General features: G+C 43.5%; 1 protein-coding gene across 2 annotated transcripts; it reads left to right on the top strand.

The window, feature by feature from the left end:
• Positions 1–83,340: 83,340 nt before the first annotated feature.
• On the top strand, positions 83,341–143,431 carry LOC145401991 (small integral membrane protein 14). 2 transcript variants are annotated; one of them, XM_080274094.1, is made up of 5 exons: positions 83,341–83,468; positions 98,740–98,823; positions 114,541–114,589; positions 124,809–124,957; positions 143,095–143,431. In XM_080274094.1, the coding sequence occupies exons 2-5, from the start codon at positions 98,749–98,751 to the stop codon at positions 143,131–143,133; spliced, it is 312 nt and encodes a 103-aa protein (XP_080130220.1). In that variant the 5' UTR covers positions 83,341–83,468; positions 98,740–98,748; the 3' UTR covers positions 143,134–143,431. The 2 variants fall into 2 exon arrangements, with proteins under 2 accessions (XP_080130220.1, XP_080130224.1); XM_080274098.1 differs by having other exon boundaries at positions 83,356–83,415.
• Positions 143,432–144,179: the final 748 nt, after the last annotated feature.

Raw genomic sequence — 144,179 nt, 5'->3', positions numbered from 1 at the left:
TAAATTATCATATTTGTCAGGTCAGTGACTAACCGCACCCCTATATCTCCTGAGGCCTTCAACATTTCGGCAGTCAACCCAGACACACCTGCTGCCTTACCCACCTTCATCCTGCCTATTGCCTCACTCACAGTAGCAGCATCAATCAATGGCCAAGGGCCAAACACTGGATCTGCTGGCTCCAAACCTTCCCTGTCCCAGTCAAACTCCTCATTCAACAACCGGTTATAATGCTCTCTCCATGCATCTTTAATATCCCCACTGTTCACCACTACCCTTCCTTCATCATTCTTCACACACTGCTCACCTATAATATCCCGATTATCCCTCTTCATCTGATCACTTCATCACCTTAAATATCATATTTTTCCTTTCCACACTATTTAGGTTATCAAACAAAAGTCTCTGTGACTCAGACTTTGCCCTGTATACCTCTCTTCTAGCCCTACGCTTGGCAGCCAAATATTCCTCCTTGCTATAATGATAATCATCATCATCATCCGGGCAGGGCGAGGAGTAGCAATGTCCAGACAGCCCAAATTTGCCCAATCCAATGGGCCATGCTTTCATTCGCTCACCATTCAAGCCCCCAGAATCCTGGCTCTGTATGATACGCCAAAAACATTGACCACGTTCTGTAGCTTCACATAAACGTATCCGAGAGTCAATAATAATAATAGTAATAATAATAATAATAAAAATGCAGTACCCCAGTCTGCAGTCCACATACAGTATACGCTGGCTACAGTTTACATATTGAAGGGACAAAAAAAAATGTCACCATATGCTGAATTAATCTGCCTTCCAATACAAAGAATTACAGAAATCTGCCTATATCACACTCCAGGGGTTGTTGCTGTTGATCAACCCTTGTCTGTCTAGATGAGCAGACCCATCAACTGCAGGGAAGCAACTGCCCTTCCCATGCACTGAGTCTGTATTCCCTTGCGGCTGACAGCGGGGAATAGTGTAAAAGTTTAGTTCCTGGATGGATGTCATATTTGGGTAATTCCACAAAGATGTCAACCTTTTGTGTCAAAATCAGAATTGCTTAAAAGTATATAAATTATACATCATTTTAAAGCTTAATCATTGAATTTTATGAATCTGAAGAGAAAGAGAGCCTAAACTGTCAACTTGGGGAGCTGCATAAAAAACTGTCACGTTATGTCACCAATGAAAAACCAGTGCTGAATATAGCAACTTTCATAACATCATTAACCACAGTATGTTATTGTTTGGAATGCTGACACTGTGTTTTACTGAAAATGTGTCTATTTGAGTTGTGATTGACACTACAGTTGTCTACATATACTGTATGTTGTGGTCAGAATGTAGCATGACCTTTAAATGGAAGTATTTCAGGAGTAACGTGTCTCATGTTTTTTCCCCATTTTTCCCATACACAACTAACAAACTGGAGAATACCAACATAACTTTAAATTATAAACAGGCATCCCAGGGCCTTAATACTGTAACACTGGGATACTTTGAAATAAACCCTGGTAAGCCATATGGTCTGTCACACACGTTACATGCCCACTGTGAGGAACGTTACCAGAAAATGATGTAAAGTTTCTCACGCACACCTTTGAACAAAAAATCAAAGTACCTGCACTGAAGTCCAATGATAAAACCCCTGTGTTTGTAATTTAGTATGTTATCTTTAAGTTTTTATTCTTTCCAAACAGTAAATTGATTTTGCCTGGTACCTGGTGAGTGTGCTTTACCATCATGTCTCCAATGACTCCAGCTGATTATCTGAATTCTGCTGGTATTCATTTTACACATGTATCATTGTGGACTGATGGGGCAGCAGCCCACTTCAAGAATAGGTATTCTATGGCAGCTCTACCCTCTTACAAAGCCATCCACAACTGCACTGCTAAATGGAACTTTCAAGAAAGTTATCATGGCAAGGGCCCTCATGATCGGATTGGGGCTTTACTAAAACGGAATGTCTACGAGCGAGTTTTGCAAGGTCGCTGTACAGTAAGGTCTGCTGTAGAACTTTATGAGGAGGCTGAACAAATAGCAGATAAAACTGAACTAACGTATGTGTCTACTAAACATATAAACACTGAGAAGTCAAGATATGTACAGATCTGGAAAAACTGTAAGGCAGCAAAATCCATTCAGCAGTGCAGGTCAGTAAAACCTCTTGGCCACTGTAAAGTAGCATTGTATCATTTGACTGCAGACCAATCACCTTTTAAGCAGTGCTAACTTCAGGAAACTGGCTATGACCCACAATCTGACTCCATTACTAGCAGTGATAGAGAAGGTACACCATCTCTTGCAGAAATGTCAGAGTCATTCATGTCCCAGCCTGAGCCACAGAGTACTACTGATATTGAGGCAACACAAAAACCATCCCCAGGTAACTATGTACTAGTTCATTACACTACCAAGAAGCTGTCGAAGCATTATGTTGCAGTGGTAGAATCAGTTCCGGAGCCAGGCATGTTTGAAGTTAATTATTTAAGAAAGAGAGGCACTGACAAAATGGGTGATAGTCAGTTTCATTTTCCTGACAACCTAGACAGAGACGAGATCTCAGAGGATATGGTTGTGCAGGTATTGCCAACTCCTCATGTGTCAAGAATGACACGCACATTCAAAGGGGTGAACTTTCCTTCCTCAATTAATTAGTCTAAAAGGATGAATTTTCCATCTTCGATGAGCAAGTAGTTGATCTTTGTCTTGTTTATATCGCTGTTGTGATATACAGGTAAGCTTATCATGTAACTTTCACATCTCTTACTGGCTGTAGGGTTACCTACATGTTATAAGGTAATTTCTGTTCATAATATTCAAAATTACATTGTTCTTTTCCGCTGCATCACCCCCAACCCTGGTTTACAAGAATCATGTTTTGGTTGGTTTATCGTGTTTCACATTAATACATGATTTACATTGTTTTGTGATACAATTACTGTAACCTTCATAAAAGATGATTATGTAATTATATGAGAAATATAAATCGCACAAGTAACGTTTCTCACTTTTCCTGTTATGTGTCTCACGGTCACATTTTCCTTAACAGTAGCAAAATTCTTAGGGAAAATAGAATTTGCTGGCTATGATTATGATCCTCATACACTGACATATGACTGATATAAAGCACTTCTTGACCTAACCAGTAAAATCACAGAGTTATTGAAAATACTCAAGCAAAGTAAAAGGTGGGGTAGCATCGCGGTAACGTTTCTCACGCCACTTTTAAAAATTTACATAAAATCAGAATAAAAATATATGAATAATCTGACCATGGCATAATGTATTGTGAGGTGTTGGTAGTATACCTTGCAAATAGCATTTATTTATATTGCCTACATAATACAAGTAAGGGTAGATCAGTAACTTATCTCTGAATATAACGTTTCTCACGATGGAATGACCCATTTACATCTCTCCACTCAGTTAACAGGGGAACCATAGTTGGCTCCACTTCACCTCATAAAATGGTTCACCTCACAAAAATGGTTACCACTCACAGGTGTGTGTTCCTGGGTTACAGAAGTGAAATCAAAAGTACATTCAAGTCCCTTCCTACTCTCAACTCTTCCATTGTAAACCTAGCCCTCCCAGGCATAGCATTCAAGAACACACAACACATCCATCAAATCACTGTCCTCTGTATGTCTGAGCCAATGAATATCCTCTTCCTTTACTGTCCATGTCTCACTACCATCCAGCATTACACTCCTAACACATGTCCAAGATGAATATCATTTCCTGACCAACATATATACAACATAAGGTCCAATACTTAGACTTCCTTTACTTAGCCTAAGGTGCCTTCATGTGGTGCCACTTATGTGTGAGAGTGGTGGAGCTGGCCAGGTATTTAAACATCCCTCAACACCTTCCCTACCTCTGCATGGAGGATGATGGACAAAAAAAAATATGTTCATCCTTGGTTTGTATAAATCCACTAACTTTGTATATTAAAATAAAAAAAGAACTGACACTAAAGAGGGATGCCTTCACCTGGTGACACTAATATACAACCTCCCTCAACCCACAATTTCAAATAAGGAGGATGGTGGAGAGGATGGAGAGTGAGAGGCTAATGAAGATAATGTATGTGAGTGAGGTGGAGGGGAGGAGAGGGAGGGGGAGGCCAAGGATGAGATGGAGGAATGGAGTGGAGAGGTATATGACAGAGAGGGGTGTGAGCTGGGACCAGGGCAGTGAAATGGCGGGGGACAGGGCAACATGGAGGCGATTTGCTTGTGGACAACCCTTATGGGATTAAGGCGTCTGGTAATAGATAGACAGAGAGATAGGATGGTGGACTGCAGGAGAAGAGCAACATCAGCCTGCAGTCCACTATATTTTATAATCTACCTTTTGATTCACTTTCGTCGCTTCACCCACAGATAAACAAACCGAGATACATGAAAGCAACAAAACCACACGTGCCCTATGGTAACATGCCACACATACCTTCACTATAAGCGCACGCACGTGCACATGCACACACACACACATACACACAAAGATTCATATCCTGATGGGCCTGAAGCAATAACAAGAACAAAGAGGCATCACATTCACACACTTACCACATTCTACAGGCAGGTGTTGGGGTTAACGTCCATTACAGTTTCAAGTTAGCTGGGGATTCCTCTTCTTCTTCTTTCCGCCTCTCTCTAGGCACCTTCCACGGGTGACAATCAACTCACGCACCTGAAAAATATATTTACACAATTAGTCCTTTCCTTCTGAACCTTAAGTTTACCTGGTAAGCAACGTATCTGGTGGCATTAAGAACAATATCATTTGGGGACAACAACAGGGTGACATGGAGGCAATTTGTTTGTGGCCACCCCTGGAGGCATCTGGCAATAGATTGATACTTTTTTTTTTTTTTTTTTTTTTTTTTTTAATGCACAGAAGGAACACAAGGCTACAAGCCCACAAGATTGTTCTCTCCAAGAAAAAATAAAAACACGATAACGGAAGCCATATGCAAGACCCAATCATTTCAAGATGCCTGGACACACTGTATTTAAAACACTAAAGATCACAGACAGTAGGAAACACAAAGACAGTTCCAGAGTTGACCTGTTGCATACATGAAGTACTGAAGGTAATGGTTAACTCTTGCATTTGAGAGTTTACATATTACAGAGTGAAAAAAAAAAATGTCACCATAGACTGAATTAATGTGTCCTTCAAAACAAATAATGGAATCAGACTTAACAACATTCAGGAACAGACTCAGCACTCTTTCTCTCTCTCTCTCTCTCTCTCTCACACACACACACACACACACACACAAAAGGGGGCGATGCCTGGTAGATTTACCCCTTAATACACTTAAAGCATCATACTGGCAAGTGCAAGTGCAATAAGATTGTGTCATATCATATTGTTTATAAAGGCTCCAACCTGATTGCATACATTCGCCTTGGTCACCTAATGGCAACTCTCCACATTACTTGATCTCTGGCAGCCTCCCTATTCTGTCCCTTATCCCTGAGGTCACACTCTATAACCTCGTCCCAGGTCTTTTACAGTCTGCCTCTCACAACCCTACCTGACATTCATACTTCTCACTTTCTCCACCCAATTGCCATCCTCCATCCTCCCCACATGCCCAAACCATCTCAATCAACCCCTCCTTATCACAACACCAATACACTTCGGTCCGATCCTTCCTCTCAACTCTACCCTCAACGTTCACACCTCTCACCCTCCACACCCAGTTGTCATCTTTCATCCTCTCCACATGCCCAAACCGTCTCAAGCTACCCCTCGTCATCATAACATCAATACACTCCAGTTCCATCCTTCCTCTCAACTCTTCATCAACATCCCTCACCATACTGATGAGAGGAAGCTGATGACAGGGAGTGCTGGAGCTCCCGTTTCATCAGCCCTCAGGACTAGTTCCTGACCATCCCCCTTTGCTGAGCTTTTTCAGTGTCTCAGTTACACAGAGAGTAGGCCAGCATGCTCTCCTGTACAAATTTCTCTAACTATCTACACCAAACTACATGCACAGTACACACTACACTTCCTATTCAAAATTTAACTAAAATGGCGTCTCTTCACCAAGCCTCGGAGTCCCCAGGGGGGGGGGGACCATAAATGCCCCCACCATCCGCCCCTCTCCCAGTGATGACTCGAGGTGCCTGGAACCACTGTCTGACTCTCTTCTTCTTCATTTCTGCAACATTCGCGGCCTTTCCTCTAACTTTCGCTCTGTTGAGCACCACCTCCCCACCTCTAAACCTCACCTTCTTTTTCTAACGGAGACTCAGCTGTCTGAGGCAACTGACAGCAAACCCTTTTCTGTATCCTCCTACTTTCTCTATACTCATTTCAAAGCCAAAGGTGGCTGTTGTGTATATATACGCAACGACTTATCTTGCTCCCCTGTTCCTGAACTCGATTCTTCTGAATTCTCTACACTCTGGCTTCGGCTTTCCTGTCATTCTCTGACTAAATATATCTGTGCTGTTTACTTATCCCCTAATTCTACTGACTATCAAACATTCTTCAACTATCTTACTTCTATGATGGAACACATTCTTTCCATTTCTCCTTTCTCTGAAATCTCCATTCTAGGAGATTTCAATGTTCACCACCACCTTTGGCTCTCCTCTCCTTTCACGGATCCACCTGGTGAACAAGCCTACATCTTTTCTGTCCTTAATGACCTAGAGCAGCTTGTACAGCACCCTACCCGTATCCCTGACCGCCTTGGAGAGAGCGCCAACATACTTGACCTCTTCCTCACAACTAATCCTTCTACTTACTCTGTTAATCTTTTCTCTCTGTTGGGCTCCTCCGATCACAACCTTATTACCTTAACCTCTCCTATCACTCCGGTACGGCCTGTGGACCCTCCAGGGAAAAGTCGTCTGTGGCATTTTGGAGCCGCGGACTGGGAGGCCCTCAGGCAGTACTTCTTTGATTTTCCCTGGAATGATTATTGCTTCCATGGCCGGGAGCCATCTGAGTGTGCCTTGCGCATTACGGAGGTTATTCTCTCGGGCATGGAAGCATACATTCCTTTCTCATATCCTTTGACTAACGCAAAGAAAGCCTTGGTTTAATCACACTTGTTCTAATGCTGTCCGCAACAAGGAGAGGGCCTACAAAAGGTACCAGAGCCAACCCACCCCTGAATCAAGTCATCTTTACGTTTCTGCCCGGAATTGTGCTAAGTCTGTTCTTCTCTCTACTAAAAATAATTTCATCCATACTAAATGCTCTCAACTCTCCAACTCGAATTCTTCCCGCTCCTTCTGGCACCTTGCCAAAAATCTTTCTAACAACTTTACCTCATCATCCTTCCCTCCTCTTTTCTACTCTGATGGTTCTGTAGCTATTTCTTCTACTGATAAAGCAGATCTCTTCGCACAGACTTTCTCCTCCAATTCCACCTTAGACGATTCCGGTGCTGTTCCTCCATCACTTCCCCCCTCTGACTTCCTCATGGCTGACATTAAAATTTCTTCAGTTGATGTATTTTCTGCCATCACTGGCCTCAGTACTAACAAGGCATATGGGCCAGATGGGGTCCCTCCTGTTGTTCTCAAGAACTGTGCTTCTGTGTTTACACCCTGCCTAGGCAAACTCTTTCGCCTTTGTCTGTCAACTTGTACCTTTCCTTCTTGCTGGAAGTTTGTTCTCATTCAGCCAGTCTCAAAGAAGGGTGACCACTCCCAACCCTCCAACTATCGTCCAATTGCTTTAACGTCCTGTATTTCAAAAATTTTCAAGTCAATTCTCAATAGAAAAATTTTAAGGCATCTTTCCTATCACAACCTTCTTTCCGATCGTCAGTACGGGATCCGTCAGGGACGCTCCACTGGCGATCTTCTCACCTACCTTTCAGACTCCTGGTCATCCTCCTTTCGGGACTTTGGTGAAAGCTTTGCCACTGCACTTGACATCTCAAAGGCTTTCGATCGAGTCTGGCATAAATCTTTAATTTCCAAACTGCCCTCCTACGGTTTCTATCTGTGCCTTCATCGCTAGCTTCCTTTCTGGTCGTTCTATAGCCGCTGTTGTAGACAGCCATCGTTCTTCTCCTAGATCTATCAACAGTGGTGTTCCTCAGGCCTCTGTCCTATCACCAACTCTCTTCCTTTTATTCATCAATGATCTAAGCTGTACATCTAACCCTATCCACTCATACGCTGATGACTCCACCCTTCACCTTTCCATTCGGTTCCTGCAACACCCATCTCAACAGTTACTTCAACAAACAAGGAATGAGGCTATGGCACACCTAATGTCTGACTTGGCTCATATCTCTGACTGGGGTAAAAATAATATGGTCGTTTTTAATGCATCTAAGACTCAGTTCTTACACCTATCAACCCGACAAAATCTTCCACAGGTATACCCATTACTGTTTAATAATAGTCAGCTTAATCCTGCATCATCCTTGAACATGCTTGGGGTTTCATTTACTCGGGACTTATCTTGGAAAGATCATATTGCATCTCTTGTAAAATCTGCTTCTAAGAGATTGGGTGTGCTAAGCCGACTCCGCTCTTTCTTTACCCCTGCACAATTGTTGACTCTATACAGGGGTTTTATCTGCCCCTGTGTGGAGTACAATTCTCATGTGTGGGGAGGCTCCCCACATACAGCTCTTCTCGATAGGGTGGAGTCAAAAGCTTTTCGTCTCATTAACCCTCCTCCTCTTACTGACTCCCTTCAATCTCTGTCTCTTCGCCGCACTGTTGCATCTTTATCTCTTTTCTATCGCTACTTTAATGGTCAATACTCCTCTGAACTGTCTGCTTGCATTCCTCCACCTCTACGACGGGCGCGTAGCACCCGTCTGGCAGCAAACTCTCATCCCTTTTCTGTCCAACTCTCTAATGCAAGAGTTAACCGTTACTCCCAGTCTTTCATTTATGCAACAGGTCAGCCCTGGAACTGTCTCCCTCTGTCTGTATTTCCTGCTGCCTATGATCTCCAGTCTTTCAAACGCAGTGTGTCCACGCATCTCAAAATGATCGGATCTTGAATTTGGCTCTCTATTGTATTTTGTTTTTCTCTTGGAGGGAACTGTTACTGCAGGCTCATGGCCTTTGGTTCCTTCTTCCTCGCATTAAAAAGAAAAAAAGAAAAAAAAAATACCAGTTGTCATCTTCCATTCTCTCCACATGCCCAAACCATCTCAATCTATCAATCCTCATCACAATAATGTTTTCATGTACATTTTTATACCCTAACTCCTGTTGCAACAATAATCAACTTACATGATGAAACTAAAAAATCCCTAATTATGTATGACATGGTGGGCATACAAAGACAGAAAAAAAAAAATCACTTCTATATTTTTACCTTAGAAAGTGCAGAACTAACCATGTACATGATATCTCCTTGCTGGGTATAATTTAGTCAATTACTGAGGGTGTGTTTATACTTCAAGATTACTTTTCTCATTTATTTGTACCCTTAAAATTTGCACACACACACACACACAGGTTCATTTGTGCAACATTGGGGGGTTACAGTAGTCCTTACCTTTAACTCATCTGATGTCTGTCTATCTGTTGCAAGACGCCTTAATCCCATTAGGGGTGACCACAAACAAATCTCCATATTTCCCTGTCCTCTGCTATTTCACTGACCTCCCTGCAACTCAACATCCGCTCTCCGATCTCTCTCCACTCCATCTCATCCTTGGTCTCCCTCTCCACCTGACTCAAACAGATCTCCATGTTGCCCTGTCCTCTTCTACTTGGTTTACCCTTCTCTAACTCACACTCCTCTGTCTCATACATCTCGCCACTCCATCCCTCCATCTCATTCTTGGTCTCCCCTTCCACCTCGAAATGAACGGATCTTGAATTTGGCTCTCTTTTGTATTGTTTTTGTTTCTTTCTTGGAAGGAACATTAATGTGGGCTCAGACTGTGGTTCCTTCTTCCTCGCATTAAAAAAAAAAATAAAAAAAAAATAAAAAAAAAAAAACTCTTCCAGCTATTCAGACTCTTACACACTCTTTCAGCCAGTCTAACTTTCATACACTCTACTAGCCAGTCTCTCATTCTCCATCCTTTCCACTTGGCCAAACCACATCAAAGTACTTCTCTAAACACTTTCAATCACAAAAGATTTCACATGAGCTAAGGGGTCTTTGTATGCAACATGTGCTACGAGTGTAATGCTGTATGGTAGTGAGACCTGTGCAGCAAAGGAAGAGGATATTCACAGGCTTAAATGCACAGAACTGACAATGATTAGGTGGATGTGCAGTGCATCCCTGTGCAAGGCCTGGGGTAGCTAGGTTTACGACAAAAGAGTTGAGGTGGGGTGGGACTGGAGTGTATTGGTGTTGTGATGAGGAGAGGTAGATTGAGGTGGTTTGGGCATGTGGAGAGGATGGAGGATGAAAACTGGGTGCAGAAAGTGAGAAGAGTTAATTTTAGGGGTGGGGTTGTAGGGGTACAGCAAAAACGACCTGGGACAAGGTCATTGTGACCTCAGGGTTAAGGGACTGAACAGGGAGGCTGCCAGAGACTGAGCAGCGTGGAGAGCCACCATTAGGTGACCAAGGCTGACACATGCACGTTGGAGCCTTCAAAAACGAAATTAGTCACACCAGGTACTGACCAGAATTTTCGGCCATGTACCTGCACAAACAGTTTGGTTTCTAAGGGTGCTGTTTACCCCTCCATAAATATAAGTTTTTTTGCTTTCGTTTTATAATCCTGACAGTCTGTTTATATGTGACAGTATGGTGCAGAGACCAAGGATGAGGTGCAGGGATGGAGTTGAGTGATATACGAGGGAGGGGGGAGTGAGTTGAGGGGAGGACAGTAAAATGGTGGGTGACAGAGCAACTTGGAGGCGTTTTGTCTGTGGCCACCCTTTGTGGGATTAGGGCGTCGGGCTATAGATAGAAAGATAGATAGATAGATAGATGGTGCAGCACAGATGATCTGCCACACAGCACACCCAAGGCAATAACCCTACATGGAGTTTACTGATGACTGACACTGTGTTGGCAGAGCTGATGGAGAATATGAGATAGTAGAAGGTCAAAAGGAATAGGGAAGTGAGCTTAGAAAGACAAAGAGAGAGAGAAAAAGACAAGTAGATAGATAAACAAATAGAGATAGAGAAAAAGAGGGAGAAACTTTATTACAGTACAATGATCCCTACTCTATCATATGGAAGTGAAGCTTAGCCTTACCTTATGACACCCTATGGAGATCTCAGCCACTAAGCCTCAGTTACGCAGTGCCGTGGCATCAATATATTCTTGCAAATACCCTAGCCTGCCGCAGTATGCGGCAAGAGGTGGTGTGTCTCCCATCTTTCGCAGGAAGGGGTCTGATTTCAGCTTGAAGGCTTCTACGGTGCATGTTAACACGTTTGTGAAATATCCTTTGACGTGGCAGGATCTTCCCCTCTTGCTACGGAACTTTTATTCAAGCTTGGGTAGTACCAGACTCCTCCACAGGGTTAACATGCTGGTCTCATCCCTGGTGAATGGACACAGGTCAAGGGTGAGAGCAGTGGAAGAGTGGCAAAGAGTGAAAAAATGTTATCTGAGAGGAGCATGTGGAGTGAAAAAGAGATATATGAGAGGTGCATGTGGAATTATATGGAAAAACAACGACAAATGATGAAGGTGACAACCACTGTGATGTGGATGTGACTGAAAATGTTACGAGAAATACTCTGTGATGGTTCAGTCATGTGGAGAACAGAGAATGAGACTGACCAGGAGACTGTATGAGTGAGGTATTAGGGGAAACTAAGGCCAAGATGGTGGGATGGAGTGGTGAGAGATAGAGGATTTGTGAATGGCAGAAGACAGAGTGACATGGAGGCGATTTGTCTGTGGCCACCCCTTGAAGGATTAATGTGTCTGGTAACTTATACAGATAGATACAGGTAGATAAACAGACAAGGTCAAAGGGAATCTGCTGGTAATGCATGACTTCCTGTAAATGTCTGTTACTATGACCTCAATCTTGGCTATAAAAAAATAAAAAAATAAATAAATCATGCCCTATGGGTCAGACACTTACATATTGAAACTTTATTTATTTATAAGTGTACATTAGTGATTATTTAATGCACAGCTTCTCCCTTTCCTATAAAAATTCTAATGCTGGATCATTTTAAAAACGCTTCCCTACCTTTCTTCCTGCCTCCCTCCCTTCCTGGATGGTGTGGAGGGTGGGAGATAATCCTGTCTATTCTTTTCTCACATGTTTGTTAAAGCTTTGTAGCCTCACATCCACTTTTTTTTTTCTCACCAGAATGAGAGACTGATGAGGAGAGTGTATGTGAGTGAGGTGGAGGGGAGGAAGAGGGAGAGGGAGGCCAAGGAGATGGGATGGAGTGGAGAGGTATATGAGAGAGGGGGGTGTGAGCTGGGAGCAGGGCAATGAACTGGCAGGGGACAGGGCAACATGGAGGTGATTTGTTTGTGGCCACCCCTTATGGCAATAGATAAATAGGTAACCTTAACATGTGGCAATAGGCCCCCTTTTATTCCTGCTTCATGTGAACGCCAGTATGAACTTGATACTTCCTCACATAACTCTCCATTCACTCTCACATGTACAGCAGCTGCCCATTCATAAAATTTCACGTCAACCTGCAATCCATTAAGATACAGTTTTCTCTATCTATCTAACTACTGCCAGACGCCTTAATCCCGTAAGGGGTGGCCACAAACAAATTGTCTCCGTGTCGCCCTGTCCCCCGCCATTTCACTGCCCTGCTCCCAGCTCACACACCCCTCTCTCATATATCTCTCCACTCCATTCCCCCACCTCATCCTTGGCCTCTCACAGCTCTCTCACAGCCCATTTTTACTATCACCCATGGAACTCTATCAAACGCCTTCTCCAAATCCACAACCATCATTCATTCCCTTGATATAGTCCCACCTACTTCTTCCTTCCCCTTTCTCATTCTGTGTGTCCTCTCTTCCTACTTCTCCATTGCCATCCTGTCACATTTTATTATTTTTCACATGCAGATGGCTCTACACTGAGTGACAAGCCTAAAGGTTTCCTGTAACTGAGGAAACTGTTTACAATGCTGGGTGGTAACCATATAACCAGATGATGGGGTGATGTGCAGCCTTCTATGGTGACTGTCAACTGGTTGGACTGACGTATATCCGGAGTCCATCCAGAAACCAAGCCCCCATAATACTCCCTGTGCCTCATCTTTTTTTTTATTTATTTTTTTAATGCAATAAAGAAGGAGCCAAAGGCCAGGAGCCCACAAACTATTCCTTCCAAGAAAAAAAACGAAACAAAAACAATACAAAAGAGAGCCAAATTCAAGATCCGTTCATTTCGAGATGCGTGGACACAATGTGTTTGAAAGACTAGAGATCATAATAAGTAGGAAATACAAACAAAGGGAGACAGTTCCAGAGTTGACCTGTTGCATAAATGAAGGACTGGGAGTAACGGTTAACTCTTGCATTAGAGAGTTGGACAGAAATGGGATAAGAGTTTGCTGCCAGACGAGTGCTACGCACCCGTCGTAGAGGTAAGGGGATGCAAGCAGACAGTTCAGAGGAGCAGTGACCACTGATGTAGCGACAGAAAAGAGAAAAAGATGCAACAATGTGGCGAAGAGACACAGGTTGAAAGGAGCCAGTAAGAGGAGGAGAGTTAAAGAGATGAAAAACCTTTGACTCCACCCTACTGGAGCTGGGGGGTGGTTTGCATGCATAGGAGAGGCAGAAAATTACTCTTCAGATTAATCAACTATACCTACTAAGGTTCAGAAAAATCTTGGGTAGACATCTGGATAAGTGGTCAATTTCCAGTAAATGGCCTTTGAACTCGACATATACATGCAACTTTTTTCGCCAAAAATGAAGGTATAATCAAAGATAATATCCCTCAATCTCTGCTTCTAATTCACATGAAAATATTGTTTTGGTGTCTAAATATATGTTTTTGATGTCCAGGAACTCAGCTATGTTGGTTAAAATGTGCCCAGACTTACAGAAATGCATAAAAAGTGGAAAAACTGTTTGCCACAACTGATGGCAAAATCGTTATAACAGAAAATTTATTGTAAATCGAATTTTGGGGTGGAACTTTTCTATTATTGTTGTAGCGAAATACTGTAAACCAAAACACTGTAAAATGAGTAATGACTGTATTGTGAGCATTTATAAACTGGAGAGCTGCTACCACATGTGTGAAGCACAGGCTGTAGCAGCTGTCATCACAGTTGGAAACCGCATGTTTGACACAAACTGGAAGGCACACGATAACCCAGAGGTCACTGATCTGGACACCCTGCCAGAATCCAAGAGAGTCAGGGAAGGAAGCTAGAGCATTGAGGTGTGCACACTAGATGAGACTGTCAAGATCATAAACTCTGATGAACAAGTCGTGGTGACCTATTCTGATAATGGCTCAAAGAAGCAGGGTGCTGGGTCATTTTCCGTTCAGGGTATCACCATTAACGGAAAATACAGGTCACTGCCCACACTAAGCATTGCTTCAGAGTCCAGAAAGAACTTAGCTGCTCTCTGGGTGGTGGTCCTGGAAATTCAGGAGGCAGCAAGTGGTGTTGCAGCCAAAACTCTGTTCGAGAAAATTGACTCTGTGATCCTCCTTTCGGGACTTTGGTGAAAGCTTTGCCATTGCACTTGACATCTCGAAGGTTTTTGATCGAGTCTGGCATAAATCTTTAATTTCCAAGCTGCCTTCTTACGGTTTCTATTCTTCTATCTGTGCCTTCATCTCTAGCTTCCTTTCAGGTCGTTCTATAGCCGCTGTTGTAGAGGGCCATCGTTCTCCTAAATCTATGAACAGTGGTATTCCTCAGGGCTCCGTCCTAACACCAACCCTCTTCCTTTTATTAATCAATGACCTTCTAAGCTGTATATCTAACCCTATCCACTCATACGCTGATGACTCCACCCTTCACCTTTCCATTTGGTTCATGCAACTTCCATCTCAGCAAACAAGGGATGAGGCTATGGCACACCTATTGTCTGACTTGGTTCGTATCTCTGACTGAGGTAAAAATAATCTGGTTGTTTTTATTGCATCAATGACTCAGTTTTTACACCTATCAACCCGACAAAATCTTCCACAGGTATACACACTAATGTTTAATAATATTCAGTTTAATCCTGCATCATCCTTGAACATGCTTGGGGTTTCATTTACTCGGGACATATCTTGGAATGATCATATTACATCTCTTGTAAAATCTGCTTCCAAGAGATTAGGTGTGCTAAGCCGACTCCGTTCCTTCTTTACCCTTGCACAATTGTTGACTCTATACAGGGGTTTTATCCGTCCCTGTGTGGAGTACAACTCTCATGTGTGGGGAGGCTCCCCACATACAGCTCTTCTCAATAGGGTGGAGTCAAAGGCTTTTCGTATCATTAACTCTCCTCCTCTTACTGACTACTTCAACCTCTGTCTCTTCGCCGCACTGTTGCATCTTTATCTCTTTTCTATCGCTACTTCAATGGTCTCTGCTCCTCTGAACTGACTGCATGCATTCCTCCACCTCTATGACAGGAACGTAGCACCCATCTGGCAGCAAACTCTCATCCCTTTTCTGTCCAACTCTCTAAAGCAAGAGTTAACCGTTACTCCCAGTCCTTCATTTATGCAACAGGTCAACTCTGGAACTGTCTCCCTCTGTCTGTATTTCCTGCTTCCTATGATCTCCAGTCTTTTAAACAGTGTGTTCAGGCATCTTGAAATGATCGGATCTTGAATTTGGCTCTCTCTTGTATTTTGTTTTTCTCTTGGAAGGAACAATAATTGCGTGCTCATGGCCTTTGGTTCCTTCTTCCTCACATTATGAAAAAAGAAAAAAAAAAAGCTCACAATATCAAAGTGGATGAACCACGGCAGAGAGTCTGGATTCTGAGCACATTCATGATCATCTGTTCTGTAATGAGCACCAACTCTGATGTTCAACAGGGTCATTACCAAGCAATGGGCTGAAACAGAGAACACACTGGGTAGAGACAAGATTACTAAAACTTCCTTGTCAGTGCAACAGCAGCAGCAATGAGTGGCACTGAACAAGCTCTGGACTGCATGACTCAACTTATCATGACTTTGATCACAAATCATGGGACAAGTGGCATGAATCTGACCTCCACACAGCCCCATCATCAAACAAGTCTGTCAGCCTCAAGGATGAGCATTCAATCACTTGACAATGACCTGCGCTATCAGTCTGTACTATCTGGCTACTGTGGCATCCTATCTGCAGAAGTATGAGTATGTTACCAATCAGCTGGCCTGCATTGTGAGGTGTTTTCTGGACTTGGATTTCCTGAAGGTGATGTACTGTGCAGGTGGTCTCCTTGGACTTCATCTGACTGAACCACACCTGTCTCTGATGACATCTGCTGAAAAACAACACACAGCAAGATCATGCCAGCATATCAACAGCTATACCAGGAACTGGGGGATGTAGTGCCAGTCATCTTGTTGCTGACAAAGCAACCAGCATTCTAGTTTGTTCCTCAGGAAAGGTTCCAGCATACAAAGTATGATGAGGACATCTGCAGTGGCATGCTTGAAGTAGCAACCTCATTCCAACCTGAGGTAATCAGGCTCCTGAAGATGATCATCCCCAAGCTGGCTACTGGCTTTCAGAGGCAGAAGGGTAATATCTTCAGCTTTGCAGACTGTGACGTGTCTGCAGAGAGTTGTCACTCAGATGGATCCAAAGATGTTGGAGAAGGCACCAGTCCACAACCTGAATGCAGGGTGCAGTGTGAGCTTTGTTAACTATGAGCTGTCGGGAAGGGGTACCAAACAGCTCGAGGGTGCATCTGCAGCACTGGTGAATGCCAAATCTTCAGACCTCATTGGCCCAAGACAACCAGGGTCTTTCAGGAACAATGGCAGCATGATCAGGAAAGGAGGAAGAAGGCCAGAAATCATGCTGGCGTAACACAAAGCAAGAGGAACTGAAGAAGCAGGGCTTACAAGACAAGGAGATTGCTAATGTAGCGGTAGATCGTCGGAGAAACAAAGACCTTGATATATCGAAGGGAATGGGAGGCCCTTTGACATCAGCTGCTGGAAGTTGATATGTTGCAGCCACTGACATAGATGAGGGCATCAAGGTAGGACGGCTCTACCTGGAGGTTCGCTATGCCCGGGACACATCACTCTCCCTCCCAAAGTCCAGTGATCTGTTCCGGTTGATGAAAGACCACAAGAAGCTGCCAATGAACACGTATGCAGCCAATCTTAAGCGGTATCTTAATAAGATTACCTGTAATGCAGAGGTGACCCTGAATGACTTTAGTCAAGCCATGGACACAATTCTGAGCCAGCAGAACTAACTGTCTGTAAACAGGCTATGTACCATGACACAAACTGTGGACTTCGACTCCCTCAAACTCAACATTATGGACTTAAATCCTGGCATTATTCTATCTGAAATGTATGTTTGCTGTTGAGAACTATTTTGCTGTTTATGCCTACTGTCTCCTGTAAATAAAAAGCCATATATTTGGTCTCCTGTGTTGGATTTCAATTTTTACGACTATCGGGAGGCGTTTTGGGAGGGTAGAATGCTAAATTTGGGGGTCCACATATCAAGGGATATGTACAGAGGGTTAGACTTGATTCTTTAGTCAACCAATGCTATTTTCTCACTCAGACAGACCATCTCCATATTTTAGAGGGGGTATTTGAAAATTATGGAACACCACCTCCTACCCAACCCCGATCATTTTACTAGTAAGCTATTTCCTTCTGTCCTAGCTTTTCCCCTTCCTTCCGACCCCTACATTTGGCCACCAAGTACAGCTCGCTATCTGTTTGTAAAGCTGGGGGCAATAATGGATCAAAAAATGGCTGGGTAGATAAACAGGAAGTTTGAAAGAAGAATAAACGGACAGCCTGACAGACAGTCTGATAGATACAGAGATAATTATGCTGCAGTGCTCCTCTGTGCAACTGACCTTTGTGTCTGTGGCATTTCCTAAACCATCCTGGGATACAAGGGCACTCTATCATCTGGGTAACCACACAACTTTCCTAGGTACTCATTTTACCTTTTGTATTATTCTCTCTCTCTCTCTCTACCAGTACTGCTAGCCACTCTGCTACTCATTCAAGAAAAATGTATTGAGGGGTTTAAGGGAGCACCAAAATGTGCCTCTGATAGCAGCATATAAGGAAATGAATCAAGTAAATAAGAAAGGGCCCTGGTGATAGGAATAAATGATTACAGGGCAAACAGGGCAGAATGGGGACAGAAAAAGTATGAAGGACTGTTTTGTGATAGACTGGTGTTCTCTCTTTTTTATGTAAGGAAGAAGGAACTAACGGCTAGAAGCTCAACGAAAATAAGATAAGAGGGTCAAATTCATGATCCGTTCATTTTGAGATGCCTGGACACAATGAGTTTAAAAGATTAGAGGGATGCATTCTTGGGGTGGCACTCTATAACCTGTCAATTCCACTGCCTGGCTGTACAAACATCCCTCAACTCCCTACCTATTTCCCTGACAGGAGGGCCACTGCAGCCTGTAGTTGACTGGATGCACATATGAGATGAGCCTAGGTCTACAACTACTACTATAACTATACAGACCTTGGCAAACAGCTTATTTCAGTACACAAAACATCATTATTTGCTGAGATTATTTATGTGTAATGTGTCCATACCAAAAAATCAAACATGAATAAAGAACACATGCTTTAGTACTTTCCCCTTTGTCTCTGCTGGCCAAAGGGAGATCAAGTGTGTGTGTGTGTGTGTGTGTGTGTGTGTGTGTGTGTGTGTGTGTGTGTGTGTGTGTGTGTGTGTGTGTGTGTGTGTGTGTGTGTGAACAAGATTTTATCCGGACGTGTATGGTAATGAAAGCCAGTACACAATGCTAGAGCCTTCTTGATCATTCATAATGTCCATGTGCTGTGTGCATGTAAGGTTTTATGTGCTGTGTGCATGTAAAGTTTTATGTACCAGTCAACTGATTTAGGTCATAACGTTATGTATTTTACCTTTAACCAGCACGTTACACATGTGCACTACTTTAAACGTAAGCCACTATTAAGAATATAGTAACAACAATAAAGTAACCCTTATTCATGTAACTGCAGACCTATTTTATCGTGTGTCATAAAGCCTCGGAGCCAAATGATTACTCTGGCTTTGTTCACTAATGGCAGACCTTGAACTGATAACACAGCACTGTCTTATTACAGTCAAACAACCTGTCCATTACGTAAGGCTAAAGATACAATATTCTTCTTTATGATACCTTACTGATCGGATTATCATGGTTCCCCCAGGTTAACAGGATGCAGCAGTACTCGTACAGTAAATGGAGCTGGTGGATATGCACCTGACCTATGGTTCTCTGCACGGAAATGGTAGGGAAGCTGCGCGTCTTTATACAGAAAGATTCCCCCCAGTGGCAGCATCCACTTCACACTACATTCACATCCATAGACAGAAGGCTGAGGGAGGCAGGAAACTTTAGTTGCAATCTGTCAGAAACAGGACTACCATGCTTTGTTCGGACACTCCAACCTGAGAGGATCCTAGAGGCAGTTGCAACAAATCCACAAGCAAGGACTCGCAATGTGGCAAGTGATGTGGGGGTCAGTCATTTTACCATATAGAGTGTACTTCACAAACAGCTCCTTCATCCCTACCTTTTTCAGAGAGTTCAGTATTTACTCCAGAGGACTTTCCCCGACACTCAGATTTCTGTCAGTGGTTTCTAGACCAAACAGCACTCAATCCAGATTTTTCTAGCATGACGCTGTTCACAAACGAGGCATCTTTCACAAGAACAGGAATGTTCAATAGTCACAAAATGCATGCATGGGGTGAGGCCAATCCCTATATTACATGGTGGAGAAGATATCAGCATCGCTGTTCTATGCATGTACAGTGCAGCATAAACACTGTGGTGATTGTATCATAGGTCCACATGTACTTCCTGGTCGCCTAACAGGCCCTATGCATCGTGATTTCTTAAAGCATGATTTACTGCCATTACTAGATGATGTACCTCTAGCAAGGTACAGAAGCATGTGGTACATGCACGACGGTGCACCTGCGCACTTCAGCATGACTGTACGGGAATATCTTGATGCCCAGTTTCCCAACAGGTGGATAGGAAATGGTGGTCTCATCTCCTGGCCAGCATGATCCCCTGACCTAAATCCCTTTGATTTCTACCTGTAGGGCCATCAAAAATCACTAGTTTATGAAATGTCTGTTGACATTGAGGATGAACTACTGTACCCGTTCATGTGATTGTGTACGTACTACACCACGTGCATTTGCGCGTGTGCGTAGTCTATGGTTCAGCGATGTCAAGTATATAATGAAGGTGGAGGGAGACATGTGGTACCCCTGTTGTAATGTACGTACATGAGTCTGTTTTCATGTATTTACATTAGTCTGGCAGGGATTGTTTAATTCCCCTAATGTCAAACATTATGATACAGTTAACAAAATCATTTCTCAGTGACAGACACTGAGATTGCTAGAAATACTGATTGTTATTTTTCAGAATCATACTCCATTTACTTTGCTACCATACTGAATGTTATGCTGATGTCTGAGAGCTGGGAGTTAATGTGGAAATGGTAGCATATCTGCATCGGTGAGCAGGTCACAACCGTATGCTGTGTACAACACCACGATTTATTACAGGCTTGGTGGATGAGTTTGGGAGAGTGTGTAAGAAACAGAATCTAGAGGTGAATGTAGGGAAGAGTAAAGTGATGATCTTTGAGAGAGGTGAAGTCAGTGAATGTACAGCGAGGTTGGATGGTGAGGAATTGGAAAATGTGAGTACGTTTAAGTATTTGGGTAGTGTGAGGAGTAAGGATGGAGGTTTGGAGGGTGAAGTGCTTGAAAGGGTACAGCAGGGAAGAAAGGTTGCTGGTTCTTTGAAAGCAGTGATAAGAAGCAGGGAAGTGGACATGGAAGTGAAAAAGTTACTATATGACAGTATTGTGATACCAACTCTAACGTATGGAAGTGAAGCTTGGACGTTGTTGGAAGGACAAAAGTCAAGTGTGAGAGCAGTGGAAATGAGTTATTTAAGAGGAGCCTGTGGAGTCACAAGGAGAGAGAGGCTGACAAATGAGAATATAAAGGAGCGTTGTGGTGTGGATGTGGATGATAGGAAGCGTTAGGAGGAATACACTGAGGTGGTTTGGCCATGTGGAGAGGATGGAGGGTGAAAGATTGACGAAGAGATTGTATGTGAGTGAGGTGGAAGGGGGAAGAGGGAGGGGGAGGCCGAGGATGAGATGGAGGGATGGGGTGGAGAGGACGGTGTGAGTTGGAAGCGGGGCAGTGAAATGGCGGGGGACAGGGCGATGTGGAGGCGATTTGTTTGTGGCCACCCCAAACGGGAGTGAGGCATCTGGCAACAGATAGACAGATAGACAGTCTTTAAATGGCCATGTAATAAGTGTATTACAATAATAATTAAACTGTTCAAGGACTCAATGTTTTATTTATTAGACACCATAGTAAATATTATGTACAGTATTATCATCATTCGACCGTAACTATGGACAGCACATGGGTATAACAAGTGGAAGCAGGAGGGGGACGAGGTGAGGGAGGAGGCACCAGTGTTCGGATTGGTACTAAGTATCCATAGGCTTGGCCTGGTACGGCACTTAAGGGGCTATCACACGGGAGACTCGTGGACGTCCAAACTGGCCGTGGATGTCCAAATTTGCCCCTATGGGAGGGTCATGGACGTCCACGGGTGGAAGGCCACCAGAGCCATTCATGGACGTCCATGGCGATCGTGAACATCCATGACTTGGTAGTCTCCTTCTTCTCTATGGAGTTTACATGTAGTGTGTGTCGTCTGCTATCTTGAACTCTGTAGTCAGTTGAGGTGGTATGTTATATTATGATTAATTCAAAACAGTCAGTAAACTTTGTAGTTTTAATATTTCTGTCACAGAAACTTTTCATATATACCAAAATGTGGTAAAAATGATGGAATTTGGATTGATTGTTTACAAGAAAGGATTGCACACGTTGGAAAGGCATACTCGGAAAGAAAGCAGTACTGCACAGATTTCTATACTGGCTACTTACTTCTCTCCGTGGAAGCCATTCTCTCATCCACAGTGCCCTCCTTCTCCCTCTTCTTTGTCTTCTTGCAGAGGCTTCTTCCTCTTCCTGCAGGGTTAGGACTGCAGCACCTATTGCAAAAGTCACAATCTAGGTTCACGTCCATTGTTCTTGTTGATAAACACGTCATCTGTCAGGGAGTTGGAAGTGGCCTCCCAGTCGCGTGGGGTGAACTCGATAAAGAAGAAGAAGGTGGCCGTCGACGTCCACCGTGTGATAAGGTATGGACGTCCAAGCTCAGTTTGGACGTCCATTTTGTGCTACACAAAACGTTCACGGGTCCCCGTGTGATACCCGCTTTACTGTTTTCAGTTCATGTCCTGCATCTCATCAGTGGCTCATTTTTTTTTTTCCCCCCATATCATTGTAGAATAATGTGATTTTGTTTTTCAATAAGGGATTTATTCCCAAAGTTTGCCAGTGCCATTCAGTAATACCCTGTATACAACAGAATTCCCTCCCCATTTTTGCACACAGCAGAAGGCACAATACCCTGTTCTACTTTACTCACACCAGCTGACTATGGCCTCTGTTTATTAGTAAAGCATTAATTTTCAGTTCCTTTGTTTCCACTCCATCCTCTCACCTCTCGTATTTCTCTCTGGCCCTTTGAATACTCTCGGCATTCAAAGATAATTCATCAGTACATAAAAGCTCCCAAGGTAGTAACTAACTGACAATGACATTAAGTGCCAGGATAACAGCATAGGATTCAACACAGAACTCTGACGCACCCCACTCACAGAATTCCTTGCTTCACCCTCCATCCTCTCACACACACAGTTGCCTCTTCAAACAGCAGCTGCATCACTAACCTGTCTTTCCACAGCCCATTTTTACTGTCAACCATGACACTGTATTAAATGCTTTCCCCAAATCCACAAATACAGCAGTACAGTATGTTCCCCCCCCCCCTCCTCTGGCACCTGTCTTGTTCGTTAGTTCCTTCAGGGGGTGGGGGGTGGGGGGAATGTACCCGCCGTGGCTCAGTGGGTTAAGAGCGTTCAGGTCTGATTGAAGGGTCAGAGGTTCGCATCCACCCAAGGGTCACTGGTAGACATCAGGAAGGGCATCTGGTCATAAAAAGCTATATGTTCCAACACAAGGTCCTCTACCCAGGGGCAATGCCTTAACCCTTATTGAAAAAAGGGGACATGGAATACAGCTCAAAAAAAGGGTAAACTCCCTGACTCCATCTTTCTTCTCCCTAACGCTTACCTTCCTTCTCCCTCACTCTACCTTTCTGCTATGTATCAAGCACTACATTCTGTCCTGTTTTCACTTCATACTTCCATCACAAAGTCACCTTATACCTAGGGGTTCCCTTGTCCAGCCAGACTACATCTCTGGCTTCTACTCTACTCCATACTGTACTCACTGCCATCTTCAGTAACTCACACTATGTATATTTTGTCCACTTGTCTACCTCCCATGTTCGTATTTTTAGTTACAGGAGCTGATTTCCGGGGAGGGGGACTAACCCTTCACCAACCCACTTGTTGCCACGTACGGAACACGTATTGGTTGGTTATAAAGTTACCACCCAGTGTTGTAAATGTTTTCCAGGTTTAGAGGAAATCAAGAGTGAGAGCTGTGGAAATGAGTTATTTAAGAGAAGCATGAGGAGTCTCGTGGCGAGACAAACAAATGAGGAAGTGAAGGAGTGTTGTGATGTGGATGTGAAAGGAAGTGTTAAGGAGAAACACACTGAGGTGGTTTGGCCATGTGGAAAGGATGGAGTGACAGACTAACAAGGAGAGTGTGTGAGTGAGGTGGAGGCCAAGGATGAGATGGAGGGATGGAGTGGAGAGGCATACGAGAGAGAGGGGTGTGAGCTGGAAGCAAGGCAGTGAAATAGTGGGGGACAGGGCAATATGGAGGTGCTTTGTTTGTGGCCACCCCTTGTGGGATTAAGACGTCTGGCAATAGATAGATAGATAGATAGTCTACCCCCCCTACTCTTTAAATTTCCACACCTCCCTCCACTACACAAAGCTCTTGACTTCATGGCTTCTTTACTTCCTAAATTGGTTCCTAAGCTTGAGGTGTGAGTCTGGTAGTTAATTCTATGACACAAACTGCTCACCAAATGTATCCTTCCCATCCCTGACCAACTTGCTGTTCCTTCTGAGACAAAAAAATCATCTGACTTCAAGCTCCTATCTACTCTTAAGTTATCTACCAATTTTCTTCCTAAACACAGCACTACAGGACACACTATCAAGGCTGGGGCTTACAAATTCTTGTAAGAGTGATGAAATGTCAGTTTTATAAAAGGCATGGAGCTGAGACACTTCTTGGAGCAGCCAACAAATGAGGTAAAAATTATATACGAAGTGAGGAAACTTGGTGATGTAAGTGTTAAAGAGTGTGTCTATCTATCTATTGCCAGACATCTTAATCCCATAAGGGGTGGCCACAAACAAATTGCCTTCATGTCGCCCTGTCCCCCACCATTTCACTGGCCTGCTCCCAGCCCACACACCCACCTCCCTCACATACCTCTCCACTCCATCCCTCCTTTTCATTTTTAGCCTCCCCCCTCCCTCTCCACCTCACTCACATACTCTCTCCTTGTCAGTCTCTCACTCTCCATCCTCTCCACATGGCCAAACCACCTCAATGTGTTTCTCCTAACGAGTGTGACATTAGACAGAAATAATTATATGGAGAGAATGGATGCAGATATGGTGGTGAAAAGGGTTTAGAGGTGAAAGGAGGCATGGTAGGACAAGAACCTATCATAATTATCTATCTACAGCCAGACACCATAATCGTGTAAAGGGTGGCCACAGACAAATTGCCTCCATGTCACCCTGTCCCTTGCTATTTTGCTGCCTTTCCCTCAACTTACACCCCTCTCTCTCACAGAGCAAGAGGATGGATGGATATAGTAAATGATCATATATGAAGGCAAGGTACGGAAGCTGATAAGGCTAGGAAACTGAGGCAAATATGGTGACTTATATTACACAGGGGAAAATACATGATAAACAATTGGAAAGTAATATTACATGCAAGAAAACCATCATCCCTCCCTCTTTTCCCATCCAAAGACAGGGTAAGGTAGGGTTTAGAATGCAGGAGAACAGAAAAATATGATAAAGTGAATAATGAGTACCTTAGTCAATAATATGGAGTATAAAACCACTCTGGTACTGCAAAGGAATGTCTTCATGCAGTGGTGCCAATAGACAAACATTCCTAACTTCCTAAACCCCAAGAGGAGCATGGTGGACTGCAGGAGAAGGGCAACATCAGCCTGCAAACCCCCAGATTTAGTCTTGAGCAAAATGCAACCACATTCAGGTACTTACTAGACAGTGGAGATAATTGTCATGGTGACTGCCAGAGATCAGGCAGCGTGTAAAGCCGCCATTAGGTGACCAAGGCAAACGCAGGCAAGGATGTTGGAGCCGTTATGTACGATATGATACGATAACATGGCAGTTTCCACGGCTGAGTCAACTCTAACCTGAAAGTGAAAATTATATATTAACCTTTTCAGTCTCTGGTTAAGTTCATAACATTCTCTGAAGACATCAAGATTTTGCATGGTTCTATCTATCCATCTATTGCCAGATGCCCTAATCCCATAAGGGGTGGCCACAAACAAATACAAGCATTTTCCTGAATATTTCCAAGAAAATTGACGGCATGAACTGGGAGGTTTGGGGTGAGTTGGCCTGGAATAACCCTGCAGCCTTCATGGGGTGGCACTGATGTAATGGTGGACTGCAGAAGAGGAACTTCCACTTGCAGCCCACTCGGTTCATGTTGCTCAATGAACCGGGGGCTGCAACTACTATTACTTATACTACAAACTTGGCATAAAATTGAAAAATCACCTTGAAACTGAGCTGAAATAATACAGTACAATGCCAGTCACAAAGAAGTGCCATGGAAAGGATTTTGAGTCACAACACTTTTTTCTGTCAGAGCTGAATGAAATAAAGCTACAAGAGGCTGAAATCTAGGCCAGGTCAAGGTGAAAGAACTATCATAATTAAAACACGATGCATGTCAGTGCCTTACTTAAAGTCTGTGACCCCGATTCATGGTTTCTGTCTGTTAAATACACCTGGGGACTACAAACTGATGGCTGTGATTATTGGCACTCACATAATTAGCTGGCTACACTCCCTGATTATACAAACATCCCTCAATTCCCTCCTTATCCCGTAAAAGGAAGCTGTAGTGGATCCAGTCCCTGGCTATACAAACATCCCTCAACTCCCTATCCCCTGAAAGAAGGATGGTGTACTGTGAGAAGAGCAATTTTGGTGTGAGCCACTGTGTTTACATCTACTGAAGTACAATAACCACACACACACACATTTTAAATAATATGCAGATAATGCAGAATGATAACTAAACTCTTGCTCTCCTCACACTGCTCAATATCCAGCAGCCTCCCTAATCAGTCTCTCACTTGTGAGGTCACCCTCTATGACCTTGTCCCTAGTCTTTCTCAGTCTGCCTCTTGCAACAGTACCAAAAACATTCACCTCAGCACACAGCATACACATGATTACAAATAAAATGCTTAGCCAACAAGGGTGATGCAAAGAGAAAGCTATACAGTACATGGTATCTATGCTGTCTTCACCTGGACTGGGCATTATAATAAAGTACGCTGGTACTAAGCACACACCCACTACAAACCTACCTTTCAGACTCCTGGTCATCCTCCTTTTGGGACTTTGGTGAAAGCTTTGCCATTGCACTTGAGATCTCAAAGGCTTTCGATTGAGTCTGGCATAAATCTTTAATTTCCAAACTGCCCTCTTACGGTTTCTATCCTTCTATCTGTGTCTTCATCTCTAGCTTCCTTTCTGGTCGTTCTATAGCCGCTGTTGTAGAAGGCCATCGTTCTCCTCCTAGATCTATCAACAGTGGTGTTCCTCAGGGCTCCGTCCTATTACCAACTCTCTTCCTTTTATTCATCAATGACTTTCTAAGCTGTACATCTAACCCGATCCACTCGTATGTTGATGACTCCACCCTTCACCTTTCTATTTGGTTCCCGCAACTTCCATCTCAGCAGTTACTTGAATAAACAAGGGATGAGACTATGGCACACCTAATGTCTGACTTAGCTTATATCGCTGGCTGGGGTAAAAATAATCTGGTTGTTTTTAATGCATCAATGACTCAGTTTTTACACCTATCAACACGACAAAAACTTCCACAGGTATACACACTAATGTTTAATAATATTCAGCTTAATCCTGCATCATCCTTGAACATGTTTGGGGTTTCACTTACTTGGGATGTATCTTGGAAAGATCATATTACATCTCTTGTAAAATCTGCTTCCAAGAGATTGGGTGTGCTAAGCCGACTCCGTTCCTTCTTTACATCTGCACAACTGTTGACTCTATACAGGAGTTTTATCCGTCCCTGTGTGGAGTACAACTCTCATGTGTGGGAAGGCTCCCCACATACAGCTCTTCTCAATAGGGTGGAGTCTAAGACTTTTCGTCTCATTAACTCTCCTCCTCTTACTGACTCCCTTCAACCTCTGTCTCTTCATCGCACTGTTGCATCTTTATCTCTTTTCTATCGCTACTTCAATGGTCTCTGCTCCTCTGAACTGTCTGCATGCATTCCTCCACCTTTACGACGGGCACGTAGCACCTGTCTTGCAGCAAACTCTCATCCCTTTTCTGTCCAACTCTCTAATGCAAGAATTAACTGTTACTCCCAGCCTTTCATTTATGCAACAGGTCAACTCTGGAACTGTCTCCCTCTGTTTGTATTTCCTGCTTCCTATGATCTCCAGTCTTTCAATCGTAGTGTGTCCAGGCATCTCGAAATAATCAGATCTTGAATTTGGCTCTCTCTTGTATTTTGTTCTTCTCTTGGAAGGAACAATAATTGTGGGCTCGTGGCCTTTGGTTCCTTCTTCCTCGCAAAAAAAAAATAAATAAATAAAATAAATTAAAAAAAAAAAAAAACTATATTCTGTTATAAAAAATAATTACCATATTCATCATCATCATCATCACCTGGACCTCCTTTCCCACCCTATGGCAGGGTGAGGAGTAGCAATGTCCTGACAGCCCAAATTTGCCCAATCCAATGGGCCACGCTTCCATTCACTCATTATTCAAGCTCCCGGAATCTTGGCTCTATCGGATACGCCAAAAACATTAACCACGCTCTGTAGCTTCACATAAATGTATCCAACAGAGTCAATCTGGACATTATTGATGTTTTTATATACCTCTTGGTTGCTGTAGATCAACCCCAGTCTGTCTGGCCAAAGACCCATCAACCACAGGAACGCAATTATTTCCGAAGGGCTGTCCTGTGCAGTTATGGTGTATATACACATCAATCCACTCCCTTCAAAGGCACTGCACACACACCTCCATCATGGTTCAATCCGAAATGAATAACTACGGCAGAAACACACAGAAACAGTACCAGTACATCATAAAACATATTACCGCATGGGCCTGGCAATTCCAACTATATTATAAAAACTCTCAATTTTGGTACATATGCAACACAGATAGTTAAATGTTGAATGCTGACTGCAAGAAGTGATCTGAAGTAAGGAAGAGCAAAGAATTAGCACCAACTCATAATATGGCACTGTAGGAGTAGAGGCAAAATAAAGGCCAGAAGAAACACAGAAATATCAAGAAGAGAGGTAGGACAGAAAAGCAGAAGAGGACAATAAGGAGAGAAAGACTGGAGACAAAAAGGCCCCTTTTAGTCGCCTCTTACGACAAGCAGGGATACTGGGGAAATATTCTTTCCCCCCTCCCCAGGGGATGTGGGGAAAAAAAAAAAATTTCTGGGCATTTAAGGAAGAGGGCAGGTTGCCTGTGGCAAATTTATGAAGCAGGACATGCAACTGCCAAATTCTGTGATGGTGTGATTTCAAGATCAAGTGTTTCATCGATAACAAGAGTTTGGTGGATGCCCTTTACTCCTGCAGGAACGTTGAAGACAGGAGATTGCACAACGATATTGCTGCATTGCAAGACATGTTGGAGCGAGGGGGGATTGATGAAGTGTCTTGGATGGACACATCACAACAACTGGCTGACTGTCTCATCAAGAAAGGTGCCTCGACTGAGCGGCTATGTGCAGCAGTCAGCTGGGACTAGAAGCATTATAGTACTTCAAGGGACACCAAATATTTGTATGTGGCTACAGACTGGGTCTTAATGGCACTTAAACAAAAGTCTATGTATTGGATACATAGTGTGTATTGGACGCCAATAATCCAATCAGCTTCGTCCTTGGAATCCTTCATCAAATTAAGAAGACAGAAAGAGAGTGTTAGTGCACATTGCTGTTGAGTGTGTGCGTGCACACACACACACTTGTTACGCCGCAAGTGGTGACGTCACCAGAAGAGTCTTGCAGTATGCAGGAGGAGCCTGCTCAGTATGAAGTGTGAGGCTGGTAAGAGCGGTTGTTTCACATTCCAACGCCTGGTATTGCGAATTTCAGATATAACGAAGACAAATCACGACCGAGCTTCCCCTGGATTTTGCGAACAAAGGTCGCTAAATGAGGGGGAAGTTCGCAAATCAGTCCACAGTGACAACAGCATCCCTTCCTGGGACAGTAAGTGTACTGCAACAGTACTACATTATACTGTATTCTTATTATAGATATTGTATTTATATGTACAACTTCATACAGTATTATATTTACATGTACAACTTCATAAACCATTGAATTCTCCATGTAAAACTTCACTGAATTACTTTAGGTAGCATGTTGGACAGAACGACTCCACTTACATAGGGAACTGGTTTGGTAATCCCTCGGAAATACTGAACCTCGTATGTAGCGAACTTTCAGATATAGCGACCCACCCCTCCCCCAATTAATTTGTTATATCAAGGGTTTACTGTAATGAAAAATGACAGTAATACCCACCTTGATTCCTCAACGACTTAAGGTAAATTACTACCATTTATGGCAGTCCAGTCATGGATGGCGGCTCACTTGGTGAACAGATGGACAAACCCAGAGTTGACAGTCATCAGCAGTTGCAACCCTTCACACCTAAAAACCATCCACACCACATTACTCACTAACTCAAGGATGCTGTACTAGTCTATCAACTATCTATTGCCAGACACCATAATCCAGTAACAGGTGGCCATTTGACTTTGGGTTAGTTATTTTACACAGAGGGACACTAACCCTCCACCAACCCACTTGATGGCACATAGAGAACATGTGTTGGTTGGTAGAGTCATACTGTAAAATTTCTGGAGTCAGAGTCATAGTCAGGAAATATTATCACCGACTTCACAACCCTGCCTGACCGTAGTGATTTATAAAACTCAACACATCGTTTTGTTTTTGTTTTTACAGTCAACACATGATCTTTCCAATAAAGCACACCTGGTAGGGGCTGGATAATTTACCATGCCGTCCCTCTAAAATGAATAACTTGCAAGAGAATATAAGGTCATTGTCCAGGTGCTTGAGGGTGCAAAAGTGGATGTATGTGGAATAACTGAAACAAAATGGAGAGGAGAAAGTGTGACAGAATGGGAGTATGGATGGGGTATATGTGCAGGAGTAGGTGAGAATGAGAGGGCAAAGGAAGGAGTATGTATAGTTGTGAGTAAAAGATGGAAGAAGAGCATAAGACAGTATGGATCAGTTGGGTCAAGGATTGTGTGGGTAAAGTTGAAAGTTGGAATACAAATGTGGGTCATTGTGTGTGTGTATGCGCCAACGCAAGATCGTGCTAGAAGAGTGAGAGAAGAGTTCTGGACAAATGTAGAAGTGTGCATGGAAAAGTTTGGAAGAAATGAGAGAGGGTTTTTGATCGGTGATATGAATGGTAAAGTTGAGAATGTGATGGTGGATGGAATAGTTGGTGAGTGGGGTGTGCCTCCTGAGATAGATGAGAATGGGAGTGCGTTAGTGGACATTTGTGCTGGGAAGGGGTTGGTGATAGCCAATACCCTCTTCAGGCATAAAATGATCCACAGGTATACATGGCAAGTGATGAGAAGGGTGGGTGGTGAACTGAATGAAAGGAAGGCAATGATTGATTATGTGTGTGTGGATGAAAGGATGCGAAGATGTGTAATGGATGCAAGAGCTTATAAAGGCTGGGGGAGTGGACTTTCTGACCACTACTTGGTGGTGGCCAGAATTAGAATTCAAGAAAGATGGAGGAATAGAAGAAGGGAAAGACGAGAGGAAGGAGTAGTTGCAAGGAGAGTGGAAAGGTTACAAGAGGATGAGAAAAAGGCAGAGTATAAGAGAGAAGTGGAGGAACGATTGGGCAAATATGAATTGGAGCAGATGGGAGACGTGGAAGGTGTGTGTAGGATATTTACAGACGAAATATGTGCAGCATGTGATGTGGTGTGTGGAAGGAAGAGAAGACGGAGGGGGGTGCAAGGAACAGCGTGGTGGACTGAAGAGGTGAAACAGGCTGTGGAACAAAAGAAGAAAGCATACAATGAATGGATGAGAAATAGGGGTGTGGAAGAAGTTGAGAGGCAGAAGAGAGAGTTATATGTGGAAAGAAAGAAAGAGGTGAAAAGATTAGTAAGAGAGAGTAAGAAGAGAGTGGATGAGGAATTTGGAAGGAATTTGAGTGTAAAGTGGAGGGACTGTAAGGAAATGTTCTGGAGAGAGGTGAAAAGAGTAGGACAGGGTGGAAGTGAAGTTAGCAGGGGAGTGAAAGATAAAAATGGTAGACTACTAGTGGAGAAGGGAGAAAAAGTGAGCAGATGGAGAGAACACTTTAAGGAATTGTTGAACATATGCATGGAAGTAATGCGAGTATAAGTGGCTGGGGAATGGCTGGGAGGAGGAGGGAGGTCAGAAGACAGGAAGAAATCAGTAGGATAGAAGTTGTGGAAGCAATGAAGAAAGTTAAATTGGGGAAAGCCCCAGGAATTGATGGAGTGTGTGGTGAAATGCTGAAGCATGGGGGAGAGATAGTAGTAGAATGGATGTGGAAGATGTGCAGATTGGCCTGGGAGGAAGGTAGAGTCCCAGAGGATTGGAAGTCAGGTATAATTATTCCCTTGTACAAAGGAAAAGGGGAAAAAGAAGTGTGTGGTAATCATAGGGGCATTTGTCTTCTTAGTATAATAGGAAAAGCGTATGGTAGGATACTTCTTGACAGAGTTAGAGAAAGAACAGAGAAATGAGTTGGAGAAGAACAGGGAGGCTTTAGGAAGGGAAGAGGTTGTGTAGATCAGATATTCATTCATAGATCTTTAGTGGAAAAGTTTCTAGGGAAGGGAAAGAAGTTGTAAGCGGCTTTCATGGATATGGAGAAAGCACATGACAGGGTGGATAGACAAGGATTGTGGAAAGTGTTAAGAATATATGGAGTAGATGGGAAGTTGTTGAATGCTGTGAAGAGTATGTACGATGGTGCGAAGGCTGCAGTGCGTGTGGATGGTGAACTAAGTGAATTTTTCTCTTTGAAAGTTGGGTTGAAACAGAGATGTGTCATGTCTCCATTGTTGTTCAATCTGTACATGGATGGGGTAATAAAAGAGATACAAGGTAGGGTAGTGGATGTTGGAGTGGCCCTGGTGAGAGAGGGTAGTGTTTGGAAACTCCCTGTACTGTTGTTTGCAGATGATACTGTGTTGTTGAGTGAAGACGAAGGGGAGCTGCAAGGCTTGGTGGATGAGATTGGGAGAGTGTGTAAGAAACGGAATCTAAAAGTGAATGTAGGGAAGAGTAAAGTGATGGTCTTTGAGAGAGGTGAAGTCAGTGAATGTACAGCGAGGTTGGATGGTGAGGAATTGGAAAATGTGAGTATGTTTAAGTACTTGGGTAGTGTGATGAGTAAGGATGGAGGTTTAGAGGGTGAAGTGCTTGAAAGGGTACAGCAGGGAAGAAAGGTTGCTGGTTCTTTGAAAGCAGTGATAAGAAACAGGGAAGTGAGCATGCAAGTGAAAAAGTTAGTACATGACATTATTGTGATACCAACTCTAACGTATGGCAGTGAAGCTTGGACGTTGTTGGAAGGCCACAAGTCAAGAGTGAGAGCAGTGGAAATGAGTTATTTAAGAGGAGCCTGTGGAGTCACATGGAGAGACAGGCTGACGAATGAGGATATAAAGGAGCGTTGTGGTGTGGATGTGGATGTGACTGGAAGCGTTATGAGGAACACACTGAGGTGGTTTGGCCATGTGGAGAGGATGGAGGGTGAAAGACTGATGAAGAGAGTGTATGTGAGTGAGGTGGAGGGGGGAAGAGGGAGGGGGAGGCCGAGGATGAGATGGAGGGATGGGGTGGAGAGGTATATGAGAGAGGGGGGTGTGAGTTGGGAGCAGGGCAGTGAAATGGCGGGGGACAGGGCGACTTGGAGGCGATTTGTTTGTGGCCACCCCAAACGGGATTGAGGCATCTGGCAATAGATAGATAGATAGTAATGCCTTCTAAATGGAGCTGAGAATTTTTAAAAGATTGACAGTAAAATAAATGGATGTAACGCCCATTTTACTTGTTACTCTTCCGTTAAACCTTCCCATTTACCTGCCTCCTTTTATAGTTCTGGATATTTTACATCCTGTGCCAAAGAAAACTATATTTATCTAAGCAGACGCCTTAATCCTGTAAGGGGTGGGCACTGACAAATCACCTACATGTCGCCCTGCCCCTGCCATTTCACTGCCCTCTGCCCCAAAGAAAACTACACTGGATAATGATACCAATGACTGATAATTGCTACAGAACTGCAAAGCAATACTAATCTTCATTCCACTATGGCTTAACTTGATGTGTAGTACCAACTGCAGATATGTGGTTTAGTCCAGTCATGGATGGCGGCTTAATTGGTGAAGAGGTAGAAATGGCCAGAGTTGAGTCACCAGGAATGGCAATCCTTCTACTCCTGAAAACCATCCACACCACATTACTCACTAACTCAAGGATACTATACTTGTCTATCTACCAATATATCTATTGCCAAACACCATAATCCCGTAACAGGTGGTCGTTTGGCTGCAAGTTAGTTATTTTATATGGAGGGACACTAACCCACCACCAACCCACCTGCTGACACATAGGGAACATGTATGGGTTGGTTATATAGTTACCACCCAATGTTGTAAATGGTTTCCTGTCATCCAGGAAACTTTTTGGCTTGTCAATCAATGTAAAGCCACCTGAAAAAGAAAACAAGATTAACAAAAAGTGACAGAAAAGATGGCAGAAATAGGAAGAGATGAGGACAGACACAGAAAAATGAGAGAAAATGTCGCAGTCAAGCTCACCTGGCAACACACGTTTATATACAGTACTGTGATCCCTTGGTTATCATGCATAACTGGTACAAGGCTTGGTGTGTGGTAAAGAACTTGCACAATAATAAAAGCACACTACCTAAGGGATTTACCCTATAGTACTGGGCATCCCAAGTGCAATCCCAAATTTTCCCTTTGACAATAACACAGACCAACTAAATACATACATTATGATATGCTGTGTATCAGAAACACCCATAGGCACAGTTAGATTAATAGAAAGTGAAGACACAATAAGGAACACACACCATAGAAAGACCTGAGATGGGCTTGAGATAAGGGGTTCTCATACTAAGGGGTGGAGAAGTATCATTACTGGCAGCAGAATGGATTTGGAAGGTGTGCAGATTGGCCTGGGAGGAAGGCAGAGTCCCGGAGGAATGGAAGTCAGGTATAATCATTCCCTTGTACAAAGGAAAAGGGGAAAAAGTGTATGGTAGGAGACCTACTGACAGAGTTAGGGAAATAACAGAGGAATTAGTTGAAGAACAGGGAGGTTTTAGGAAGGGATGAGGTTGTGCAGATCAGATATTCATTCTTAGGTCTTTAGTGAAGAAGTTTCTAGAGAACAGCCAGAAGTTGTATGTGGCTTCACGGATTTGGAGAAAGCATGTGACAGGGTGGATAGACAAGGAATGTGGAAAGTATTAGGAATACATGGAATAAATGGGAAGTTGTTGAAAGCCATGAAGAGTATGTATAAGGGTGCTAAGGCTGCAGTGTATGTGGATAGGGAACTGAGTGAATTGTTCTCTTTGAAGGTTGGATTGAAACAGGGACATGTCATGTCTCCATGGTTGTTCAATCTGTATATGGATGGGGTTATAAAAGAGATACAAGGTAGGACAGCAGATATTGGAGCGGCCCTAATGACAGAGGGCAGTGTGTGGAAACTCCCTGTACTGTTGTTTGCAGATGATATTGTGTTGTTAAGTGAAGATGAAGGGGAGCTGCTAGGCTTGTTGGATGAGTTTGGGGGAGTGTGTAAGAAACGGAATCTAAAGGTGAATGTAGGGAAGAGTAAAGTTATGGTCTTTGAGAGAAGTGAAGTCAGTGAATGCAGAGTGAGACTGGATGAGGAGGAAATGGAAAATGTGCGTGCATTTAAGTACCTGGGTAGTGTGATGAGTAAAGATGGAAGTTTGGAGGATGAAGTGCTTGAAAGGGTACAACAAGGAAGAAAGGTTGCAGGTTCTTTGAGGGCAATGATAAAAAACAGGGAAGTGAGCATGGAGGTGAAAAAGTTACTGCATGACAGTACTGTGATAACAACTAACATATGGAAGTGAAGCTTGGACCTTGTTGGAAGGACACAAGTCAAGAGAGAGGGCAATGGAAATGAGTTATTTGAGAGGAGCATGTGGAGTCACATGGAGAGACAGACTGACAAATGAGGATGTGAAGGAGTGTTGTGGTGTAGATGGGATAGGAAGCGTTACGAGATGCAATCTGAGGTGGTTTGGTCATGTGGGGAAGATGAAGAGTGACACTGATGAGGAGTGTGTGTGTGTGAGTGAGAAGGAGGGAGGGCAAGGCCAAGGATGAGATGGTGGGAAGGAGTGGAGAGGTACATGAGAACGGGGTGTGTAAGCTGGGAGCATGGCGTGGGACAGGGCAACATAAGAGGCAATTTGTTTGTGGCCATCCCTTATGGGATTAAGGTGTCTGGCAATAGACAGATAGACAGAGCAGCAGTAGCTGGTAAATTATTTGTTTCAGTTTTACAATCCTTTATTATAGCACATATTCTCACATTCATGCATCTCTGGAGTTTATAAGATATCATACAAATACTGTGTGTTCTTCATTACTGTCTGATAGTTAATGCAATTATTATATGCATTCTGTAACCAGGATTTGCAACACATTTCCTGTCACTATTGTATTTGTCACTATTATACTGTATTTGATTTCCGTATTTTCAAAAATGTTTTTATTACGTTTCCAGGTGTCAAAAACACAATAATTGTGTTATGATTTTATGGAACTTTATAATTAACATCTGCACTTCTGGCAAACTCTGAATATCATTTAAACTCCTGTCTGTCAAAAAAAAAATAATACCGGTAATAATAAAATACAAAAATAATAATAATCACAATTATACATTCAGTATGAAATACTGTATTAAATTTTGCGCTTATTTACAGTTTCCAAGCATTTTCAGTGTTAGATATTGAAACTTCATTGACAGGTCAACTTGGGAAATATCAAGAAATAGGACCTCCTTTCCCACCCAAGGCAGAGTGAGGAGTGGCAAAGTCCAGACAGCCCAAATTTGCCCAATCCAATGGGTTATACTTCCATACGTATTGAAATTCTTGGTGTCTCACTTAACAGTGCCCTCAACTGGACCTCTCATGTCAGATCACTTGCTAAGGCCGCCTCAAAGAAACTTGGATTATTGTATAGAGTCCGTAACTTCTTCACCGATGAGCAGTTAGCTATAATTTATAAGAGTCATGTGCGCTCTCAGCTTGAATATTGCTCACCCTTGTGGAATGGTTGTGGAGAGGTTGCATTGAGACAACTGGACAAAATTCAGAATAAAGCTGTTTGAATCATTAACAACCCTGCCATTACATATAAACTACCTCCCCTGCAAGTAAGAAGGAATGTTGCCTCCCTTGCATTATTTTACAGATATTTTTTTGGCAAGTGCTCAGATGAGGTTGCGTCCATGGTGCCGCCTCTCCATGCCTTCCCTCGTGCTACACGGGCATCTGGTAGCGCTCATGACTGGAATGTCACTCAACCATATTGCAGAACTTCTGCCTATCAGAATTCTTTCATTCCCCGAACTGCATCTCTCTGGAACTCGCTTCCCCAGAGTTGTTTTCCTCCAAATTTCAACCCACAAGTGTTCAAGTCTAACTGTTACAGATATTTTATGAATGGAGGACACCAGTAGTCTGGTGTATGGATTATTTTTTTTTCCCCCATTTGTTTTTCCTTCCTCCGTGCTGTTATTTATTAAAAAAAAAAAAAAAAAAAAAAAAAAAAAAAAAAAAAAAACAAGCCCCCAGAATCCTGGCTCTATCGGATACGCTAAAAACACACACCATGTTCTGTAGCTTCACACAAACGTATCCAATAGAGTCAATCCAGACGATACCACACTATAAAGGGGTGCCAAATCCCTGATCATGCACTTCTCCTCACAACATCCATCCAGCCAGCTCGATCTCTTGTCAGTTCCCTAGCCTCACAGACTTCCAAACCTCTCTTCCTCACACTCATCCACCATATTTCTCCACCTTCTCCTTGGCCTACCTCACCTCCTCCCTCCTTCAAATTCACTCAGCTATACCTTTTTCACCACTCTATTGTTATCCCTTCTCTCCACTCAGTACACTCTCTTCGATTCTGGTGTCCACCGACTTCCTCACTCCACATCTTTCACGAATCACATTATTTTGTATCTATCCACCTTCGGTGCTCAACATACATTTCTTAGCAGTCTCATCTTAGTTGCTCTCACTCTTGACTTTTCATTTTCATGCCACATTGCAGTCTCATGTTAAAGTTGGCACTAACACTCCTTCATGTAAGCCTCATGCAGCTGCAACTCTCAATCCTCTGTTTTTTATCAAGGCCTTAACTGCACCAGCTACTTTTCCTTGTCACTCTACTTTCAACTTCTTTTGCACATTTTCCTCTCTTTTCTATCACTGTACCCAAGTATTTGAACTCTTTCACCAATTCCAGTCTCTCTCAATTCACTGCAACATAGCACTGGGAGTAACCTTCTCTCTCAATAACCATCACTTTTCTCTTTTCTACATTTACTCTCAAGGTGCAATGCTCACAGTCCATGATTCCAGTTGTTTCCTACCGTCAACAACATAATTTTTTGACCACATTACAAACTTGATGGTCACAAATGTGTTGTCTCCAGCATTATTATTAAGCTTGCTACCACTACACCATAATATCAATACAAGTTCTGTCTTCTTTCCCATACACTGTCACTGAGAGTACCTTGTTCCTAGGGTTCTCAACAAGCACCCCAAGTTTGTAAATTTAAAGCTTTCCTTATATAATGCCCTTCATCTTTCCAGTGATTAACACAGCTGCTTTATGTACCTAGTGCCTGTTGCCATTAAAGACGACAACGCAGTGACCTGGCTCATGTATTCCTCTACAAGAGTGGACAGAACAGTCGCAGACTCTTGTGTCTCTGCAAACAACAGAAAAGTTCCCATCTGGAGGGAAGAACTACTGCTTAGATCGAAAATATCTGATTCTCCAATATCTGCCATGCTGCTTTGCGTCGTCAGCTGACCGGGGTGTTTGTTTACTACAAAACAGAGGGAGGAAAAGTTATGGAGTATATAAAGGAAATAGAACAGAGAATACAAACAGAGGCCATATGTAATATGGAAAAGTTGAATAAAATAATCAAAGACAGTGCTGACAAAAACCTTACAGCAAAATATAGAAGGAGGATAAATAAGACTGGACAAATAAAAGAAGAACCTTGGATAAATAAAAGTATTAGAGAGGGAATAAAAAAGCGAAAGTACTATAATAGACTTACAAGGAATGCTAAAACACAAGAAGAAAAAGAGAGGAATAAAGTTTTATATAATAAACAAAAAAAAAAAGGTCCAGTTAGAAATAAAAGAGGCCATAACCATTCAGGAAGTAAAAATAACAAAAGAAATAACCCATGGAGAAAATAGAAGCAAAAAATTATGGGAAAATATGAATAAATTAAGAAAGAAAAAAGGAAAAGAAGAAAGGGAATTAAAGATATATAATGAAAATGGAGAAGAGTTAGAAAAAGAAAATATCAAAACAGAAAGAGAGATATTGGTCAAAAATATACAACAGACAACAAAATGGAATAGATATGGTGTGGAATGAGGAGAAAAAAAATGAGTACAAATGGAAAGCCTGCAGAAACAACACTGGAAAAATCGAGATAAAAAGACAAAATAATGAAAATACAGATGAACAAATAATAACAATCACGCAACAATTAGGGGAACATATGGATATGGCATTACCAATAAAGAAGAATACAACATACATGGAAAAACCAGTAGTAACAACAATACAACTGAGAGAAAATATAAAGAAACTAAAAAATAAGAAAGCGCCAGGACCAGACATGCTAAAACCAGGGGCCGGATGCTCAAAACTGGTCATATCTCAGTCCCGCCGTCGGTGGTCGCTCCTCTAGTCCCGTCATAAGTTATTCCCGCCTTATGACTGACCACCTCCACCAATGTTCAAACGAGAAGCGGTCAGTCGTTGGGCGGGTATAAGTGTTAATCCCATCATGCGGCAGAGGGCAGGCAGTTCGCCAGCTGATCTGACAGCAACCAATGAGAATCAATGTAACAAAAAGGGCAGCCAATGAGAATTAAGGAGGTTGTTTCTAAACAGACAACACGTGCATGCTGGTAACAACAAATATCGCTGCCAGAGATACTCGCCACACGCCTCTCTGTTTGCTAATACTAGCCTACTGCACAATGGAAGGTGAACCTAAAGCCAAGAGACCTCGGCGCCCAAACTTCACTGATGCAAAGCTGCTGGCTATGGCAACAAGTGTTGCAGAGAAGCAAGACATTATATTGGGAAAATTTTCATTTGACAGTGCCGCAACAAGTCAGGATGAAGGCGGCAGCTTGGCAGTATGTTACTGATCCTGTCAATGCTGTCAGTAGAATTCAACGTGATGTTTCGGACGTAAAACCAAAATTCAAGCATTCAGTTTTGTCAATAAACTGGAAATTTTTCCCTTAAGACTTGTTTTGCAATGTTTTTCTTTCCTAATTTATAATCTTTGACAGATTTTATATTTTTTAATAACCATTAGGCCTATCTAACAATGTTTTAGTCCCAATCTAACCTAATCTACCTAAATTAACTAACCTAACCTAAACCCCAAACCTGCTTGGAGGTTGTCAAGCCAAGGCATCATGATTACGGTAATAAGTTGTTTTTAGGTCAGTGGGGTGCAGTTAAGTAATGTTAGGTTAGGCTTCTGATTAGACTAGGTTAGGTTAGGTTAGGTTTTAAGCTAAGTGCAAAGTGGTGGTGGGTTTTTGTTAATATCTCATAGACTATTATTTTGCCATGGATTAATTAGAATAATTTGACGCAGACATCAAGATGTACCCAATGAGCTATATCAAATTCATTACCATAAGGCAGGTGCACTTGTAAACATTTACCCTATCCTTACATAAAGACCCTAACCTATCACTTCACAGCCCATACTGGTCATAATAAAATTGTGAGCTAATGAAAGGTCCCTAAAGGGAAAAAAGAAAGTAAATTAACAGTTTAGGACACATCTGGAATTCAAAAATCATACTCTAGAGAATGGAGGTTAAAATGTGAAATTCCAGTAGTGTCCTAAACTGTAATATACCGGAAAAAATACCAATTCTGCCAACATCTAACTTAGAACGAGGGTTTGTAGAAGCAAAAAAGCTCACATGCCATACCTAATGAAAATATATGAGTAGCCTACATTTTACAGCAAACGTGTGGCATCATAGGGAGGCTTTCATAGTCTTATGCGATAAAATTATGCTGCACATCTACAATTCGTAAGAGGCCTCAATAGCTGGTCACTTAAAACTCGATAACCAAGCTCAAATCATGCATGAGAGAGTTCTCTGTGATCCTTGCCATAATAAAATACCGCTATATGCTTGTATATATTACCAACACTTGCCTTAACTAATGTTTTGAGGGGCAGATAACGCTGATGAGAGGCTCAAAGTTTCCTTACGACCGTGCTGAATGGGCTTTAGGATTGCTCGGTACCAGTCGTAAATTTTGATGGAGTTGCGACCAGAGATAGTCCCGCTGACGTCACAACATGGCGCCCAAACTGTTTTGAACATCGCAGACAGCAGCCATTGTGAACACAGCTGATGACTTAGTCCCGCGCTGGCGAGCAACGACCGGGACTAAAGTTTTGAGCATCCGCACCCAGAATTATATAAAATCCTAATAAAAAGTGACAAGATAATGGACACAATGACAGTGTGTTTTAATGAATTAACAGATAAAGGAAAGGTACCAAAAGAATGGAAAGAATCAAGAACTATGATGGTGCCAAAAGTAAACAAACCAAAAGCAAACGAATTAAGACCAATAACGTTAACTAACATCTCGTATAAATTATTCATGTCAACTGTCATAAAAGATAGAATAGAAGAGCATCTACGGAATAATAATGAAATAAAGGAAACACAAAATGGATTTACTGAAGGTGGAAGAATTGAAAATAACCTTTTCATTTTAAAATATTGTATAGACAAAATTTATGAGCAGAAAAAGAGTCTAGTAGTAATATCAGTAGACTTTGCAAAAGCTTATGACTCAGTAAAAAGGAAGAAAATAATTGAAATACTAAAAGAATACAAGGTACAAGAAGATATAATAGAGGTAATAGCAGACACTTATACGTAAGACAGAACAACAATAGAATATGGCAAAGAAAATAAAACAGAAATAAAGATTAATAGTGGCATAAAGCAAGGATGCACAAGCTCAACCACAATATTTAAAATGATAACCTACTATATAATAAACAGGTTGGAAAAAGAAGGCACAGGGTATAAGGTTGAAATATTTAAAATAGCAGCACTGTTCTTTGCAGATGACGGGCTGCTACTAGCTCATACAATAGAAGAGGCAGAAAAAATAGTAGACAGTTTGATTACAGTAGGAGAAGAGTGTGGGCTTAATATAAATAAAATAAAATGTAAAATCCTGATCTTTAACATGAAAAACAAACCCGAAAAAATAAGAGAGATAGAGGTAACAAATGAAACCAAATATTTAGGAATTACAATAAACGACCAGAGAAGATGCTTTAGAGTGCACAAGAGACGGATAATTGAAAAAGCGAAAAAGATGGCAAACATCACATACACAATTATAGCCCAAAGTGTCAGTAAGGTACTAACAGGCAAAACTTACTGGAAAAGTGTGGTACTCCCAACTATACTATACGGGGCAAATATACTAGAATTTACAAAAAACGAAATAGAGGAACTACAAAGAATTGAAAACAGCGTTTACCGATACATATTAGGGGCATCAAGATATGCTCAGATACCAACACTAAGAGGAGAAATAGGGGCATCCAAGCAACGTTGGGTCTGGTTAGTACTTGGATGGGTGACCGCCTGGGAACACCAGATGCTGCTGGCATCCCTACGTGTCAAGTGGGGTTGGTGGAGGATTAGTGCCCCTCCCTGTAAAACAATTAACTCTAAGCCATTGGCCACCCCGTCTGGGATACATGGCGTCTGGCAATGATGATGATGATGATATATGCAGAGCAGAATAATGGAAGGATATATTAAGTACTTAAAATATGGATTAGAAGAAGGTAAAAATGACTTAATTAAAAGAATAATGCAAGAAAAGATGGAAAGTAGAAAAGACCAGTGGATATGCACAGTAAAAACATACATGAGAGAAATAGGATTAGAAAAAAAATCAGTAAAAAATATTAGTATTAAAGACATCAAAGAAAAAGTAAAGAACTGGGACTCACCTCAATGGAAGAAAGAAATAAATGAAAAAAAGGAGTCTGGAAATTTATAAAAATTATAAATCAAATCCGAGGCTTGTTGTTTGTTTTTTAGTTGTTTTCCGGGGAGGGGCACTAACCCTCCGCCAACCCTTTTAGTCGCCTTTTACAACAAGCAGGGATACTGGGGGAGTATTCTTGAAAAACCCCCCTACCCCCAGGGGGTAGAAGACGAAGGGGAGCTGCAAGGCTTGGTGGATGAGTTTGAGAGAGTGTGTAAGAAACGGAATCTAAAGGTGAATGTAGGGAAGAGTAAAGTGATGGTCTTTGAGAGAGGTGAAGTCAGTGAATGTACAGCGAGGTTGGATGGTGAGGAATTGGAAAATGTGAGTTCGTTTAAGTACTTGGGTAGTGTGATGAGTAAGGATGGAGGTTTGGAGGGTGAAGTGCTTGAAAGGGTACAGCAGGGAAGAAAGGTTGCTGGTTCTTTGAAAGCAGTGATAAGAAACAGGGAAGTGAGCATGCAAGTGAAAAAGTTAGTACATGACAGTATTGTGATACCAACTCTAACGTACGGAAGTGAAGCTTGGACGTTGTTGGAAGGACACAAGTCAAGAGTGAGCGCAGTGGAAATGAGTTATTTAAGAGGAGCCTGTGGAGTCACATGGAGAGACAGGCTGACGAATGAGGATATAAAGGAGCGTTGTGGTGTTGATGTGGATGTGATAGGAAGCGTTATGAGGAACACACTGAGGTGGTTTGGCCATGTGGAGAGGATGGAGGGTGAAAGACTGACGAAGAGAGTGTATGTGAGTGAGGTGGAGGGGGGAAGAGGGAGGGGGAGGCCGAGGATGAGATGGAGGGATGGGGTGGAGAGGTATATGAGAGAGGGGGGTGTGAGTTGGGAGCAGGGCAGAGAAATGGCGGGGGACAGGGCGACTTGGAGGCAATTTGTTTGTGGCCACCCCAAACGGGATTGAGGCGTCTGGCAATAGATAGATAGATAGATAAATCAAATATAAAAGAAGAAAAAATATATGATAATACTGTAGCATCCATAATATTATATAAAAGTAGAACAAATAATTTACCAATAAATGATAGGAAGAGATTTTCAGGGGGCAATATTAAATGTGATTTGTGCAGGTCAGCAGAAGAGAACATAAAACACTTTTTATTATGGTGCCCATTGTATCAGGAAGACAGGAATAAGGAAGAACACCTACAACAGCCTTATATAGAAAATGAAAACAATTTAATAGGACAATTACTGTTTAGTGAAGAAAATATAGGAGGAACAAAAGACTATTTATATCATATATGGAGGAAAAGAGAGAAATTAAGGAAAAAGGAATACCTTAACAAATAGCAAAGAATAAAAAAAAAGAAAAGAAAAAAAAACCACGAGCAAAACACGAGCTAAACACAAGAAAAATAATAAACTAGAAAAATGAAATGACAAGAGGAGTGCCGATGAAAAGGCAATACTCCTCACCTACCACCTGAACTGAACTGAACAATACGGCTCGAGTACTGTTTTTGCGGGGCCACTTTGGCTTAAGCCAAAGAGCGAAGCCAGACTTGAGCTTCAGGCCTCACAAAAACGCGCCTATTTATATTCTGCAAATGAACATACGTAGAATTTACTGCTCTTTATCATGGTTCGTACCAGAAGTCGATACGCCCAATAGTTTTCGAGTAATAGGACGACAAAGGTAGATTACTCTTCCGGTCGTTACCTACTTTTACCGCAAAGGAAAAAAAAAAAATGTTTTCTCCCCCTTTGCCTAAAGACTATGCTCCCAAAGTTTTTTTTTTTTTTTTTTTTTTAATGTTCAGATTGTAAAATCCTCCAAGGTTGTTTTTTTTTGTGGTTATAACCTACTACACATGAACACTACTTTTTCCAAGTTACTGCTAATGAAGCTTTACTTTCTGTCATATGTGTAATATGTTGGAGAAGACGGTTATTTGCCTGAAAATTATAGGGGTAATGATAATAGGTCAATATACATATCAACAAAATTTGGAGAACTCACTTCCTCCAGGGGTGTAGCTTGAGTTGCAGGACCTTGTGGGATTGGAAGATGAGGAGGTGTGTGGTGTGTGTGTGTGTGTGTGTGTGTGTGTTAGTGTTCTTACCTTACCTAATTGTATCTTTACAGGAATGAGTCAAGCTCGTACTGTCCCGTGTCTTAAACCATATTTATCGTACATATCCTTAAATTTGTGAATTGTTTTGGCACACTATTTCATTCGGTAGTGCATTCCATTGATCAATTGCTCTGTTTGGGAAACTGAATTTCCTTACGTCTTTATCACCGCTCTTCTTATGCAGGTTTTTGCAGTGTCCTCTTGCTAATGCTTCTCCATATTTTAAGTAATCATTCATGTCTATTTTCTCCTTCCCTGATATGCACTTACTGTATATAGCATTATCACGTCACCTCTTTTCCTTCTCTCCTGTAGTGTTGGTAGATTCAGTTTATTTAGTCTTTCTTCTTCTTCTTCTTCTTGTGGGTTTAAGGGTCACGGCCAGTACAATGGCCCAATGCCCTGTCAATGCAAACTGCTTAGGGCCTAACATTATATGCAGGAGAGCTGTCTAGATTTTCGGATAAAGTCAAACATGCACCTCACAACCCGTTCTCGTAGCCGAGGGTCCCCGATACCGCCTCCCAGGAGTGTGTGGAGAGACAAACTGAGAACTCCCAGAGATGCCAAACGTTCCCGCAAAAGGGTGCGAAGCGAGTGGAACCTAGGACACCGTAAAATGAAATGTTCTATGGTTTCTTCAACCTGAGGACACCACTGGCACCATGGATGCTCTATCATACCCAAACGGTACAGGTGGCTTGCAAGACCTGTGTGGCCCAACCGTAACCTGGTGATGGCTACATCAATGTCTCTGCAGGGATGGCGTGCCCAAGGGTGTTCAAAGGAGTCAGAGCGAAAACGCCCCAAGTGGAAGGCAGGTACGGTGGTTGCTAGGTGCGCATTCCAGTGCGATATGCAGGCGCTACTTGCAAGTTTAGGGAATGTGGCACTATCTGGCGTCACATGGACCAATGTACTGTATGTCAGTGCTCGCTTTGCTGCTGCATCTACTATTTCGTTGCCACGGATGCCCGCATGTGAGGGAATCCACTGAAGGTGGAGGTACCAGGGAGGAGTAACAAGGAAAAGGAGGTGTTCCATAATAGCATGGACAGTCTTGACATGAGTCACTGAACGATCCGAGAGAAGGAGGGTAAGTGCAGACTGTGAGTCGGTGTATAAGACCACCGATTGAGGCTGGAAGAAAGTCCGGATAAATTCAAGGGCCTGGAGGATGGCTATGAGTTCTGCGGTTAGGACATCGTACCGCCCGCTGAACGACCAAGTTTGGCATATGGAAAGATCTTCAAAATAAGCCGCTGAGGCAATGGAAGATGGAGGGGAGTGAGACCCATCCGTGTAAATTCTCAGGAAGTCCTTATAAACCGAGGAGTCCTAACTGTAAAAGATCTGCCGTGCCAAGACTGCATCTGTCGACTTCGAGAATGGTACTGGGAAGTAGGGGGAGACATATGGAGACAAATCCTTCCAAGGGGGCACTGGGGAGGGGCCACTGGGGCAGGCCTGGGCAGATCGAGAGACTGCGTGTGGCAGGCTCAGATGCTGCGGATAATGTACGGTAACCTCATTCGCGGCCAAGTTGGGGGCTGACGAAGGACTGTGGAGAGGCGATAAAGGGAGGAGACCGGATGGCTGGAGGGAAGGGCCGAAATACGGTGAAGCAGCCGACAGTCCAGTTCCATGCGGCAGATGGAAAGGGGCATCACCCCTGACTCTGCATGAAGCAAAATAATTGGGGTGGACTTGAAGGCACCTAGGGCAATGCGAAGTGCCATGTTCTGGACAACATCCAACTTCTTTAGGTGGGTCTGGGCAGCTGATTCGTAAAGGGTGGTGCCGTACGTGATCTTACTGCGGATGAAGGCCAGATATAGTCTGAGGAGAGTGTTTCGATCAGCACCCCAGCGAGCTCCTGCGACACACTTCATGATGTCCAGGCGCCTAAGGCATGCCGATTGAAGATGATCAATATGGGGGGCCCAGGTGAGACAGGACTGTCCAAATGGAGGCCCAAAAACTTGTGCCGAGTCCGGAGGGTGAGAGGTTCTCCAGCTAGCTGAATCGTCGGCATGGAGGGGAGCCTCCTTTGGCCAAAGTACATAACAGCACTCTTGGGTGCATTGACTGTTAGCCCCCAGTCTGCGGCCCAGGTGGCAAAGGCATCCACAGCCTGTTGGAGGCGATGTTGGGCCTCCCATAGGAAGGCAGCACTGCAGAGGATTGAGACATCATCTGCATAGACTAAGGTGAATACTCCAGGAGGATGAGGGAGGTCATACATCAGGACATTGAAAAGTAAGGGACTGAGGCATGATCCCTGTGGCACTCCCTGCCTGACTGGGGTAGGGGAAGAGTATGTACCCCCAAGGGAACACGAAAGGATCGCTCCTCCAAAAAACTTTGCACCCAGGCCAGTGCAGAGCCTGTGATGCCAAGACGGCACAACTTGTACAGTATCCCATCATGGGAGGCAGAATCAAAAGCCCCCTGGAGATCCACGAAGGCAGCCAGGAGTATCTTCTTATGACAGGACGCCTGGTGGACATGATGGTCAAACTGGAGGAAGATGTCAGATGTCCCTCTCCCTGGGCGGAATCCACATTGTAGCCTACATCAGACATGCGGCTATTGTGCTCCAGCCACCAGGAGAACCGATGGCACACCATCCTCTCAACCACCTTCCCGATATTGGAGAGCAGCACAATTGGTCTGTAAGAAGCCGGAGAAGAGGGGTCCCTCCCCGACTTGGGGAAGGGCAGGAGGTGGGAGGTTTTCCAGTGAGATGGGAATATCCCTGATGTCTAAGAGTGCCATTTGAAAGCAGACAGGGAGATGAATCAGAAATTCGTTAGGTACTAAATCTGGCCCACATGCCTTCTTTGGTATAGTAGGGTCCGCAGAGCAGAGGAGAGTTCTGCCTGCGTAAAAGGAGAAGCTAAGCCTGCTGGGGGGGAGGAGGAGATGCCTGCCTGAGTGACCCTGAGTAGGTGTTGAAGATTTGGAAGTGGAGCCAGTAAGGTAGCCTTGTCTTGGAGGTCTACCAGAAGATTACCCTCCTTTACCAGAGGATACGAAAGGGTGGTAGGGCGACCCTTCATTGCCCGAATAAAGGACCAGGTCCGGGATGGTGAGCTTGAGAATGACAGGGTTGAGCAGAAAGCAGACCAGGCAGCACGGCGAGCTCGGGTGAGAGTCCGCTTGCATTCTGCATCCCTACGGCAGTGAGTGTCTCGGTGGCTAGGGCAGGGACATCTCCGCCAGACGTTCCAGGAAGACCTCCTAGCCCGGACAACCCTGGTGCAGTCCTCTGTCCACCAAGGAACCGTGCCAGTGCCTCGGGGACGTGTTGAGGACCTGCAGAAGGTCGCCTTACCTGCTGCGATCACAGAGGACGTAAAGTCCATCACGCGATCATGTATGGGTCCTCCAGGCGGAAGCCCAGTGTTATCAAGGGTTGCCATAAAGGAGGACCAGGACCCTCGTGTGAGGATCCAATGTGGACGAGGTGGAGCAGAGCAGGGTGGGGAGAGATTGGGGACATCTAGGATAACTGGAAGGTGGTCAGACCCCAAATATGGGCCAGTCCAGATGGTTGAGCCCCCCAAAACAGGATCCCCAAAATATAGATCAAGTGTGGAGGGTAGGCCTGAGTGCAGGTCAATACAGGTCTGTAGCCCCAATGGGGTGAGCAGGGTGAAGCGATCGCTTTCTAGCAGAAACCAGAAGAGGGAACTTCCTGACCTATTTCCAGAACCTCGGGTCAGGAAAGGATCCCAATGGGGGTGTCTGGCGTTAAAATCACCCAAGAGGAGGCATGGTGAAGGGAGCTGGTCTTGATAGGCCTGGAGTTCTTCCAGGCCTATGTCCTTGCATGGGTTGTAGCAAACTGCCACAGTGATCCATCCCTGCATGAGGGATAAGCGGACCGCAAGAACGTCCAACACCCCTCGAGGGGGGCGGGTCAATGGCAGAACCAAGCTAGGCACATCCTCCCTGACTGCAACAGCTAGACCTCCACCGACACCCTGACGATCAGCTCGGTATACAGTAAAACCCCTGAGCAATAGATGGAGATGTGGAGCTAACCAAGTCTCACATAGACCAATAACATCTGGAACGAGGTCTGCTACTGTGTGTTTGAAATCGGATGTTTTCCGAGGAAGCGATCTGGCATTCCAGAAGAATCTACGTAGAGGTAAAGGAGCCATCACTGAGGGGAGAGTAGAGAGAGAAACTGGAGCAGGAGGCTGACACATATGTCTATAAAGGGCCGTCCATTTTTGTACATGGACAGGGCTGTAAGCAGAAGGTCCACAAAGGACCCTGTAGAATGGGCACCTGTGGGGTTGGCATAAGGGGAAGCATGGGAGGTTGCCCTTGGTACAGGCTGATGTGGAGAGGCAGGAGTTTCACCAGGTGTGGAGCCCGTCTCAGGAGATCTGGGGGAGGTGGCGTAAGATATGTTTGGATCTGAGGCGGGAGTTGTGGCCATTAAAGGGGTGGAACTGGCTGACATTACACCAGGCTGGGTGGAAGGAGCTACTGATTCTTGTGCAGCATGTGGGAAAGAGGTCCGATTTGGGTGGGGACGCTGTCGACGGGGCTTGGGTGGAGGGAGAGGGTGGAGCAGCACTGCTGACTGGGAGGTTGGGTGGGAGGACACGGCAACTGTTCGCTCCACTTCACTTGATTCAGTTGGAGATTCACCACCAGATGTTTCAGGAAGATCTTCCAATGCTGAAAAGCGGTTGCTAACCACTGCTGCGCATGTTAGACCCTCCTGAACAGGCCGGGAAGTCCGACTGGGAGCAATATATGTTGTCGAGGGGTTGAAGCTGGGAGGAATACGGCCGGATGGATTAAGGGCACGCAAACAGGTGCTGACATCCGACAGGGCTGACGGGTCAGTCCTAGCAGCATCATGGATGGCAAGTGCCTGCTGGTAGACTGGGCACATGCGGGAGACAACTTGGTGTGCGCCACCACAGAAGAAGCAGTAGGGGTCATCAGTGCATTGGCCACCCGATGGGGATTTGCATGGATGGAACCTGCTGCAACGAGAGCAACGAACTTTATTTTTACATGATATTGTGCCGTGTCCAAATCAATGGCATGTATAGCACCTCAGGATGGGAAAAGTGTAAGTCGCTACAGAGTAACATAAGTGGCCAAATATGACCTGCTTCGGCCGGGGGCCCCTGAATTTGAGCCGTACCACCCTGGCTGCCACTGCTGCCTCACCACCAGGAGGGCGGACCATAAGGCGGGTGACTTCCTCTAGCTGGGAGGAACAGTTGCCAAGGCAGCGAAGATTACTAGCAAGTTCCTCCTCTGTGACATCAGGAGCAACAGGCCCTATTTTCCCATATGAGAACTCGCCACTGGAAGGTGAGCGAGCCAACCAACACCTTACTGGCCAGTCCCCCAGCTGGGTGAGGGCCTCTGGTGGTACAGTCATTTTGGCTACATCATCTGCAAAAACACAGAACCTAATAGCTGCTCCTTTACCTAAAACTCTAAGTGATCCCTCTATACAGTACTTACCCCATGAAGATTTGTTGATGGCATCCGACAACCTGCGGGGATTCAAAAATACAGGGGTGTTGTCAGCCGACCTTGCTATGTAAACGAGGCTCCTTGGTTCACTGGAGACATCACCAACTGGGGCGGAAGGCCGTACCCACTTTTCCGGGGCACCTCCTTCGTCACTAGTGGCGGAGGCCGTCCTCACCCTCTTGCCAGGGGCAACGACTTCTGCAGCGGCAGGAGCAAGGTCCATATGAACGTCCTGTGTGGCGAGGCCGGTCATGGAAGACTCCATGCCTGGCCGTTACACTCACTGTTATAACACTGGAACACTGTGGTGTTACTGCGATATGCCCAAAATAAGCTGGATGTGACTGTACGGCTGAGATGGGTTAACAACTTAACACCCGAGAGTAAGACGGTCGACAACACGGCCGGGAGGAACACGTCCGACAACGGCCGGGTCTAGGCAGCGTCTCCTATTTAGTCTTTCTTCGTAGCTTAGGTCCCTTAAGCTTGGTATCCATCTTGTAGCGGCCCTTTGAACTTTTTCAGTCTTGTCTATGTGCTTTTTGAGATGAGGACTCAAGACTACTGATGCATATTCCAGGGTTGGTCTAATGAATGATGTTATTATCCTTCTTAGCATGTCTTCATTTATGTATGTGAATGCTGTTCTCACATTTGCAAGCAGTGTATACATATTCCGTACCTTCTCGCTGATGTGGTCAGCCGGAGATAGTTTGTTATTGATAATCACACCTAGGTCTTTCTCTCTTTCTGATGTGTATAGGGTTTTATTTCCTAACTTATAATCCCAATCAGGTCTTTTTCCACTTTTACCAAACTTGATTACATGACACTTGTCCACACTGTGTGTGTGTGTGTGTGTGTAAGTGTGGTAGTGTGTGTGTGTGTGTAAGTGTGGTAGTGTGTGTGTTCTTACCTAATTGTTCTTACCTAATTGTATCTTTACAGGAATGAGTCAAGCTCGTACTGTCCCGTGTCTTAAACCATATTTATCGTACATATCCTTAAATTTGTGAATTGTTTTGGCACACACTATTTCATTCGGTAGTGCATTCCATTGATCAATTGCTCTGTTTGGGAAACTGAATTTCCTTACGTCTTTATCACCTCTTCTTATGCAGCTTTTTGCAGTGTCCTTTGCTGATGCTTCTCCATATGTTAAGTAATCATTTATGTCTATTTTCTCCTTTCCTGATATGCACTTATATAGCATTATCATGTCACCTCTTTTCCTTCTCTCCTGTAAAGTTGGTAGATTCAGTTTATTTAGTCTTTCTTCGTAGCTTAGGTCCCTTAAGCTTGGTATCCATCTTGTAGCGGCCCTTTGAACTTTTTCAATCTTGTCTATATGCTTTTTGAGATGAGGACTCCAGACTACTTATGCATATTCCAGGGTTGGTCTAATGAATGATGTTATTATCCTTCTTAGCATGTCTTCATTTATGTATGTGAATGCTATTCTCATATTTGCAAACAGTGTATACATGTTCCGTACCTTCTCGCTGATGTGGTCAGCCGGAGATAGTCTGTTATTGATAATCACACCTAGGTCTTTCTCTCTTTCTGATGTATATAGGGTTTTATTTCCTAACTTATAATCCCAATCAGGTCTTTTTCCACTTTTACCAAACTTGATTACATGACACTTGTCCACATTGAATTCCATTTGCCATGTGCTACTCCATTCATGAAGTTTATTTAATTCTTCTTGTAGCTCTTTGCAAGAGTCTGTGTTAGTAATTCTCCTTTGTATTTTTGCATCATCTGCAAACATATTCAGATAGCTCTCATTTCCAGTGTTACTGTTTATATAATTTATATACACTAAAAACATGATTGGTGCCAGCACTGAACCCTGTGGTACTCCACTGGTCACTTCTTTCCATGATGAGTAGTTTCTTCTTAGTACTGTCCTCATTTCTCTTTTTATGAGAAAGTCTTGCATCCAACAAAACAGTTTGCCTCGAATTCCTCCTTGATGGTACAGTTTCCATAAAAGTCTTTGGTGTGGTACTGTGTCAAAAGCTTTCTTGAAATCTAAATAGATACTGTCCACCCATCCTTCCCTTTCCTGTATTGTGTTTGTTACTCTGTCATAGTAGCTCAACAGATTAGTAACACATGATTTTCCTTTTCTGAAACCAAACTGTCTTTCTGTTATCATACTGTGTTCTTCTAGATGATTTACCCAAGCTTTTCTTTAATACCTTGCTTACAACACTGGTCAGTGATACTGGTCGGTAGTTGAGTGGATTTTGTCTATTTCCTTTCTTGAATAAGGGGACAATATTTGCTTTTTTCCAAATATCAAGTAGTTTACCTTGACTCAAGGATTTCTTGAAAATTATAAATAATGGTTTACTTAACTCCTTTGCACATTCTCGTAATACCCAACATGAAATTTCATCAGGACCACTTGCTTTTCCTCTGTCTAATCTACTTAACTCCTCCTGTATTACTTTTTCTGCTATTTGTATATCTGGTGGTATGTGTGGACATGCGTGTTCCACATAGTCCCTCTCAGAATTTTTTTCTTCTGTAAAAACTAATTGGAAATTCTTATTTAGTGCTTCACAAATATCTTTCTCTTGTGTATAAGTGATTCCCTCGTCCGTAATGGATTGTATTATATCTTTTACTTTGGTTTTGCTTCTGATATAGCTGTAAAACAGCTTTGATTGATCACTACTTTCATTTATTATATCCTCCTCAAACTGTTTTTGGGCTTCCCTCCTTATTCTTGTATAGTCGTTTCTTGACCGTTTGTAATTATTATACGCCCTTTCACTATTGTGTCTTCTGTATCTATTCCACAACAAATCTCTTTTTTCTTTTGATTTTTTACATTCTGTATTGAACCATTTCTGCATTTTCTTATCTGCTTCTTTGTGCTGTGGGATGTACTTCTGGACTCCTATTTCATAAAATTCACAAAATTTTTTATATACAGCATTTAAATCTTGTCCTTTAAGCTCATTTTCCCAATCAACTTCTAGGAAATACTTCTTTAGGTCTTGATAATTTCCCTTTTTATAGTTTAGGCTCTTTTTGTAACTGTCATTGCTGTTTACTATGTCATATGCTATCCCGAAGTTATAATTTAGTACTGTATGATCGCTTTTGCCGAGTGGAGGGTGATATATTAAACTGTCAATATCATTTTCTTGCCTAGTAAATATTAGATCTAGCACTGAAGGTACATCAAGTCCTCTTTTTCTGGTGGTTTCCCTCACATGTTGCATTAAGAAAAACTCTTGTACGAGATCCAGCTTTTGGTCCCAACAGCTTTCTTGGCTATTTATATCTAGAGTATTCCAATTTATATTTGTATTGAAGTCCCCAGTTAGTATAATTCTTTCTGATTTCTCTTCCATTTTATGTAGCAATGATCTTATACTCTGAATTGTACTCTCTGCCAGGTCCTCATATTCGTCTCTTTCCCATGTGTTTGATCTGGGTGGCATGTACAAATTGGCTACAATTACGTTACCTTCAGATGTGTCGATATCTACTGCAATCAGTTCTACTTGTGATGGTATATCTAGTTTTATTTCCTTGACTTTTAGATTTTTCTTAGTTAATATTATAATTCCTCCTCCTTTTTTTTAAATTTCTGTCTCTTCTCCATATATTGCATTCCTCTAAGTTTAGTATGTCATTGGATATCCTTGGTGTTAATTTTGTTTCAGTTAGGCATATTATTTGTGGTTCATTTTCTCTGACATAATCATTCATCTCTAATAATTTAGATACCATTCCATCCACATTTTAGTACATCAACTTTATCATCTTGTTTATATACTTGTCATGACATGGTTCTACTACCTTCCTCCTTTCTCTTCCATCCTGTTTGTGTACCACTTTCGTACCTGCAATCCTATTACTTTGTAAAACAATTTCTTCTCCTCTTCTGATCTTCCCTCATTTTTTGTTATTGCTTCCTCCCTTTTCTCTTTCAGTAATTCCAGTTCCTCTTGTGTTAGGCATCTTTTTATCCATACATTTTTGAACTCCTCTTTTTCCATAAGATTCTTTGCATTTTTTAGTATCTCTTCCACAGTGTTTACACTCTGGAAAGTCACCTTTAGAGGTCTTGTCTTGCTTTTCTCGTATTTCCCTAACCTTTTGTGTTCCTCTATGTCTTTACTACAGATTTCCTCTGATACTTCTTTCAGTAAGTTCATTACATTTGTCATCTCCTTTTTGTCTCTTGTGATCTTGTTTTTAATTTCTTCCTCTTCTATACCAGTGATTACTATTGATTTGTTTATCTCTACTGAATCTCTGACTAACTTTGGATTGTTTTGGATTATTCTTTTCACCTCCTTTTTGATGCTTTTTTTCCTCCACCCTTGTTTCTAAGTCTTTCTTTACTTTCATAATTTCAGCATACGTGGTTTCTACATCATTTTTGTAGCTTTGCACAGCTTCATTCACTTGTGTTATCTTCTCAGTATCACTGCTCTGGTCAATAAGACTGCTAACTTGCCTAATTGTCTCTGTGTCATTTTTTAACTCTTCCATAACACTCTCGTGATTGACTACTGTACTTGCCATTTCACTCATTTTCTTCTTAAGTGTACTCAATTCCACTGTTAGTTCACTGATGGTTGTGTCTTTCTTATTGGCCTCCCTTCCTAGTTTTTCTGTTTCTTCCTTTTGCAAGTGCATCTGCTTCTTTATTTCATCAATTTCATTTTTGAAAGCCATTTCTAGTTTGTTTACACGTTCGACCAGTCTATTGTGAGTCTCTACTTCAACCAGTTCTTGGTAGAAATCACCATTTTGCTTTTTATCTTTATCCCTTTTCTTTTCCAAATTTGCTTTACTAAAGTATGTATCCATTTTGCAATACTTAAAGTGCAAAGCATGTACAGTCGTCAGCATAAATTCGCTGCAAGTCTACCCGTGTGATACGAGTCCTTTTGTCTGGCAACAGTGTAAGGGGACTAGTTGCAACGTAGACTTTTGTACACTTTAACGACGTGTTTTTCAAAAGTGGTACTAGAAGCTGGCTAGAGTACAATATTATGCATACCTATTTAATTAGTATAATAAAAGTGCCAGAGCTGACAGAATGTAATGAAACGACGTACGAGCGTAATACTCTGACATTCATCATAACCGTGTCAAAACTCCCTTCCCCTCTCTCCCCTTTTCTCCTCCTGATGTCCCCCCACCCCTCCTTCCCCCTCCTACTTCCCACTCACGTTCATGACTCTCCACTTTCTCCTTTCCCCACACTCTCTACTTTCATTCATTTATCCACGGCACTAAACCGAATGGTGCATCACAATTCTCTCTTGACTGTTTACTAAACCAATACTGTCCTGTTCTCAATTGCTCGAAATGCTTTAATAAAATGTATCCAAGGCTAATTACCAATATACCTTCCTGTTCTAATCCCATTCTCACCCTCCCCGTCTGATTCCCACTCTTTTTATTCCAGTTGTCATTCTTTTCTCCACCCCTTGTCACTCCCAACAGCCGCTAGATACAGAAACATTTGAGGTCTCGTTCTTGTGATGTATTCCTTAGTGTGTGTGTGTGTGTGTGTGTGTGTTTAATGAGCCTGGCAGTTGGTGGCTATTATTTCAGTAGGCGAAATTAAACAAACATTTGTGCCCATTCCTCCTACTTCCTGTCTCTCTCTCTGTGTCTGTTTGTCTCTCTCTCTCTCTCTCGTTCCAAGGAAAATGTTCCCATCCTTCTCATACTGTTCACCGATTCATGAACCAGGATCAGAACCCACCATTTTTCGAACTACTCGATCACGTTTGGAGTAAAGTGTGGGTGAAAAAGACTGAGGCATGGCAAGATGCTCTCAAATGTAAGGAACCAAAAGGTTACAGGAATAGACAGGAAATGGAGAAGAGTGCAGTTCTTTACGTAGATCTGCGCCGTGGTTAAGGTAGACAGCGTGCGGAGAGAGGGGAGTGGAAATGAAGGAGCACGCGGGGGGGGGGGGGTTGAGAGGTAGGGTGGGGAGGGACGTGGGGGGGGTACGATGGAGAGAGCAGAAGTGTTATCACTCTACAACATTCTTCTGTCGTCTTTTGCTCATTTTTATGCTAATCAGATATGAAGACTATTGCATCATGGGCGATTTATAGCACTAATTCTTACAAACACGTCTTTAAAGCGTATGAAAGCCTGTGTGGCAACTAGTTCCTATACATTGTTACCAGACAAAACAGCCACATCACACGAGCAGGCTTGCAGCGAATTTGTGCTGACGACTGTACTTACAATCTCCGTGTTGTAGTCTAAACAAACCTCAGAGATGACTCAGCGTATTCTTTCGTCTTGGTTCTATTTCCTGTTTGAACAAGTCTTGTTTAAAATTATTTTTTCCTTTTAATAATGAACAATCATTTAGTATAACCTGGTACTGAGCTTGACTCATACAAAGATACAAATTTAGGTAATGCCACTGGCCGTGATGATTTGGTACGGAGCGCCGGTAACCCACGTCCGCCTAGATTGAATCCCTCTGTGTGTGTGTGTGTGTGTGTGTGTGTGTGTGTTAGTGTGCGAGTGTGGTAGTGTGTGTGTTAGTGTGTGTGCTAGTGTGTGTGTGTACACTGCACTAGGGAATACTTCGCTCAGCATGGAACCGTTCGAAGCAATCACCCACGCACAGTGCCACATCACAAACAGGACACATGTGACTTATGTCCGTCCTCATCTTCGCCAGGGAACACAGGGTGCACCCCAGCCTCCTCCGGTTGGGGATCCTCTCCTGTCAGTGGCCCAGTGTCTTATCCAACTGCACTCTGTCATTAATGAAACTACGACGGTTGGCTGGATGTCCTCCTGGCGTCCCCCGGTCCTGTTGTCCTGGAGGTGCAGCTGCAGGCCCGGGCATGGCAGCGGCAGCAGATTCTCCTGACGGACCAGGAACCAGAGAAGGTTCTCTCAGCACCTGTGCTGGTCCTGCAGGTGATGGTGGTGCTGACTCCTGTCCTGGCCCTCCTCCTGGAGATGGTGGTGTTGGTGCAGGAGCCGGTGGTGATGGCACCTGTGCTGGTGCTGCAGCAGGTGCCATAGGTGCTGGATGTCCTGCTGGCCGTCGGGTTGGAAGGTCAGGGGCATGGTGGATGACATGCCCTGATGCGGGCCACTCTGCTTCATCAAAGTAGAGGAGCTTGTCCACTATCTCCTCCATGAATTCAAGCAGACTGACTGACCCGCATGAGCACTTCTTATACAGGGCGAACGCGTTGAAAATGGCCATGTGGATGAAGTAGAAGGTGATCTTCTTGGTCCATTTCATGATCTGCCGCTGGATGGGGTAGTATTGGACCATCTGGTCGAAGTGGTCTACCCCACCCATGTGTCAATTATAGTCATCCACCACGACGGGCTTGTCCATGGTCTTCTGGACATAGGTTGTCCTCCCGTCAGGAGCCCTGGTCTTCCTTCGAACCTGCTTCTGGATGGTGCTTGTGCTGTGGAAGGTGGAGACCATGTTGACAATGCGCTTGTCCCTCCACAGCAACACCATCGTGTTGTCCTTGTGCATTGCTGTCATGACCCCCACTGGCAGGTTCGTGGTCCTGGCAATGTCCTGCAGCCGCTTTGGTGCTCCTCTTGCCAGGCGTAGGGTCCCACACACTTAGGTTCCTGCACTGAAGAGGCGTTCACACAGGGATACAGAGTTATAATAGTTGTCCATGTAAACTGTATCCCTGATCCTTTAGCGGTTCTACAAGGCTCCACACGGTGGTCTCCAGCGCCCTCTTCTGCCCTGTTTACACCTCGAAATTCCAGATGTAACCCAAGGAAGCCTCAGCCAGGATATACATCTATCTATTTGTCTATCTATCTATTGCCAGACGCCCCAATCCCGTTTGGGGGGCCACAAACAAATCGCCTCCACGTCGCCCTGTCCCCCACCATTTCACTGGCCTCCTCCCAACTCACACCCCCCTCTCTCATATACCTCTCCACCCCATCCCTCCATCTCATCCTCGGCCTCCCTCTCCCTCTTCCCCCCTCCACCTCACTCACATACACTCTCTTTGTCAGTCTTTCACCCTCCATCCTCTCCACATGGCCAAACCACCTCACTGAGTTCCTCATAACGCTTCCTATCACATCCACACCACAACGCTCATTTATACCCTCATTCCTCAGCCTGTCTCTCCATGTGACTCCACAGGCTCCTCTTAAATAACTCATTTCCACTGCTCTCACTCTTGACTTGTGTCCTTCCAACAACGTCCAAGCTTCACTTCCATACGTTAGAGTTGGTATCACAATACTGTCATGTAGTAACTTTTTCACTTGCATGCTCACTTCCCTGTTTCTTATCACTGCTTTCAAAGAACCAGCAACCTTTCTTCCCTGCTGTACCCTTTCAAGCACTTCACCCTCCAAACCTCCATCCTTACTCATCACACTACCCAAGTACTTAAACGTACTCACATTTTCCAATTCCTCACCATCCAACCTCGCTGTACATTCACTGACTTCACCTCTCTCAAAGACCATCACTTTACTCTTCCCTACATTCACCTTTAGATTCCGTTTCTTACACACACTTCCAAACTCATCCACCAAGCCTTGCAGCTCCCCTTCGTCTTCACTCAACAACACAGTATCATTTGCAAACAACAGTACAGGGAGTTTCCAAACACTATCCTCTCTCACCAGGGCCACTCCAACATCCACTACCCTACCTTGTACCTCCTTTATTACGCCATCCATGTACAGATTGAACAACCATGGAGACATCACACATCTCTGTTTCAACCCAACCTCCAAAGAGAAAAATTCACTTAGTTCACCATCCACACGCACTGCAGCCTTAGCACCAGCATACATACTCTTCACAGCATTCAACAACTTCCCATCTACTCCATATATTCCTAATACTTTCCACAGTCCTTGTCTATCCGCCCTGTCGTATGCTTACTCCAAATCCATGAAAGCCGCTTACAACTTCTTTCCCTTCTCTAGAAACTTTTCCACTAAAGATCTAAGAATGAATATCTGATCTTCACAACCTCTTCCCTTCCTAAAGCCTCCCTGTTCTTCTCCAACTAATTCCTCTGTTCTTTCTCTAACTGTCAATAAGTATCCTACCATACACTTTTCCTATTATACTAAGAAGACAAATGCCCCTATGATTACCACACACTTCTTTTTCCCCTTTTCCTTTGTACAAGGGAATAATTATACCTGACTTCCAATCCTCCGGGACTCTACCTTCATCCCAGGCCAATCTGCACATCTTCCACATCCATTCTACTACTATCTCTCCCCCATGCTTCAGCATTTCACCACACACTCCATCAGTTCCTGGGGCTTTCCCCAATTTAACTTTCTTCATTGCTTCCACAACTTCTATCCTACTGCTTTCTTCTTGTCTTCTCACCTCCTTCCTTCTCCCAGCCATTCTCCAGCCACTTATACTCGCATTAATTCCATGCTCTATGTTCATCAATTCCTTAAAGTGTTCTCTCCATCTGCTCACTTTTTCTCCCTTCTCCACTACTAATCTACCATTTTTATCTTTCACTCCCCTGCTGACCTCACTTCCACCCTGTCTTACTCTCTTCACCTCGTTCCAGAACATTTTCTTACAGTCCCTCCACTTTACACTCAAATTCCTTCCAAATTCCTCATCCACTCTCTTCTTACTGTCTCGTACTAATCTTTTCACCTCTTTCTTTCTACATATAACTCTCTCTTCCGCCTCTCAACTTCTTCCACGCCCCTATTTCTCATCCATTCATTGTATGCTTTCTTCTTTTGTGCCACAGCCTGTTTCACCTCTTCAGTCCACCACGCTGTTCCTTGCAGCTTGATGGAATACTTTGAGGGTTTCATTGGGTTGTAGACGCGGAAGCTTAGGGACCCCTTCCACGGCAGTGAGCCCTCGTCCAGGCTGAGGTGCTCCTCGGGTAAGCAGGTGTTCTGGAACCGCTGAAGGAGGTACTCCATCACCGTGCAAACACTGATGAGCCGGTCAGGGCTCTCAGTTCTTGTTCATGGAATTTCCTTAGAAAGCTATAAAAATTTTTCTAAATTTGACCATATTTCCTTAGATAGTGAATCGAATGTACCCGGTATATAATCATAAAGCAGGCTACAACTCTCAAACACAGACTTTTGAATATAACTTTTACTTGCAGATATAAAATAGAATACAATGACTTCACAATAAAAAGTTTTGAAGGTGACACATGCTCTACAAAACACTGTAAATCATCCTGATTTGGTGACTGCCAAAACTCACAAACAAAATATCCCAAATGCATAATAATCAAACTTTATGATTCTTAATTTCAAACAATTTGAATTATTAAGTGATTTTCCGTCAAAGCGTGGTAGCGATTAAAAGAAAAGGTCTTCCTGTAAACATTAGTAGCCAATTAATATATGATGAACAGAAAAAATCGCTTACACCAATCTTAACACCGTTGTTGGTGCTGCTTCAACTTCACAGAATTCATGAGTAACCACAACACTACAGATATTCACTTACTTCGAGTAAAACAATTACCCCTTGAATTTCTCATGTAGAATTTTTTGACACTCTTCGTCAGTAGCTTCAACTTTTATGGATTACATGGAAACGATTTGTTTTGGGCCACCCCGTGCGGGATTAAGGAGACAGGCAACAAGCAGATAGATAAACAGATATAACACCACTAAGTACTTAAGTTTGAAGCTTACCTTCTTAAAATAAAGGGGAATAATGGCACCTGAAGAGAAAAGAACACGCAAGGTAGTGGGCAGACTTCCGTATGTGCCACACTCCACAGTCCATACACTACTCCCTAGACTGAAACAGTGGGACTAATGCACATTTTCCGCTCAGTCACGTCACCGCACAGGAGCTAGGACCCGTTCGTTTCGTGATCAAATGCGTTATTGCCAGAGGCCACCAAAGGTTTTGCACCTCACAACCAATGTCAGATACTTGGCTTTTCTCGCAATATCGTTAAAAATCCTCAAATATTTCAAGCAAATTCCATAAAATTTCCTTAGATTTTCCTTAAAATACCCATATCCTTAAAATTTCTTCATATTACCTCAAATTTCTCAATCTAGAGAAATTTCCTTAAAACTGAGAGCCCTGGAGCCGGTCTTCATTGTCCTGGGGTATCGCAAGCGAACTGAAGGCATGGAAGTGTTTCAGGATCGCCCTGAAACGCCTTCCACTTATCACTTGTGTAAAGAGGGGGTAGTTGTGGAGGCGGGATCTCATCCAGTAGTGCCGGATGCTCGAGAGATTCATCACCCCCTTGAAAAAGTAAAGCCCCAGGAACTTAGCCATCTCCTCTTCATTGCAGATGAACCATCCGTCCAACGCAGTTCCCAGGAATGATGCGTAGCTGTTGGTCTCGTGGATGAAATACGTCAACATTTCCCTCGTGAAGAACTGCTGGAAGAACTGGAGGGGAGTTGTTGGCGGATCCACCTTCATTCCTGGGGATCCTGTGAAGGACCCATTAGCTGGTGTGAAAGGGCCACTGCTCCATCCTGGATCCGTTGGGGCAACACCTCCCGCAGTGGTGGCAGTGGGTCGGCGTACCGACACCCTTGTTCCTCTTCGGACACCCCTTGGCCGCCCCCCATTGCCGGGCCGTGGAGCACGCCGGCCTCATCGAGGTGGTGAGGGTTCTGACGATGAGGAGGATGAGACTGTCTCCTGCTGCTGGAAAACGTCGGGGGGGATGAACGCTGTCAGAGACAGCGCCCTTGTCAACTAGGCAGGGGATGACGACACAGTCGCCTCCTGCACCAGTTGCGCCGCAGACAATGCACGTCATGCAGGTGGCAGTGTAGTGTAACTAGGCCCTGCTTCCAGTGACATAGGCTCGGCCAAGGGGTAACTGGAAGCTTGAGGTGGAGAGACTACGATGGCTGTAGGAGCGAGAGGTCCAAGCCAAGGCGATGTCTGTTGTCCAAGTGAAGACAATGACTGGGCCGATAGTCCTGACAGTGGTGGTGATGGTGTCTGCTCCCGTCGTTCTTGAAGTGTGGGCAATGCCGCCCGAGGGGAATCCTCCTGGACATCGTCCCATTCCTCCTCACTTGGAACATCGCTCAGCTCGTCCTCTACTTTGCTCTCGGTCTCCTCCTCAAATAGAACCTTTTGCCACTGGTCAGAAGACAGACCTTTCTTCATCTTGGCAAGCACTGACACAGAAAGTCAAGTATGAGCTTTCTGGGTTCTCTGCTGAAAAAGAAGAGATATTATTCACTGTCACGCAACACCTTCCATTGAGAGTTACACTACACACGTCATGTTATATCTTTCTGTACAGCAAATCGCTGCACCTTTTACGAACAGTTCACATAAAGGATAACTTTTCAGTGTCTTTTCATGGTCTCATAACTGCTCACTGGCGTCCGTTGGTGTGTGCCATATATATATATATATATATATATATATATATATATATATATATATATATATATATATATATATATATATATATATAATAAAAAGGTTCCCCCTAGACATGATATACTCTCTCTCTCACACACACACACACACACATATATATATATATATATATATATATATATATATATATATATATATATATATATATATTTTTTTTTTTTTATTTTTTTTCAGCCTTCCCCTAAGTTTCACGACACACACAATCTACTCCCTCACAATATCTGAAGGTTCCCCCCACACATGATATACTCCCTCATATATATATATATATATATATATATATATATATATATATATATATATATATATAATTTTTTTTATTTTTTTTTTCAGCCTTCCCCTAAGTTTCAGGACACACATACTCCCTCACAATATCTGAAGGTTCCCCCCACACATGATATACTCCCTCATATATATATATATATATATATATATATATATATATATATATGGTATGCTGGGTGTATTAAGTCCGACCTCTCGTCATAAAAGCACCAGCGACTGAGCGGGGTCCTCTTTCCGGACCGGAAGTAAAGCACCCACAAAGGAACAGGACATAAAAACCAGGCAGTACACCTTAACACATCTGTTGTCTTAATTCCTACACCGTTACAATATACACAGAGAGATATTGGATATGTTTGGAGAGAGGAAACACAGAGTTAGCCTTCAATACAAATGATTATATAGTTACACTCAAAATATGTCATTCTTCATTTGTATATGAATATTGGGTTTTAATATTATAATACCCGTATACTGTTTCTAGGCAGAGATGGCGTTTTATATATTAAGTTCGATACACCAGGAGAGGACGTGACCAAGAATTGGGGGAATGAATATTACCATAAATAGGTCGGGTGCGGGTCGCGACACTCGAGGAAGTCACTTAGTCACAATAACACTAGTTCACAGGTTTTTGATGATTCCCGCACACCACTGATCTTAACCCACAATTTCTATAAGTTCTGCTGTATATAGTTATGTCCTTTCTACTCTGCCAAGTATCGGGTCTCCATACACTATGGGTAACTTTAGTCACTTATATATTATTTGGGCCTTCACTCTGTCACTCATCACTGTGCACTTCTATCTTGACTGTTCACGGCACTAGTGTTATTAGAGTCACTGTATACCCGTATTTTCCTGGGCATCACCTGCCGCGTGTCTGGGGCGTGAGAGAGGGGCCCTACAGGGAGCCCTCCCGCAGGGGGCAACGCACTACCTGCAGGGGAGTCACTGCCCGGGTCGTAGTCGTCGTCGGGGTGCAGGGAGGCCCTCCTGTCTGTGGGCCTCGACCTGAGAGGAGGCCCTCGCACTGGAGCCTCGTTGGTGGGGTGCAGGGAGGCCCTCCGGTCTGGGGGCCTCGACCTGAGAGGTGGCCCTCGAGACTAGGGCCAAATAGCTGCAGGAGGCAGGCCTGGCGTCTCTGGCTCCGAGGAGAGAGAGAGCCAGGGTTGTCTGGGCCTGGGGGCTGCTGGCCAGGCCTGGGAGTCCAGGGGCTGCGGCCACCTACAGGAGAGAGTGCCGTCAGGGGTGAACTGTGGTGCCGCCTCTTTCAGGTGTCCGTCAGGGACAGGGACCTCCCAGGGGTAGGTGGTAGGGCTTGTACTGGGCCATGCCACACTCTGATAGCACCTCTGGGGAACCGCTCCTGTAGGGAGACAAAGGGCGTCCCATGCAGTCAAGAGGAAAGGGGTTGGCTGCGCAAGGGATCTCCTGCTTCGGGAGGGCCTTTGGAATCACGAATGAGGGGCACACGGTGGCCACTCCCTCCCCGTCACGTACGGTGGCCGTGAACACGGTTTCGTGACTCCTAGGGCTCGCAGCTGAAGGGCGTATGGTGGCCGCTCCTTCCCCCGCACGTACTGAGACAGTGCTGGCGGTGCTGCTCCCGAAGGAGGAAAAGGCAGGAGAGGGGTGCATGGGGGCAGTGCCCTCTCCGGTATGTACAGAGGCCGTAGCCGAGGGTCTACTTAACCTTGCACGCACAGTGGCCGTAGCCTTGGGCCTGCCTGCCTGCCTGGAAGTAACTGAAGGGCGTACGGTGGCCACTCCTTCCCCGTCACGTATGGTGGCCGTGAAAGCGGTGTTACTCCCGTAGGAGGAAAAGGCAGGAGAGGGGTGCACGGGGGCAGCGCCCTCTCCGGTATGTACAGAGGCCGTAGCCGAGGGTCTACTTACCATGGTACGTACAGTGGCCGTAGTCGTGGGCCTGCCTGCCCTTCAGGAAGTAACTGAAGGGCGTATGGTGGCCGCTCTTTCCCCATCATGTACGGTGGCCGTGAACGCGATGTTACTCCCGTAGTAGGAGGAAATAGTGGATGAGGAGCGTGTGATGGCCACTCCCTCCCCGTCATGTACGGTGGCCATGATCGCGGTTCCACTACTCCTCTCTCTGCTAGTCGGGGCGCGTTCAATAACTAACGCCCCGAGGCCGTCCCCAGAGGTGGCTGTGAGTGAAGGGCGTACGGTGGCCGCTCCCTCCCCCTCACGTACGGTGGCCGTGATGGCGGTGTCACAGGGGGAAAACAACTGAAGGGCAAACAGTGACCGCTCCTTCCCCGGTACGTATGGTGGCCGTACCGCGGTGTTGCCTGGGATTGACTCTGGATCAGTCCCACCCCGAGCCTGTTGAAGGCTACCCCGCTGGCAGGGTCGTTGCCTCTTCCCGCTTACTTGGTGTTGGGCCAGTTGCAGGGAAGGGCGACTCAGGACAAGGGTGTTCCGGTGACCCTCCTGTTCCGGGTCAGTAGCTCCGCTGTGGTGTCCTCCTGGGGTGGCGGTGTGGTAGTGGCTTGGTGGTAGGGTGGGGGGTGGCGGGGTGGGGGGTCCGGCGGCGGCGGGTATTTTAATATATATATATATATATATATATATATATATATATATATATATATATCTATATACCTAGGCTGCTTCCCCCAAGGAAAGGGAGGTAGCCGAGACAGGACGACTCACTCTCCATTTACTCATCCATTCAAACACATTCATTCGCATCTTAGCCCCAAAGGGGAGAACGGACAGATCCTCACCGCATCACACCGCACAAGGGTCAACTGCGCAATGCAAGCAGTGACATCCACAGCAGGGCCCGACAGCAGAACTGGTTTACCCCTGCCACATCATAACAGACCCATCCCCTTACCCGCACCTGACCTGACTAGCTGATCAGACCAAATGCGGGAGAATATCCCCTCAGGGCTGCGTCATCACTTATTCATTCACAATTTCTCTCCATTTATTTCTGTCACGCACAGCCACTCTTCCTTGCTCAACAGACATCCCTCTCGCATCCAGCGCTCTCTTCACACTGTCCATCCATCCTATTCGTGGTCTTCCTCTCAGTCTTACACCTCTCACATCAGATCTAGTTATCTTTTTCACCAATCGCTCATTATCCATTCTCTCCATATGCCCAAACCATTGCAACACCCTCTGCTCAACTCTACCAGCCATCTCCCGAACAACTCCAGTTCTCCTTCGCACTTCATCATTTCGCACTCGATCCATACGCGTCACTCCACACATACTCCTCAGACATCTCATCTCCATTACATTCAAACTTTTCCTCTCTGCTACACCCATATTCCATGTTTCAGCCCCATATAACGCAGTCGGTACCACAACACCCTCATACAGCCTTCTCTTTACATCCATTCTAAGCGAACGACATTTAAACACTTTTTCATTCCTCCCAGCACCTTTCCTACTTCATTAATTCTAAACTTCACTTCTGCATCTATTCTTCCATCCACAGCAACATGTGACCCTAGATATTTAAAACAATCTACCTCCTCAAGCAACTCACCATTCAAAACTATATTCATCCCCCTACCATCTATCAACCTCGTACACTTCATCACTTTACTCTTATTCTCATTTACTTTCAATTTCCTCCTTTCACACACCCTTCCAAACTCCTCTACCAACTGTCTCAATTTCTCCTCTGAATCAGTCACCAATGCAGTATCATCTGCAAACAGCAGTTGCTTCAGATTCCACTCTCCTCCATCAACATTTACCAGACTCAGACCACCTAAAACTCTTGCATTCACCTCCCTTACAACACCATCCATGTAAATATTAAACAACCAAGGCGACATCACACATCCCTGTCGCAGCCCCACTCTCACGGGAAACCAATCACTCACAGCATTTCCCACTCTTACACACGCTCTACTATTTACATAAAAACTTTTCACCCCTTTTAGTAACCTACCATCAAGTCCATACAATCTTAAAACAGTCCACAAAGCCTCCCTATCAATTCTATCATACGCTTTCTCTAAATCCATAAATGCCCAAAACACATCCTTGCCTTTCGCTAAATACTTTTCACACACTTGTCTCACAGCAAACACCTGATCAACGCATCCCCTCCCTCTCCTAAAGCCACACTGCTCATCACTAATCACTCCCTCTGTACCCTCTCTAACTCTCATAATTAACACTACCATACACTTTACCTACAACCCTCAACAGACTTATACCCCTAAAGCTAGTACATTCATACTTATCACCCTTGCCTTTATACAACGGGACCACACAAGCACTTGCCCAGTCAATTGGCACCATACCTTTCTCAAAGCACACATTCAATAATCTTACTAACCAGTCAACAATAGTCACTCCACCACCCTTCAGGCATTCCACAGCACACCCATCCATACCTGCAGCTTTCCCTGTTTTCATCTCCTTTACTGCCTTCTCCACTTCCTCCTTCGTGATCAAAGAATCATTCAACTCTCCCAACACATTTATTCCTTGCACCCTTCTATCTGCCACAATCTCAGCCACGTTTTCCTCCTCTACATTTAACAATCTTTCAAAATACTCTGCCCATCTCTTCCTTACTGCATCCATCTCAATTAACATCCTTCCATCCTCTGCTTTTACTCGTTCTTCCTTCCCAGACTCTCCCTTTCGCACCCTTTTCACCTCCTTCCAAAACATTTTCTTATTCTGTTGAAAATTCTCTGTCAGCCGCCTACCCCACCTGAGGTGGGGTAGGCGGCTGATGAGAGGTGGGCCACCTCTCATCTGCTGCCACTTTAGCATCACGCACAGCCCTTCTCGCTCTATTCCTCTTTTCCTTATACCTTTCATATGACATCTCATCCTTCCTCTGCAGCCACACTTCATATGCACGTCTCTTCTCAGCCACAGCCATACTTACTTCCTCGCACCACCATTCACTTCCTTTTCTTACACCACCACTCACACGTCTCACACCACACACCTCTTCTGCATGCTCCACCACAGCACTCTTAAACAACTGCCATTCCTCCTCCACACTGCCATTTTCCCGATCTTTCACTGCGTTCCACTCATCTTTCAATTTCTCCTGATACTCTATCTTTTTCTCTCTTTTATCCAACTCACTCACTTTCAAAACCTCCCTGCCACACCTAACCCTCCTAGCTCTCACCCATCTCTTACCTACTCTTAACTTTCACTCCACCAGGTAGTGGTCAGACATACCTCCACCCTCCCCTCTCAGAACTCTCACATCCAACAATCTTCCTATTACATTCCTAGACACAACCACATAGTCCATCAAGGCTCTATCAACAACCCTTCCACCCTCCTGTCTCACCCATGTATACTTATAAATATCTTTCTTCTCAAACAGCGTATTCCCAATCACCATCTCTCGCTCAACACACATCGCTATCATTCGTTCCCCATTTTCATTTCTTCCAGGCACACCATGCATACCAACTACGCCTTCAACTGCTACATTTCCCACTCTAGCATTCAGATCTCCCATCATTACCACATTCACATTCGCTCCAAAACTCTGCAGACACTCATCAACATCATTCCAGAAAGACTCCCTCTCTTGTTCATCCCTTTCACTACCAGGCCCATATGCACTCACAAACACCCACAACTCACGTTCAAATTTCGCTTTCACCCACATCAGTCTCGATGACACCTCCTTCCATTCAATCACACACTGCTGCACTTCCGGACTCACTAACAAGGCCACACCTTCTCTTGCCCTTCCTCTATCAACACCTGACAATCTTCCATTCACACTTCCAAACATATATTCCCCCTTCCCTTTCATCTTCGTTTCACTCAAAGCTAACACATCCAACTTTCTTCTCACAAACATTCTCCCAATCTCCTCCCTTTTAGCCTCAATTGTACTACATCCACGCACATTCATAGACCCAATCTTCAGGGTACGGGGATAACTCCATCCCCTGTCCCTTTCTCTGGCCTGTCTCTTTTTAGGAACTAAAAAACAGAGGAGGGGGTCCCTAGTCCCCTCACCCCGCCCCTTTTAGTCGCCTTTTACGACACGCAGGGAATACGGTGGCAGTATTCTTCCTAACACAACCCGGCCGCAGAGTAGTAGCACCACCCCATAGTGCGGCCAGGTTGTGTCCCCCCCGCCACAGGGGGGATATATATATATATATATATATATATATATATTTATATATATATATATATATATATATATATATATATATATATATATACAGACATTTTCCCCTCCTTCCCCAAATGTTCCCCCAACACATGATACAATATTTTCCATGAACACTCGTGGTACATATCACAAACATTTTAGATAAGAATCATAAACTTCAACAATTGTTTTAGAAAGGTACACTACCTGTCCACTGACATCTGTGGTTGCCCGGTGTTGCAAGGTACAGTACCTATTCAATGACGTCCCTCGTTCCGTGACGTCGTTACCTTTCACAGCACACCTGCCGCTAAAGTACCGCTCACCTACGCTACGCACCTAAACAAACACTCGCGGCACAGTTCACTTATATTTTACATAAAGTATAATTTATCACTACATGTCAGACCAAGGTACAGTCCTGTTCAATGACGTCCCTCGTTCCTTGGCATCGTTACCTTTCAAAGCACACCTGCCGCTAAAGTACCGCTCACCTACGCTATGCACCTAAACGAACACTCGCGGCACAGTTCACTTATATTTTACATAAAGTATAATTTATCACTAAATGTCAGACCAAGGTACAGTACCTGTTCAATGACATCCCTCGTTCCTTGGCATCGTTACCTTTCAAAGCACACCTGCTGCTAAAGTAGCGCTCACCTACGCTACGCACCTAAACAAACACTCGCAGCACAGTTCACATATATTTTACATAAAGTATAATTTATCACTAAATGTCGGACGAAGGTACAGTACCTGTTCAATGACGTCCCTCGTTCCTTGGCATCGTTACCTTTCAAAGCACACCTGCAGCTAAAGTACCGCTCACCTACGCTATGCACCTAAACGAACACTCGCGGCACAGTTCACGTTTATTTTATGTTATGCTGAGTGTTTTTAGATCGACTCCTCGTCCTAAAAACACTAGCGACTGAGAGGGGTCCTCTTTCCGGACCGGAAGTAAAGCACCAACAAAGGAACAGGATATAAAAACTAGGCAGTATACCTTAACACATCTATTGCCTTAATTCTAAAACCGTTACAATATGATACAGAGTGATATTTGGGATACAGGATACAGGGACACAGAGTTAGGCTTTGATAGCACAAAATACAGTTGCACTTAACACACGATGTGATGCATGTATACCAATGTCTTTAGTTATATATATGTAGATACCCGTCTTTCATTTAAACCCAAAATATATATACACTCGATAACAAGGGGAATACACAAAGTTAAGAGTCTGTGGGAGGAATATTACTATAACGAAGACAGGGTGCGGATCACGGCACTTGACAGTTACCTAGTCGCGGCGACACTACACAGGCTTTTGGTTCTCCCGCGCACCCTGATCGTCATTCACAATTACGGGAAGTTCTTTTATTCTGGGCAGGTGATATTACTCTACTTCTTATTATTAAATATTTTCTACTCTACTGGGTATGTAATTCTGTTGGGTTAATAACAATAGTCACTGGTTTTATATGGATCACACTCTGTCACTGTTCACTGTTCCTCTTCCCCTGGCTTATTTTCAGTATAAGGGGCGTCACTTATTTACCCGTGTTTCCTGGGTTGTTTCACTCTGTCACTGTTCGAGGGGGAGGACCTCAGGGGGACTCTGCCTGTAATGGGCAACACACTACCCGCAGGGGAGTCACTGCCCGGGTCCGGGCCGTCGGTGAGTTGCAGGGAGGCCCTCCTGTCTGGGGACGTCGACCTGAAGGGAGACCCTTACCTCGGGGTCTCGTCGGTGGGGTGCAGGGAGGCCCTCCTGTCTGGGGGCCTCGACCTGAGAGGTGGCCCTCAGGACTGGGGCCAAACAGCTGGAGGAGGCGGGCCTGACGTCGGCGGCTCCGCGGGGTGAGAGAGTCGGGGTTGCCCTCGCCTGTAGTCTGCTGGGCTCGCCTGGGGTTCCTGGGGGTGCGGTCGTCTGCCAGGGGACGCGCCGTCAGGGCTGGACTGCGGCTTCGTCTCCTGCTGGTGCCTGTGAAGGACAGAGATTTCCCAGGAGTGGGAGGCAGGTCCAGTCTCGGACTTTGCCTCCACTCTGGTGACACCTCCGGGGCAACACTCCCGGGTGGTGTCGAGCAGTTCCCACAGGGGAACGCGGTAGGTTCAGTATACACGGAGACCGTGTCCTCTCCTACATACAGGGAGGGAAGCACAGAGGCGATTCTCTCTCCTGGGTCTGTCACAGCCGTGGCTCCAGGTCTTTTTACCCTGGGACCCACTTTTAGCTGTCTGCTAGGGCCTCCTGTCCTTGGAGTGGCTAAGGGTACTAACATCTCATGGCACACTAAAGGGCCTCCTGCCCTGGACGTGGCTGAGGGTACTGACGCCTCTGTGCACACTAAAGGGCCTCTTACCCAGAAAGTGGCTGAGGGCACGGACACCTCGTGGCGCACTAAAGGTCCTCCTGCCCTTAAGGGGGTAACTATGGCCGTCGCCAAAACGTTACTTGGGACTGAAACCTGTTCAGTCCCACCCCACTGCTGATGATGGTTGTCCCGCCTGCAAGGTCGTTGCCAATCCTTGTTCACCTGGTGTTGGGGCAGTTGCGGGGAAAAGGGGCACAGGTCAGTAGGGGGCGGGTGACCCTCTTGCCCTGGGTCATTAGCCCCCCCGTTGTGTTTTCCTGGGGTGGTGGTGTGGTGGTGGCCTGGTGGTGGGGTCGGGGGGTGGTGGGGTGGGTGGTCTGGCGGCGGGCATTTTATTGTATATAAAATATAATTTATCACTAAATATCAGACAAAGGTACAGTACCTGTTCAGTGACGTCCCACGTTCCTTGGCATCATTACCTTTCAAAGCACACCTGCCGCTAAAGTACCGCTCACCTACGCTACGCACCTAAACAAACGCTCGCGGCACAGTTCACGTATATTTTACATAAAGTATAATTTATCACTAAATGTCAGACCAAGGTACAGTACCTGTTCAATGACGTCCCTCGTTCCTTGGCATCATTACCTTTCAAAGCACACCTGTCGCTAAAGTACCGCTCACTATGCTACGCACCTAAACGAACACTCGTGGCACAGTTCACATATATTTTACATAATGTATAATTTATCACTAAATGTCAGACGAAGGTACAGTACCTGTTCAATGACGTCCCTCATTCCTTGGCATTGTTACCTCTCAAAGCACACCTGCAGCTAAAGTATCTCTCGCCTGTGCTACACACTATAATTTATGCCATCACGAGGATACGTGGCACATTTCACTTACACTTCACACAATATCATACACAAATACATAACTACCACAATGATTCCACCCTAACCTCCACAATTATTCCCTTCCTTACTACGGTTCAATGTGACTGTGATGCAGCATCCTTCGCTGGGAAAGTACGATGCAACTCTATTGTATTGGCACACACCACACTCCTTCACGAACACCTGCAGCATGTTTGACGTATATTTCACACAATTCCATATGCATTTTCACTATCATAATCACAATAATTCCATCACTAAACACCTCTAATTCTCTCTTCCCGACTATAAAAACTGTACATGATGCCTGCCCCATTCCACACAATGGTTCATGGTGTCCATAATGCTAACTAGTTCCATAATTTCACCTAGCCAGCCACAATATCTTTCACACAAAATACAGTTGAGGCATTGGCTTCATTATGTACGTACAGTATTTGTAATCACGCCATAGGGCCTTGGGGAGGGCGAGAGGCGAAACCCCACAACAGTGAACATGCATATCGCCTCTAAGCCTAACGATTGATAACAGACACAATTCCTTTTCATGACATATATCTATGTTCCATCAACAATATCACATACAAGTATGCTCACAAATATTGGATTATCACACTGAGTCCATAGGGGCTTCAGCTTGGGCAAGAGGGGGAGAATTAGTAGGAGTTTAAAGGGACAGTACACGCGATGCAACCTCACCGCCTGGCTGCTTGGAAGAGACTGAGGTTTATTGCTACGTGCTGGGCCCCGTGAGGCAGCTCAGTGTTGCCAATGCCTTACCATTGGAAAGTGCTGCACTTGCTGCGACGCATCAAAATTTGACGCAAATCCGCCAGAAACTTAATTTTTGGCGAATTTTTTGGTGCTTCGAAACACGATTCGAGTGACTGAACATCTTTAGAACAATCCACATGAAACGCGAATTGTGTGAGTGACCCTGAGAGGGTTATGGGTGCTGATTGTAATGAGTGTACCTTAGGACCCACTATAGGGCCACTCCAGACCTCTTCCAGGAGTGACTTTGCTGAGGAGCCTGCTTTGCCCCCTGTGGTGTGCTCGAAGGTTCCTCCTTCCTTTCAGACCTTTTCCTGCTGTCCTAGGCCTCGCAGGCAAGGTCCATATGATGGACAGCACCTCCCTGGCTGGCACGATGGGTGCAGCCACGGTTCTGCTAGGCACTGGGACTGCAGGCAAGAGGAGCATGGTGGACGTCATTTCCCCGGCGAGCACGGTGGGCGTTGCCACAGTCCTGCTTGGGGCAGGTGTTGCAGGTGAGGGAAGCAGGGTGGGCGTTCCTTCCCCATCGAGCATGGTGGGCGTTGCCGCGATCCTGCTCAGGGTGGGGGCTGCAGGTGAGGGAAGCACGGTGGGCATTCCCTCCCTGACAAGCTCGGTGGGCATCGTTGCGGTCCTACAGGGGGCAGTAGGTGAACGGAGCACGGTGGGCGTTGTCGGAGTCCCACTTGGAGAGTCTGCTGGCACACAGATCCTGCCCCAATTCTGTTGAGAGCTGGTCCTGGTATAGGGTAATGCACAGGGTGATGTACCTCTAGTCGATTCCGTTGAGGAGAAGAGGGGAGCGTGGTGGTTGGGGACGTATATCCATTGTATCCCGATCGCTCATTCTCTTCTTGCACCTCTATATGGTCTCCCCTTGGTACTACCCCATACCAATCTCGTACTTCAATAACCTGTGGGGAAACATCGGCAAGAGGACACTGCAAAAAACTACATAAAAAGAGTGGTGATAAAGACAGTGGGCTTGCATAGTACGTGAGAGATTGGGCGGTGCACGCGCTCACGCACTGGGAATTTGCATACTAGGAATACATAATCTTATGGGAATAATTACATATGGGTGGTACCCCCTCATACCTGGACATTTTTTGGCCCTTAGAGACATAATAAAGGTCATATGTTTCAGACATTGTACTAAAGGTATAGCTACAATAACAAAAATATGGGTAGTCACCTTAACAACAGTAGACAACAGGCCTGATGACCTTAAATAACAGGGGTTCCGAGGCGCGGCAACACTTACAGCGCCGCACTCCCCACCGCACCAACACTTCCCTCCACAGACTCCTCTTGATCACCTTCCCCAGAAGCATCCAAGTCACTCACTTCGGCCATAAACCCTTCAAAGTCGAATGCTAACACTTCTGACATTGCATCCTCTTCACCCTCAACAGGACCAGGAGCAGACGATGTCGATGGTTCCACTATTTCACCAACTTGAGCCCGCTGTGTGTAGCTTGTTATGAGCGTCTGTCTTCTCCTGTTTATTTCTTCCCTGTGCCTGTCTGTGTAGAAACGGAAGAGTTTGTCGATACCAACCAGAAGTTCCTCCGTTCTTAGGTTGCTCACTTCCTGTGCCTTCACCTCTTCCTTGAGCTTATCCACGGCAGCAAGGATCTTGTTAATGTTTGACATACACAGTTCAGTCCTGCCTTCCATCACACTAGGCTGCTCAACTTGACTCTATCTGGTGTAGGGCTCGGCGTCAGCCTTGTCTATCCGTTGCAACACTTCCTCGGGAGGCTGTTCCTCAGTAGCAGTGTGCACTTCTTGTATGTCTGCCAATGTAACGTCCTCGAAACCTGGTACAGCTTGTGCTGCTGTCAATGTTGCTGCCTCAGCATCGGCCAGTGGTTGAATGGCCGTCTCATGGGTGATGCACAGGTGAGGCACGAGCATTCACCACGCATGGTTCACCGTTGCAGGTGTAATCTGATGCCAGTCTTGAAGGAGAAATTCAACTGCGTCCTTCACCGTAAAGTTACGCCAAAATGCCTCAACAGTCATGGCATCTGTGGTAGGTCAGGATAGAGGTGCTGGTGGAGATGGAACGGGAGCAGATGCCTCATCAAGGTCTTCGTCGTGATCTTCTTGTAGGGCATGAAGCTCCTCTTGTGTGTCGGTCTTCCTGCGTAGGTAGTCGTACACTTCCTTATGGTAGAAATGCTTCACTGTGGCGATTAGTTCTTGATGGAGTGGCTGCATTAGTGACGTTGTGCGGGGCGTCAGAAACACAACACGACAATCCTTGTGAAGATCTTCCAGGTATGGAGGGTGACTTGGTGCGTTATCAAGCACAAGGAGCATCTTAAATGGAATGCCCAGTTCCCGACACTTGGCTCTCGCATCAGGGACACACCGCCTCGTTAACCAGTCTGCCATATTGTTCCCGGTCATCCAACCATTTACGGACTTATACCAATACACGCCACTTGCATCCATGTTCGTGAGGTTTTTGTAGCACCTTGGATGTGAAGCTGTGTGTACAACAACTGGCCTCATCTTGTGGCTACCAGACAGGTTTACAGCGAACATTACCGTCATCTTACACTTTTGGAGCTTGCGACCATGGGCTTGTTTCTGTCTTTTAGCAATGTAAGTTGATTTTGGTATGGCCTTGTAATATAAGGACGTTTCATCGATGTTGTAGATCTGGTCCTTGGTGTACTGTCCCTCTTCAATAATCGTTTTTAATATTGCAGGATAGTCTCTCGCAGCCAGCTCATCGGCAGAGGCACGTTCACCAGACAATTTCACGTAACGGAGTTCCTTGCGCTTGAGAAAAGCGCAAGGAACTCCGTCCAGCCATCCAACCGATGCCCTGAACGGTTTTTCCACTTTTAACCTTCGAGATGCAGCCTTGTAAAAGAGCTGGGCTTGGTTCCGAATAAATCTTCCATTGAGTGGAACACCTTCCTTTTCTTTCTGCATTATGAAGGTGGCAAGATAGCGCTCCATTAATATCATAGCACGATTTCCCACCCGCGAACGGCCGTCTAGGTCAGAGGCACCGTATGTCTTCACTACAGCCTTTATGGCTTCACAGTTCTTCCACACAGTTCTCACTGTAGATTCAGCCAGTCCCAGGGTTCTCCCGATAGCCGTGTTTCCTTGACCCTCCTCCTTCATCTTAATTATCTTTAACTTGGTGGCGTGCATCAGAAGTTTCTTTACTCTTGGGGTTGGAGCCATGGTGCAGCAAAGTACAGGCAGTACAAAAAACACCACACGTTGTACACGACAGGTTAGCCGTAGAGAGCGGATCTGCACAGTGCACGAGCCATTAGGCTACTGTTATGGCGCGCCCGCTCCCTTGTACCCCAAGCTGCACAGTAGAATGCCAGGAAATTTCTGTGCATCAACTTGACGACACGTGATGCGCTCTGTGAGGGGTGGTCGCGCACTAGTAGAAAATGGCATTTTTGAGCCACTCCTTGCCTCTGCCTCGCGTTCTGTGCGGTAAACTCATGCATTAAAGGGTTTTTGGTTATGATTTTTGGTCACTCGTGCACAAGGCGAATCGCGCACTGCGGTGACGCGCACTGTGCGAGCCCCCTGGACTTAAGGAAATGCAGTTTCCAAAATACGGCACTAATCAGTGGAATGCACCACCGAAAGAAATAGTGTTTGCCAAAACTATTTTTGATTTTAAAGATTTGTATGATAAAATTGGTTTAATACAAGGGACTGAACGAGCTTGGCTCATTCCTGTAAAGATACAGTTGGGTAATGAAATACCAGCACCAAGGGGAGACCACAGGGAGACATGGAAAAGGTCCAAACAAAACGAGCATACGTCTCTATCCACCATGCGCCCCTCTTCCCCCCAGCGGAGCCCGAGAGAAGTATGCCACCCTGCCACATTACTCTCGAGCCAGACCAGCACTCGCCAGGATTAGGGTGGGACTCATGTAACAACAGTCCCTAGTAGGACTGGGACAATGCCCACTGTACTCCTGTCACCTACTACCCCTTGCAGGACCACAACAACGCCCACTGTGCTCATCAGGGAACGAACGTCCTCTGTACCTCCCTCACCTACAGTCCCAAGAAGGACCACGATCATGCCCACTGTGCTCGTCAGGGAGGGAACATCCACTGTAATTTGCTCACCTGCAGCCCCTGCTGGGAGCAGGACTGCTGCGATGCCCACTGTGCTTGTTGGGAAGAGGACGGCCACTGTGCTCCTCTCACCTGTAGTCCTAGGGCAAGGCAGAACCACGGTAGTGCCCACTGTGCCCGTTGGGGAGGGAATCTCCACTGTACTTCCCTCATCTGGAGCCCCCACAGGGAGCAGGACTGTGGAGACACCCACTGTGCTCACCGGGGAAATGGCCACTGTACTCCTTTCACCTGTCTACACAGGGTCTAGTGGAACCTTAGCGGCACCCACTGTGCCCGTCAGGGAGGGAACGTCCACTGTACTTCCCTCATCCACTACCCCTGCGATGCCCTCTGAGGGTAACACCCCTTGCTTGTCTCACTCCTCCAGAGGCCGAGTGGGACGTCCCACTCGCTCTCCCAACACCTGAAGGGGCTGAGCTAGCTCTCCAGCGGAGTCACAGCTGGGGAGGGTCTGGAGCAGCCCCATAGTGAGCCTGGGGATACGCTCACTGCAACCAGCCCCCCTAAGTTGCCCGTCGCTGCTGGACTCCCAGAGGAAGAGATGCCGCAGGCAGCCCCTGATGGCCTCTTAAAGACGAGGCCGCAGCCCCCAGCCATTGAGGGACACCCCCAGGACTTCCGGCTGAGACCTTCCCAAACCAGCCGGTGAGCCGTCCTCCGCCAAGGGCAGGCGCAAGGCAGCGCACCTGCTCACCCTGTTCGGCTTCAGTCCTGAGGGCCGACACACCCACCGAGGCCATACCAGGGAAAGGCCTCCCTCTACACCCCCCAGCAGCCTACACCGGACGACCCGGCCTACGACAGTGATTCCGTGCCCCTTCAGAGAGCACACACCCGACAGGACCCCTCCCACACCTGGGCGACACCTACAGCTACCCTGTCGCCAGTAGTCCAACTCACGTCCTTTGTATCCACCATAGTGTGTTTAATCTGCCCATTTGTATTGTGTCCAGTACAGTATGTTTGTGTGACAATATACGTGTAAGGTTGGTTGGCCTGTGTTTTTGAGCCCTGTTCCTCTGGTTGCATGCTCTAGACCCAGTCTTGAAAAGAACCCCAGATCAGTTCCTCGTACTCAGGGAGCAAGACGTTGAGCTTTGAGTTCGGAGCATTACAGGTAAGAACAATTAGGTAAGAATACACACACACACACACACACACACTGCAATTATCGTTCATTCAAAAATATGGATGACGCAACGATATTTGGGTTGCCCAGTGACTGAAATGTCATTATTAACCACTGATATTACCCTGATTATTTTATTGGTAAGTGAAGTCACATAAAATGATACAGGGTGCTGTGAGGTCAGAGGCAAGCCGGTGTAGGACGACTGCTTTTGTTGTTGGCCTCTGGATGGTAAGATTGATTGATTAATATTTATTTGCAATCCTTGTATATTACACATACAAGACCCTCCTAAATCTTTTCCCGATTCACGAAGCCTCAAAATCAAACATACGTTGTACAGTGTATTCGCTGACATGCAAATTATTGAAAGCCCTTGTTGAGCTAAATAAATTTTTTGTCATTGTTCAACGTTTTTGTAAATGAAATACCTATTACTACTGAGCTGCTGCATTTTAAATGGCTTCTGCAACACACACACACACAATATATATATATATATATATATATATATATATATATATATATATATATATATATATATATATATATATATATATATATATATATATATATAGTGGTAGGTGGGGGCACTCACCATCCACTCACTCGATGTAGTGCTGCTCTCGAGTGTCTACCCTTTCCTCTCCATCCTTCTTTCCTTCCATTCTCTTCTTTCTGTCCTTCATTCTTTCCTTGTCCTTCTGCCTACGGGTGACTTTACACTCCCTCTTCGGTCCTTTTTTCCTTCAGTCTTTCGTCTTGCTTCAGCATGTGGGTGACTCTACACTGAGTGACAAGCCAAATGGTTTCCTGTGCACCAGGAAACCATTTACTACGCTGGGTGGTAACCACATAACCAAATTTTGGCTCCTGGTGGTTTAGTGGGTAATTATTGCGCTCCAATCGGATTGAGCTGGTGAAGGTTTATATCCAAGGGGTGGTTGGGGTTGATTGCTCATGTAATGCCACTCAGGGATGAGTGAGGCTGGTCACTCTCATCTTAAACGTCGGGACCAACTGCGTAGCCCCGGGCTCCTACGCTCCTCATGGGGCAATGTAGGATTGGATGATGGATGGATGGATGGAATATATATCTATATCTATCTATCTATACTGTATATATATCTATATCTATCTATCTATCTATTTATATATACTGTATATATATGAAATACCCACAGAAGTGCGCACCCCCACGCGAAGCCCAGGGAGGGGTGTTGCAACACCCACCCCAGGAAGGATCCACGGCCCAACACCACGGCCCAACACCCACCCCAGGAGGAGACCACATGGAGGTGCAAAGGGAGCGTGCAAGGCCCGGGAAAGACGGGCCTAGGTTCCCCACGACTCTGCGCCCTCTTCCCCTCAACACGGCCACCAGCAGGAATGCCGTCCTGACAGACCACTGCAGCTGGGCCAGCCCTCGCCAGGATTGGGGTGGGACTTGTCCTAGTACAGTCCCAAGCAGCATCACAGTGACAGCCACTGTACACACCGGGAAGGAAGAGACTGCCACCGTTCACTCTTCGGCTGTTGCCTCCTGCAGCACTGTGGTGATGGCCACTGTATGCACTGGGAAGGAAGAGACGGCCACCGTCCGCACTTTGGCTGACAACCCAGAGAAAGGCAGAACCGTGGTGACAGCCACTGTATGCACCGGGAGGTTAAGGGGTGGCCACTGTACACCCTTTGTCTGCCACCTCCTTAGGAAACAGTACCGCAGTGACAGCCACTGTATGCACCGGAAAGGAAGAGACGGCCACCATCCACTCTTCGGCTGTTGTCTCTAGGGCCTGTGGAACCGCAGTGACGGCCACTGTACGCACTGGGAAGGAAGGGACGGCCACTGTACGCCCTTCATCCACCGCCCTTGTGACTACCCCCGTGGAGGAAGTCCCTGGCTCGGCCCACCACCCATCCAGAGGCCGAGTGGGACGCCTTTCTCTTTCTCCCCACAGGTGCAGTTCCCCAGAGTAGTTGCAGCTGGAGGAGCTGTGGCGAGGGCCCATCACGAGCCTGGGGATCCGTGCCCTGCAGCCAGCACACAGACGACACCCTCAGCTGACAAACTCCATGAGAAAGGGATGCCGCAAGCAGTTCCTGATGACGGCTCGACCCAGCGGAGACCACAGCCCCCAGACGCCAAGGGGCACCCCTAGGACTCCAGGGCATGACCTCCCCAGCCCCTCCAGCAGGTAGTCCTCCTGCAAGAGCAGGCAGAGGCAAGCATGCCTGCTTGCCCTATTTGGCCCCAGTCCAGAGGGCCGCCTTCCCCACTGAGACCCCACTAGGGAAGGGTCTCCCTCCACGCCGACCAGCAGCCCAGTCCGGACAACACCGCCCCCAAAAGTAGTCCCGTGCCTTCTACAGGAAGGCACGCCTGACGAGCTACCTCCCACGCCCGGGCGCCACCTGTAAGCAGCCCAGACCCACAGCAGCCCGGGCCAGAGTCAACTAGCCTAATTGTGTCCCCCTTAACCTGTCTGTGTGTATTATTAATATTGTACTGTACTGATTGTAACTAAGATAATATACATGTAAGCTTGGTCAGCTGAGTTTTTATGCCCTGAGCCTCTTGTTGTGTATTCTAGTTCTGGTCTTGAAAGAGAACCCCGGCTCAATAGCTAGTGTTCTAAGGACAAGAGGTCGACCTAAGAACACCTAGCATTACACCCACCCCATGGGGAGACCACAGAGAGGCTCGTGGATGGGATGAGGAAACACCCACCCAAGGAGGAGACCACAGGGAGGCACGTAAGGGCCCCAGGCCAGATGGGCCCACATCCCCAACAACTATGTGCCCCTCTTCCCCTCAACAGAGGCAGTGGGGAGTACACCACCCTGCCGCACAACACCTCAGCCGCACCAACATTCGCCAGTGTCGGGGTGGGACTAGTGCTCTCACAGTCCCCAGTAGGACTGCAGCAACGTCCACTGTACTTGCCAGGGAGGGAATGTCCACTGTACTTCCCTCACTTGTCGTCCCAGGGCAAAGCAGAACCCCAGCAACATCCACTGTACTTGCCAGGGAGGGAACGTCCACCGTACGTCCCTTGTCTGCAGCCCACCATCGGCAGCAGGACTGCGGCAACGTCCACCAGACTTGAGGGTGAGGGAACGTCCACTGTACTTCCCTCACCTGCCGCCCCAGGGAATAGTGGAACCGCAGCAACGTCCACCGTACTTGCCAGGAAGAGGACATCCACCGTACTTCCCTCATCCACTACCCCTGTGGTTCCCGTCAAGGAAAGCATCCCTTGCTTGCGTCACCCCTCCAGAGGCTGAGTGGGACGCCCCTGTCACTCCCCTCACACCCCTAGGGGAGGGAACCTGCTCCCCAGTGGAGTCCCTGATGGAGAGTGTCTGGAGCGGCCCCATCGACTGTGAGCATGGGAGCATGCTCACTGCAGCCAGCAGCCCGACGTCACCAGCCGCTGTCGGACTCCACAAGGACAAAAGGCTGCAGGCAGACCCTGACGGTCTCCCCACACTGGCGAGACCACAGCCCCTACCTGCCGAGGGAAACCCCGAGGACTCCAGGTTGGGACCTACCCAGACCCACTGGCGAGACTCCCACCTCCTCCAAGGGCAGGCGCAGAGCCGCGCGCTGCTTGCCCTGTTCGGACCCAAGTCCAGAGGTCTCCCACACACACCGAGGCCCCACCAGAGAGGAGCCTCCCACAACGCCGCCCCGCAGCCCACATTGGACGATCCACCACGCGACTAGGGCGCCACCTGCAACTACGTGGTTCACTGCCTATCCTTACTGTATGTGTTGATATTGTATTTGTATTGTGTCATATGTACTGTGTCCTACACTTGTATCTTTTTGTCGTAATATACGTGTAAGGCTGGTTAGCCTGTGTTTTGAGCCCTGTTCCTTATGTTACTTGCTCTAGACCCGGTCCTGAAAAGAACCCAAGTCAGTAGCCCGGGCTCTGAGGACAAGGAGTTGAACTCAGAGTAGCCTACGCAGCATAAATATATATATATATATATATATATATATATATATATATATATATATATATCACTATGAGCTCTGTAATACACGACAATACACCTGGTACACACACACACACACACACACACACATATATATATATATATATATATATATATATATATATATATATATAATAGAACTCTCTAATACACCGTGGTACACAATTGTGATTTTTAAGATAATTAGACTGCTTAGTGGTAATGGCTAGCTTATAATTTAGTTTACAAAACTAATGTCTATAAAACGTCAGCCTTTTACATCCGGGAAAATAATTCTGGGTGTTACCAACACTGTAAAACAAGACGTTTTAAGGTTTATTGCACAAAAAGGGACTGTAAGTCGTAATGATTATGTGTAATCTCTGTGTAATTTGGATAGAAAAGGAATGATATGAAATATGGAATGGACGAGTAAATTGTTGAATAACTGTATTGGGCAATAAGTGGGCGGAACTGGTATGGTGAAAGTTACCATCTCTGTGACCTTCAAATTATATTTTAAAGCAATATTTCTATGTTGAAGTAATATATTCCATAGTATTCGTTCTTATTTATCCGTGTAACTCCGAAAATATAATAAATTGGCTACTGTTATCATCTTGTGGGATGGGCAGCGTGTCGGTAAGGTTGGCAGCCATTAAGAAGTCGTGTCACAGCTGTGTTTGTAAATATTGTTGACAGTCTTCTCTTGGCAACCACGAATTCTGGTGGGTTTCATTCACTTCATTGTTGTTTCAGGGTCACTGTAAAATTTGTAATAGTAAGTTTGTTATGTACTTTGTTCTTGTGCAGTATTTATTGGTGTATTTGCTGGGAAAATAACGTACAAGCTGTCTTTGGATTTGCACGAATGAACAGTAAGAGAAATTTTAGGGCAATTGCGGCCGAGAAGGCTACAGTGTAATCCGTTCTTTTTTGTACTGGGTTTATATGTCCATGTATGTGAGTTTTATCCAGTTGAAATCAGTAAGAGCAAGCTGGTAATCAAGGCCAACCTAGTTATAAGTGTTCAATAGTCTACCATAGGTTTTGAAGGACACCCGACTTGTCACTTAACGTTTTTATTAATATTGTTTCATTATTCGTATTTATTTTGAGTACTGAAAAGTGTAGTTCACCCTACCCACTCTTAATTTACTTAACTGTGAAAACTACATAGTAAATGTTGATTAACATGCAAAAGATTTTCAGTCTATACAGGGTTGTTACGATTTAAATCAAATACCGTAATGTAAATCATGTGATATAATGTAGTTTAAATTAAAGTGAAAAAAATCATGATTTAAATGGAATTGGATTTTTTTTTTATATATAAATACAGTAAAAATGAAGAGAATGTGATTGCTGTGTATGGTACAGGTTCATCATGTCTGCATGGCCTGTACCTTCCTTGATCTTGATCAAGTCAGGCACCAATGATTGCATTTTGTTACAAGGCAGATATTAAAAAACAGAGGAAAGAAGGCTCATAGATAATATCAATAAATGTGGTTATACTCGGTTTAACACATGACCTAAACTCTTCTTGGAATACACAGTAACATGATTCAGTTTAATGATTGTTATCCTAATTTGATAAAATATAAGAGAGAAGTTGGCAACTTTCTTTAGTGTTTGACAGTGTGAGTAACCTCCCCCATACCAAGAAGTACTAGTCTGTAGTGCACTACCTTACTCCCACATCCCATTCACATTATTATTTTCAGTTTTGTAAGTCTTTTTCTTTGAATAGTGATATATAATCATGCTTAATGGATGCATTGCGCATTGCAGCAAGTGGGAGGAAAAATGACCCAGTATGGTACTCTTTTGACAGAATTCCCAAAGGCACAAACAGGGTTGGAAAAAAAAAATCATAGATTTTTAAAAATCTGATTTCTATCTATCTATTGCCAGATGCCTCAATCCCATTTGGGGTGGCCACAAACAAATCACCTCCAAGTCGCCCTGTCCCCCGCCATTTCACTGCCCTGTTCCCAACTCACACCCCCCTCTCTCATATACCTCTCCATCCCATCCCTCCATCTCATCCTCGGCCTCCCCCACCCTCTTCCCCCCTCCACCCCACTCTCTTCGTCAGTCTTTCACCCTCCATCCTCTCCACATGGCCAAACCACCTCAGTGTGTTCCTTTCATGATTCACACCAGATACGTCCAAGCTGTATTACAGAATCTCTCAGCAGGCAAAGCTACTCGTCCAGATGAAATTCCTTCAATAGTACTTAAAAATTGCTCCTCAGTGTTGGCTCCTGTTTTGGCAAAATTTTTCTACTTATGCATCCGTACCTCAAGTTTTCCAGCCTCTTGGAAAGAAGCAAATATCCATCCTGTTCCTAAAAAGGGGGCAACCTCTGATCCATCAAACTATAGACCAATTGCAATAACTTCCATTCTCGGTAAAGTTGTTGAGACACTAATTAACAAACACATAATCAAGCACCTAGAAATCAATTAATTAATCAGTGATTGGCATTATGGATTTAGACAAGAACGTTCAACTGTAGACATTCTTTGCTTTCTAACCCATCAGATTAACAAAACAATAGACCAACACGGTGAAACACACACAATAGCACTTGATATATCAAAAGCATTTGATAGAGTATGGCACTGGGCCTTATTGTCTAAGATGTCACACTATGGCCTTGCATCACTGGTTCCTCTGATTTCTTCTTACCTTCATAATAGAAAAATCCGGGGCATGGTAGATGGAATTTATTCTCTATTTCATTCCATAAATGCTGGCATACCTCAGGGATCAGTTTTGACGCCAACCCTCTTTCTATCTATCTATTGCCAGATGCCTCAATCCCGTTTGGGGTGGCCACAAACAAATCGCCTCCACGTCGCTCTGTCCCCCGCCATTTTACTGCCCTGCTCCCAACTCACACACCCCTCTCTCATTCATATAAATGACCTCCTGTCTGTCACTCACAACCGAATACACTCTTATGTTGATGACTCAACCCTTCATAGTTCTTTCACATTTAGTACCTCCTTTACACAATTTGATAATATAAATTCCGAAATAAACACAGCAATTTCTCTGAACCAAGACCTTTCGAAAATTAATCAATGGGGACAAACAAATCTGGTCTCATGTAATGCTCAGAAAACTAAATACATTGATTTCTCCAACAGAAAGAATCCCTCAGACTCTCACATACCGGGTACTTTTAAATGATGCCAGTATTCCCATATCCACTACAATTGATATCCTAAATGTTACTCTAAACCCACACCTAAGCTGGACAACTTATGTTAAATCCCTTGCTAAAAATCTTCCAAAAAATTGGGTCATATGTACAGAGTTCATGAGTTCTTCACTGACGAGCAGATGGCCACAATATACAAAAGTCATGTGCGTTCTCAGATCGAATACTCTTCACCACTGTAGAGTGAATGTGGGGCGGTTGCATTGAGGCAGTTGGACAAACTTCAAAATAAAGCCATTAGATTAATCAATAATCCTGCCATTACACAGGACCTTCCTCCATTATCAGTTGGTAGAGATGTTGCTTCTTTAGCATTATTTTATCGATATTTTTACGTAAGTGCTCTGACAAACTGGCTTCAATTGTGCCTCCCCTTCACATTTTCTCCCCAAATACTCGGTCAGCTGGGAGCGCTCATGAACTCACACTCTCTTCCCTGCAATGCAGAACCTCTGCTTATCAAAATTCATTTATCCCCAGAACTACTACTCTCTGGAATTCACTTCCTGGGAGTTGTTTCCCACAAACATTTAATCCACTTCAATTTAAATCCAGTTGTTATAAATATTTTATGAATGGAGGATGCCTTTAGGCACATGGACATATTTTTTTTTCTTTGTTTTTCCTTCCTCCATTCATTATCTATAAAAAAAAAAAAATTATGTGGCCACTCTCAGATCGTAACCCATATATATATATATATATATATATACAGTGCTCGTCAGAAGTATTCAGCGTTGTCCGCCGGGCGCGCAATACTTATGGCCCAAAAAGAATCACCCATTTTTAGGGGTAAGAATTGAGCCACAAGTTTGAGCTCCGAGCATGACGTCACGGTAGCCTGGGGCCTTCTGACGCGCTGGTTGGTTCCCGCCTCAGTCGCCCACGGGCTGCCTGAGAGAGAGGAACTCCGCCGAGTGTCCCTCTCAAATTGCGCCATTTTTTACCGAGTGTCCCGCAGTGTTTTGGCCTTCAAAACTTTGTTATGGCACCTACCCGTGAACTATCGAGTGAAATCATATCCCAGATCATTGCTCTAAAGGAGGCAGGCCACCAGACAAAGGAAATTAGTGAATTGGTTGGTGTGGCACGATCGACAGTGCGTCGTTGGTGTGCGCGGTTTCGGGAGGAAAACAGTGGTGAAGTTCCCACAAAGAAACCGAGGTCTGGTAGGCCTAGGAAAACTTCCCCAAGGTCTGTTAATGTTTTAAAACGTGCAGTGGAGTTTAATCCTCGTGTGAGTGCAAGGAAAATTAAGGAGAGCAACCCAGAAGTGTTTGGTGAGGTGTCAGTGAGAACAGTGTCTCGTAGGGTGCATGAGCTTGGTTACACAAGTCACAGGCCTGTGAAAAAGCCTCTTCTCTCTAGCAGCCAGAGAATTCATAGGCTTGCCTTTGCTAATAAATATCTAAATTGGGGTGAGGAGCAATGGTTGTCAGTGTTGTGGTCTGATGAGGCAATGTTTAGTGTTACCTGTAACAGAGGAGCATGCAAAGGTAGTGACCCACTTGACCCACGGTATGTAGAAAGCACAGTTAAACATCCTGATTCACTCATAGTATGGGGTTGTTTTTCAGGGAAGGGTTTGGGGAAGCTTGTTGTACTTCCCAAGAACCTCAGAGTGAATCAGGATGTTTACCTGGAGCTTCTGTGTGATCATTTACCAGACTCCTTCGAGCTAACAGGTGCACGAGTGTTTCAGCAGGACGGTGCACCTGCTCACAAGGCCAAATCGGTCACCAATTGGCTTCGTGACTGCGAGGTATCATTCATGACAGACTGGCCAGGAAATAGCCCAGACCTCAACCCGATTGAAAACCTCTGGTACCTCGTAAAGAAGAGTCTCCAAGGGAAGGACGTGAGCTCTCTACCTAAGCTGGAAGCCGCCATTCGTGACTCCTGGGACAAAATACCGCTCCAGCACCTCAGGAGCCTCGCCCTTTCACTTCCAAGACGTCTCAGGTCCGTGAAGAAACGTAAAGGCTACCCTACGAAGCACTAAAGGTAAATAAAATGCATTATTTATATGTTTTTTCAATGTTGAAAGGTTTGTTTCTCAGGAGGGACGCAGGGCGCTCCATACTTCTGACGAGCACTGTATATATATATATATATATATATATATATATATATATATATATATATGGAATGAAACAGAGAATATATATATATATATATATATATATATATATATATATATTTTAAATAACAGAACAGAGGAAGGAAAAACAAATTAATAAAAAAAACCAATCCATGCACCAGAGTACTGGTGTCCTCTGTTCATAAAATATCTGTAACAGTTAGACTTGAACAGCAGTAGGTTGAAGTTTGGGGGGAAACCACTCTGGGGAAGCGAGTTCCAGAGAGATGCAGTTCGGGGAATGAAAGAATTCTGATAGGCAGAAGTTCTGCAGTGTGGCTGAGTGACATTCCAGTCATGAGCTCTGCCAGCTGCCCGTGTAGCACGAGGGAAGGCATGGAGAGGTGGCACCATGGACGCAACTTTGTCTGAGCATTTGCTATAGAAATATCTGTAAAATAACGCAAGGGAGGCAACATTCCTCCTTACTTGTAGGGGAGATAGTTTATTAGTAATAGCAGGGTTATTAATAATTCTAACAGCTTTGTTCTGAACTTTGTCTACTTGTTTTAATGCAACCTCTCCACATCCACTCCACAAGGGTGAGCAGTATTCAAGCTGAGAGCGCACATGACTCTTATATATTAGAACTAACTGCTCGTCAATGAAGAAGTTACGGACTCTGTACAATAATCCAAGTTTCTTTGAGGCAGTTTTAGCAAGTGATCTAACATGAGAGGTCCAGCTGAGGGCATTGTTAAGCGAGACGCCAAGAATTTCAATACTTTGGAAATGGGAATATTTGTAGCATTGAAGGTAATATACAATTCTGGCAATACCTGTCTATTAGTAAATTGTATATATTTAGTTTTACTAGCATTAAATGAGACAAGGTTATTTTGTCCCCATTCACTGATCGTGGATAAGTCTTGATTTAAAGAGATGACTGTGCTGAGTTGAGTGTTAGAGATATCGGACTTTGTAAATGGATGTCTGAGTGTGAATGAACTACGAAGTGTTGAGTCTTCTGCATATGAATGGATGGGATTGTGGTTGACAGATAAGAGATCATTAACATGAACAAGGAACAGGGTTGGTGCCAGAACTGATCCCTGCGGCACGCCGGCGTTCACTGAGTGGAAATTGGAATATACAGCATCTACTTTTACTCTTATTTTTCCATTGCAGAGATATGAGGAAATCAAAGGAACAAAAGAGTTTAGTTCATAGCAAGGAAGTTTGGACAACAGGGAACGGTGCCACACACTGTCGAAAGCTTTAGAAATATCCGTGCCTGAGTTTCACCATGTAGGTCAACTGATTGATGGATGATTATGAGTCAGGAGATTGAGTATGTCAATGGTGGATTTTTTTTGGTGAAAACCATATTGTCTATCACTATTTAAGTTGTTGGATTCAACATGTTTAACTATGTGCTTATTTATTAGTTTCAAAAACCTTACCAAGAGAAGATGTGACTGTTATTGGTCTGTAATCAGAGGGGTCAGACGAACTTCCTTTCTTCGGAATTGGGTGGATATTGGCTTCTTTCCATGAATTAGGGAATGAAGAAGTACGTATGCATAGTCTGAATAATTTTGCAAGAACAGAGGCAAGTTCAGGGGAACACTTTCTCAAAACAATTGGCAGAATTCCATCTGGGCCTGGAGCTTTGTTGGTAGGTAAATTGTCTAGGATGGATTTCACGTACCTTGTCTGTAGTTTAAGTGGAACAATGTCAGGAGAGTCAAGTTTTAGAGCTGGAACATTCTGGCTGGCTTCCTCTAAGGTAGAATTTCTGGTAAATGTACTGGCAAAGATATCTGCTTTCCTATGCGGTTCATTTGTAATGTTGCCATCTGGAGATTTTAGTGGGGGAATGGATGATGACTTGTTAAAGTTATTATTGAAAGAATTGAGAGTTGACCAGAATATTCTATTGTCATTAGGGTTGTTAAGTAGTTTTGATGCTTGGTTTTGAAGAAAGTTTGATTTAGCAAGATTTATTACAACTTTTGCATGGTTTCTAGCAATTTTAAATTGAGAGAGTGATTAAGATGTTTTTGATTTCAAGTAAAAGTTATATGCTGATGACTTTTGGGCTGTTGCTGTGGCACAGTTGCTATCAAACCATTTTGGAGAGTTCAGTCTTTTAGTGAATTGTTGACTTGATATGAATAAATCCATACCAGCTAGTATTAAATTGCAAATGTGGGAGTGGGTAGAATTGACATCACTGGAAAAGAAAGACTGCCATGGAATGTCAGCAAGATAATTTCTAAATTCATCCCAGTTTGCCCTATCAAAGTGCCATCAGGTCACCCTGACAGGATCAGAATGGGGAGGTTTGGGGGGTCTAGCTAATGAGGCTTTGATGAGATGAAGTTGGAGTGTCTTAACTTACGAGACCGCCTGGCATCTGTTTGGTTATAGTATATGGTTATGACCCAGTGCGCTATAGTAAATCATTTCAGGAGTCATGAGAAATCATTTGATATATTGTAGAGTCACCTGAAGGTGGCACTACATTGAATAAGTGGATGGTGGCCACTTCCACTTTTAACAGTCATAGAGAAGACCCCAAAGCCTCTTTCAGTTACAGTTTCTGTAATAATATCACATGTGGTTATTGGCAAAGGTATGCTACATGATGTGGAAGCACCTCTCAGATATTAACAAAATGTGTACCAACCTTTTATTTGATTCAGAGACTGTAAAGGTATACAAATGTGCATTTTCAAGTACAAAATGAAGAAGATCTGTTAGTAAACAAGGAAAATATGATTATACAGTATAAGGACTAGGTTAGGTTTGGTTAGGGTAAGATTTGTTAGGTTAGGTTAGGATACATTAGATAAGGTTAGGATAAATTAGGGTGGAGAAGTTTAGATTAGGTTAGGTTTGGTTAGGACAAGATTGGTTAGGTTAGATTAGGACAAACTAGGTTAAAGTTAGGATGAATTAGGTTAGAGAAGGTTAAATTAGGACAAATTAATTTAGGTTAAGATAGGTTAGAGAAGGTTAGGTTTGGATAAATTAAGTTGTGTTTTTACAAAATTTAGGCTAGGCTTGGATATGTCGGCATTGTTAACCCGCGGTGTCCCGTCGACGTGAATTAACGTCCACACGTTTTGTCACTGCCAATCCCATCGATGTACATAAACGCGAATCAATTGCAAGGTCCCTAATTTGCACAATTTTCAATTTTCGCGAGTGATTTTTGGTACGTATACACGGGACACCTTCCTCTACAAGATGCCAGGCAGGGACAATGCCTTACCCAGCATGACCTCGTCCCCCCCCTGCATGCCATTGTCTCAGCAATTCACCTGTTATCAGTGACCTGGCCAGTAAAGCCATGTCATGCAACGGTACGAAATTCAGGGCCAGAGTGATTCCCCAATCAATGACAATGTGGAGGACAAAGTTTACATAGCATTAGAGGAAGAAACAGTCAGAAATGATGATCAGGTAATGTGGCAAAAAAAGGTCAGGTGTGGTGATGAGTTAGTGAGTGAAACAATGCTTATAATGCCTATATTACTGTTTGAAAACCAATATACTCTCGTACTACATATAAATTTGTACCAAGTAAATAAATAAATACCGTTTATGAGTGGTGTGAAGTAGTTACCCTCCCATAGAACTTGTTTTCTTTGGTGCCAGCCTGTTAGAAAACCCAGTCAGGTAAGGAGGTACTGTTACCTGGATCAAGTATTTTAAACCTCAGGTGAGTGATTTCTCTATGAATTTTTGATGTTTCTCACCAAAAGTGGAGGTTTGAGCAAAAAAAAAAAAAAAATTCCAATAATGGTTGGGATTGGGGGGAGTCAGTGGTGGAAAAGTGGTCGGGACAGGGCGGGTTAAGGGTACGGTAATTTTGTGTGAAAATTGGCATTCTGTGATGGCATCTGTCTGACTTTGACACACAAGATGACATCTGTCTGTCTTTGTTGCCTTTGGAGATTGTAAACAAGACCTCTTTGCAAATGCTGTCCACCATGTATAAAAGAAATTTAAAACACTTACACTTAAAAATGCACTTAGAGAATTTTCAAAGAATCACACGATGGGCTTTGGTAAAGAAAAAAAAATGTAAATTGAGGTCTTGAAGATTACCTAGGAGAACCTGAAAATTTACTGTTCTCTTAATCTTTGGTCAATTGTAATTTTTTTTTTTTTTCAAATAATGGAACAGAGGAGGGAAAAACAAATGAACAAAAAAAAAAAAATCCATACACCAGATTACCGGCATCCTTCATGCATAAAAAATCTGTAACAGCAAGAATTTGAACAGCTTAGGTTGAAGTTTGGGGGGAAACAACTCTGGGGAAGTGAGTTCCAGAGAGATGCGGTTCGAGGACTAAAAGAATTCTGATAGGCAGGAGTTCTGCAATATGGCTGTGTGACATTCCAGTCATGAGCGCCACCAGATGCCCATGTAGCACGACGGAAGGCATGGAGAGGTGCCACAATGGACACAACTTTGTTTGAGGTGGTACCTCGGATTGCCACCACCGGCAGGGTAGGGCTGGCGGCACAGGGTCCTCCCAGTCGCCATCAAGCGACTGTGCTGGCAGCGACTGTTGTTCTTCCGGGAATGCTCGTCAGCGAAGAAGTGAAAGTGCGGCCTTATTCTTCATGAACATCCGTGGCCTTACCACAAATTTAAACTCAGTTAATTTTTTCCTTCAGTCCATGTTCCCTTTGGCCCTTTTCCTCATGGAACCACAAATCTCACCGTCTACCGATATATCTCCATTTTGTTTTCCCGGTTACCATCTCCTTACAAACTTCTGTAACAAGGGCGGCACCTGTTGTTATATCAGATCCCATTATGCAGTTGACACAATTTTAAACTTCACTTCATCCAGTTTTGATTACTCATTATATAAACTAAATTGTCAAAATATTACCAAATATATTTGTGTAGTTTATCGCTCCCCCAATGCTTCTTCGGAACCCAGTGTATTTGATTCCTTATCCACACAGTTGAGTAACCTTAACCTTGCCCTTAGCACCGAAATTACCATTTTGGGTGATTTTAACATACATAATGTTGAATGGTTATTGCATTCTGCCAGGACTGACGACGCTGGTCTAGAGTGCGAGCTGTTTGCAGAATCTTTTAATCTCACCCAGCTGGTAAAGCAACCAACCAGAATACCTGATAATCCTGACCATAATGCCCATCTCTTGGATTTATTCTTGACAAATTATCCAGATCAGTATAGGATAGAGGTACTGTCACCACTTGGATCCTCTGACCACAGTCTCATCAAAGCCTCATTAGTTAACCCCCCCACACCTCCTCGTTCTGAACCTGTCAGGGTGACCCGATGGCACTTTGATAGGGCAAACTTGGATGGATTTAGAAATTATCTTGCTGACATTCCATGCCAGTCTTTCTTCTCTAGTGATCCCAGTTCTACCCAGTCCCACATTTGCGACTTAATACTAACTGGTATGGATTTATTCATACCAAGTAAAAAGTTCACTAAAAGATCGAACTCTCCAAAATAGTTTGATGGCAACTGTGCCAGAGCAACAGCCCAAAAGTCATTAGCATATAACTCTTACATAAAATAAAAAAAATCTGAATCACTCTCTCAATTGAAAATTGCTAGAAATTATGCAAAGGCTGTATTAAGAATATATGGAGTGGAGGGGAAATTGTTGAGTGCTGTGAAGAGTATGTACGAGGGAGCTAGGGCTACGGTGCGAGTGGATGGTGAGCTGAGTGAGTTCTTTGATCTCAATGTGGGACTGAAACAGGGGTGTGTAATGTCTCCATGGCTGTTTAATATATATATGGATGGGGTTGTAAAGGAGGTACAAGGTAGGGCAGTGGATGTGGGGGTGGCCCTAATGAATGAGGGTGAGATTTGGAAGCTTCCGGTGTTGCTGTTTGCTGATGATACAGTATTGTTGAGTGAAGATGAATGGGAGTTGCAAGGTTTGGTGAATGAATTTGGGACAGTGTGTAGGAGGAGGAAGCTGAAAGTTAATGTAAACAAAAGTAAAGTTATGGTGTTTGAGAGGAATGAAGTCACAGAGTGTGCAGTGAGGTTGGATGGTGAGGATATGGAGAATGTGAGTGCATTCAAGTACTTGGGTAGTGTGATGAGTAAGGATGGAACTTTGGGGGATGAAGTACATGAAAGGGTACAGCAGGGAAGAAAGGTTGTTGGTACACTGAAAGCAGTGATGAGAAATAGGGAGGTGAGTATGGAAGTTAAGAAGTCACTGCATGATGGTATTGTGATCCCTACCCTGACGTATGGAAGCGAGGCGTGGACATTGCAAGAGGGGAACAAGTCAAGAGTGAGAGCAGTGGAAATGAGTTACTTGAGAGGAGCATGTGGAGTGACGTGGAGGGACAGGTTGACGAATGAAGAAGTGAAGGAACGTTGTGGGGTAGATGTGGATGTGGTTGAAAAGATTAGGAGAAATACACTGAGGTGGTTTGGACATGTGGAGAGAATGGAGAATGAAAGACTGACTAAGAGGGTGTATGTAGGTGAGGTGGAGGGAGGGAGAGGGAGGGGTAGACCGAGGATGAGGTGGAGGGATGGAGTTGAGAGGTATATGAGGGAGGGGGGGGTGAGCTGGGGGGAGGGGAGTCAAATGGTGGGTGACAGAGTGACTTGGAGGCGTTTTGTCTGCGGCCACCCTTTGCGGGATTAGGGCGTCGGGCTATAGATAGATAGATAGACTGTATTAAATCTAGCTAAATCAAACTTTCTTCGAAACCAAGCATCAGAACTACTTATCAATCCTAATGACAATAGAATATTCTGGTCAACTCCTAATTCTTTCAATACTGTAATAACTTTAACAAGTCATTTTCCATTCCCCCACTAAAATCTTCAGATGGCAACATTACAAATGACCCGTGTGGGAAAGCGAATATTTTTGCCGGTACATTTGCCAGAAACTCTGTCATAGACGATACCAGCCAGAATGTCCCAGTACTAGAACTTGACTCTCCCGAAATTGCCCCACTTAAAATACAGACAAGATACATAAAATCCATCCTAGACAATTTACCTACCAACAAATCTCCAGGCTCAGATGGAATTCTGCCAATTGTTTTGAAAAAGTGTTCCCCTGAACTTGCCTCTGTTCTAGCTAAATTATTCAGATTATGCATACGTACATCTTTATTCCCAAATTCATGGAAAGAAGCCAATATCCACCCAATTCCGAGGAAAGGAAGTTCATCTGACCCCTCTGATTACAGACCAATAGCTGTCACATCTTCTCTTGGTAAGGTATTTGAAACTTTAATTTATAAACACATTGATAAACATCTTGAATCCAACAACTTAATTAGTGTTAGACAATATTGGTTTTCATCACGAAAGATTCACCATTAACATACTCAATCTTCTAACTCATACCATCCATCAATCAATTGATCTACATGGAGAAACTCATGCAGTAGCTCTTGATATTTCTAAAGCTTTCGACAGAGTATGGCACTGTTCCCTGCTGTCCAAACTCCCTTGCTATGGACTAACGTCTTTTGTTCCTTTGATTTCTTCATATCTTAGTGACAGGAAAATAAGAGTAAAAGTAGATGATGTATATTCCAATTTCCACTCAGTTAACACTGGCGTGCCACAGGGATCAGTTCTGGCACCAACCCTGTTCCTGGTTCATATTAATGATCTCTTATCTGTCACCCACAATCCCATCCACTCATACGCAGATGACTCAACACTACATAGTTCATTCACACTCACACCCATTTACAAAGTCTAATATCTCTACCTCTCAACTCAGTACAGCCATCTCCATAAATCAAGACCTATCTACGATCAGTGAATGGGGACAAAACAACCTTGTCTCTTTTGATGCTAGTAAAACTAAATATATACAATTAACTAATAGACACATATTGCCAGATTCGTACATTACCTTCAGTGCTACTCATATTCCCATCTCCAAAAGCATTGAAATTCTTGGCGTCTCCCTTAACATTGCCCTTAGCTGGACCTCTCAGATCACTCCTAAAACTGCTTCAAAGAAACTTGGATTATTGTACAGAGTCCGTAACTTCTTCGCTGATGAGCAGTTAGCTATAATTTATAAGTCATGTGCGCTCTCAGCTTGAATATTGCTTACCCTTGTGGAATGGATGTGGAGAGGTTGCATTAAAACAACTAGACAAAATTCAAAACAAAGCAGTTAGAATTATTAACAACCCTGCCATTACAAATAAACGACCTCCCCTGCAAGTATGAAGGAATGTTGCCTCCCTTGCATTATTTTACAGATATTTTTTTGGCAAATGTTCAGATGAAGTTGCATCCATGGTGCCACCTCTCCATGCCTTCCCTCGTGCTACATGGGCATCTGGTAGCGCTCATGACTGGCATGTCACTCAGCCATATTGCAGAACTTCTGCCTATCAGAATTCTTTCATTCCCCGAACTGCATCTCTCTGGAACTCGCTTCTCCAGAGTTGTTTCCCTCCAAATTTCAACCCACAGCTGTTCAAGAGTAACTGTTACAGATATTTTATGAATGGAGGACACCAGTAATCTGGTGTATGGATTTTTTTTTTTTATTCATTCGTTTTTCCTTCCTCCGTTCTGTCATTTAAAAAAAAAAAAGTATCTAAAATAATGCAAGGAAGGCAACATTCCTTCTTACTTGTAGGGGAGGTAGTTTATTTGCAATAGCAGGGTTATTCATATTTCCAGCAGCTTTGTTCTGAATGTTATCAGCCAAAATATTACAGTACAGAACTTACTTCATATTTCCATTGTTTTTCATTCTGATCATAGTAATGGATTTTTTTTTTCTTTATTTTTTTTTTTTTTTAAATAACGTTTCACCTCCCAACAGCCTTGACCTATACAGAAAGTACTGGACTTGAAGATTGAGGGAGAGGTAATTGCTAAGATTCATCATCATCAAATCCAGTGTTGCCCCATGGGGAGCATAGAAACCATCCCATAAATTTGCAAGAAATTGTATTGTGTGTTTTTACAGTGTATGGCAGAATTAGGGGGTGGTGTTGTTTAAGACTTTTCAGTTGCATGTTCCACGTTTGGTACATGGTCAATAAGGAGAGACGATCATCGAACTTGTAACTTCATCCTTTAACACATCTGTGTTAAAATGAGATAACGTAACCTAACATAGTTGAATCAAATCCAACCGAACCTTATGTAATAGTGGATAGATCTGTCAGTTGGAGAATTCCTGCCCCAAATACAGTACTGTACTGTGAAGATGTCTCAGTTCTGTCAGTCAATGTCAAAAACGTTTTTGAAATGTTTGCAAATTTATGAACTAAATTTAAATACTGAGGGAACGTGTGGGTTAAAAACAGTGTTACTGTTAAATCTAACCAGAAATCACTAAAAATTTTAGTAGAAAATACCAAAGAGCCACCCACGCTCAGGGTAATCAACCTGACCTAACCTTACCTAGTTTAATCTTCACCAACAGAACCTGATTTAACCTGAATTAAGAACTAAACATTTGTATCGTGATCACAAAAAACAACACCGTCCCTGATGAAGCAGTGAAAATTATTTTTCTGTCAAAGCTTCCCTTGTACAGTGAATCTTCAAGTTTCTCTGTCTGTCTGTAACTGTATTGTTTATGTTGTATCATTTATAAAGGCACCAACATGCTTGCATGTGTCAGCCTTGGCCACCTAATGGTGGCTCTCCACACTGCTTGATCTCTGGCAGCCTCCCTGTTCAGTCCCTTATCCCTGAGGTCAAACTCTATGACACTGTCTCAGTTTTTTTTCAGTCTGCCTCTTGCAACCCTACCCCTGACATTCACACTTCTCACTTTCCCCACCCAATTGTCATCCTCCATCCTCTCCACATGCCTAAACCATCTCAATCATCCCCTCCTCATCACAGCACCAATACACTCCAGTCCCATCCTTCCTTTCAAGTCCTCAGTTGTAAATCTGACTCCTTTATCTTGGAAGAACTGGCCTTGAACAGATAACCCTGTTGCCTCATCCTCTGCCATCAGGCAACCCTTTTTCCATCTCACACCACCATCACTCCTATACTTTTTCACCCTGTCTCTCCATCTCATCCTCAGCTTCTCTTTTCCCCTCTCTCACTCCTCACTCACAGTTTCCTGGTCATTCTCTATTTGTTCAACAGGCTAATGCCAAGGCATCATAGAGTACCCCTCCTAACACTTACCTGCACATCCATATCAACACCGCAGTGTAATTTCCTCATTTGTGTGTGTGTGTATGTATCTCTCTCACTACATGGTTCCACATTCTCCCCTCAGGCAGATTGTTTTTACTATTCTGACTCTTGACTTGTGTCCATCCAATGAAGTCCAAGCATCATTTTCATATGATTATGTGGAGGTCACAGTAGTGTCTTGTAACAGCTCCTATACTTTCATGCTGACCCCCTAATTCCTTGTCATCATCTTTGGTCTATTTGCAACCCTCAGTATATGTTGTACTCATTCCCATACATCATCCTTTAAGCCTCCATCCTTGCTTATATTGCCTACCATAGATACCAGTACAGTACTTTAATTGAAAATTATTCACCCAAGTTTATGTAAGTTTTTCTTTAATTATCCTTTATAGGATGAGTACGGATATCATGAAACATGCACATATACATGAATGTTTGGGTCATGTGTAATATCTCACTCTTGCAGCTTTTTTATATTACTCAAATTAAGCTTGTAACTCAGTGCATTTAAATTTTACTTTTCTTCACCAGATTGTCACAATGGCTGATGGAGGATTTGATCCATGTGAGTGCATCTGGAGTCATGAGATGGCTATGAGGCGGCTTCTGTCTCTGGTGAGACTTTCCTCAGTTTAATTTTTAAAAATGTTATTCACAGTAACAAGGTTTTTTGTAGGAAAAAAAGAAAGAAAGAAAACTTCTAGAAGGGTCATGAATGCCCCTGTTGAAAAGCAGCCTTAACTTTCTGCCAGTGCCACACAACCTTTGTGGTGGCGAGGGTTCTGATATCTTATGTATGTACAGTACAGCAGGATTACAGAGGCTGATGACTCCCACTGAGTTTAACCCACTTCATATGTTCCTTGGCTGTGTACCAATACTATTTTCATGCCCTACTATAGTTAGGCCTGGCAAAGGAGTGCAGTGGGGTGGAAGTGGGTTTACAACCCTTTGTATGGGAAACTTCATTGCTTTTACAAGTACTGTGTATCGTAAGAGGAAAAATAGATATATGACCACGCAGAATTCTGTTTTTCACTCAGTCATGAAGAATACCGGTACTTCACAACAAGGGAGGCAAGGAGTATGAACCATTCCACTAAATGCTGTAAAAGGTTGAGAATCCTCTTATGGGATTCTTTAGGAAATGCCTGAACTTTGAACTTCTGTCTGGCACAGATGGGTTCTACCTTCTAGACAGTATCCCAGCCACAAATGAATGCTGATGTGCCCTATCTTCTTGATGTGAGTTAGAGCTGTGTTATATTTTTATTTTCATTTTTATTATTTTAATGCAAGAAAGAAGAAAACAAAGGCCAGGGGGCCACAAACCTTTCATCATCATCATCATCATCATCATCATCATCATCATCATCATCATCATCCAGACCTCCTTTCCCACCCAAGGGCAGGGTGAGGAGTAGCAATGTCCAGACAACCCAAATTTCCCCAGTCCAATGGGCCTCGCATCCAGTCACTCATCATTCAAGTCCCCGGAATCGTGGCTCTATTAGTTACGCCAAAAACATTCACCACGCTCTGTAGCTTCACACAAACTTATCAGATAGAGTCAGTCCGGATGCTGTCACGTTAAATAGGGGTGCCAAATCCCTGAATATTCATCCAGTCAGCTTGATCTCTTGTCAGTTCCCTAGCCTCACTGACATCCAAACCTTTTTTCCTCACACACTCATCCACCATGTCTCTCCACTTTCTGCTTGCCCTACCTCGCCTCCTCCCACCTTCAAAGTCGCTCAGATATATCTTTTTCACCACTCTCTTGTTGTCCATTCTCTCAACATGACCATACCATCTCAGTACACTCTTCAGTTCCGGTGTCCACAGACTTCCTCACTCCACATCTTTCACAGATCACATTATTTTGTATCCTATCTACTCTCTGTATTCCACGTACGTTCCTCAGCAGTCCCATCTCCACTTCTGTTACTCTTGGCTTTTCATTATCATGCCACACCATAGTCTCACATCCATATGTTAAAGTTGGCACTAACACTCCTTCATGTAAGCCTTATGCAGCTGCAGCACCCAAGCCTCTATTTCTTATCAAGGCTTTCATTGCACCAGCTACTATTCCTTCCCTGTGTCACTCTACTTTTCACTTCTTTTGCACATTTTCCTCTCTTGTCTATCACTGTACCCAGGTATTTGAACTCGTACCAAAGTCCAGTCTCTCTCCATTCAGTGTAACATCGCACTGGGAGTCACCTTCTTTCTCAGTAACCATCACGGTACTCTTTTCTACATTTACTCTCAAGGCACAGTGCTCACAGACATCAGCAAAACCCTGCACTAGTCTACCAAGTTCTTGTCTAGTATTTCCAAGTAGTACTGCATCATCAGCATACAACAAATTTGAGGTATTCCATCCATCACCATTCATTTCCAATGCCATCTTCCTCCCCATTACTCGTGTTTTAACTTCTCTCATCACCCCATCCATATATATATTGAACAACCATGGGGACATCACACAACCTTGTCGCACGCCCACACCGATTGTGAACTATTCACTTAGATGCTGTTAACCTTTACACATGCTTCACTACCATCATAAAAACTCCTGACGGCACCTAGCAGCTTACCATCTGCACTGTACATGTGCAAAACTTTCCACAGTCTTTCTCTATTTCCAGATCCATGAATGCCATGAACACCTTATGGTCCTTCTCACAAGCCTTCTTTGCTATCTGTCTCACTGCAAATATTTGATCCACACATCCTCTGCCACTGCTAAAGCCACCCTGTTCATCACTCACTAGGACTTCTGATATTTCTCTTACATTCTCTGTAATAATTCTTCCATATAACCTTCTTACCATACTCAGTAAACTTATGCCACGATAATTCTTGCACTCACTTCGCGCACTTTTATTTTTGTACGGGGTAAAATCACAGCCTTTCCATTACTTCCAAGAAAAAAAAAAAACAATACAATAGAGAGCCAAATTCAAAATCCATTCATATCTAGATGCCTGGACACACTGCATTTGAAAGACTGGATATCATAGGAAGTAGGAAATACGGACAAAGGGAGACAGTTCTGTAGTTGACTTGTTGCACGAATGAAGGACTGTGAGTAACGGTTAATTGTTGCATTAGAGAGTTGGACAGAAAAGGGATGAGAGTTTGTTGCTAGATGGATGCTATGCTTCCATTGTAGTGTTTGATGGGTGCAAGGAGATAGTTAAGAGGAACAGTGACCATTGAAGTAGTGACAGAGAAGAGATAAAAGGTGCAACAGTGCAGTGAAGAGACAGAGGTTGAACGGAGCCAGTAAGAGGAGGAGAGTTAATGAGATGGAAAGCTTGTACTCCACCTTGTTGAGAAGAGCTGTATGTGGGGAGCCTCCCCACATATGAGAGTTGTACTCTACACAGTCAACAACTGTGCAGGGGTAAAGAAGGTACAGAGTCAGCTTAGCACACTTAATCTCCTGGAAACAGATTTTACAAGAGATGTAATATGATCTTTCCAAGATAAATCCCAAGAGAATGAAACCCCAAGTATGTTTAAAGGTGATGCAGGATTGAACTGTTTATTATTAAAACATCAGTGGGTACTCCTGTGGAAGATTTTGACGGGTTGATAGGTGTAAGAACTGAGTTTTTGATGCATTAAAAACAGTAGGATAGAAGTTGTGGAAGCAATGAAGAAAGTTAAATCAGGGAAAGCCCCAAGAATTGATGGAGTGTGTGGTGAAATGCTGAAGCATGGGGGAGAGATAGTAGTAGAATGGATGTGGAAGATGTGCAGATTGGCCTGGGAGGAAGGTAGAGTCCCGGAGGATTGGAAGTCAGGTATAATTATTCCCTTGTACAAAGGAAAAGGGGAAAAAGAAGTGTGTGGTAATCATAGGGGCATTTGTCTTCTTAGTATGATAGGAAAAGTGTATGGTAGGATACTTATTGACAGAGTTAGAGAAAGAACAGAGGAATTAGTTGGAGAAGAACAGGGAGGCTTTAGGAAGGGAAGAGGTTGTGTAGAGCAGATATTCATTCTCAGATCTTTAGTGGAAAAGTTTCTAGAGAAGGGAAAGAAGTTGTATGCGGCTTTCATGGATTTGGAGAAAGCATATGACAGGGTGGATAGACTAGGATTGTGGAAAGTGTTAAGAATATATGGAGTAGATGGGAAGTTGTTGAATGCTGTGAAGAGTATGTACGATGGTGCGAAGGCTGCAGTGCGTGTGGATGGTGAACTAAGTGAATTTTTCTCTTTGAAAGTTGGGTTGAAACAGGGATGTGTCATGTCTCCATGGTTGTTCAGTCTGTACATGGATGGGGTAATAAAAGAGGTACAGTAGAAGTCCGATTTTTCGGCATCTATGGGACCAGGCAAGTGCCGAAATATCAAAATTGCCGAATTATCGAAAACCCTACCCACTCAGTACCTTATATGTTTCGGTGAACACTATCATCATTACTCATATCATTACAAATGTGTTTGGAGAGAGTACTGTATACTGTTTGATACTGTACAATACAGTACACCCTCATTATCGACGTTTTTTTTATTGACGGATTTGATTATCGACGGTTTTATTTTCTCCTGGGAATTAAATTATTATTATTAAAAAAATAAAAAAATAAAGAATTGTATTGGCACCTCCTAGCAAGTTTGCGCGCCATCCCGCCAGGTGTCTCTGGCTGCTCGCGGCATGTTCCCGCCGACCCAACAAACAACAGCATCAGTACACGTTTGTCTGTTGTTCTCATATCGTGTTCGGCCACATCTGTCGTGCTTTCGCGCGCCCTTGTAACACAAGCGCCCTTGTAACACTCCAACTGGAAATAAGGCAGCTAAGAGAGCAAGGAAAGTACTTACCTTGGAAGTAAAGAACGAAATATTACAAAAACTTAGAAGTGGAATGAGCTATGCAGCGGTTGGTCGCGAGTATGGCATGAATGAATCCAGTGTTCGTGGCATAAAACGGAGAGAAAAAGACATTAAAGATGCTCTGGCTTCGTACACACCAGGATCGGCTAAAGTAACGATGCGTGTGAGATATGATGCCTTGGTGAAGGTGGAAAAGGCACTGAATATTTGGATTGAGGACTTAAACCGTCGACACGTGCCGCTAGACTCCCAGTTCATCAGAAACAAAGCAAAACAACTCTATGCTCGGTTTGCTGGTGAAAACAGTGGTGTTGGTGAAGATAATAGTGATGAAAGTGAGGCAGGTGAAAATAGTGATGATGGTGATGAAAGTAATGGCGATGGTGATAGGCCTAGTAATATTGATGCTTCTAGGCAAAAGAAATTTGCAGCCAGCAAGGGCTGGTTCGAGAATTTTAAGAAAAGGTATGGCCTACATAACATTAGGATGACTGGTGAAGCAGCTTCAGCAGATCAGATAGAAGGAGAATCGTACCCATGTGACTTTGCTGAACTTATAAGGGAGAAAGGGTACAGGCCTGAATAAGTGTTTAATGCAGACGAAACAGGCCTGTGGTGGAAGAAAATGCCTAAAAGAACGTACATTTCGAAGGAGGAGAAAAGTGCGCCAGGCTTTAAAGCAGCAAAAGATCGTGTGTCTGTGCTGTTGCATGGTAATGCAGGAGGACATATGATAAAACCCATGCTCCTGTATCATTTGTTATAATGTTAAAGATGAGTTGGATTTTTTGTCAATAAAGGATATTTCTTGCAAAAGTTAAGCAGAGATTAAATATGAAATATACGAGCATAAGGAGAGTTGAATTTTCCTAAAAGAAGATCCTAGTGAAAGCTAGGCTAAGATTCATCTTTGATAGCATAAACTGCCATACAGTCGTGAAAATTTAGGTCAGGGAGAAATGGAATATCAAGAATGAAAGGAAGCTCTTGAGAATGAAAGTAAATAGGAGAGCGTGGTCTCTCTGGTATGAGCTAGCAGCACCGGCGTGTGTTGTGAAGATCGGTGCAAATAGCTGATCTAACGTAACACTTGCCTCACACTCTCAGTTATTAGAATGAATGAATGACCACCACTGCTGCTTTCGTTTTTTTTTTTTTACACACTCGGTTATGTAAACGTATGGATGGCTACAACTGCTGGTTTCGCCTTTTATTTTTAGATGGAGTGAGGTGTAAGTGGAGAGAGAAGTGATGATACAGCAGCCATTACAAGTTGAGGTCCAGTGTACCACCACTATGCATCAACATCAGAGATTATGCTATTTTTTCCATGATTCTTTACTTAATATAAGTAGTTTTATTATGATATTCAGTTTTTCAGTTGCCTAACTAATTTATTTCTAAGAAACACTAAAACTAAACTGCATATTACATACGAGTGATTGAAGGGATACTAAAATATATAAACAAAGGGTACCTGACCAGACGAAAATCGGTATCGACGGTTTTAGGCATCGACGGATATCTTAGGTACCTAACCCCGGTCAATAATGAGGGTGTACTGTACTGTAATGAATACAGTACTGTACATGAATATGAAAAATTAAGAAATTAGTGAACATACTGTATATAAATGTAATGGTACAGTAGGCCTACAAGTTCACATGCACTTACCTAAACTTATAGTAGGTTCCTTATTTACATATGTACAATAGAAGGGGTTGATTGGAGTCTGCTACTGCTGGAAGAAGTCCACATCTTATGTGTACACTTCTTGCTAACACCAGTTAACTTTCCACACGTGGAGGCCATTTTCAAAGCACGCAGAAGATGTTTATACTGTTCACAACACACGGCTGGTCCACTCAGGTGTTACAAAGCTCCTGTCTGATGTTACGGTGCTTACAGCACACTCGAATAGTAATTTCAGAGGTATTTCGGTATGAAGTTCACAAAGCACACAGAAGAATCAAGAGAAGTCGGCAGCAGCACGGCAACAACTCAGAAGAATGGCGGAAGAATGGCGAAACAGATTCTCTTTCCCATGCTAGACTCACTACATGTTTGTCCTCTCTTTATGCTATAGGAGAAAGAGCTAGCCTCTGAGCTTCATGGCAGTGGTAGACTCGTTCCATCACTTTCACTATCTCACTCACTAAGGCGGGTAAAGGCGGGTAGCTAGCTGGCGAGCCTCATGGAGAATTTCAAGACTGACGAAAAAAATCGGAGAATCTGCCGAACGATTGGAGATTTTCGTAAATGGGACTATTTCTCAAAACTGCCGAAATGTCAGATTTGCCGGGGAATTGGATGCCGAAATATTGGACTTTTACTGTACAAGGTAGGGTAGTGGATGTTGGAGTGGCCCTGGTGAGAGAGGATAGTGTTTGGAAACTCCCTGTACTGTTGTTTGCAGATGATACTGTGTTGTTGAGTGAAGACGAAGGGGAGCTGCAAGGCTTGGTGGATGAGTTTGAGAGAGTGTGTAAGAAATGGAATCTAAAGGTGAATGTAGGGAAGAGTAAAGTGATGGTCTTTGAGAGAGGTGAAGTCAGTGAATGTACAGCGAGGTTGGATGGTGAGGAATTGGAAAATGTGAGTACGTTTAAGTACTTGGGTAGTGTGATGAGTAAGGATGGAGGTTTGGAGGGTGAAGTGCTTGAAAGGGTACAGCAGGGAAGAAAGGTTGCTGGTTCTTTGAAAGCAGTGATAAGAAACAGGGAAGTGAGCATGGAAGTGAGAAAGTTACTACATGACAGTATTGAGATACCAACTCTAACGTACGGAAGTGAAGCTTGGACGTTGTTGGAAGGACACAAGTCAAGAGTGAGAGCAGTGGAAATGAGTTATTTAAGAGGAGCCTGTGGAGTCACATGGAGACAGGCTGACGAATGAGGATATAAAGGAGCGTTGTGGTGTTGATGTGGATGTGATAGGAAGCGTTATGAGGAACACACTGAGGTGGTTTGGCCATGTGGAGAGGATGGACGGTGAAAGACTGACGAAGAGAGTGTATGTGAGTGAGGTGGAGGGGGAAAGAGGGAGGGGGAGGCCGAGGATGAGATGGAGGGATGGGGTGGAGAGGTATATGAGAGAGGGGGGTGTGAGTTGGGAGCAGGGCAGTGAAATGGCGGGGGACAGAGCGACTTGGAGGCGATTTGTTTGTGGCCATCCCAAACGGGATTGAGGCGTCTGGCAATAGATAGATAGAAAAACAACAAGATAACTTTTACCCCAGTCAGAGATACGAGCCACTTCAGACATTAGATGTCTCATAGCCTCATCCCTTGTTTGTCGAAGTAACTGGTGAGATGGACGCTGCAGGAAGCGAATGGAAAGGTAAAGGGTGGAATCATCAGCGTATGAGTGGATAGGGTTAGATGTACGACTTAGAAGGCCATTGATGAATAAAAGGAAGAGAGTTGGTGATAGGACAGACCACTATTGATAGGTCTAGGAGGAGAACGGTGGCCATCTACAACATCAGCAATAGAACAACCAGAAAGGAAGGTAGAGATGAAGACACGGGTTGAAGAATAGAAAGTAAGAGGACAGTTTGGGAATTTGTCTCACTGTGTCTCTGTGTTCACTTGCTTTTTGCACTGTTTTGAGCTCCTGCCCTCTAGTTTCCATTCAGCTAAATTACCTGTAGTCAGGATATTTATTAGGTAGTCATTTCAATGACCTCTTTAATATTGGAAACTACATATATATTATGTTTAGCTTCTGGAAGAAATTGTTGGGTTTCCTCAGCATCCACTAATTTGAGTTTTGGGGTACTTGAGGCTCATTAACAGCATTTTTAATAACTTAGTTAAGTCCTACCCCTGTAACCACTCCCAGTCTTAACTAATTCTGTCTGTCTATAGCCAGACACCAGAATTTCGTAATGGGTGGCTGTCTGTCTTTGAGTTCGTTATTTAACAGGGAGGGGCACTAACCCTCTACCATCACACTTGTTGACACATAGGGAACACATGTGGGTTGCTTATGTGGTTACTACCCAGCTTTGTAAAGGTTTCCTGGCTTACAGGAAACCATTAGGCTTGTCACTCAGTGGAAAGCCATCTGAAAAGGAAAGAAAAAGAATAAGTGACAGGAAAGATGGAAGAAACAGGAAGAGAAGAGAGCAGACATAGAAAAAGAATGATAAAGATGAAGTAAGATATAGAAAGCTCAGCGTCAAGTGGGTGGATGATGGTTGCCACCACTTACCACTCTTATTTGTTGGCCAGTAAATACAGAAGTGATTCAGCTGTAGGACAGAGTGGTGCATAGCGGAGTCGATCCCTAAACAATGATCGGCAATGAATGGGGTTGTTTTATACAAAAACTACTACTAGTTTCAATATTAATGGTATTGGAGCTCTTTCCATTTTCTTACTGGAAAGTTTCATGTCAACACATACTAACTCATGAATTTTAACACGTGGATTTTAGTTCTACACATTATGATAATTCATCCTGTTTTATACAATTTGTATACATTTTATGACCTCCGCCAAGGAGGTTATGTTTTGCCAGTGTTGGTTTATTTATCTGTTGGCAGGATTACTCAAAAAGTTATGAATGGATTTTGCTTAAATTTTTTTGGAGGGGTAGGGTATCACCCAAGAAACAATCCATTAGATTTTGGTGGTGTTCTGGACCATCATCCAGATCCTTCCCCCCCCCCCCAAGGATTCTTGACCATTCCGGGATAGTGGCAGCTTCAACATTTATGCTTCTAACTCAAAAAACAATGCCTACAGTGCTTGCACAAAAATTACAAGATAACATCTCCGCCTTGGCGGAGGTTTTCAATCTCGGATTGTCCTTGTTAGGAATACAACTGTCTGTGACATTAGACACAGTAGCATTTTGTTTTATGGTATGCATAAGGGACCATTGACCAGCAAAGCAACCAGCTCTTGGATTTAAAAATGGCTTAGAAGCATCATTTTGCAGCTAAGTCCTCTGCATCTAAGTTATGACAATTATAGCTAAGAGTTACACATTTACCGCTCACACACGGGACCTCTTAATGAGGGAAAAGTTTTCACAGCATTTATTTACATGCTGTATGCTTTTTATTACTGTGTTTTACTTGTGGAGGTAATTTTATTTTTCTTTGTTAGCATATCTGTTTGGTGAATACAAGTAAGTTTCCAGCTGTTGTGCACTGGTTTTGTTGCACTGCAGTATGGTTTCTTCATGCCAGCCCCTTTTTTTTTTATGCTTTATTTTTTTTGTACCTATTCCCTTGTATTATAAGATTTCTTTTTTTTACTGGTTTTGTCATGCAATGGGATGTACGTGCACCCTTACCATGTATTCATTTGGCCATTTTGCTAGATAGCTTGCCATCATTGTCAGCCACCATTTTCAGATGCATTTCCAATATAGTGTTGCTTTTACTGTTATTTTAGACAAGTATAGGCAGCTGTGCTTTGTGCAGAGTTCTTACCCTTGGTGAGTTTTAGCCAGTTAGGTACATACAGTGCCCTTGCAGCTCCCTCCACATTATCAATACAGTATCTGCCTTCTGGTTTCTTATTGGATGTTTTTTTATGTTTACAATATAACAAGCAATACCTTGTGGTGCATATGTGTTTTTTTATACTTTTTTATTGAATAGCTGCTTCGCTACAGGCTGGCACAACTAGACATGAGGAGACTGGTTGAATTTGTTTGTTCATGCATTAGTGTATAAAGGCTCCAGTATGCATGCAAGTGTCTACCTTGGTCACCTAGTGTCAGCTGTCGATGCTGTTTGATCTTAAGCAGCATGTCTCTTCAGTCTCTTGTCCCTGATGTCACACTCTGTGACCTCATCTCAAGTCTTTTTCAGCATACCCCTTGCAATTCTGCTTCCAGTGTTTACAGCTCTCACTCTCTGCACCTGGTTGCCATCCTTCATCCTCTCCACTTGCCCAAACCATCTCAATTTACCTCTTTTCATTACAACACTAATACATTCAGTCCCATCCTTCCTCTCATCTCATCATTTGCAATCCTACCCCCCATCCCCAGTCCTGTCATCCAAAGATGCACTACACATCCATCTAATCATTCTCATCTCTGTATGTTCAGGTCATTGAATATCCTCTTCCATCACTGCCCACATTTCACTATTGTACGGTGTAGCATTACACGTGTAACACATGCTGCATACAAGGACATCCTTAGTACAGAGGGAGAGCCCGCCCAATGGGTGGACAATAACTCCCTGAACTTCTTCCATCCATTCCTTACCCTTGCCACCAAGCTAGCTCCAGCCCCTTCTCCAATACATATCATGTCCATCAAATAGAAAAACTCCTCCACACACAAGGGATTCTCCAGCAAGATTAATCCTGTCCCACTACTGTGCTTGGGTATGCTCTCCTTTACATGCCACACTCATTTTTTTTTTTTTTTTTTTTTTTTTTTTTTTTTTAAGCCTACCTCTAAGACCACTACAGCTCTTAAACACCCACTCACAAACACTGCACAAATCTGAATTACATCTGCCCTTGTGGCAAATTACTTGTAGCCATACTCCCTCTGCTTTGACAGGACCACCACCTGCTGTAGATATCATCATTTTTGTTTTATCCACTTTTGCCCTTGAATTCTTTACCCCATTCCATCTCTCCACTTCCAAAATCCTTTTTCCATTATCTTCTCTTTCTCTGCAGCCAGCACAAAGGTATCAGCATACAACACCTACTGTAGGAGTCTGTATTGAAAAATTAATAAGGGGCTTAAAACTGAGCCATGATGCATACCGTACCAGCATTCAGAGAGAATATCACTCAACCTATTTTTACTCATATCAGGATGAGAGTTTCTCTCTCTCTCTCTCTCTCTCTCTCTCTCTCTCTCTCTCTCTCCTCTCTTTTCTCTCTCTCTCTCTCTCTCTCCTGGTTGGACAGTTTTCTGATGGGAGGGTGAAGTAGCCAAATCTGTTTCTTGTTGCAGTCTGTGTCCAGTGAAGTACAGTGCAATCTCCAAAATATGAATTCCAGATTTTAGAATATGCCAGTTTTCCAAAAGAAATTTGAAAGTGTCAGTTTAATGAAAAGAATAGTTGGAGTTCATATTTACCACCAAAAAACACCTGGATTAGTTTCCAGGATCACTGTTACATTGAAAAAGTACGATAGTAGCCTACAGTAACCCAAGCTGAATCAAGCTGGACTCTCTTGAACCACAAGACTAATTACATAATATTTTGTACAATGATTCTGTCCCAATGAACCAAAAATTATCATGTTTATTGCTGAGTTTTCACACCTGAACTGTCAAAACCATGGTTCTGGGATAAATAAAGTTGAGCCTTGACACAGGGAGTGATAAATGAAATGCGAGTAAATTGTGTGTCCATACATCTAACTAATGGTCCTGACACAGATCCAGTATTAAAAAAAAATAATAATAATAAAAAAATAATCAGCCATTTTGAATTTGGGGAATTGCACTGTATCATTTTTTTTGTCCACTTTTCACTCCACCTTTGAAAACATCCTGAAGAAGAGGCTTTCAGCCATCTTACAACACCTCCCAGGCATATTTAATGGTGATGAGAGGAGTAATAGCAGTCTTGGAGACCTGATGAATCTGTGCATTGCTTCCTGTCTCCCAATAAACCTTTTGTGTTTAATGGGTGTGGTGCAAATTTCACCCACTCGTTACCATTCGATCCAGGCTGCTTCTGTGTACATATCACCTGCTCGTTACCATTCGATGCTGGTTGCGTTGAACAAAATGGCCCCTGTTTTTTTGGTTATAGAATGATTTTGCGTCCATTTCTGGGAGAGAAGAAGGCACTACTTGCATCCCCGTGTATCCCTCTGCCTCGCTAAACCCACACCACACCCAGCATTGCCCCACTGCCCCAGTCAGTGTGCTACGAGCCTTACTCAAGTGTAAGATAACATCCTTCCACCTTCTGTAAAATTGGCTCTAATTTACCTGCAGTAATTCTTATACACCAAAATGTAGCCAGGTAAATTCCCTATAACTTGTTCTCAGTAACATTTACCATAAAAATTATATTTCTATGAGAAAAACTGAAGTAAAAAAAAAAAATAAGACTTAACCCGCTCCGTCCCGGCAACGTGAATTAATGCGTCAACATTGCAAGGTCCCTAATTTGCACAATTTTCAATTTTCGCAGATGATTTCGCGAGTGATTTTTGGCACGTATACACGGGACACCTTCCTCTATTCCTCTACAAGATGCCAAGCAGGAACAATGTCTTACACCGCATAACCTCTCCCCCCCCCCCGTACGCCATTGTCTCGGCAATTCACCTGTTACCAGTGACCTGGCCAATAAAGACATTCAGGGCCAGAGTGATTCCCCAATCGATGACAATGTGGAGGACAAAGTTTACATAGCATTAGAGGAAGAAACAGTCAGAAATGATGATCAGGTAATGTGGGAAAAAAAAGGTCATGAATGGTGATGAGTTAGTTAGTGAAACAATGCTTATAATGCCTATATTACTGTTTGAAAACCAATATACTCTTGTACTACATATAAATTTGCACCAAGTAAATAAATAAATACTGTTTATGAGTGGGTAAAATAGTTACCCTCCCATAGAACTCGTTTTCTTTGGTGCCAGCCTGTTAGAAAACCCAGTCAGTTAAGGAAGTACTCGTACCTAAATCGAGTATTTTAAACCTCAGGTGAGCGATTTCTGTATGAATTTTCGATGTTTCTCACCAAAAGCGGATGTTTGAGCCAAAAACGTCGGGATGGGGCTGGTTAATTTACATTCGGCTGATATTTTTTACACCACCATAAGCAAGTACAGTACATTTATTCAGGTTAAAAAAAAAAAATTATGATTATCAAAGCATAAATAATGGCATGAGGATAAATTGTTTATAAACTGTCGAGTGTGCAGGAATAGCGCAGTGACGGGGGATCTCTCAGTGTGAGGCCTTGGACGCTGAGGCCTGCATCCCAAGTACAGTACATGCTTGGGGTAGGACACAGCCCACGTCAAGTGGTAACGTGAGGGTTAGTATGACTTACAGTGCATGATGACCTGTATCAAGCCACTGTGGAACTGTCTTCCTCTGTCTGTATTTCCTACTGTCTATGACCTCCAGTCTTTCAAATGCAGTGTGTCCAGACGTCTCAAAATGAATGGCTCTTGAATTTGGCTCTGTTTTCTTGTTTTTGTTTTTTCTTGGAGGGAACAGTCTTGTGGGCTTCTGGCCTTTGGTTGCTTCTTCCTTGCATTAAGGAGAAAAAAAAAAAAAAAAAAAAAAAAAAAAAAGGCTCAATGATAATGCAGGTACCTCCTGAAGTGTATGTGACCTAAGTACGGGTTAAAAACCTAAGCCACAGTGGGCATAGCAAGTGAATGCTAATAGCATATGTTCACACCCAGGTGCTTACTGCTGAAGTAATATACAGACTCTGACACAGACAAACATAGTAAACACTATACTTAGTACATTGCTGCCAGGCATTGCCAGCATGGGGAAGGATATATTCTGGCAGACACTTTCCCTCTGAGATCTGGTCTTCAGGTGGCTCTTGTCTGGCCTAATACAGTTAAGGAATTATTGTATATACAGTATAATAAAATGATGTAACAGATGTTGCTTTAAAAGAAAGAAAATGCTTTTTATTTGGACCATTGAGGAATGGAGTTTTATAGCTTTTGCTTAATCTTAATTTTTTAGAAGTTTATAGGAAGAGTAACATACTGCCATAGAAAGATGGCAAAATAGTACACTGTAATTTAGTTTGTATCAGTGCTAGGTGATGAAGGCCCAAGATTTGACAACCTTGCCTTGTTCATGGGTTTGCAACTCCCAGAAATGTTGTTGTTGGGTTGCCCACGGTGTCACTGAGGTGGAACACCAGAGCAACAGGGGAAACCGATCACCCTCACCATATGTCTTTTGAGATCAGCACCCTGGCTGCTGCACTTCCAGTGGGTAAGGTGCCTTGTGACAGCAGCAGTGCTGGGACACCACACTCCACTGGGATGGGATAGTCAGGACGGTTTTGCCCCTAGGATGTATTGCTACCACGAAGAGTGATCCCTTCAGCACCGTCTCCCCCAGAATTTTTAATACAATGTTGTGAAGAATATTAGTCAGTCTCCTGTCGGTAAATATTGTGGAGGATAGTGACAGTGTGGATTTGAATGGCAACATCTTGAAGTAGGTAATATGGGATCAAATGTTTCCATAACAGTTATTTAAAATGAAAGTTGAGTACCAGTAATCTGTACTTATGAAGTGGAGTTAGGATTTAGGGGGTTGAATGGTCAATGAACAAGTGTGGGCCATATAAGTGGGCATGCTGTTGATTAGCTCTTCTTTGATCAATTTTTTTTTAATGCTGTCTCGAGTCTGCATCATCCCATCCTTGGTTGGGAAAGAGATTTTGTGATGATGATGGAGCAAATGAACTGGATAAATAATACTATACATTATTTCAGTTAGTGTTGCTTAATCCCAGTCAGTCAGGCTGAGCACTTATTGATTACAGATAAGCAGTTGCTTCTGTGGGTCCATTCTACAAGTATAGTACATACAAAGAGAAGGGATCCAGTCCCCACCTTGTGGTGGAAAGTGCCTCACTAGGGTCCTTCCCATGGCAAGGTGCAGGGAAATAAGAGGAGGCTTAGCTCCTGGGTGAACTTTGCAGTTGCTCTACCCAGGGTGTACAATGCCATCTTGTGCAGGCATCTCATTAACACCTTTTACCACAGTAATATGATGTTACAATAGATTATTCCTGATTGTTTCATTATTTCATCCAGAAAAGCTGACTAATCAAAATATGGTTGGGAAAGTATAATGGTGAAACTGCATCAGGGTTAACCAAACCTAACCTAATGTATCATAAACATAGCCAGATCGATCCTGTACTTGACCGAACCTTCATCTGACATTACCAAAAATAAGTGCATAAAACTGTTATAGTTCTGACTATGTTGCACTGGATTAGTGTATGTTGTGGATGCATAAAAGAAACAAGTTAATCATGGTATCTTTCAAAACTATAATCTGCAATTGAAAGTACTCAAGGAGAACTTTGGGCATGTCTTCTCAGTGATTGAAGCCATTATTGTCAAAATTTAGCATACATTTATGTGTTTGTTATATAGTGTTATGCTTTGAAAACCATTTGCTGCTTGGTTTAGGGGTCCCTTCTCTCTGGCAGCAGGGAGCAAAATTTTACTTATTAGGTGATTTAGTTAGAAAAATGTTTAGCACTATAAGTAATATGACACATTATGAAAATGGTGGCAATTTAGGTAACAGTTATTTGGAAAGAGGTGATGGTACTTTGGTATTGGTATCCTGTTGCTTAACAATGTCTCAGGCTGCCTAAACAAGAAGTCCCAGTAGTATATATGTGTTTCTTTGGGACAAGCATTAGTTCAGAGCATAGTAACTGATAATACAGTTAATGTGTTGTATATTTCATCATGCAGCACTTTCCCCTCTTATAAAATAATTTTCTTCCCACAGTTGCGACAATCCCAGAGTTACTGCACTGACACTGAATGCTTCAATGAGTGTGAGTGTTACTTTTTTCAGTGCTGACTTCTCCCTTCTATTATTCCTGTGGTACTGTACCCATAAAAAGTCTGCTTACAAACTGCCTGCGACAAGAGATAGGGTATTTGTAATCATGTTAGATCATGTGCAGATTATGCAGTCGTCATTGTAGTTACCAACAAAAATTTTTGTACAAAATAGCCATAATTGGTTACATACTTGCTATAATTGTGGCTGTTATTGCAACCACATGTTCTACTAGACTTGGACTCTGTAGACCATTGGAAACATGCCACTTCAGCTGGTCACCCCGGTGATCTTTTGTTGAGGTTTTGTCAAAGCATTGTCTTGGTGTGTTGTAGTTTCGGGGACTGCACTGAAGTGTGAGGTTAGCGGATTGGTAGTGAGTTGTATTTTCTGTTGGTACTGTAGTAGGGAAGGGTGCTGGCTGTATCATGGTCTTGCTAGGTGCACTCATGTCTCTCTGGGTTGGATAGTTTCTGAGGGATGGGTATTTGGTGGTGATTCATGAAGGATGCAGTATGGCTGGGGTTCCTGTGTGTTTATGTATAGATATGTGCTGGGTGAAGGGTGGGTGTTGAGACTAGTGTTGGTTAGTGGAAGGGGTGATGCAAAGCCAGGTCACAAGGATGGGAAGGATTTTGAACTGATGCAATTAATTATGTATCCCATATACCAGTGATCTTGATTGGAAGCATTTTTGTTTCTTGATGTAGGTGATCTGTACTGTATTATGTGGCTCAGATGCCAGGAGTGGCTGGTTAGGGTGGTTATGGCTATGTATGTGGGTGCTCATACCCAGGTAAGAGTGAATGGGGATTTAAGTGATGAGTTTTCCGTGAATGTTGGTGTGCTTCAGGGGTCAGTCTTGAGTCCCATGTTGTTTATCATGGTACTTGAAGCCCTTTCACGTGACTTTAGAAACGGACTCCCGTGGGAGTTGTTGTATGCTGATGATTTGGTGTTGATTGCAGAAAACGAAAGGGAGGCAGAGGAAAGGTTTAGGAAGTGGAGAGATGGTATGGGGCACAAGGGCTTAAGGGTAAATGCAGATAAAACAAAAGTGATGATAGCTAGGGTTGGTGGCGGTACTGTCAAAGACGAGGGAGAGTGGCCATGTGCAGTTTGCCGCAAGGGCGTGGGAAGTAATTCCATCTTGTGCGGTGTGTGTGATAATGGATGCATAAGAGATGTAGTGGTATCAGAGGTAGACTGCGAGATAATGCTAATTTTATGTGTACGGCGTGTCGGGGTGAGCAGGTGGTGATTATCAGAAGTGAAAAGATTGAACTTGCTGGTGAATCTCTTGAGTGTGTGGAAGAGTTTTGTTATTTGGGAGACATGTTGTGTGCAGGAGGTGGGGCTGGAGTGGTTGGAAGAAGTTCAGGGAGCTCTTGCCTCTCCTGACATTGAGAGGACTCTCCCTATGTGCCAAGGGGTCTTTGTATGCAGCATGTGTTAGGAGTGTAATGCTGTATGGTAGTGAGACCTGGGCAGTGAAGGAGGAAGATATTCGCCGGCTCAGACGTACAGAAATGACAATGATTAGGTGGATGTGCAGTGCGTCCCTGCGTCCAAGGCCTGGAGGGGCTGGGTTTACGATGGAAGAATTGAGAGGTAGGATGGGACTGAAGTGTATTGGTGTTGTGATGAGGAGAGGTAGATTGAGATGGTTTGGACATGTGGAGAGGATGGGGGATGATAATTGGGTGAGGAAGGTGAGAAGTGTTAATATTGGGGGTGGGGTTATGAGGGGTAGACCGAGAAAGACATGGGACGAGGTCATTAAGTGTGACCTCAGGGTTAAGGGACTGAACAGGGAGGCTGCAATGGATCGTGCAGCGTGGAGAGCCGCCATTAGGTGACCAAGGCCGACACATCCAAGCATGTTGGAGCCTTTAAAAACGAAAACGAAAACTTTTTTGTGTGTGTTCTTGAAGCTTATCTGTGTGTTGGTTAAGGTGGGAACCCAGCTTGGGGTAGTGTAATCCATTGTTGTTCTAACGAATTGTTTGTAGACTGTTGTCAGACCCTTTTTTGCTGTCTGAAGATAGTGCATGTGAGTGTTTAGTACATCGAGTTTACAAGATGCCATTATACTGAACTTACTTGCGTTTTGAGAAAAGGTTGTGTGTGTATCCTAAGTAAGTCCAAAATTTTAAAAATGTCTTTGCAGTGGGAGTGTTTGTTTAGAGGGAAACTTGAGGGTGTGTTTGAGATTCATGTGTCTGACGTGAAGAGGGAGGTTATTGATGTGGTTAGTTAGATAGTCATTCTGTTTTGTCTTATCCAGTGTTTTGTGGATGCACAGTGGGTACAGTTGGAATTGGCCTGCAGTAAGAGTAAAGCTGCAGTTTTGTGAGGGAATTTTTTTTTTTTTTTTTTTTTTTTTTTTTTTTATAGACCAGTAATAACTCCTTTAAGCTTTTGTAACTTGCTAGATGCTCATGAGATTGGGTTTTAGGCCAGTACCATCCTTACTGCTGTTCTTGTTGGCTGGAGGATCAAGTGGGCAGAGCCATGAAGGAATCACCTGAATTATGTAAACGGAGAGAATGGGTTGATAACAAATCAGTTTGGCCATAAATATTGTCATTATTAGTACACAGTAGCTGTTTCTACGTGATACAGAAGAAAAAATGTGACTACTCACCAGTGTGTTGCTATCAGAATCATGGTACTGGTTTCTTATTTACCGATGAACTGGCATGTGGCCAGAAAACTTTGCCCCCGCTACCTAGTGGCGGACTTCTGGGGGGAGGCGTGACGGGGGTTCCGCCAGGGTGAGTTGGGGCTCAGGCCTGTGCTAGAGGGTACAGGGCATTGCAGTTCCCAGGCTGCCACTTCCGTCCAATAGAGAGGGGCCCGAACCTGGGAGTAGCGCCCCAGGAGGCTGCCCTATCAATGGGTGTATAATGGCGGGATAGTTGCAGTGCCAAGGTGCGCTTGGAGGGTGTCCCTGCAGCTGTCCTGGCAGGGTGCCGCGAGGCCACTACCACAGCCACTGGTAAGCTGGTGGGCTTGGGGTTCCAGATCCATTGCCTGGACCTGGGACTGTGCAGTGAGTGGGGCCTGTGGTATGTCTATCCCCCTTTATTAATACTGAATATGACAAAACACAAGAAAAAGTTTCAAAGCAAGCCTGAGGACAGTAAATCACCCAGGGGGATGAGGGTGGGTTCATGGAATGTGGGAAGTTTGAGGGGAAGAGCGGGGGAAGTCGTTGAGGCATTCAGTAGGAGGTGGGTGGATGTGGCGTGTTTGCAGGAAGTCTGGTACAGGGGTGGATCAGCCAGAAAGATTGTTGGGAAGGCCTGTTGCTATAACTTGTTTTGGCAAGGGGAGACAGACGGATATGGAGGTGTTGGTGTGGTGGTTGCGGAGAAATGGGTGGAATATGTTATGAATGTTATGAGAGTAAGCGATAGGATATTGGTAGTGAAAATTCTGTTCGGTAGAAGGATAGCTGCGATTATATCGGCATATGCACCACAGGCAGGATTGGATGAAGCAGAGAGAGATAGATTTTGGGATGATTTAATACATGTAGTGGGTGGTATACGGGATGATGAGATAGTGGTTTTGGGAGGGGACTTAAATGGTCATGTAGGTGAAGCAGCACAAGGTTACGAAGGAGTGCATGGGGGATGTGCGTATGGTATAAGGAATGCAGAAGGGGAAAGGATACTCGAGTTTGGGGAGGCAACGAACATGATTGTGTGCAACACATATTTTAGGAAAAGGGACAGTGGGTTAATTACGTATGAGTCTGGGGGAAATAGCAGTCAGTTAGATTATTTTCTGGTTAGGAGGGCCGATAGGAGGTTAGTGAGGGATGTTAAAGTTATAGGAAGTGAGGAGTGTGTGCAGCAGCACAAACTACTGATTTGTGATATGGTGCTTAAAGAACGAGTGATGAAAAAGAGGACTTATGTACCTAGGAGGAAAATATGGAAGCGAAAAACCAAGTAGTAAGGGATGCCTTCTATAGCGAGTTGAGGAGAGTGGTGGCTGAACAGGGACCTGTAGACAGAGGCGTTAATGAACAGTACAGAGCCCTCAAGAACAATCACTTGAGAGTTACTGATGTAACATGTGGTTGGACAAGAGGACCACCAAGACATAAGTAACTTGGTGGTGGGATGAGGGTGTAGAAGCTGCAGTTAAGGAGAAAAGAAGGCTTTTCCGGGAATGGAAGAAGGGTGGTAGCAAAGAGGAATATTTGGCTGCCAAACATAGGGCTAGAAGAGAGGTATACAGGGCAAAGTCTGAGTCACAGAGACTTTTACTTGATAACCTAAATCATGGGGAAAGGAAAAATATGATATTTAGGGTGGCAGGTCAGGTGAAGAAGGATAATCGGGATATTATAGGTGAGCAGTGTGTGAAGAATGATGAAGGAAGGGTAGTGGTGAACAGTGAGAATATTAAAGATGCATGGAGAGAGCATTATAACCAGTTGTTGAATGAGGAGTTTGACTGGGACAGAGAAGGTTTGGAGCCAGCAGATCCAGTGTCTGGCCCTTGGCCTTTGATTGATGCTGCTACAGTGAGTGAGGCTATAGGCAGGATGAAGGTGGGGAAGGCAGCAGGTGTGGCTGGGTTGACTGCCGAAATGTTGAAGGCCTCAGGCGATATAGGGGTGCGGTTAGTCACTGACCTGATAAATAGGATTATTTATGAGTGTGTTGTCCCAGATGATTGGCTGAAGAGTGTAATTGTAAATGTGTATAAAGGGAAGGGTGATGCCCTGGAAAGAAGAAATTATAGAGGTATAAAGCTTTTAGATCAGATAATGAAGGTAATGGAGAGAGTTTTAGAAGATATGATTAGAGAAAGAGTGAATATTGATGATATGCAGTTTGGGTTTATGCCAGGCAGGGAGATCACTGATGCCATATTCATTGTTCGACAGCTTCAGGAAAAATATATTGGTAGGAGAAGGGATCTTTATTTTGTTTTTGTTGATTTGGAAAAGGCCTTTGACAGAGTCCCTAGAGAGGTGGTGAAGTGGGCGATGAGAAAGCATGGCTTGGAGGAGTGGCTGGTTAGGGTGGTTATGGCTATGTATGTGGGTGCCCACACCCAGGTAAGAGTGAATGGAGATTTGAGTGATGGGTTTTTCATGAATGTTGGTGTGCATCAGGGGTCAGTTTTGAGTCCCATGTTGTTTATCATGGTACTTGAAGCCCTTTTACGTGACTTTAGAAACGGACTCCCGTGGGAGTTGTTGTATGCTGATGATTTGGTGTTGATTGCAGAGAACGAAAGAGAGGCGGAGGAAAGGTTTAGGAAGTGGAGAGTTGGTATGGGGCACAAGGGCTTAAGGGTAAATGCAGATAAAACAAAAGTGATGATATCTAGGGTTGATGGCGGTACTGTCAAAGACGAGGGAGAGTGGCCATTTGCAGTTTGCCACAGGGGTGTGGGAAGTAATTCCATCTTGTGTGGTGTTTGTGATAAATGGGTGCATAAGAGATGTAGTGGTATCAGAGGTAGACTGCGAGATAATGCTGATTTTATGTGTACGGCGTGTCGGGGAGAGCAGGTGGAGATTGTCAGACATGAAAGAATTGAACTTGCTGGTGAATCTCTTGAGTGTGTGGAAGAGTTTTGTTATTTGGGAGACATGTTGTGTGCTGGAGGTGGGGCTGGAGCTAGCTCTGTGGCTAGGGTGAGAGTGGTTGGAAGAAGTTCAGGAAGCTCTTGCCTCTCCTGACACTGAGAGGACTCTCTCTACGTGGTAAGGGGTCTTTGTATGCAGCATGTGTTAGGAGTGTAATGCTGTATGGTAGTGAGACCTGGGCAGTGGAGGAGGAAGATATTCGCCGGCTCAGACGTACAGAAATGACAATGATTAGGTGGATGTATAGTGCGTCCCTGCGTCCAAGGTCTTGGCGGGTCTGGGTTCACGATGGAAGAGTTGAAAGGTAGGATGGGACTGGATTGTATTGGTGTTGTGATGAGGAGAGGTAGATTGAGATGGTTTGGACATGTGGAGAGGATGGGGGATGATAATTGGGTGAGGAAGGTGAGAAGTGTTAATATTGGGGGTGGGGTTACGAGGGATAGACCGAGAAAGACATGGGACGAGGTCATTAAGTGTGACCTCAGGGTTAAGGGACTGAACAGGGAGGCTGCAATGGATCGTGCAGCATGGAGAGCCACCATTAGGTGACCAAGGCCGACGCATGCAAGCATGTTGGAGCCTTTAAGAACGAAACGAAACGAATGAACTGAGGTAAATTTGCAGGTTACCGTTTCAGTGAAAACAGAATTGTGATAACCGAAGGCAGAGGTTGCTGTACTCGTCCTTAAGGAATTATTACAGTGCTCCCTTAACATCCATGGGGGTTAGGTAACAGAGACACCTGCGTGTTAAAAATCCGCGGATATCTGCTGCCCCCTTTAAAAAAAACCCTGGAACCCCCTTAACCCTTTGGCTGCAGTGGCTGTGATGATAATGTGCTGACTGTGCTCATTGCAGAAAAACAGGAAAAAAATTGTGTGTTTTCAGCTCATGTTTTAACCCACGTATCATTAATCTTGAGATCTAATATTTTTGTCAGACAAACGTCAATCTTTCTACTATTGTTTGCAACAAACTGCATGTCCATTGGCACTCCAAGCACAGAGAGCAATTTGAGAGAATACAAGGTGTGTTTTGACTGTTTGACACAAGAAATAGCCCAGGGAGGTGGAAATTTCCACCAAACCACAAGATTTTCTTCATACAAAATAGGGTTACAGCCACGTTACCTCATCACAGTAATTCTATCTATCTATCTATTGCCAGATGCCTCAATCCCATTTGGGGTGGCCACAAACAAATCGCCTCCACGTCGCCCTGTCCCTCGCCACTTCACTGCCCTGCTTCCATGTCACACCCCTCCCTCTCTCTTATAGTAATTGCAATAATAATAAAAGTAAAACACTTCTAGCCAGTCTCCTATGATTTTGTAATGGTATTCCAGTGTGTATGTTGGACTTTAGCAAAACAGTAACCATCCATCCATCCATGCATCATCCAATCCCACATTGCCCCATGAGGAGCGTAGGAGCCCGGGGCTAGGCAGTTGGTCCCGACATTTAAGATGAGAGTGAAAGAGAGAAACCTTTACTTACACAGGTTTCTCTCTTTCACTCTCATCTTGAATGTCGGGACCAACTGCCTAGCCCTGGGCTCCTATGCTCCTCATGGGGCAATGTAGGATTGGATGATGGATGGATAGATGGATGGTTACTGTTTCGCTAAAGTCTGACGTAAACATTGGAATACCGTTACAAAATCATAGGAGACTGGCTAGAAGTGTTTTATTTTTATTATTATTGCACCATCATCCACTCACTTGATGTAGTGCTGCCTACTTCCTTAGCGTTTATCATTCTTTTTCTCTGCCTGCCCTCCTCTCTTCCTATTTCTCCTATCTTTCCTGTCACTTCTTATTCCTTTTCTTTCCTTTACAGATGGCTTTACATTGAGTGACAAGCCAAATGGTTTCCTGTAAGCCAAGAAACCATTTACAACGCTGGGTGGTAACCATATAACCAAACCGCTCCCTACGTGTCAACAAGTGGGTTAGTGGAGGGTTGGTGACCCTCCCTGTAAAACAACTAACTCAGTGTCAAATGGCCACCCTTTGCGGGATTATGGTGTCTGGCAATAGATAGATAGATAGATTATTGCAATTTGAGGAAAATCGTTACAAACTTTATCAAACTTCAAGAATGAATTTTATTACCACATATTGTTATAAAGCTTATTGATATAATGTCATGAGTCATTTCATAGCATAGCAGCACAGTTTGCAACTACAAAAATGTTCGCTAGCTAATGCACTTAGCATCATGACTTCTCTGATTATCGCAAAAATATCACTAAATCACTTGTATTTTATCACAGTAATTCACAATATAATATAAAATAACACTTTCAGCCACTCTTTTATAATTTCAGTGTGATTCGGGTGCGTATTGTTTCGTATTACTTACGAGAGAGAGAGAGGGGTGGGAGGGCAGCAAACCGGTTTAGACCAGGGGTACAAGAGAGGGGGGGGGAAGGGAGGGCAGCAAACTGGTTTAGACCAGCTTATTGAGCAGTACGAGAGGGGGGGGGAGGGCAGCAAACCAGTTTAGACCAGCTCATCAAGGGTACATGGAAGAAAAGAAATACTCCCAGACTGTCCTAACTTTTCCCCTGATGAATTAATGGCATTAATAAATGAAGTGGCCAAAAGGAAGAGTGTTATATTTGGTTTACTGGATATGCCATCACTAAAACAGCCATGAACTGTGCCTAGGATAATGTTACATTTGCAGTGACCAATGTCAGCAGAGTTCAACGAGATAAAATGCTTTAGTAAATCCAGCCCCGGTACTGTATCCACCTGCGGATATTTAAAACTGTTTATGTTATATCCACCTGCGGATATTTAAAACTGTTTATGTTGTATCCACCTGCAGATATTTAAAAGCATGTATGTTAAAAACATGGATGTTAACCCATTCACTGCGTCAGTGTTTGTTTACATGTACATCCTGTGTGCGGCAGTTTTCAAATATTTAGAAAAAAATATTAGAAAAAGAAAAAATACTGTATTGTCAAAAGATAGAGAAAACAAATCCCGAGTTCAGTGGTATATAATACAACATAGCAAACAAAAAAATTACCTCTGATACAGGTCTGTGAAGTAATAAATATTCCCTGTGTGGTGGTGCCAGGCGAACGATGTGTTATGGTTGCATTGTGTTGTCAGTGTCAATCTTGCGATCAGATAAGGTGTAAATCAGCATCTGAACCATCATTGTCATCATCTAACAACATATCACTATCATTACTACACTCATCCAGAGATTCCAGCCAATATTTGCATGGGCTACTGCTAGTGGCGGCATGGAGAAGATTTCATACCTTTACCTTCATCATTTTGTAGGTAACTGTACTGAGCTCTGCACCTCGTAAAAATACATAATCTATGTAGGGGAATATTCTATAGGGTGCCATGAGTTGCTTGCTGATTTAGTTCGTGCCATTTCTGAAGGCGGAATTTTTGAAAGCAGGAAATCATATATGATACAGCCGCAGTCAGAGCCATTTGGATTCAGATATATGATACAGCTGCAGTCAGTGGGTTAAGGGATGACTGTACTGAGAAATACAGTGGTTGTAAGTGCCATGATTACATTGTAATACTGTAATCCATAATGATTCACAAACATGCATTTCTATTCAAACATTATTACAGTAAAACCTCAGTATAATGGACTTCAATAGACGGGAATTCGCGTTTATCGGAATCGAGGAACTGCCGGACTAAATTCCTATCCATCTGAATAAGTTCAATAAAGCCAGAAGCAGTCCAGACTGCCTGACCATTTCAGCTATGTTCACCACAATAAGGTAAATAAAAGACTTGTTTATCAGTGTACACAGTATTATTTTATATATTATACCATTTTATAATTGTACAGTAATGAAGGTATAATACAGTACAGTACTGCAGTGGTAGTGAAAAGAGTTTAAAAACTGTTGGTGCGATCCGGACTAATGTCTGATAAATCAGAAAAAGTCCAGGATAGCAGGGGAAGTCCGGATGTCGCTTTTATCGGAATTTCGCATTTTTTTGGAATAGTTTGGGCCCCAATTAGTTCTTTACAGTGAGGTCTTACTGTGTATAAGTAATACGGCCATAACTGATTAACTTTTTCAGTTTAAGTTTAAACATGAATTCTTTTCTTGTAGCCTCTACATTTATATCACAATCCCAAGTCAGTGTTGGCTGTCATTTGTATGAAATTCAGTTTTTAAAAAATATCTTTTACCTCTGTCTGCCATCATTGTCATATCAGCTGTTTACCCACGGGGCACTCATGGCTGTCTTTGTTGTCCAGTGCTACCACGCATCCTTGTGCACAGGAGTGGGTAATCCCTGTCTAGGTTCTGTAGCAGGATTGCTTTAGGCCAGTCCCAACCAGTCTAATTTATCTGAAACAGTCTTGCCAGGGCAGCCACAGGACAGCTCAAATCCAGTCAGGAGCAGTGTGAAAACATCAGAGGAATGTTCCTTTACATACATGATGACAAATAACCTACAATGATTCATTTGATTATATGGAAGTTTGAGGTATTTGAAATTTGTGAATGCAAATGTATGTCAAATATCAGAACAGTATTGTATGTAATTCATTTTAATAACTTGGAATTGTTTTTCTGTCAGTGCCGGGGCCAAATGGCTCTCCCCAGGGAAGCTCTGATGGTGCACTGTTGCTGGGGATGATGTGGGTGATGCTGGCAGTGGTGCTCTTTTTCATGCGGCCTGCCACACTACGTTCAAACCCTGACTCCAAGCCTGCCAACAGCAACCAGGTAAAACACACACACACACACACACACACACACACACACACACACACACACACACACACACCAGGGAATGTAAGTAGTATTTGTGCTCATAGTACTGCATGATGGCCACCTACTTTAGTAAAGCAAATTTGGAAAAGAAAAAGGATAAAGATAGAAAGCAGGATGATGATTTCTACCAAGAACTGGTTGAAATGGAGACTTACAATAAACTGGTGGAACGAGTAAGCAGACTAGAGATGGCTTTTCAGAATGAGATTGATGAAATTAAGAAGCAGATGCACTTGCAAAAGGAAGAAATAGAAAAATTAGGAAAGGAAGTCAGCAAGAAAGACAACAATTGATGAGCTGACAGTAGAAGCGGGTTCACTTAGGAGGAAAATTAGTGAAATGGCAAGTACAGTAGTCAACCACGAGAGTATTATGGAAGAGTTCAAAAATGATTCAGAGACAATTAGGCAAGTAAGCAATCTGATAGATCAGAGCAGTGATATTGAGGAGAAGATAACACAGTTGAATGAAGCTGTGCAAAGCTACAAAAATGATGTGGAAACCACTTATGCAGAAATGGTGAAAGTAAAGAAAGACTTAGAAACAAGGGTGGAAGAAAAAAGCATAAAAAGGAAGTGAAAAGAATAATCCAAAACAATTCTAAATTAGTCAGAGATTCAGCAGATATCAACAAATCTATAGTAATCACTGGTATAGAAGAGGAAGAAGTAAGAAACAAGACCTCGAGAGACAAAAAGGAGATGGCAAATGTAATGAGCATATTGAAGGAAGTATCAGAGGAAATTTGTAGTAAAGACATAGAGGAACACAAAAGGTTAGGGAAATATGAGAGAAACAAGTCAAGGCCCCTAAAGGTAACCTTCCAGAGTGTAAACACAGTGGAGGAGATACAAAAAAATGCAAGGAATCTTATGGAAAAAGAGTTAAAAAATGTATGGATGAAAAGATGCATAACACAAGAGGAACTGGAATTACTGAAAGAGAAGAGGGAGGAAGCAAAAACAAAAAATGAGGGAAGATACAAAGTAATTGGATTACAGGTACGAAAGTGGTACATAAACAGGAGGGAATAAAAAGGAGGAAGGTAGTAGAACCAAGTCATGACAAGTATATAAATAAGATGATTAAGTTGATGTACTCAAATGTGGATGGAATGGTATCTAAATTATTAGAGATGAATGATTATATAAGAGAAAATGAACCACATATAATATTCCTAACTGAAACAAAATTAACACCAAGGATATCAAATGACATCCTAAACTTCGAGGAATACAATATATGGAGAAGAGATAGGAACTTAAAAAAAGGAGGAGGACTTATAATATTAACAACAACAAAAATGTAAAAGCCAAAGAAGTAGAACTAGATATACCCTCACAAGTAGAAGTGATTGCAGTAGAGATCAGTATATCTGAAGGGAAAGTAATTGTAGCCAATTTGTACATGCAACCCAGATCAAACACATGGGAAAGAGGCGAATATGAGGATCTGGCAGAGAGTACAATTCAAAGTTTAAGAGCATTACTACATAGAATGGAAGAGAAATCGGAAAGAATTATACCAACTGGAGCTTTTAATACAAATATAAATTGGAATACTCTAGATATAATAAGCCAAGAAAGCTGTTGGGACCAAAAGCTCCTGGATCTCTTGCAGGAGTTTTTCCTAATTAAACATGTGAGGGAAAGCACCAGAAAAAGAGGACTCGATGTACCCTCAATGCTAGATCTTATATTTACTAGGCAAGAAAACGATATTGACAATTTAATATATCACCCTCCATTCGGCAAAAGCGACCATGCAGTACTAAATTGCAACTTTAGGATTGCAAATGACATAGTTAACAGCAATGAACATTACTAAAAGAGCCTAAACTATAAAAATAGAAACTATCATGACCTAAAAAAGTACTTCTTAGAAATTGATTGGGGAAAGGAGCTTAGAGGACAATTCCTTGCAGAGCATTGCGCTGAATAACTTAATAAGCTCCTTGACTCTGACTGTTGCACTGCGGCTGGTGAAACTGTTGCACTGCACGGTACATCTTGTGTAGTTTAGTGATGTATCCTGATGAGCCTGAAGCAGGTAGGGAACAACCACAAAAGCCATCATGTGCGCCGCCATAACAGCTGTCCGAGAGGAGCTGTTCACTACATGGTTGCCGGATGGGAACTGGGAATGACTGAGGGGGTCTCTAGCCTATGCTGGGTAAACTACTGAGTCAGACAGCGCGGTGCCACTGGGCTATTCCCACCCGGTTGGGCAAAAATATTCGCACGACCATAATTTCCACCTGGACGCAAGCATTTTATCCAGATAAAATGAAAAAATGTACATAAAATGGTTTAACACAGCCACATCACAGCGTCCGGGTAATAGATTGTTCAGATAATGGATGTCCAGATAATCGAGGGATTACTGTATTTCAGTCTTTGATTGTACTTGAAGACGTCTGAGATTAAATAAATTGCTGTCTGGATGGAATTGGATTATTATTCCATCATTAGGGTTCATTTGCTGGTGATTTAAATGGGTGATTGCAGGGAGATAGATATTGAAGATGACAGTAGTCAGGACACATCCTTGCTTTACATCCATATCCACATTGAAGGTTTCGGATTTGTTCCTACCTATGGACACATGAGCATACATGTTGTCATGCAGACTCTTCAGGATGGTAAGAAATTTGTTTGGAACTCCAAATTTTGAAAGAGTGTTCCATAAAAGTTTTCAGTTGACAGTGTCAAATGCATTTGGAAGATTGATGAATGTAATATACAAGTCATGGTTCTGCTCATGGCATTTTTCTTGTATCTGTCTGGCAACAAAGATCATATCACAAGTAGTGTACTTTGTTCCTTCAGAAATCCACTTGTTTCAGGGAGTGTTGGCTCAGTCATATGTGTTGCCAGTCTGGATAACATTATTTTGGTTATTACAGTACTTTACTAACTTTCATAAGAGGGAGATGCCTCAGCGGTTGTCACAATTTGAGTTGTCCCCTTTCTTCTTGTAGATAGTTAGAATATCAAAAATAAGCCTTTCAGACAGAATTTGTTCTTGGTTCCAAATAGTATGAAATTATGGAAGCACTGGTGTAGTAACTGGCTGTCCTCTTTGATCTGTTCAGATGGTATGGCATCAGGGCCAGGGCTTTTGTTATTTTTTAGCGATTGGATGGCCTGAACAGTTTTTGCAAGTGTTGACGAGGCTTCAAGATCTACCGCTTGAGGGGTATTTGGGATGTTATCAAGGGTATTATGTTCCACCGGGTTTCTTTGATTTAGTAAAGTGTTGAAGTGGCGTGCCCATCTTTCTAGGATTCCTTGCTTGTCTTGCTGGAGCCCTCCTTCGGCTGATTGAGCAAGGTTTTTATGTTGTGTTTGGTTGGCCCATAGTTTGTTTTAATGGAGTTGTAGAACCCATGTTGGTTGTTAATATCAGCTGCCTTTGCAGCTCTTTTGCTTGCGTAGTCCACCAAATTATTTTCCATGTCATGCAGTTTTCTCTGGGTTTCGCTTCAGAGATTCTGGATTCAGTTCTTAGGATTAAGGAGCTAGGATGAGCCAGCCCGTTGTTTTGTGTTCTATTCTTCATTGCAAGAAGGTTATGTATGCCCTCAGCATTTTCATTAAACCAGTCTTTTTGGCAGCGAGTGGAGAAGCCTAGTGTTTCTTCTGCAGTGCTTAACAGTGTCTTGGTGTTTAGCCACTCTGTGTCTAGGTTTGTTGCATTGTTGTTAAGATCAAGTGGTGGGCATTGAGAGAGCTTCAATGCAGTAGCAACGTGGAAGATGTTACACGTTGCCACGTCCTTGAAACTACTACAGTTTAGTTTCTTGATGGATGGTATGCGGTGCATTTGTGGGCATATGACTAACTGCAGTTTGGTGACTCTAAGGTTATGGTCTGTTGAGCACTCAGCACCTCTTGTAGCTCGGGTTATGAGAACTTCTCTTCAATCTCGCTGCCTCATTATGACATAGTCAATTGGGTGTCATTGTTTAGATTGTGGGTGCATCCATGTGGCATCTGGTAGCGCTCATGACTGGAATGTCACTCAACCATATTGCAGAACTTCTGCCTATCAGAATTCTTTCATTCCCCGAACTGCATCTCTCTGGAACTCGCTTCCCCAGAGTTGTTTTCCTCCAAATTTCAACCTACAACTGTTCAAGTCTAACTGTTACAGATATTTTATGAACAGAGGACACCAGTAATCTGGTGTATGGATTATTTTTTTTTCTCCATTTGTTTTTCCTTCCTCCGTTCTGTTATTTGAAAAAAAAAGAAAAAAAAAAAAGTTGAAAGATAGTGTTGGTGATGACCAAGCTTTGTTCCGAGCATCAGGAAAGCAGTCTAAGGCCATTGCTGTTCATGTTACCAACACCGTGGCAGCCTATAATACCATGCCAGAGGTGATTATCTTTTCCTACTCTGGCAATAAAATCTCCAAGCAGGATCAGTTTGTCATTATGTGGGATTGAATGAATGGTAGCATCCAAAGAGTCATAAAAGGAATCTTTGACGGTGTCCTTAGAATCAAACGTTGGGGCATAGGCGCTGATGAGTATTGCATATTTGCCTTTAGAGATTGGTATGCGCCAGGGCTTCAGCCTCTCTAATATACCTACAGGTGTTTCGTGGATAATCTGTAAAAAGTTGCTTTGGATTGAAAAGCCAATACCATGGTTTCTTCTCATACTGTCTGGGTATTCCCATCAGAAATAGACATACTCTCCTGCTTCTGTAAGGTTGCCCTCTCTTGAGAGGTGAGTCTCATACAAGGCAGCTATGTCGGTTTTATGTCTTTTCAGTCGTGTGTTGTGGTCGGTATCAAGCAAGGTTTGTATGTTCTAGGTAGCAAGAGTCAGAGGAATTCTTCTGTTTTTTTCAATCGCATTGTGAGATGCCTTGACAGATGTGGTTATCTGTCCAGGTGATGCAGAGCAGGAAATGTTAAGGTTACCCCATCCCATCAGGGGTGAGCAGTTGGGCATCAGTTTCCAGCTATTTAGTCGCACTGGATGCTGCCAAAGGCATGACCTGCTCCTATGCCATCATTCCAGTGACCACTGGGCCAGTGCTGCCTATGTGCAGGACTCAAGCTAGCAACTTCCAGTTGCATCCATGACCTGTCACCATCACCCTGTCCTGTTGTCATAGGTCTTTTGTTTTGGTGAAAGATGAGATGGGAGGTGAGTATAGTAGTGGGTATGCACAATGAATGGATTTGGTGTGATGGTGAGGGTGTGCAATCCTTACCACCATGTGACTTGGCCCTTTCCAGCCTGTGATAGTGGCATGTAGATTCATGACAACCATCTGCTGAGCAGAGTTACAGGGGTCCACAAGGAGCTCTGTCTGTCGAGCCCCTCCTTCTGTGGGACTCCATTCACGGATTTTTTGTTCAGGGTTTACTCCCTTAGCCTTAACCCAAGCAAGGGCAGTCCACAAGGCATTGGACCTGGGAACACTTAGTCTGACCCCTCACAGATGGCCCCCCCCAGCATGAGTAACGGTGTCCTCCTGGTGAATCTTGGGAGGATGTCCCTCCACTGGTACGGCCCACCAGATTTACAGGGCACACAAGCCCCCCACCACGACAAGGTGGTTTCCGTGGAGGGACACACACACACACACACACACACACACACACACACACACACACACACACACACACACACACACACACACACACACACACACACACACACACACACACACACACACACACACACACACACACCCACACACACACACACACACACACACACACACACACACACACACACACACACACACACACACACACACACACACACACACACACACACACACACACACACACACACACACACACACACACACCCACACACACACACACACACACACACACACACACACACACACACACACACACACACACACACACACACACACACACACACACACACACACACACACACACACACACACACACACACACACACACACACACACACACACACACACACACACACACACACACACACACACACACACACACACGAGGCACCGTTAGAGTCAACATGTCTGTCTCCTCTCCTCACTGGCCACCCTTGGCCACAACTGGCCACATCTAAATAGTATCTTTATATGAGGCAGACTCTGTACTAGGTTAAACTAAATGATGTTCTAATACAGTAGAACAAGTTTAAGCAAAAGTGTTGTCCAAAGAACAGAATACAGCCAATTAGTGCAGGAATGCGCTGACCAATGCTTCATCAGGTGTGTTTACTATCACCAGGTGAGAGGAGGGAAGTGCATACTTATAAGTCGAATCTTTCTCAATAAGAACCACATGATGAGTACCATCTTTAGTAGAGTGAATATGGAAGGAGTTAAGAAAAGGGATAAAGGTAGAAAACAGGATGATGATTTTTACCAGGAACTGGTTGAAATGGAAACATAACATACTAGTAGAGAGGGTGAACAAATTGAGTGAAATGGATGAAATTAAGAAGCAACTGCACATGCAGAAGGAAGAAAATGAAAAATTAGTAAAGGAATTATCCCGTGAATTGCGACATTTACCTTTTTTTTTTTTTTTTTTTTTTTTTTTTTTAATCTCCCCCGGTGGTGTGCAAAAAATGAAAAAAAAAATTGTTTTTATTATAAACTTGAAGATAAACTTCCAGGGCATAATCTGATGAAAAAAAAATCTCTCTCTCTCTCTCTCTCTCCCCGTCTTTGCATAGCGCCATGCATAAGTTTGCGTAGGGGTGTAGTGAGTGATTTTTTTTTTTTTTTTTTTTTTTTTTTTTTTTTTTTTTTAATACAGTATTATAAACTTGTAGATAAACATCCAGGGCATCATCTGGTGAAAAAGAAAAAATCTCTCTCCTTCCATCTTTGTGTAGTGCCTTGTGTAAGTTTGTGTAGGGGTGGGGTAGTTAGCGGTGATGCATGGCCACTGGAAGGTTAGCACAGCCTGAGCTGTGGCCCGCAATCCATGGCTTAAACAAAAAAGACACAAACAGATGAGGTATCAGTTGAGGTGGGTTCACTTAGAAGGAAGATTAGTGGAATGGCAAGTACAGTTGTCAACCTTGAGAGTATTATGGAGGAGTTCAGAAATGATATGGAGACAATTAGGCAAGCAAGCAGTCTGATAGGTCAAAGCAGTGATATTGTATCAAAGATAGTCTGGATGAATGAAATGATGCAAAGTTGCAAAGATGATGTGGAAACTATGTATGTTAAAATAGTGAAAGTAAGGAAAGACTTAGAAACAAGAGTTGAAGAAAAAAAGCATTAGAAAGGAAGTGAAAAAATAATCCAAAACAACCCAGAATTGTTCAGAGATGCAGTAGAAATCAACAAATCTATAATAATCACTGGTGTAGATGAAGAAGAAATAATAAAAAAATAAAAAAATTCAAGAGACAAAAAGGAGATGGCGGATGTAATGAGCATACTGAAGGAAGTATGAGAGGAAATTTGTGATAAAGACATAGAGGAACACAAATGGCTATGGAAATATGAGAGAAATAAGTCAGGGCTGCTGAAGGTAGCCTTCCAGAGTGTGAACACTTTGGAGGAAGTAGTAAAAAATGCAAACAAACTCAAGGGAAAAACCACGGGGGGGGGGACACAATCTGGCCGCACTATGGGGTGATACTGCCAGTCTGCACCCAGGTTGTATTAGGAAAAATCCAGCCACCATATTCCCTGCGTGTCGTAAAAGGTGACTAAAAGGGGCAGGGGCAGGGGACTAGGGACCCCCTCCTGTGTTTCTTTGTTTCTACAGTGAGATAGGGAATAGAAAGGGATGGAGGATTGAGTTATGCCCGTACCCTGAAGATTGGGTCAGTGAATGTGCGTGGATGTAGTATGATTGAGGCTAAAAGGGAGGAGATCGGGAGAATGTTTGTGAGAAGAAAGTTGGATATGTTAACTTTGAGTGAAACAAAGATGAAAGAGAAAGGTGAGTATAAGTTTGGTAGTGTGAATGGAAGGATGTCAGGTGTTGACAGAGGAAGGGCAAGAGAAGGTGTGGCCTTGTTAGTGAGCCCGGAAGTGCAGCAGTGTGTGATTGAATGGAAGGAGGTGTCATAGAAACTGATGTGGGTGAACGCGAAATTTGAAAATGAGTTGCGGGTATTTGTGAGTGCATATGAGCCTGGTAGTGAAAGGGATGCAAAAGAGAGGGAGTCTTTCTGGAACAATGTTGATGAGTGTCGGCAGAGTTTTGGAGTGAATGTGAGTGTGGTAATGATGGGAGGTCTGAATGCAAGAGTGGGAAATGTAGCAATTGAAGGTGTAGTTGGTATGTATGGTGTGCCTGGAAGAAATGAAAATGGGCAACGAACGATAGGGATGTGTGTTGAGTGAGAGATGGTGATTGGAAATATATACCTTGTTTGAGAAGAAAGATATAAATATACATGGGTGAGACAGGAGGATGGAAGGGTTGTTGATAGAGCATTGATGGACTATATGATTGTGTCCAGGAATGTAAGAGGAAGATTGTTGGATGTGAGAGTTTTGAGGGGTCAGGGCAGAGGTATGTCTGACCACTACCTGGTGGAGGGAAAGTTGAGAGAAGATAAGATATGGGTGAGAGCTAGGAGAGTTAGATGTGGCAGGGAGGTTTTGAAAGTGAGTGAGTTGGATAAAACAGAGAAAATGATGGAGTATCAGAAGAAATTGAAAGATGAGTGGTGCAATGAAAGATCAGGAAAATGGCAGCGTGGAGGAGGAATGGTAGTTGTTTAAGAGTGCTGTGGTGGGGCATGCAGAAGAGGTGTGTGGTGTGAGATGAGTGGGTGATGGTGTAAGAAAGGGAAGTGAATGGTGGTGCGAGGAAGTAAGTATGGTTGTGGCTGAGAAGAGACATGCATATGAAGTGTAGCTGCAGAGGAAGGATGAGGTGTCATATGAGAGGTATAAGGAAAAGAGGAATAGGGTGTGAAGGGCTGTGCATGATGCTAAAGTGGCAGCAGATGAGAGGTGCGGTAGGTGGTTGACTGAGAAATTTCAGCAGAATAAGAAAATGTTTTGGAAGGAGGTGAAAAGGGTGCGAAAGGGAGAGTCTGGGAAGGACGAGCGAGTAAAAGCAGAGGATGGAAGGATATTAAGCCATAGATTGCACAATTACCTTTTTTTATCCCATCCTGTGGTACGCAAAAAAGAAGGAAAAAAAAAAAAGTTCCTTTTTTGTTTTTGTTTATTATAAACTTGAAGATAAACATCCAGGGCATCATCTGGTGAAAAGAAAAAATTCTCTCTCTCTCTTTCTCTCTCTCTCTCTCTCTCTCTCCGTCTTTGCGTAGGGCCATGCTTAAGTTTACGTTCGGGAGTAGTGACAAAATGAAAAAAAAAAATTAAAACTTTTTTTTTTTTTTTTTTTTTTTTTTTTTTTTTTTTTTTGAAACATGAAGATAAACATCCAGGGATCATGTGGTGAAAAGAAAAAATCTCGCTCTCTCCGTCTTTGCGTAGTGCCATGCGTAAGTTTGCATAGGGGTCGAGTTGTTTGTGGTGATGCACGGCCAGCACAGCCTGAGCTGTGGCTCGCAGTGCAATGCTACCCAGCGTCAGCTGTAGCTCACAATCCACGGGTTAATTGAGATAGATGCAGTAAGGAAGAGATGGACAGAGTATTTTGAAAGATTGTTGAATGTAGAGGAGGAAAGGGAGTCTGAGATTGTGGCAGATGGAAGGTTGCAAGAAATAAATGTATTGGAAGAGTTGAATGATTCCTTTGATCACGATGGAGGAAGTGCAGGAGGCAGTAAAGGAGATGAAAACAGGGAAAGCTGCAGGTATGGATGGGTGTGCTATGGAATGCCTGAAATGTGGTGAAGCAACTATTGTTGAGTGGTTGGTAAGATTGTTGAATGTATGTTTTGTGGGAAGTATGGTGCCAGTTGACATGGCAAGTGCTTATGTGGTTCCATTGTATAAAGGTAAGGGTGATAATTATGAATGTATTGTACTAGCTTTAGAGGTATAAGTCTGTTGAGTGTTGTAGGTAAGGTGTATGATACAGTGTTAATTAAGAGAGTTAGGGAGGGTACAGAGGGAGTGATTGGTGATGAGCAGTGTGGCTTTAGGAGAGGGAGGGGATGCATGGACCAGGTGTTTGCTGTGTGTGAAAAGTATTTAACGAAAGGTAAGGATGTGTTTTGGGCGTTCATGGATTTAGAGAAAGTGTATGATTGAATTGATAGGGAGGCTTTATAGACTGTTTTAAGATTGTATGGACTTGGTGGTAGGTTGCTAAAAGGAGTGAAAAGGTTTTATGTAAATAGTAGAGCATGAATAAGAGTGGGAAATACTGTGAGTGATTGGTTTCCCATGAGAGTAGGGCTGCAGCAGGGATGTGTGATGTTGCCTTGGTTGTTCAGTATTTGTTGCCCTGGTTGTTCAGTATTTTTATGGATGGTGTTGTGAGGGAGGTGAATGCAAGAGTGTTAGGTGGAGGTTTGAGTCTTGTGAATGCTGATGGTAGTGAGTGGAATCTGAATCAGCTGCTGTTTGCAGATGATACTGCACTGGTGGCTTATCCAGAGGAGAGATTGAGACAGTTGGTAGAGGAGTTTGGAAAGGTGTGTGAAAGGAGGAAATTGAGAGTAAATGCGAATAAGAGCAAAGTGATGAAGTGTATGAGGTTGGTAGATGGTAGGAGGATGAATATAGTTTTAAATGGTGAGTTGCTTGAGGAGGTAGAGTGTTTTAAGTATTTAGGGTCACATGTTGCTGTGGATGGAGGAATAGAAGCAGAAGTGAATTTAGAATGAATGAAATTGGAAAGGTGCTGGGAGGAATGAAAAAAGTGTTTAGATGTCATGCGCATAGAATGGATATGAAGAGAAGGCTGTATGAGGGTGTTGTGGTACCGACTGCATTATATGGGGCTGAAACATGGAATATGGGTGTAGGAGAGAGGAAAAGTATGAATGTAATGGAAATGAGGTGTCTGAGTAATATGTGTGGAGTGGCGCGTATAGATCAAGTGAGAAATGATGAAGTGTGAAGGAGAACTGGAGTTGTGTGGGAGATGGCTGATCGAGTTGAGCGGAGGGTGTTGAGATGGTTTGGGCATATGGAGAGAATGGATGATGAGCTATTGGTGAAAAAGATAACTGGATCAGATGTGAGAGGTGTAAGGCTGAGAGGAAGACCATGAATAGGATGGATGGACAGTGAAGAGAGTGTTGGATGTGAGAGGGATGTCTGTTGAGCAAGGAAGAGTGGTTGCTTGTGATAGAAATTATTGGAGAGAAATTGTAAATGAATAAATGATGACGCAGCCCTGAGGGGATATTCTTCTGCATTTTGGTCTGATCAGCTGATAAGGTCAGGTGAGGGTAAGGGGATGGGTCCATTATGATGTGGGAGGGGTAAACCAGCTTTGCTGTCAGGCCTTGCTGCGGATGTCACTGATTGCACTGTGCAGTTGACCCTTATGCAGTATGGTGTGGTGAGGATCTGTCCCTTCTCCCTTTTGGGCTATAATGTGAATGAATGTGTACATGTGGTTGAGTAAGTTGGGACTGTGTTGTCCAATCTCAGCTACCTCCCTTTCTCTGGGGGAAGCAGCCTAGGTATATAAAATAGAATATCTATCTATCGCCGGACGCCTTAATCCCATATGGGGTGGCCACAAACAAATCGCCTCCACGTCTCCCTGTCCCCCACCATTTCACTGCCCTGCTTCCAACTCACACTGCCCTCCCACATATATATAGCTCTCCACTCCATCCCGGGACTGTGTTGTCCAATCTCAGCTACCTCCCTTTCTCTGGGGGAAGCAGCCTAGGTATATAAAATAGAATATCTATCTATCGCCGGACGCCTTAATCCCATATGGGGTGGCCACAAACAAATCGCCTCCACGTCTCCCTGTCCCCCACCATTTCACTGCCCTGCTCCCAACTCACACTGCCCTCCCACATATATATACCTCTCCACTCCATCCCTCCATCTCATCCTTGGTCTCCCCCTCCCCCTCTCCCCCTCCACCTCACTCACAGACACTCTCCTCATCAGTCTCTCTCTCCATCCTCTCCACATGGCCAAAATAGAATATAATATACCTGTATATATATAGTACAAGTGCTCGTGGGCCCTTTGGGCTCTCTTGCACTTGCTCTTGCAGAGGGCTCTCACGCTGCGCGCTCGTTTCTTCGTACTTCACGCATGCGTTGCAATCATTTCAGGTAATCCGAGTCATGTTTATGTGCTGTTCTAGTCTAATGTTGTCACTATCGGTCGTCAAGGTGACATTGAAGGGTCCATGATGGTCCGTTTATGTGCTGCTCTAGTCTAACATTGCTTCTTACTCGTTTCCTCACACTTCACGCGCTTTGCAATCATTTCAGGTAATCCGAGTCACGTTTATGTGCTGTTCTAGCCTAACGTTGTCACTGTTGGCCGTCAAAGTGACATCAGTATAAAGCCAGCAAAAACTCTACGGTGAAGGCAACCCAAATTTCACACACTCACGCCAGGAGCGGCATTTTTTCATCAAACTTTGATCACTCATTAAATATAGTAAAAGTTTTTCATTTGTGATGGAACCAAGTTTTTTCACATCAGTGAATTTTTTCCGATTTTCGTGCCAATTTCGGTGCGATTTGTATGTGGTTTCGGCTGCCCAAAATACAAACACACACACAGAAGGTTACTGCTGTAGTATATCACATATATATATATATATATATATACTGTAATCCCTCCACTATCTGATGTAATAGAGCCAAAGGCATGTCCGGAAAGTGGGCCCCAGCCTCCTGGACTTGTACTTATGAACCCTAACCTAGCCTGACTCAGAAAAACACCTGTCCAGCTCCCTACTGGGCATGCATAGCATCTGTTTAAACCTATTTAAGACCCTTTTCACACCAATAATGGATGTAAAGCATGAAATAAATGAAAAGGAACCAGAGAATGAGGAATTAGAAGTGATTATACCTCAACCAGGGTACTTACAGCACGTCTGTGGCTGCCTTCTCTATGGCTTTGCGGTGAAAATGCTCTTGAAGCACGTACAGTAATCCAGTGTTGTGCTGCACTTAATTCTTTGCACTGTAAGTTATAATTGTCTAACACTGCACATTGTTCTTAACTGCACCACGCAAGTTTCAACCGCCAATTTGCATTCCACAGTTAATCTTTTGCACTCTAAACTCTGATTTCTTAACACTGCAGAACACTGTAAATTCCCATGTGGTCTACTGGCGAGGTATTGCAGTTTACTTACTGTTTATTCACAAAAAATGAGCACGTGTGGCATCCACTACGATAAGCATCTACTTGCGATCAAAATTAGGCAGTAATTGTTGGGAGTATTGGTGATGGGGAAACAGCGTTGCCAGATCACAATGGCCACATTACCAAACTCCTCAGTTTCCATTACCAAATTTAACTCTTCATTACTAAATTCGTAAACCTAGCATTTATTCTTCACTTATTATATATACAAGTGGTAATACATGTAATCACTCTCCTTATAATTAACAGCATGTTGATTATTTCCACGCTAGGTAGGCTAGTAAATTAATCAGAGAGAGCAAACAATCCACCATCTCCATCCTGTGTATCCTCATACATGTGAAAAATCCATTTGGTGATGCATTATTCTGATTCATTACCAAACAAATTTTTCATTACCAAATTGGCCCACATTTGGTAATGAAAAATAACAAATGGCAACCCTGACAGGGAAGGGGGGAGAGGGGAGGGGGGAGGAAGGAAAGGGTTAAGGGGCTGTGGTGTAAGCAGCTGTTCAGCACTGGGCGGCAATTTCAAATTACGGGGGGGGGGGGATTCAGATCTGGGGGGGATTTTGTTCTTATTTTGGCCATTTTTGGGTTCCGAAGGTCCAGGCCCACAATGTCCAGCATGTGGGGTGTCCGGAAAGTGGGCGTCCGGATAGTACGGGGATTACTGTATATGTATACTGTATATATATATATATATATATATATATACAGTGGAGCCCCTCAGATAGCTTTTTTTTCATTAGCGAATCCACGGATTGCGATAGGAAAGAAACTATCTCATAGCGATTAATGTTGCATGGTTAGCGTAAATACGCTAGGCATTTAACATGTAGCGAGCAAGGATAGTCCATGGTAGCAAGTGGGTGGGCAGAGTTGCCAAGGTCAGACCCTGGTAACACTGACAGTAAGTGCGACTCTATCCTCACTCAGTTCTTTGACCCATTGTTTATCCACGTGCCGCGCATTCATTCAACTCGTCGCAGTCTCGCCATTGTTAAAGTTTTTTGTGACCTTCCATTTATTGTCTGGCTACTGAGTGTTCTATTATCATGGCTTCAACTTCGAGGGCTGGCCCAAGTGGTGGCGGTGGCTCAGGGAAAAAAACAGTGCAGGTAGTGTAAAAGTGATAAAAAAGGCCAGAGAATACATGTGTGGCAAGCCAAAGAAACAATACAACATGGAGGAAAAGAAAAAGATAATTCAGATGATTGAAGATGGTGCAAAGACATGTGAAATTGTTAAACTGTTAAATTTGCCTGAATCAAGTGTAAGAAACATAAGAAAGAAAAAGGATGAGATAAAGGCAGCAATAAAAACCACAACAAATTATGGGTGGTGCAGGTGGAGCTAGATGGGCCATGCACAACTATCTATCTATCTATTGCCAGACGCCTCAATCCCGTTCGGGGTGGCCACAAACAAATCGCCTCCATGTTGCCCTGTCCCCTGCCATTTCACTGCCCTGCTCCCAACTCACCCCCCCCTCTCTCATATACCTCTCCACCCCATCCCTCCATCTCATCCTCAGCCTCCCCCTCCCTCTCCACCCCTCCACCTCACTCACATACACTCTCTTCGTCAGTCTTTCACCCTCCATCCTCTCCACATGGCCAAACCATCTCAGTGTATTCCTCCTAATGCTTCCTATCACATCCACATCCACACTACAATGCTCCTTTACATCCTCATTTGTCAGCCTGTCTCTCCATGTGACTCCACAGGCTCCTCTTAAATAACTCATTTCCACTGCTCTCACTCTTGACTTGTGTCCTTCCAACAACGTCCAAGCTTCATTTCCATACGTTAGAGTTGGTATCACAATACTGTCATGTAGTAACTTTTTCACTTGCATGCTCACTTCCCTGTTTCTTATCACTGCTTTCAAGGAACCAGCAACCATTCTTCCCTGCTGTACCCTTTCAAGCATTCACCCTCCAAACCTCCATCCTTACTCATCGCACTACCCTAGTACTTAAACGTACTTACATTTTCCAATTCCTCACCATCCAACCTTGCTGTACATTCACTGACTTCACCTTTCTCAAAGATCATCACTTTACTCCTCCCTACATTCACCTTTAGATTCCGTTTCTTACACACTCTCCCAGATTCATCCACCAAGCCTTGCAGCTCCCCTTCATCTTCACTCAACAACACAGTATCATCTGCAAACAACAGTACAGGGAGTTTCCAAACACTACCTTCTCTCACCAGGGCCACTCCACCATCCATGCACGACACTACTGAAAAAAACGGAGTCCAAGTGGTGACTGAACGTTATGTAATGAAGTGGTTAGCAAGGCGATTAAGAAAAGGAGCAAGTGTTGATGGACCAGAAATTCGTGCAAGGGCAATAGCAGTGTACTGTGGACTATGTGCAAAAAAAAAAAATATCCAAAATCCTGCTCCTTTCAATGCCTCATGTGAGTGGCTACACAGGTTTAAAAAGCGCTGTGGGGTAAAGCTGGCTTTCTACCAGGGCGAGGTTGCATCTGCAGACACTAGAGCTGCACAAGAATTTCCCCAAATGCTAAGGCTATTATGGAGGAAGGAGGGTACACTCCAGATCAAGTTTTTAATTGTGACGAGACTGGGGGGTACTGGAAGAAATCACCCAAGTCCACCTATGTCCACAAAAACCTTCATCAGGCTGCTGGAACCAAAATGGCCAAGGATCACTTCAGTGTCCTGCTTTGCTGCAGTGCTTCAGGGGACTTGAAAATGAGACCCATTATTGTCTATAAATATGCCAAACCACATTCCTACCACCACTGTGATATGAACATACTCCCCAACTGTGTGTGGTATTCAAACAGCACTAGATATATGACCTCAGGTCTTTCCATTAAGTGGTTAGATGAGATTTTTGTGCCCTAGACTCACGAGTATTGCAAGAAGAAAAATATTGACTGGAAAATATTGTTGTTCATGGAAATGCACCCGGGCACGCTCGCTTCATGGTAGACCGCCACCCTAGCATATAGGTTGTTTTTATGCCTCCCAACACTACCGCCAAAATTCAACCTTTAGATCAAGAGTTAATTGCTAACACTAAACTCTTCTTCTGTGGCAAGCTCCACAGCAAACTGAGGGAAAAGACTGAAAACTTTCGAGAACTGAAGGAGATCCAAGAGGCTAATTCTAGCGACAGTGAACCCGATCAAGAAGCAAGTCAAGAGGAAGAGGATCAAGAGGAAATGACCGTCAAGGCCTTTTGGAAGTCTTTTAAGATAAAGCATGTAGTGGATTTGTTCTGTGAAGCTAGGGGCCAAATCAATCAAGCCACCATTGCATATGCTTGGGCCCCCCCTGCTTCCACATTTGAAACAGGCAGGTGAGGCAGCCGGGCAGGAGCTGCAGGTGGTGGCACGTGAGACTGCTGACATCATCAGAACTGTGCCGGTACTCTTGTGTGTGTCTGACAAAGAAATCGTGGACATGGTAGGAGGTGAAGATCGAGAAGAAACTGCTGAGGAGATGCTGAACCAAGATGAGGAAGAAGAGGAGGAAGTGCAAGAAGATAAGGAAGAAGAAAAGAAACCAAATGAGCCAAAAGTGAAGGATTTGTTTGAAATCCTGGCCGTACTGTCCGAAGTTCAAGACAGGGTAGCCTCTCTCCATTTTAACTGTTGAGACCAAGCCTTAGTGTATTTCCAGGATCTGACGAAAATCTTCACTGAGAACCTGAACGTCAAAATAATGCAAGGCGCCAGACACTGATCACACGATGTTTAAGTCAGCTGCAAGAAAGGTTTGAGGCACAAAGACAAGCCATTTTGAATGCCTCATCAGACGAAGAGGACGATGTCGACATGCCCCCTGTTCAGCTCGAGGAGGACCTCTATGATGGTTGGGAAGATGAGGAAACGGAGGCCCATCGCATCGAAAATGAAGTTCGTTTGCGTGTGTTACAATGTGAGGGGCGAGAGGAGGACTAGGGACGAGAGATTGAGAGTGAGCAGAGTCAGGGCCATGGTCACTAGGCTGCTGCAGTACGGTAACCACCAAGCACGACAGTAATTTTAACAATAAATAGCAAAAGTGATGTAAAAGTTTGTATATCCTTTTGCATGTTAAGTGTAAGTTTATTTTATTAGTGTTTGCAGTAGGAATTTAGGGTTTAGTTGGAGTGTATGCAGTATTTATTTTTTAACGGCTCTAGCAGGTTGCCACGGTACGACAACTATATTTATCAGTAAAAAGCACTCAAAACGAATTAAAAGTAAGTTTGTTAATCATCTTTGATTATGTAGTATACATTTATCTTATTACTGAAGAAATATGACGTGATATTAATGGTTAATGGAGGAAATCAGGGATATAGCTGAAGGAGTCAAGGACTGTATTAATTTTTTTAGGTTAGAAGTTTGCCCCTCAGATAGTGATTTCATGGATAGCGGCCATTTTGACGGACTAATAAGGTCGCTATCCAAGGGGCCCCACTATATATATATGTATATATATACAGTGTATATGAAATGGAGTCTTTGGTAAAAAAAGAGAGGTTGTCATTTTCTGTACTTTCTTTGATCATCACCAACATTTTGTGCAGGTCAGAGAGACTTGTCTCAAGCCTTGGAAAGCCAGGGCTGGGGGGTTAGCTACTCTGAATGCATTAAAAGCAGAAAAACTTCTTTAAAGCTATTGTTGAACTTCCCAGCAGAGTAAGTCCTCCACCTTGAGGATATACTGTACTTTTTTCCTCTTTACCTCACATTTGATGCTTGTCATCTTGGACAGACTTTCTTTATGCCCAACAAAACTTTATTTTTTTTCTTTAGCTGTTTTGATAGTAAGCTGGCATAAAAAACTTCTTCAATGTTAAAACCAAGGTTTCCCCATTTATTTACAGGATGGGGGAGCCCCACCATCACCTCCAACAGTCAACTAACGTTTCATCATCTCTAATATCCTTTGCTTACTTCAGTCAGCGTCCACCCCTCCTTCAGCCCCAAGTGACCTTTGTGACTCCCGCATATGTTGACGACATGAATGAAACCGGACAGAGCACACCTTGAGCAGACCCAGTGATCCAGGGTACAGATGGTCATACACTGAAAAAAATAAGATCTGAAGCTAATTTGAAATGGGAAATATTTTAATCTGTTTAAAACTGAGCTAATAGATGCTTAGAAAATCAGAGATGGTTTTTTCTGTGTATTAATTATTGCACATGATTTCTGTACTCTATCTTTGTTTTATTCAGTTGAGTAATTTGTTGACTTAAATCATTATTTCTTGGTTATTTTTCACCATAAATAGTTAAACTTCATTTGGTGCTTATAAAATTAGGCTCCTCCAGATATATGTATATATATATATTTATATATATATATATATATATATATATATATATATATATATATATACACCAGTATATTTTTTACACAGTTGCAAATATTATAATGATTTTTTTTTTTAATTTTCATAGGTGTTCATTATGTTGTTAATTCAGGTGATGGCTTTCTTTAAGGAAGCATACAGTACAGTATATGTAAAAGGGCTATTCAGAATCCTAGATTGAATGTTTTTTTTTTTTTTTTTTTTTTTTTTTTTTTTTTTCCATAAGACCACCTTGAGTTAGAAGTTATATATACTGTACTGTAACATGCTGGAGCCTTGGTACTGGTGACTAATTTTTTTTCTTTGGTACAGTTGCAGATATTATAATGAATTTTTTAACTTCATAGTTGCTCATATTCTGTTGTTATATCAGTTGATGACTTTCTTTAGGTAAGCATACAGTACAGTATATGTAAAAGAGAACAGTTCAGAATCCTAGATTGAAAATTTTCTTCATAAGACTACCTAAAGTTAAGTTATATACATTGTACTGTAATATGCAGGGGCCTTGGTATCAGTGAGTGAAAAAGTAATGTTACCTTCATTTTATTTAGCCATTTTATAGTTATTCGGGGTGATGGTACTGCTGTTTTT

This window comes from Coenobita brevimanus, chromosome 6 (assembly GCF_032717465.1).
Source record: "Coenobita brevimanus isolate Jiangsu-jjx chromosome 6, ASM3271746v2, whole genome shotgun sequence".
NCBI lineage: Eukaryota > Metazoa > Arthropoda > Malacostraca > Decapoda > Coenobitidae > Coenobita > Coenobita brevimanus.
The sequence above is the reverse complement of the archived record's forward strand: the minus strand, read 5'-3'. Positions and strand labels throughout refer to the sequence as shown.

What these genes read in the sequence shown, in the direction of transcription:
- LOC145401991 (XM_080274094.1), top strand. Translation starts at nt 98,749, where the DNA reads ATGGCTGATGGAGGATTTGATCCATGTGAGTGCATCTGGAGTCATGAG. An exon ending in TGAGGCGGCTTCTGTCTCTG is followed by an intron (nt 98,824 to 114,540) that starts GTGAGACTTTCC and finishes TTCTTCCCACAG; the next exon opens with TTGCGACAATCCCAGAGTTA. An exon ending in CACTGAATGCTTCAATGAGT is followed by an intron (nt 114,590 to 124,808) that starts GTGAGTGTTACT and finishes TTTTTCTGTCAG; the next exon opens with TGCCGGGGCCAAATGGCTCT.